This window comes from Uloborus diversus, chromosome 4 (genome assembly GCF_026930045.1).
Source record: "Uloborus diversus isolate 005 chromosome 4, Udiv.v.3.1, whole genome shotgun sequence".
Taxonomy (NCBI): domain Eukaryota; kingdom Metazoa; phylum Arthropoda; class Arachnida; order Araneae; family Uloboridae; genus Uloborus; species Uloborus diversus.
In genome coordinates this window covers 170589153-170724189 of record NC_072734.1, presented here as the reverse complement: position 1 = coordinate 170724189, position 135037 = coordinate 170589153, and the positions used below count along the sequence as shown (strand labels likewise).

Here is a 135037-nt window from a genome sequence, read left to right as displayed (position 1 = left end):
GAAGGAATCGTTATTTTTTTTTTACAAGCACTAAGCACTCAAGACAAGTAATTTTTTTTCTGGCGATAAAAGTTCAAACTAAGGAACCCTACACAACGAGAAGACCACGTGATATGACGTCAGAAAACTATCACGTGACATCACGTGATCATGAACTAGCCAATCAGATTTGCGTATTTCCGAGTTCCTAGTGAACTCTAATGACATGTGCAAATGAAGACCTTCCCGAAGTGACTCCGCTGCCGGCTGCCCGGACTCGAAAAATATAAACATTTCTTATGCTGCCGGCCGGTGATGTCATCTTATTCCTATACCCCCTATTTGCCGCTTAAGAATGGGATCGTCCAGCGTCCAACGTGGGTAATGGTCAGGTATGTTCTTTTATTTTAACGCATTAATTGCTTATTTTTAATTATGCCTTTTTTGATTTCAGAATAAAAAGCTTCAACACTTTCTTTGCTGACTTGATTTGGGTGAGAAATCAATTTCTGAAATTTGTATTGTTAAAATATTCTTTATTTCCAGGTTACCCTCATCCCGATGTAACGAATACTGTGAAGTAAGAATTGCAATTCAAAAGAAAGAATCAAAATTTAAAGTGATACGAAGTAAGTCATTTTAATTCCTCTCATTAGCATCTCAAACGAAATTAATATGTGTAGAAAAAGTGTAAGATTTAGTAGTATCTGCATTTTAATGGCAGCCATTCCATATGAATTGTCTCGACATTATTGTTTTAATTATGTGTTTTAATACGGAGAAATTTAAAATCCTGTAACCTAGGCGTGTGTGTTACTTTATAGACATTGTAGCTAATTAAAAAAATTTTTTTAATTGGAATATTTGGGGGGGGGGGATAATTTTGGAATGTGAATTATGTAGTATGAACAATTGTGTGTACGTTATTAATTATTTTATCCTTGTTTTAATCATAATCCTTTACTTGTGCTACCTTAATTTACTAAAATGTCGTTGGTTATAAAAAGCAAGTCTTCCTGAACATATGTGTCTATATTTTATTGAAAAATACCTTTGTTCTGTTAATAATATTTTCTATTCAATTTGTTTCTCTTGCTGTATTTTATAAATTATTCAACCTTCTTTAATGAGAAATTTGCTGCATTCTGTGAATAGTGATGTCATTTTGTAACTAATCTTGTACCTTGGATGTGCTCTTTTATGTACATTTGGCTAGTGCTGTTTGTTATGAAAATCAAGTCTCAGAAAATTGCTTTAGCAAAAGAATAATGTAATACAGAGGGTAAAGCAACTGGAAAAGTGAAATAAATAAAACAACTGGAAGTGAAAAGGATAAATTTTAGAAAGGGGGGGGATTTGTTTTCTGATAGTAACAGGTAGACAGACGTTACTTTTACAGACGTCCTAAAAAAACTTTTCAGTGGTTAGTCACATGTAAATGTTTATGGAAATGAAGTTGCTAACGGACTGGCACATGAGGGGAGCCGAGGGGTTTCTCCTCGTAAAGGGTGCCTTTCTTCTTCAGAAATTGCAACCAGAGTCAAGCAAAATATCAGTTCCGCTTACAGACGGGCTCCTGCACATGGGTAAAAAGCAACCCACCCTGTTTTTGCTTTACTTATGGCAATCAGCTGGGAAGATCAAATGATACTAGCCTTACTACGAAGCGCACACAGTCAAGCACAGCAACATGTGGCAGGTCTCAAAGGGCCCTAAAATATGTACTGTGAACCCTTGATTATATAATGCAATGTATTGCTTCAAAATTATGTTTCTATGCTAGTTTATGTTGCTTTTATTTATAGGTGAAGTATGTTTTTTGTTCAGGAATCCAAATTTTTACTGAATAATTATATTATTTACTGAATTGCAAAACACCTTTGTTTTGTCCAACGTGCAATGTGGGTAGCGGCAAGGTACCTTCTTTTGTTTTAATGCATTAATTACTTATCTTTTATTATGCCTTTTATGATATCAGAAAAAAAACTTCATTGCTCTCTTTGCTGACTTGATTTAGGTGAGGAATCAATTTCTGGAATTTGTTTTGTTAAAATATTCTTTATTTCCAGGTACCGTTCCTGCCCGAACGACAGAAATAAGAAATTGCTATTGGCAATTCAAGAAAGAATCAAAATGTAAAGTAATTCGAAGTAAGTTATTTTAATTACTTGCATTAACATCTCAAACAAATTTAATATATGTAGAAAAAGTGAACTGTTTAGTATCTGCATTTAAATAGAAGCCAATTTATATGAATTGTCTCAATTATTGTTTAATTATGTGTTTCAATGAAGAGAAATTTAAGATCCTGTAGCCTCTGTGTGTGCTACTTTATAGACATTACAGCTTAATGATAAATTTTCTTAATTGGAATATTTCTGTGGGAAATAATTTTGAAATGTGAATTATGTAGTATGAACGTTGAACAATTATGTGTAGTACATTAGTAATTAGTTTATCTTAGTTTTCATGCATAATCCTGTACTTATGCTATATTAATTTACTAAAATGTCATTGATTATAAAAAGCAAGTCTTGCTGAAATTACGTGTATTTATTGTATTGAAATGTACTGTTGCTCTGTTAATGCGCTTTTCTATTCAATTTCTTAAGCAAAAGAATAATGAAAACTGAAATCAAAGTTCTGCAACATAAATGCAACTGGTATAGTGAAATAAATGAAACAAGGTTTGTTTTCTGATAGTGAGAGATACAAAAAAACCTGATTGAACAAATTACGAAACCAAGTGTGTGTTTTTTCTTGATTATAAATTTTGATTTATATTGAATGCTTTTTTTCCTCTCCAGGTTCCTGAAGTACGTTTTTTGTGTCCTCTCCAAACTGAATGAAACACAGCAGGGGGATTTGGTTTCATTTTAGTTGCCATTTCCTCTGCTTGTTTTTTTCAGTGTTTTCTCATCCATGGATCAAGGTATTTTCTCTTGTTACCATCCATTCGTACATCGCTGCAATACCTCTGGGGGTGCTCGGCTCCTGGTCTGGATCAAAAAACAGCATTCTTCGGTGCCCTAAACTGTGGCACTTGGACCTTGGATTGTCATGTAATGTATTGCTTCAAAATTATATGCTCTGTGTTTCTAGTTTATATTTCTGTGTTGCTTTTATTTATTTTTGGAAAATGTTGTATGTTAAGATAATCAGGTTTCACTGAATGATATTCATATTGTTTATTGAATTCCCTAACACCTTTGTTATGTTGCTATTCTTTTGGTTCTAATTTCTATTGGTATATTTTATAAACTGCAGGTCTTTCAAGTATAGAGACAAGTAGCTCCAAGAGTTGATTTTCACTCTAGTAAGAGGATCAGATTGAAAATTTGCAGAAACAGTAGTTAGGTACATATTGCTGAAAACTGCCTTAGCAGAAGAATCAACTGAAATCAAAGTTCTGCAACACAAGTACAGTGAAACCCCTCCTAACAGACACCCCTCTTATGCGGACAATTTTTAATTCCCCAGTTCCAATGCAAATAACATTATTAAACCCCTGTTCTGGGGACACCTCTCTACTGTGGACAAAAAAAATTGTCCCGATAGTGTCCGTATTAGAGGGATTTTACTGTACAACTGGTATCATCAAATAAAACAATTTCAAGAGAAGAGAATGGATTGTTTTTATTTTAAAGGGTTTGTGTTATCTCATAGTGAGAGATACAAAAAACCTGATTAAACAAATTACGAAACCAAGTGTGTGTTTTTTCTTGATTATAAATTTTGATTTATATTGAATGCTTTTTTTCCTCTCCAGGTTCCTGAAGTACGTTTTTTGTGTCCTCTCCAAACTGAATGAAACACAGCAGGGGGATTTGGTTTCATTTTAGTTGCCATTTCCTCTGCTTGTTTTTTTCAGTGTTTTCTCATCCATGGATCGAGGTATTTTCTCTTGTTACCATCCATTCGTACATCGCTGCAATACCTCTGGGGGTGCTCGGCTCCTGGTCTGGATCAAAAAACAGCATTCTTCGGTGCCCTAAACTGTGGCACTTGGACCTTGGATTGTCATGTAATGTATTGCTTCAAAATTATATGCTCTGTGTTTCTAGTTTATATTTCTGTGTTGCTTTTATTTATTTTTGGAAAATGTTGTATGTTAAGATAATCAGGTTGCACTGAATATTTATATTGTTTATTGAATTCCCTAATACCTTTGTTATGTTGCTATTTTCGTTCTAATTTCTGTTGGTATATTTTATAAACTGCAGGTCTTTCAAGTATAGAGACAAGTAGCTCCAAGAGTTGATTTTTACTCTAGTAAGAGGATCAGATTGAAAATTTGCAGAAACAGTAGTTAGGTACATATTGCTGAAAACTGCCTTAGCAGAAGAATCAACTGAAGTCAAAGTTCTGCAACACAAGTACAACTGGTATCATCAAATAAAACAATTTCAAGAGAAGAGAATAGATTGTTTTTATTTTAAAGGGTTTGTGTTATCTCATAGTGAGAGATACAAAAAACCTGATTGAACAAATTACGAAACCAAGTGTGTGTTTTTTCTTGATTATGACCCGTCATTCCGATGTAACGACTGAAGTAAGAAATTGATATTTGCAATTCAAGAATGAACCAGAATTTAAAGTTATTCGATGTAAGTCATTTTAATTGCTCTTATTAACATCTCAAACGAAATTAATATGTGTAAAAAGTGAAATATTTAGTAGTATCTGCATTTTAATGGAAGTCAATCCGTATGAATTGTCTCGATAATATTATTGTTTAATTATGTGTTTTAATAAGGAGAAATTTAAAATCCTGTAACCTACCTGTGTGTGTTACTTTATAGACATCGCAGCTTAATTAAACAAATTTTTTAATTGGAATATTTCTGGGGGAAATAGTTTTAAATGTGAATTATATAGTATGAACAATTGTGTGTACATTAGTAATTATTTTATCCTTGTTTTAATACATAATCTTTACTTGTGCTACCTTAATTTACTAAAATGTCATTGATTATAAAAAGCAATTCTTCCTGAATACATGTGTATTTATTTTATTGGAAAATACATTTGTTCTGTTAATACTCTTTTCTTTTCAATTTGTTTCTCTTGCTGTATTTTGTAAATTCTTCAACTTTCTTTAATGAGAAATTTGCTGTATTCTGTGAATAGTGATGTCATTTTGTAACGGATCTTAAATGTGCTGTTTTTATATACATTTGGCTAGTGCTGTATGTTATGAAAATCTTTCTGATAGTAACAGGTAGACAGACATTACTTTTACAGACGTCCTAAAATTACTTTTCAGTAGATACCGTCACATGTAAATGTTTATGGAAATGAAGTTGCTGATGGACTGGCACATGAGGGGAGCCGAGGGGTTTCTCCTCGTAAAGGGTGCCTTTCTTCTTCAGAAAGTGCAACCTGAGTCAAACAAAATATCAGCTCCACTTGGGACTCAAGCACAGCAACATGTAGCAGGTCTCAAAGGGCCCTAAACCATATACAGTGGACCCTTGATTATAAAATGTAGTGTATTGCATCAAAATTGTATGATTCTTTGCTAGTTTGTGTTGCAACTACAGATCTTTCGAATCAAGTTTAAATTTTAGAATAGAAAAAAGTGGCTCAAAGAAGTGTTTCTAGGTCTAGGAAGAGTATCAGATTAAAAATTTGCAAAAGCATGAGTTAGGTGCAAATTACTGAAATTTTCTTAAGTAAAAGAATAACTGAAATCAAAGTAATGCAACATAATTCAACTGGTATAATGAAATAAATAAAACAACTGGAAGTGAAGAGAATGATTTTGTTTAAGGGTTTGTTTTCTGACATATATATTAGCAGATAAAAAAATATTTTATTGAAAAAGTTCTGTTTGTAAAAATTAAGATCAACTATGTTATTGATTTGTATTTATCATGTATTTTAACTTAAAAATGAATGCTTTTTTCTACCCTCCAGGTTCCTGAAATTTGTGTCCGTTCAAAACTGAATGACACGTAGTGGAGAGACTTGGTTTCATTTTAGCTACCATTTCCTCTGCTTGTGTTTTTCAGTGCTTCCTCATCGACGTATATTCTGTTGGTGCCATACATTCTTCTATTCTCTACCCCAGGGGTGCGCGGCTCTCGGTCTGGATCAAGGAACAGTGGTCTTCAGGGCCCTAAACCATGTACAGTGGACCCTTGATTACAAAATGTAATGCATTGCTTCAAAATTGTATCCTTCTATGCTAGTTTATGGTGCTGTGTTGCTTTCATTTATAGGTGAAGTAAATTTTTTGTTCAGGAATCCAAGGTTTTACTGAATAATAATTATATTATTTACTGAATTGCATAACACCTTTGTTTTGTTGATATTGTTTCCATTCTAATTTCTATTTGTGTATTTTTCAAACTACAGATCTTTCGAATCAATATTAAATTTTAGAAAAGGTTTGTTTTCTGATATTAGCAGATAAAAAACTATTTTAATGCAAAAACTACAAAAAAAAATATTCTGGTTGAACAAATTAAGATCAACTATATGTTATTGATTTATATTTATTATATATTTTAACTGAAAAATGAATGCTTTCTTTTTTACCCTCCAGGTTCCTGAAATTTTGTGAGTGCTCAAAACTGAATGACACATAGTGGAGAGATTTGGTTTCATTTTAGCTACTATTTCCTCTGCTTGTATTTTTCAGTGCATCCTCGTCGACACATTTTCTCTTGGTGCCTTACATTCAAAGTATTGTTGCAGTACCCCTGGACGTGTTCCGCTCTTGGTCTGGATCAAAAAACAGCTGTCTTCATGTCCTAAATCATCTTATTTATTGTTATAACAGTTTATATTTCACTTTACTGCATGCTGTTAAGTCACTCCTATTAATATAATACTGTGTTTTAAATACTCGTACTCTATGTTTTAAATTACGTTAATCCTATGTATTTCTTTTAATTACAATTAATGCTTTATAAGTTGGTGAGTTTATATTAGTAAGAAAGTTAGCGTTGTTTAGATTATTGAGCTGTTTTGAAGTAGGGTAGAATGTCGATTATCAGAAACCCTTTTAACTTGAAGCTACTATAACTGGCATCAATTTCTTGAATTTTAATTTTTGGATAGATAAAGATTGACCTAGAAAAATTTCTAGAAATTCCAGAAACACATTTTAAATATATTGCAGCAAACATCATATAGTTATATGCCTCACACTTATCTATTTGTTGTATGATGAAAAAAATATTTTCAATCATTGTGTGAACTAGTTTATAAATCTTTTTATGTTATAATTCTCTCCAAGCAATATTAATTTCACTAATATTGAAGAAATTAGCCCCAAGTAGAAAGTATAAACTCTCTAAAGTAGATAAACATATTTTAAAAAATGCAATAATGATGATAGGTGCAAATGGCAGAAAGCTACGAAAGGTGATTTATTTACCAAAGGCTTTAGCAAGAGAAAAAATGCAACAGTAGTAAAAGTACTGTAACCAAATTAGAACTAACTGGAAGTGTAAAGGATGAATTAGTATAGGAACTTGTTTATTAACAATTGCAGGAAAAAGAAGATAGTTTTGTTGCAGTTACTACTAAAAAACCTTTTTTCTGATTGAACAAGTTACAAAGCCGTTACTGTATTCTATTCTGGTAAAATGTATTCATATATTAATAAATTTGATTTCATAATGTATGTTTTTTTTCACTCCACTTTCCCAAGAAGCTTATATTTTTGTACCCACTGAATGGCACATAGCAGAGAAATTGGGTTTCATTAACTGCCATTTCCTCTACTTGTGCTTTTTGACTCATTCTAACTGACCTATTTTATGTTGTCACAATTTTTCTTTATCAGAGAAGTTGAGAAAAGAATTCCTCAGTGCAAAAAGATAGTGATAAAGTTAAATTATCAAGAATTTTATCAAATAGCCAAGGATGACTTTACACAACCATCAAGATAAACGAAAAAACAATTAGTTGGCTGCTATATTTCGGGAATAAGGTAGAATCCCAATGACTCTTTTGACTGGAAACTCAGGATGTCAGTTTCCTTCAATTTTAGCTTTTGATAAGGATAAGTAAAGATTCTCACTTCAAGGTTCCAGAGACTGCCATTTCTACAAAATCACATTATGTACATTTCTGTCACTACTATGCTTTATGTTTTCTAACTCGCCAGTAAATATTTGGAACACTAACTAGTTCTGGTTTTCCAAAAAGTTTAATCAATATAATGGAAAAATAACATAATAAAAAATAAATAATTGTTTTCATTGGTAGTTTTTTTCAGCTATTTATCATTTAGGGCAAAAGAGAGTCAACTACGTTATTAAAAACAGAATGAAGAATAAAGTTTACTATATTATGTCTTCTTAGATTTTGTTCGTTGGGGAAAGTGGGTCACACCGTAAAACTTAAATATCCATCAAGCTTTTGTACTTATTTACACTAATCATGTCACGCAGGGTTGCCATACCATAGAAAAACCAGAAAATACAAGGAATTCAAAATCCCCCCCCCCCCCCCCGCGAAAAAAATTAAAAAACTAGGGAATTTTGCAAATTTTCTTAAAATGAAGGACGTTTCAGAAATGGAAGTTGCAAAAATTGCTAAATGTATAAGCTACTAATAATTAAATAAAAGTTAAAATTAAATGAATAGACTAAAATAAAAATCAATTTTGCTTTAACATACACATTTTTTCCCCAGGTTTTTGTTTGAGTAAATTTTAAAATATCTGTCGTAAAATCAAATGGTCTTGAATATTTTATTTGACATGCATCTTGAATTTTATGCTAATTTAATTTAGAGATCATGAGATTAGTCTTCAATATACTGTTCTGCTAACTTTTAGTGTTTTTCTTTTAAGGTACAAGCAATAAATGATTTAAAGAGAGCTTTTTTTAAAAAAAAATAAAAAGTTAAATATATAAATATTCAGTCACCATGCTATTTATTTCAGTTTTAATGAATTCTTCATTTCCTCTTTAATTTATTAATTTATATTTTCCCTCCGTCCTAAAAATTAATGTCCTAAAAGTTTTTATGAAACTTTTAGGACATTCATTTTCTTATACAAATACACCGATTTAACAATTGCCAAGGGACTGGAGAAAGTTATCGTTAAATCGAGCAGCATATATATATTCAATAAAGTTAAATCCGAACCAGTGAAATGTATCATTTAATTGAGGGAATCCGTAAATTTGATATCGTTAAATCGAAATTATACTGGATTAGTGTTTGCTCAGTTGTGATGCTGCTACTCACACAGGGTAAACTCGAAGAATTTTTTACCTATAAGTGAGTGGCAAATTGCAATCCTGTCATCACAGTATGGTTGGTTTTGCACATTTTTGGGCTTCGTTTTCTGAGTCACAGAATTAAAGGCAAAACAAATTTCCAAAAAATAATGTTTTAGGGAGTTCAAGCAACATTTTTCACAGAAGCGTTTCCAGGTTAGTGTTTATTACTTATGCTCATTAAACTTCAATTATAGTTTCACCTAAAGTGCACACTTCTATAGGAATTTTTGCACTAAGTATTATTAATAAGTTTAAGAGAATGGATCCCACTTTCCCTATATTATATGTTTGCTACAAGGGCTAAGTGCCCTATAATAATCTCATCCTCTAAGCAAAGCCTGCTTAAAAATGCGTTTTGGTCCACGTTAAATTTCCGCGAGAGAGCGCTTGATCGCCTTGTCCTCCCCGCATGAGGGGGGGGGGGGATTGATCGTTTTTCTCTTGGGGGGTGGGGGGGCTTTGAACCCAATCGAAAAAAAAGCTTCAAAATTTTAAGATGGAAAGAATGCCAATATCGCATGTGTGTACACACACGCATGCGTATTTGGGGTGTCCCAAAAAGAAAACGAAAGTAGATTTTTCAAGACGAACAGCCTCATGTTTTTCTTTTGGGCAAAAACAATTGTAAAAAAGTTTCATATAATTTGAACAATGACAATCCGTGCCGACTTGAGCCTGAAAGTGTGAACCAGCACTGTACTAGGCCGTATCGAAAAAAAAAAAGTTTTTTGCAGTTCGAAATTTCATGATGATAAAAAGTTGGCCCCACATGTGCCACAAAAAAATTTAGGTGACACGCAAGAGACCTATATTTTGAAATTTCCTTCAAAAAGTTATCAAGCTGAACAATATAAACAGTTAAGCCGATAAGCGTTGAATAGAAATGTTAGCTCTCCTGCAATATATTAATGTCTCCCACATGGTGCTCAATATATAGACTTTTTCAAATTTAAGTTAAATTTTGAACTTGATATTTTATTTAAATAATTTTTTTGAAAAGAATTATAAATTTTATACCTTTTGCTGGACGCCTAAATATTTTCGTGGCGCATGTGAGGTTATAAGGGCAACGCAGTGGCGGCGATTCGGGGGGGGGAATGGGGGTTATTTTTCTATGGTTCATTTATTTATTTTATTTTCCAATTTCGAAACCAAATCTAAAAAAAAAAAAAAAAAAAAAAACAGAAATGTGAAAATTTTTTGAACATAATTCTTTGTTTTACTTTGTATATCTGTTTACGGAACATTATTTATCACAAGCAGTAACTTTTAGTTTATGTATTCATTGTTTAGATATTAGTAAATCAATTGTTTTACTTAAATACACTCCCGTTTCGGAAAATTGCAACACCACGAATGACTTACGCGAGTGAGCTGAAAATTGCAGGAAATGTAAAGTACGGCATGATATGCAAATGATCAGAATTGCAGACCGGTAGCGCATGCGTATGCTGAGCAGCTTCCTCTGAACTGCGGATCGAACCGAATATAAGTAGACGGCTGTAGCTGTAGCGAGGCGTGTATGATTATCGGTGGTTATATGCTAGAGTAACTGAATCTTTGCCTCTTCGACGAAAGAAAGCGAAATTTGAGCAAATTTCGGAGTTTGAATGGAGCAGAATAGTTCACCTTCGTGAAGCTGGATTGTCTTATCGTGCAGTAGCCGCTCTTGTGCAGCATAACAGCAGCACAATCATGCATGTTTGGAAGCAGTGGACGGACGAAGGTCGGACAGCTCGGAAATCTGGGAGTGGATCCCGAAATGTGACGTCAGCTCGCGATGAAAGACACCTGGTGCGTATGGCACTGACAGACCGCACAGCTTTTTCTAGACAATTGGCAGCACAGTGGTCAACAGCTACAGGTGTTTCATTGTGTGCTTCATCAATTCGGAGACGTTTGCTACAGCGTAGGCTGCGCGAAAGGATTCCTTTATACAGGATTCCTCTTACGCAAAACCATCGCCGCCTGAGGCTACAATGAGTCAATGTGCATAGGAGCTGGCGTGCTGATTGGCAGAAGCTCGTCGTTACAGACGAATCTCGCTTCAATTTGTGGCACCATGATGGCCGAATTCGTGTCAGGCGCTATGCCGGTGAACGGCACATTCCGGAGTGCATTATCGAACGCCACATGGACGAACACTCGGAGTTATGGTCTGGGGTGCCATAGCATATCATGGACGATCACAATTGCTACGAATTGTGGGCAATTTGAACAGTATTCGATACATAAACAAAGTTTTACAGCCCCAAGTTATTCCTTTCCTGAAGGATTGCCAGGGGCTGTATTCCAGCAGGATAATGCCCGTTCACATGTCGCCAGGACTGTCAAATCCTACCTTGATTCGCAGCAGGTACAACTTCTTCCTTGCCCTGCATATTTCTCGGATATGTCACCGATTGAACATGTGTGAGATTTCGTTGGGCGGCGTCTCGCTCGTGATCCTCGTCCTGTTGTTTCGACAGACGAACTTTGGTTGCGCATACAAACAATATGGAATACTCTTCCGCAGGCAGATATTCAAACTTTGTTTCACTCCGTGTCGAGTCGTGTAGCAGCTCTTATTGCGACGCGTGGTGGCCCCACAAAATTTTCTATCTCTTTTTATTGTTTGTTTGGTTTGAAAATGTAATCATTTATTTGTACCATTATCACTCAACTGGGTATTGAATTTTATTCAACTATGATGCTTCCTTCATGGTGTTGCAATGTTCACAAACAGGAGTGTAGTTGTTTAATGAAATTTTTACCAACCTTTTGTGACATCTCAAAAAACTTCTGGTAACTACTGTAAGTCTAAGTGTTTCTTCGAAGAAAGTTATTGTGTACAAAATTCATCAACATCTTAAGAAATAAGTGAGTTCACATCAATTACCCCTCTCATCTGCTCTCAAAACCAGCCCTAACAAAATTTTACACTTTTTTTTTTTCATTTTTTTGCTGCCGCTAAAAATCCTATGGCTTTTAGGTTTTTCTTTTTGCCCCCACCCCCACCCCCCGCACTTTTCAGTCCCAGTCGCAGCCTCTGGGGCAACGTTTCATTGACATAAAATTTCGAACTTCAAAAAAAAAAGATTCGACCTAGCACATGGGGGGTGGGGGCAATTGCTCCTCCTGAATCCCGAAATGACGGCCTCCCCCTTCCTTTTTTGGAAAGGATCACCACTAAAACCAGGCCCTGAATCCACCATTTTGATTAATTCAAGTTTTTTAATAAAATTTTAAGATTTAATCGCAGGAAAAAGGGAGGGGGGAGGTGAATCTATTAGTAATTTGAAGGTAACGAGTTAAACTAAAATTGCAATTTTTGATGGTTTTCGTTAATATAAGAGGATGAACAAAGACACCGATTGAAAAATGATTTTTTAATTTTTTATAGAGTAAATTGATTTATTTCACGAAAGTATGAACTAAATATTCCAAATAAAGGGACATTACTCATCTTATTTCATAAAAATGGAATTTTCAAATTGAAAGGAAAAATCTAAAGTGATTCTCCGCCCGCCCGAATTTCGAGGCCATATTTTGCAGTTTAAGAAGTAAATTGAATCAGTAGTATTAAAAGCCAGGAATACTATAGCCCAATTTCACGAATAATAATAAAAAAAAAAGCTTCAGTGGTTACCCCCCCCCCCCCCAACCTCTACACTTCGTTTAACCCCTTTTTTGGTACAGCCGCCTATGATCTTTTGGTGATGTTAAGGGGATGTCTTGTTACTGAAAGAGAAGTTAAGTGGCTCTAGTCCGGAATTTTTTTGAAATTGCACCTTAAAACGGGACTTTGTTTTGTAACGGTATCAAAACTGAAATCAATTTTCTGCTTTCGCTATCTTTGAAGAAAATGAGAGGGGGATCTACTTTGGAAATTTTCATAATGGAAATCAAAAGCATGCAATGTCTGACTTTTTTTTTTTTTTTTTTTTGGTATTAACGCAAGAGAAATGGAGGTGGAATAAAGGAACACCTCCCCCGGAAAACTTCTGAAATTCAAGGCCTAGAAATGATTTTTATAGTGTATTACTTAAAAGGTCAGGGTTGGCGCTGCTCTTGAAACTTTTTCATATTGAATTTTAAAAACGCAATTTTAGCCTGTATAAGCGAAACTTTGGAAGGGTGAGAGTACTCTCCTACGGACACCTTTCAACGTAAAAGGGTTTGGGGGTGTCCAAGGAAGAGTTAAGCTCTAAAAACAAAGCTATCTTTAGGTAATAATTAACTTTGGGAGTCTTTATACCTACACCTTAAAACATTTTAAAGCTATCTTTGGCTTTATTACAAGACGGGGGAGGGGGAATCGCTTGGGAAATTGTAAGAAATTACTGATGTCCCAAAAACGCCATTTTAGGCTCTGTTGAGCCAGGTCAGAGAAGAAGAGGCAAGGTAAGTGACTCTCCAGCGTAAACCTTTCCGATCTAGGAACTTTGGGCGCCGAGCATATTGAGCGCCTGGAACATTGGGCGCCGAGCATTTTGGGCGATGGGATCATTGGGCCCAATGTGCTGGGAGCCCAAAATGTTCCCAGCACCCAACATGCTCGTCGCTCAAACTTCCCATTTCGAAACCTTTCTAAGCTCAAGTTTTAAAAAGATAGCTTTCCGAAGTAGCACACCATATCGTGGCGTCATCTGTACGTCATTGCCGTATACTGTTTTTGCTGTATAACGCGTCATCGTCACGATATTACGAGAAACGATATTTTACAAAATTATTTTTATTATAGTCATATTTCAAAGCTGTACTATTTTATGAATAAAATGGAATAAATAAAAAATAATCCAGTTTTATTTAAAAATTTCAAATTTTTGAAATTTTACACCCCTCTCTCATTGCGACACGATGACACTTACGTTATGGTTACAATGACGCATAAACGATATAGGAAGATATCGTAACTATGGGCATAATGACACTTGCGTCATCGTTACAATGACGCGTAACGATACTGTCACAATAGCGCACGCTCTGTCAGATTAGACATCGTTTTATATTGTGACCCGATGACACAGCGATATAGCATTGGTATTTTTACGATATTGTCGTACGTCATGTGCTACTAGGGTTTTTAGCTCTTTTTCTGACAAGAGAGGGAAGGGCTAGGAAATCAGGAAGCTGTACCCCAGAAATTTTTCGAAACTAAATGCCTTTGAACGCATGTTTATGCTCTCTCAGGTCTCGTCAAGGTGCGCAGTGCACTTAAAAATTTTCTCCTTCATAAGTTGCCGCTCCGGCGCTGGGTTTTGTTCCATCTACGACAAAGAATGTGCAATGAAAAAATGTCGCAAACAAGATGTTTGGAAGACTGGCCAATATCACGTAAAGTTAGGATAGCTGACGGTTTACTGTATACAATATTGGGCACTACACAACGCCAGTATTGGCTGATACTGGCAGAACAAAATTAGCCAATGCATGCCGGCAAGCTTTTTGCAACACTGGCAGATGCAGTGCTGGCCAATTTTGTAGAACAAAATTCGTCATTATCGGTCTAATTGGGTCGGCCGCCACCAAACGGTAAAGTTTTTCACAATGTTGGGTAATTATATTGGGTAATACTGACGGCAAGTTTTTTCGCAACTTTGGCAGATACTTGGGTAACCAGGTGACATTGGCCCTGCATATATTATTGGGCAATACTGTTGTGGAATATTGCCTTCGCTCGTATTAGTTTCCAAGGTCGTTCACCCTCCAGTCATAAGTAGTATTGCAAAGAAAAGAAAAAACTGGGTTTATTCCGGGATTTTTGAAGATTTTCGCGAGAATTCTAAAGTAATTTAAAGCAAGGATGTTACCTAATCAAAATAAATATGCAACGTTTAATACAACCAAAAAAAATCTGAAAATAATTTCTGAAATGAAATTTTTATACTTTTAATTAACTTTTAAACCCATTCAAGTAGCACCCCCCTTCTTGTAGTAATGCTACTGCGTTTGTTGGATTCTATAAATTTTAAATATTGGAGCAAGTTTTGAGCATGTATTTTTTCGTACGCTCTTAAGACACATTTTGAGTATATTCACCCCGAAGGATTAATTCTATATCTTAAAATGTTGGGGATGTTTTTCAAGCAAGGCTGCAGCCAGCGGGGGGGAATTTTCGAACCTTCACAAAAATAAATTGCGAAAATTTTCGTTTTTCGGACTTCAATTCGGAAAAATTCGAGTTGTGTTCGAACTCCCCCTCCCCCCTCCATATTACCAAAGATCGTTCAAACTTTCGTTTTCAGGGCTTCAATTCTGGAAAAAATTCCGGGAGAGCGTCGTCGAAAATTACCGAAAAGTGGCCCCAAATCTCTCCTCCCACAAACAGTACCGAAAATCCTCTAAAACCTGCCTTTTCAAAAGCTAACTTCAAAAAATTTTCGGCGGAATGTTTCTTCGCCCCCCCCCCCCCCCATTTCTCTACCATTAACGATTGTTTGAAATTTAGTTTTTAGGGCTTAAATTTTGAAAATTTTCAGGAGAGGAGCTTCCGAAAATTCTTCCACATAACATCATTGAAAGTCAACCAAAATTACGTTTTTAGAGCTTCAATGGGTAAAGATTGCCGGCCCCCTAAACGTTACCCAAGATATTATCGCAATTGTGTTTTGAAGATTTCAATTTCAAAAAATTCCCAGGGATTGGCCCCAATCTTTCTTCCCTCAAACATTACCCAAAACTGGGTTTTTGCAACTGCAATTTCAAAAAATTTCGGGGTATATCTGTTTTGATAATGTCACTGAATATCTTAAACTAAGTCTTTTCCTTCCCCCAAACTGGTCTCCAAGCTCAGCATGTATTTTGTTAGTTGCATGTTAAGTATTGCTTCTAACTAAATGAAACACTAGATAGTAATAAGAAATTGTTTTTACATTACGGATACAAAAGTGAAAACTCAGAACAGGCTCTGGGCCCAGTAAATTAGGTGCTAGTCAATTTATCAGCCTGTATAATCCGGATAAATATCAACAGCTCTGTATTTGTAACTTGAAACTTACATTTAAAAAAAAAAAATACAAAAGATTCAAACATTTTGAAACATTGTAAATCAACAGAAACAAAATAAATGCCTTAAGCAGCAATAGTTCGATCCATACCAACACAGAGTTACATCTGAGTGATCTCATACATCACTCCAGATAGTGAGTAGACATCACTCCAAATAGTTTAATCAATCCATAGGGAGAGAGTTAGGTTTCCACTGAACTCGTAAACCTCGTTAAAACAGAGCCAGCAATAAACTTAGACTTGAATAAAAATGTTTAGAAAAATTTTATAGTGCAATACCAATTTAAACACCCATTATGAATTTTTTATATATTTTTTTGTAATTTTTGGGGTCCTTAAAACCTGTGCTTCTCATGCTTACGCTTAAACCAGGCCCTGAATGTATTAAGATTAAGTATCAGATGCAAACATCCTATTCTACTCATTGATAGTTTAATTCTGTAAGAATGTTTTTTCTAAATGATAAAAGTAAAGCCATTAAAACAAAAAATAGGAAACATGTTGCATTCATGCGCTACAAGATTATAAAAACTTTTCTAATGGCAATAGGGAGCTTCCAACGGTAAGCAGCCACTATTATTTTAGGAAGTTTGTTTCTTTGTTTTCTTTTTTTTTCTTCAAAAAGAATATTTTGGAGCAATTTATATATTTACAAATTTATTATGAATAAAAAAGTTTTATACATTTTTTTTTTTGCATCTATACATTTTCTTCTTCTTATTCGGATTTGCAAGTCTAGTATCCTTTTTCGATTTTTCTAGAAGGATGCAAGTTCCAATCAGCAGCACCAGCTAGCACTTTACTGACTTGATGGCTAATGGAATTAGTCTCTGCTTGTTAGTACTTAATTTTTACACTAACTAAAGAAAAAAAAAACAATTAGTAACTTAAGATATAATTACACATTAATTTACACAGTGAAATAGGCTAAATAAATGCATAATAAGAATTATATATTACACATAACAAAAGATACAAATTATGTATAACAAAGTTTATTAATATGACTTAAGTAGTGGGGCAGCAAAGAGAGTTTTGAGTCCCCAGAGCCCTTCGTTATAACATATATTACCAATTCTAATATAGTAGTCAAAAACATGACAAAACTTAGGTCCTTCGGCCTTCCCACCCAGGTAAAATCCCTGGCTGAGAAATTCTTAAGAGATGATTTAAGATCATAGAATTGTTTCATCGATGATTAAGGCCTAACTGAACGTTTTCCAAATCAAGCCCTTCTTCAATAACATTTTTACGATGGTAGATCAAATATGAACCAGAATTGAAAAAAAAAAAAATGTCTCAACCAAAAGCAATTTTTATAAGCCATCCTTTTTCATCATATCATTGTTCCATTGATAAATATCAGATTGCCAAGTTTTTGATGCTGCCGTGATAAACATAACAGGGCTGCCACTAAGTTATGGTCTAAAAATAGTGGTCTAAGTAGAATTTTAAATAAAAAAGTCTGCAAAACAGTTGCCAAACAAGGAAAATAGTAACTGGTTAAATGAAGGAACCAATTATGTGAGTGATGGTCTAGTAGATGGATTATTTTCCTAGGTAAAGGATACTGCCTGCAGGGCCAGATTTAAGGGAGGGCAGGCGGGGCTACTGCCCCGGGACCTCCACAAGAAAAGGGCCCCCACAATAAAATTTTTACAAAATATCCTAACTTTCAAGGGTTGAAAATATCGGATATATACATATATATCAAAATATTCGGATATATATATCAAAGTATCTAATATTTTCGAAAATATGATGATCTTTTGGAACCCTGATTAGGGGCTTCCACTCCTTCATTACCCCAGGGCCTCCACATTTCCAAATCCGGCCCTGACTGCCTGAATAGATTTTGAAAACTTTTGCAACTGAAGTTCTTTTAAAGACTTACAGCCAATGAGAGCCCCTTTTAAAACTTAAATAAAAAATATGACTCCGACAAAAGTCAAAGTTTTTTATAAACCTTTTATTGGTGAGTAAGAGTATATTATACATTTTGTCAACAGGTCATTATATATATTTTGGTATGCAATAAATCTACTTCATAATACATACTTTTTTTTTTTTTTCAAAAATTTGTATGGGCTTTCACATTTTTCAAAAAAAGTTCTAAATCTTTTTTTGAATGATCCTAATTTCCTCAATCAGTAAATAGGCATATATTATTAATTTTCAATTAGGATAACATGGTGGGTCACAATTAATGAAGATATGTTTCACTAGAACTTTCAGTTCAGAGACTTTCGTAAATATGCAATCTATTTTTGCGGAATTTCTCTTCATTCATAAGCTCACATGTGTTTCTATTGAAAAAGAGATTCCTTGTGACTTTGAAAACATGCTCAAGCAAGTTTTATTGCTATTTTGGCCATCAAATAGTTCATTACAGTGTATAAACTAGGGATGCACTGATAAGCAAATTGGCCAATTAACCATTAGCTGATTAATTATAATCATAATGGCTTTTACTGCTCTCTCAGTTGAAAAAAAAAAAAATACCTGCTTTAAAAACAAAAACATATTACACAATAACATTTTTGCTCAATTAAAGGGTGTAATTTTTAAAGCAAATTGTAAAATGTTGTAGTTATGTATATAAAAAGAGAGTACAATAACTGAAAAACTTTTTTTTGTTGCTTGAATAGGAGTATTCTGTCAAAAGTTTGAGAGGAAGCGAGGGGAACTGAGTTAGGCTGCATATAACCACCTACTATGGTTCTTAAACAATAAAAAAAAATATTTACTTATGTATAATAAATTCACCCATAGTTTCTTGTTCAGCGCATACTTAATATATAATTTTATTCAAAAAACAATTTTCCTGCCCATTAAAATCGGCAGTATGACTAATTACCAACGAATTGGTGCATTCCTAGAATAAACTCTCGTCAGTAAAAAGTTTGGGGAATTTTTAGCTACTTACTAGTACACAACTTTCAGAAAAGGTAAGTTACAAAATTATAAGGTACCAATTTCAGGAATTTTGCTATACTTACGAATGCATCACTTTTAACTGCATCAAACCATTAATGCCTGACAGACAGAAAACAAATTCATGTTCTGCAGCATTAATATCGCCAATTGCAGCTGCAACTTGGGAGCTTTCTTGGACATCACATTCATCTCCACCTTTTCCTGTAGCAACTTCGCTTCTCTTTTCAGCTTTTTGCCGTCTTTTTAAGCTTGGCCAAAAGATTCAAAATCTCTTGCAGAACTATAAACTAATTAAAAGGAAAATAAATTCTTTTTAAAAAGGCATCAAGTTATAGTAAAAATACAGTCGGATCCCGATTTATGCGAGGGATGCATTCCAAGACCCCTCGCACAAGTCGAAATTTCACGTTGTGGGACAACGCATGTTTAGAAATTTTTTGTCAGCATACCTAATTACTTCAGACAAGTGTTAACACCCCTTAAATTGTCTAAAAACATTTCTTAACTATATATTACCATATCTGTTATAAAAAAAAGGTTTTTTTCCGCATTTTAGCGTTAAATAACTAAGCATTAAAGTGTTACAATTTAACATAAATTACTACTACAAAGCACAAAATCCATGAACAATAAGAGACATGAATTAAAACAGTACGGTACTTACATTAAGTACCGTACAAACCATACTGCATCTTTGTAAACCATCTTTTGTCGGAAGTCTTTTCATCCATAAGCTCATTATTTTTTGCATTGAAAAAGGCATTTCCTGTAATGCCGAAAAACGTGTCTGCTGCAATTTGCAAAATGGTGCTTCTTCTAATGTTGTTTTGCCTTACCATACTGCATTATATTAGCACTGAACAGTAGATATCGTAAACGTAATTATAATTTTTAAAAGGATGAAGATGATGGTTTATGAAAGTGTGGGAGCACCCCTCTTTCTGGCCTCTTTAAGTCACAATGAAAGAGCAGTTTCTATTCTTATGATTGTATTTTGCTCAGACATTACTCTGCGAGTTTCAGGATCAAAACTAAGTTCTGAACTTTTACGGATTTCCTTTTCTTGAATTTTAATTGCACATATCAAAGATACACTCATACCTGATTGCTGTACTACTTTGAATCCACTTATTAATTGTTCAAGCATATTGAGAATCTTGACATTTTCTTAAATGGTCAGAAGCTTTCTCATTTTCTTTCCATTTTCGCCAACTTTAGATGAAAAAGCGCGTTTGGGAGCCATTCTATCTTATCAACGTTCATATGTAGAATGAAAAAAACCCCATTAAGAATCGGAGCGGTTATTTGCAGGCCTGGATTTACTTACAAGCTAAGCAAGCTATAGCTTAGGGCCCCCAACTGCCGGAAATTTGTATGATTCGTTTCAAAAATAAAGTACTTGAAAAATAAATTATTTTCTAGTACTTGAAAACTTTGAAAAGTTGGAAAAGTGTAGCTACAAACAACAGATGGGTTGCTTTATCCTGCACAAAAAATGTAAAAACCATGGTTCTAATGTTTCTTAAATATATTAAATATTTTTGTGACTCACATGTTTCATATCTTGCTATTTATATAACTCCGAATGCAGAATTTTGGAAATTCTTTTGGTGTTGCTTGCTTTTATCTTACTTCTGCATATTGTCAATCTGTTTAGCCCAAAAATAAAATTACACTCTACTTCTATTCCTCTTTGTTTTCTGTCCCACTTGCAACTGAAGAGAAGTTGTTGTAATGAGAAATCTATTCGGAACTCCAGCGCTCGAATATGCTACCTTGCGGTGATTTATAAAACTGCGAATGCAACTAAAACATTGCCTTGTTGCGCTCCACTTGTATCTGTTGACGTAAACGCGGTCAGTTTGTTCTGAGTAACGCATTCAACATGTCTAAGAACGCCTTCAACAACAGAAATTAATTTGTCCCTTAGTAGTATTCTCGAGCTTCTCAAAATAATGTTAGTTTTCCTTATTTCTTTCAAAAAAGTATTAAATGGTGGAAGCGTAAACAAGAAAACTCTGGATTAACAAAATTGGATAACGTTATACCAGGTAAATTTTTTTATTGTTTTGTACGAATTTGTAAGAATATGAGTTTTTTTTAATCTTAAATTAATTTAACTAATCATATTTTACAGCAGCATTTAGTTGGAATGGACAGTATGCAAAATATTTTCTTGAATTTATTATCGTAGAACAAAATGAAAAATGTTTAACCGAGAAAGAATTTACTTTATTCCTTTTATTCTCAGCTGAAAGGTTTCGCCAAATTTGTTTAGGGTTATAGTTTTGGAATTGTGCGAGCAAAGTAGCCTTGGCGAGATTTCGCGTTTTTAGTTAAACCATCTTTAATTTTTATCATGAGTGGAATAAAATGATAGTAAGATTACAGAATTCGATAAGTAAAAAGAAATAATGGTCAATCAACTGAAAAGAAAACTACCACCATATATAAACTGTGAGTACACATTTTATTTATTTTGTTCTGAGTGAATTTGAATAAATATCAGTTTTTCAATTCAATGAAGAAAAAAGAAACGATTTTAACAACATTGACTGGACACTTTTCCTTAACCTAATTCCACATAAATGATTTAAATAACCTTTGTTACTAAGGTATCCTACTGAAATAGAAAGTATGCAAATAAATTTTCTTGAAAATATTTATCGCAAACAGATTGAAAAATCCAGAAAGAACGTTAAGAATTTGAACAATAAAAAATAAAAGTTCGCCAAAAATCTGTTTATAAGGTTATGGTTTTAAAATTGTGTGAAAGAATAATGTATCTTGACAAGATTTCGCATATCAGGTAAATCATTTCCATGACGAATGAATTAAATGCATGATTTCTTTAGATATCCAATCATATAGTCATAGAAATAAATTATCTAGTGTTAAACGTTACTCTTGACAGTCTGCCACGTATGTGCACTATGTGACAAAAATGTCAACAAATGCCAGAAATGTCACGAAACTGAACTTAATATGTACTAATGTATAGAAAAAACGGTACAAAATGAAAATGCCGTTCGAAGCGAACCAAAAATTTATGAATTCCGAATTCAACATCGTGAAAATGGCTGCTTCAGAACAACTTACTGTGTGTTCTGCATTAATTGTTTATTTTCGTAATACTTTTTGGTTTCTAATCTCTTTCTATATGGGTCAGAATAACCAAAAGACTTTGAAAAATCTTTTCAAATGAATAAAGCGAAAAAATCATACATAACAACAAAAATCACAACACTTTTAGCATTTTCTTCGTTACCACATGCGTTTGTTTTAGTTTTTAATTCCGCCATTAGACAGTGACTGCAGTGCCCCCTATAGTTCGTTGGAGTTGCGAATAGTTTTTTTTTTCTTTTACATTTAAAATAGCTGTTTCTGACAAAGTTAGAACAGGAGTTTAAAAATTTAGGATCAAGTGCTAAAATATCAGACAGAAAAGTACAAATGAAGTGAGTTAAAGAATTTTAATTGTTTTAGAGTACTTGAAAATAATTAGTATGTCTTTGAAAATCCGAAGCAAAGTTGGGCTCCAATTTTATTTCTTATGAAGTGCATACATTAGGAATTGTTCAAATAGGCAGTATGTTACTGTCTTGTTACCTATTTTCTAAATCTGTACACCATATGTTTTAAAGCATTTTTTACAATTGATCATTTTATATTTAACTCGTATTTGTTGGTGGGTTGGAATGATAATTAAAAACTAACTGTATCGAAAGCCAATGTATTGTCTTTTCTCTTCCCACACTCTTTTTCTCTGTCAACTTCTGTCATTGATTCGTCAAATCAAAAACAATTTCTACTGTACATTATCTTAATTTGCGTATTATCTTAATTAAAGTATATAACTTAAAAAAAGTTTTGTTTGCCTATTTCTGTCCTGATATTTTTGTAGTTCCAACTACATCTTATAAGGCTTCAAAATGCAGAACTTAATATCTATTTTTCAAACTTTCCTCCAGGGGAGAAACACCCGCACCCCCTACAATTGGGGATATTCTATACTCAACTTAAAGAGGAGTCCTGGGTCTCCAGCTCTTGAAATCATTCCCCCTCTTAAGGCCAATCCCAAAAGGACACCAGGGAAAAGCAATCAAAAAAGCAAAAGTATTGCTGTATGTAGCAGATGAAAGAGACAAACATAGTAAAGGAGAAAAAAATTAAAAAATTGTATCTTACACCACTGAGAGAAACATTGTCCAAACTACAACAGGTGGCCCCATACCTGAAACAGCTTAGGGCCCCGCTAAGTCTAAATCCGGCCCAGGTTATTTGTATAAACTAAAGCAAAGCATTGCTTAGGTTTAGACTAATACAGTGTGTGAACTTCTGATTTCAGTGATGTTAAAGGGATGAAAGTCCATTCACAAAACCAATATTTAGTGTCAACGAAGCCTACGCAGCTCCTTTCAAAAAAATTTCATGTTGCAGGCAAGCAATTTGCATCAGCAATAAAAAAATTCATTACTTTTGAAAAAACTCGCCTTATAGTCATTTTGCGAAAGTCGGATGGCGTTGTTGCGGGATCCGACTGTATATATGTGTTGCAATCAGGGTTGGGTTTTGGACTGTCCAAAACTGGTTTAGGACAGGACAAGTGGTTTTTACTGTCCAAAACTGTTTAAAACTGTCTGAAAGTGTCTTACTGCACAAAAGTATGCTAAAACTAAAGTGTAATCTAATCAATTTGTATTTACTGCAATATTCGTGATGCATAAATATAAATATTAATTAGTTTTAATTAATGAGTATTTGATAATATTTTTCTTCAAAATGTTCACTTACAAAATATTTCACTTAAAAAAAATTTGCAAATAACGCTTTACGTAAAAACTTTCTTATGTAACAGTTAGTAGAGTAATGAAAGGAAATTCACAACAGTATCAAGATAACTAATTTCAGTTCCATTAAAACTCGAAAGAATGTTACTAAATGTTTGAAGTAAAGTGTGAAGAAAAATCTGATTTTTTAAAATAGTTTTTGCACTTAAGTTTTATATGAAGTTTTAATGAAAATTCTTTTTTCAATCATACATTAACGAACAAGACATTGATCATTAAATATATGCACTCGAGTGGCCCTTAGCTATAGGACATTTTTCAGAAGTTAAAATTATATTGATACCCACCCTCTTATTTTGTTCCAATGGACAAAAGAGCAGCCTGTGCAAAATTTCCCTTCAATTGGACAATTTCTAGGGGCACCTCAAATGCCTTGTTTTTGATACTTTCTCACAAAATACAGTTTCACTAAAAATGCAGTTTTGGACAGAATGGTAAAAACCATGGTATTTACCGTAGTGTCAAAAACCTCGCCAACCTTGGTGACAATGTTATTAAAGTAAGTAGTAGATTTTAACTTTCAGCTCAAAAGTCAGGACTTAGCAAAAAGGTCAATTGGACCAGAATTGAATTAGAAAAAAAAAAGCTGTTTTCAATGTTAAGGCAATAAAAACTACACTTACACCTTTCTTGAGTGTGAGACCTCTTTAGAAGTATTCACAGCAGTAGATTCCTCTAGTAGAGATATCTGACTGTCGCAGGAAATTACAAGAACCAGTTTTATTTTTCTAAAATTAAAGTAAAGAGTGAATATTTAATTTAAATAAAATTATAGATATAAACATGTTAGTAAGGAAATAAATCTGGCATACACTTACACTGACAGAATTTATTCTTAAATTGTTTCGTGGTAGCACATTGTTTAAATTATCTCCTTCAGACCCAAGCAAAGAATGAAAGCTTAATATTTTGTACAATGAACGTGAATAATTGTTTTGATTAGTACAAAGTAGAAAAGAGTAATGTTTTTTTTTTCTATTTGAGGGTGGGCTTAGGGGGGATGTATCACATGTGATATAGTAAGAACCAGACACTACAATCAGGAGTGTTTTATTTCTGAATAAGATTTGACTAGTTTGTTTAGTTATAGTGCTAACGACACAATGTATGCACAGCATAAATACTAGATGAAAATAAGCTTTATTTTTATGTTGTGGTAACGTTACATGATTCTTTTTACTTTCATGAAATAGCTTAGAACAACTTCTTTTTGCAATGAGACAAGTCAAGGAAAAAAAAAAAAAAACTTGCAGTCTCTACAATGGGTATAGTACTTTGTCAATCATCTGCAACTGAATGAGCTCCAATTAGAATCATAGTGACTAATGAAATCTAAAATTTCGACCAGTATTAAAATTTTACTGAGTAAAAAATGGAAATTAAAGAAAAGGGCATAACAACATATATAGCAAACAATTCCAGTAAAAAATTAAAATGAATTGAAGGATTCGGAGGGGAGGGGGTTGGTTTTACTAACCTTAATTGCTTACATCAATACACCTCTCCCCCCCCCCCCCCCAAAAAAAACTGAAACTGACATAAAAGTTATTTTCAATAGCCATCAAGTCCCATTGCGTCATAAATATACAAATAAATTGTACAAGCTACTGTGTGGTAATATTTCAGAGAAAATTTTTTTCTTTGGCTTTAAATTGTGCAGAGTACATATGAAAAGGAGGTCCCCCCTCAAACATGTTTCTCTCAACTACAGCATTGATTACACTTAAAAAATTTATTTTTCTAGTGCTTACTAAATAATTTTATTCTTGAAATCTTCATAACCTTTATCCTTGCACTATAAATAACTCAACGAAATACATATTTGACCTTTGATACAGCATACAAATTTAGCATAGTGAGTATTAGAAATAATAACCACACATTGATATTCATCGAAATAATTTGAACGAATGTAATTGTAGAACTAATACTTCTTAATTCCTTACTTCTGAAATGCTTACTAATTTGGAGCAAGGACCCATTGAGATTAAATCTCTCATCCCTCTTATATGATAAAGATCTGTTAAGAAAACAATTAAGCCATGGTTGTCAGCTTTGGTACTAAAAATGCCAGTGTTTAAACTGAAATTACTAATATACACCAGCAGGCTGAATTTGCAAAACTTGTAACTGAATAATTACTAAATTCTGCATCTAATGTAAACTCCGTCCAAGTAGCAAGTTTCCAGACTTTACCGCTCAGTGAATTTCCAGTTTTGGTTTCAAGAATGAGCGCGGGGGGGGGGGGGGGGGGGGGGCCTGGCTCTGGTCACAAGTCAGAAGTTTCACCAATCAGGCCACCACAGTCCCTAAATAACAGGTTGATGGCATCCCTCCCTCCTGCAGAAACAACTTAAGAATTCAATTCATCCCTCTCCCCCAAGGTAATCGCAAACCCTCTCAAATGTTACAGATTATTCATTTAGAAAGAGACTGATCTCGCACTCAAAAATAAGACAAAACAACCCTCTCAAAAAACTGCCCCTTTAAATTTTCGTGGTGCTGTTTGTGCTATAGACCCCCCCCCCCTCCTCTTTTTAGTGGGCACCCCTATTGAAGTCAACTCAATTTTGAAAAACTTGAGTTTTAATTACTCAAAAACGCAGTTTAAACATTTCAAGATCTCAATTTGAAACATTGTGAGATATGAATTCAAAATACCCCAGCAGTCAATCACTCGAGTTCCCGATTTCAAAAGTTCTGTCATGAATCACTCGAGTTCTCGTTTTCAAAAAGTCTCGATTATCAGAAGTACTTGATTCCCGAGATCTTGATTATACCCATTACTTTTCTCTGCATGCACCCCACCTCTTAGCCGTAGGCCTTAGGTTCCACCACCCGGGGGGTCCGCGTAGCGGGCCCCCCGCACGACTGGGTGCGGCGGTCGATAGTCGTATCATGCTACGGACGCGCTTGATGCTTATTGCGCCGATTATACCCATTACTAGTCTTTATGGTTAACTTAACAAAAGAGCTTGATAGGCTGCAAGCAGCCTATCAGCTACTGATCCGGTACTGCTGGTTTAGTCACCTGCAAGATTTTGAATGCATAGAATGAGGATTAAAAATTTTTCAGCAGAAATTATAATTGACTGGCAAGGCCGCTTAAAAAACTTGTCGCTTTATGCTAAAATTATTGCTAATTCATTCGAAAAACATTCAGCATAACATGTATAATTGCTTTAATTCCTTTTCTGCAATGGAAATTGGATAATTTCTCATTCTCCTTCTTTATGAGGTTTTTTTTTTTTTTGTGACCCTCTTTTAAAACAAGCCTGGTTTTTCATAACCCCTTTGAATAACACCACTCCCTAGCACCAAAAAATGACCACTTCTTTATACACATACATTTTCCAGATGTGCTAACTGAAATAGTTTGTTAAATGGTTAGTATCATAAAAAAATTAAGATTAAGTCAGTAAACATGATAGTAAGATCATGGGTTATCAGTCAATGGTAACTGTAGGTTATTGCCATGGATGGATCCAGATGATTACCTTTCAATAAATTCCAAAACCTCCGCCCTTTAACATCACTGATGATCGTCACAAATTAAGTTTCTTTTGCTTTATTTCTTTTTGTTGGGAGTGGATTGGGACGTCCTGAACCCTTTCCTTTAACTAAACGCCATCAAAGGTGTCCTAAAATTGCTTTTTTGAATTTCAATTTATACTTTCTGGGGGTGATCTCCTGAACTCCATAATGTCATCTAGAATAGAGTTTTTGGAACTTTGAAAAACTACCTGTGTTCCGATTAATATTACTAAAGTGTTAAGCAACATTTTACGATGGCATTTTCAAGACAACAATTCTGAAAAAATTCCGGAACTGATGTGATATACCCCACCACTTGGCGAAGAAAACAATGTATGACGACATATGTAATACATCGTTCTTAGCGATGCTTTTTTAGCGCCAACAGGAAAAAATCAGATAAAAAAACATGATCAAAGCACTTCAGAACACAATATATATAAAAACAACATAAAAGCACAACAAAAAACATCACGAATATATGCTTCAAAAATGTACAGGGCCGGGTTTTTTTTGTAAACATATTAAAATACAATGAAATAAATTATTGTATTAATTACAAGTCGAAATTAATGCACTAATTTTTTTTCATCATTTCTCCAGGATACGAGCCCTCGGTCTCATAGTACTTTCGTAATGAGACCTCGGCTCGACGGCCCTGCCTCGGTCTCATTACGAAAGTACTATGAGACCTCGGGCTCGCCAGTTATCCCTCCGACTGTTAATATACATTACAGTCGGAGTATGGTCACAGTTATGTATATTTTCATGACACCCAAGGGTGGCTCCTTCCGTTCAGTGTACAATAATGACACAGTTTTAAGCGTGAAATATGCACCATTATTGTGCAGATTTATTAATAAAATTCAGCATTTTTAAGAGTACAACCGAAAGAACTTTCAATTGTTAACATAAAATTCAGTACCTAAAGGAGGCACGTTAATAGAATGTCTAAATAATTCGTGGCATCGATAAGAATTAACTTTTAGAACAAAATAACCGTACTATTTCTGTAAAATTAATTTACATACAGTAAAAATAAAGTTAAAAACTACAAGAACCCCTCAAGGATTTGTAAAAACAAAGAATTTTGGAAGTAAGAGGTTTTTTTTGAATTCTAAAATAAAGAACTTACCTTTTTATATGGTATAAATATTCACACTCAGTCTAAAACAATACATCATATGACAATGGCACGTTACAGATACACACCACGTTGGAGTTAACTTTTAATTAACCTTCAAGTTTGAAGAAACTGGCATTTTCTAATGTTTTTACTTCAAAACACAACTACTGAATTTAAACTAACACAAAATAAGCATTCCTGTAAGGTATATTGCATGAAACAACACCACGTATATCTCCTGCGTGAAACCCAAACAACCCAAGTAAACAAGTTTGAACAGATCTGTAAGATTGCCTTCGGGTTGCTAAACACAGGTTAGTTTGGCCAGGGATGCCATGCATAAAAAATTATCGCCTCATTGGCGAGAAAAATATTTTAATTTTGTGCAAAAAAATCGAATGTCGCCAAATGGGGGGGGGGGGGGGGGGGTATATCACATCTGTACCAAAATTCCCATAGAGAGCCCACTTTTTCACAACATTATAGATCATCTAAAATTACATTTTTGGAACTCGAGAAACAAAAATAGGTTGAGGGACAGTTCCTGCATCTCGGCTCAAGAAGGAGCCGATCGTTCCTCCCTTGCATCCGTCCTTGGTTATTATAGAACCATATCATAAAAATCGGCACTAAATAGGTAATGTAAGGCTTACTTATGGTCAAATATCTGTTCAAACAGGAGAGTATAGCACAGCAAGACTCGGGAAAGCCTGGACTATTGTGGCAATTACGTAGTGAATTTCTGTTCTTTAATCCATGACTGAGGAGAGAAATCTTGAAATGTCTCTGAGACTTTGTAATGGCTTTAAAAAAAAAAAAAAAAAAAAAAAAAAATCAGGACACAAAATTACAAAAAATCAGAACACTTAACATTTTTTAAATAGTAGTGCACTCAGTAGCAAAATGAAATGTATATCATCAGATATTGCAAACAAGTTTAGTACACATGTTTTTCATTTATTATTATTATTTTTTGCACTGGAAATTTGTCATAAAAAGACCAATGCAAATTGTAGGGCTTACAACTGGACACTGTTACAAGTTTCTAAAAGTCCATTTTTTTCCAAAATCAGGCCCTTGTTAGCTTTAAAATATTGGTTCCATTTCGAGTTTTACTCAGTGATTCCTCTGTCCCCTTCTATTTTTTTTCTCAAACAAAGTATTAACAGTGGCAGATACAAGGGGAGAGTCATGGAGGCTGGAGGGTCATACCCCCCCCCTAAACAATCGAGAACTTTATGCAGAAAATGTAGATGATTACAGTATCTTAACATTTCATTTATTATTTTTTAAAGTAAACATTTGAACTACTTCATCTCATTCCTCATGAAATCAATTCGCAACGTTTATCCCCAGTTAGGTGTCTTATTTCAGGCTGATTTGATGCTTTTTATTTACCCGCAAGCAGTTTTTGAAATTTTTCGTACCTAAAACCATAGGTTCGTTCACCTGGGTTGTCATTCTTCAGCTAACCCTCCCCCCCAAAATAGTTTTCTGTATCAGCCCCTGAGTATCAATATGTTGTTATTAACATTACCATACTTGAAAGTTATGAATCAAATGGTGAGAGAACAGCTTGATGCAATATACCAACTAGAGTTCAAAACTATTGGTTAGGTGTAAATAATTTATTCAGCATAATTTCAAGTGCTTAGCAAAAGTTATTTCAACAATATAAAACAGAATCTATCGATTAATAGGCTAAAATTCAATAAGCATTGTTACATCCTCTATGCGATAATACTTTTAACCAGTCATGTTTTTTCTTTAGGGGTATATATGGGTACGTCCACCGTTACTCTTGTGACCATCAGAGAAAATTTGTGTGGTTATTTCCAATTATTATGTCACATTATACATTTAGGTTAAAATTCAGGATTTTTTCAGAAAGTCATGTGTGTTTTGCTTAAAAAACATATTTGAATTATAATTTAAGAAATTTTGCTTCCCTTGGGAGAAGATTAAACATTTGTTACTCTTGTGACCAATGGAAAAGGCAAATTTCAAATTTTAAGTTTGAGCTACAAGTCCTGTGAATTGTACAGGAATAATAGATTGAAATTCAGAGATTTACCAAAGGTATTATTGCTCTTGAAAAGGATAGTAGCAAAAAAGTTATCTGATTACAAGTTAACATATTGCACTTGCTTTTGTAAAAAACAGAGTGTTACTCTTGTGACGTTACTCTTGTGACAATTTGTCCAAAATAGTATTTCTGGACAAATGTAACATTTGATACACTTTTAAGACACTAAATTGATACTTTGATACATTTATTTTCATATAATAGAACTTTTAAACATTTATTACATTTTAAGGCATGGAAAATTTAATAAATAATAAAACAATTATATTCTATAAAATCCTCGAGAGTTGATTAAGGTGGGAGCATCAGCGTTAGCTATAATTTGGCTTTTTTTGTACCAAATACTGTGCTCATCAGGCTCAAACTTGAAAACTCCTTTTATTTTTGTTGGGACCAAACACTTAACCTGGTATTCTTCATTCATAACAGCAGTTATCATGCCATAAAAACATGCACCATCATATGTTAAAGATACCCATTGACCACATTGCAGCTTCTCATTCTTTGCTTCTGAGCTAAGTAAAACCTCACTGTCATCATCAGTATTGTCACTTTTTTCATCAATGTTTTCGGTATTAAATCTATATTTTATGAATGAGTGATGTTGCGGATAGGGCTTGTAGTGGATTGCATCGCGCCTTGCTTCAACAAAATGTATTTTTTGCGTGCCTTTCACACTTTTTACTTTTTCCCATTGAGGTGACACACGTTCTTTGGCTGTTTCGATTTCTTCGTTTGAAATGTGGATAACATTGACTTTTGTTTTTCCATCAACGATTTTTGTGAAGTCTGCAGCATTTCTTGCAATTCCTTTTTTAGCACGTACTTCACCCCAAACGTATCTTTTAACAACAGCACCAATTCCATCAACAGCTCCTTTTCCATGCGCTGTTGAAAAGAATGTCCAACTAAGTTTGTTCAAATTGTAATCTGATTTAATCAAAGACATGTTAGAAAAATTGTATTTTTGTTTGAATTGTGCTGCACAACCATCAGAAAAAATGCTTACATTTTTTACAGATGCGTTTCCTTTAAGGTGGTCTTCTAAAATTTTGCGAAGAAATGCATTTACAGAAAATCTATCATGTGTTATGTTATCAGAAACAATAGCATACGATTTCACTTGGCCACTTTCACACCATATGACTGCTGTAAAAACAGTAACTTGCGGATTTGACCAGTGTGCAGACTGGATCTCATCTTGATGGCAGGTATAGTTTTCTGCAAAATCTACTTGCAACACAATACTTTCAGTATTTGTGTTGCTCTTTGCATACTGAAAATATGCCTGAGTTGATGGTTTCAGTTACTTTTATCTTCTCAAAACGTCCAGCAATGCTTTTCCACTGAAAATAACTAATACGCTGTTCTTCATTTTGGATATCTACTTCTTCAAAAAGTATTTTTATATTATCTTCGCAAATCATACATTCAGAGTTCATACACTCAAATGAAGATGTATCACAACAAATAAAATCTATTAAATCCTTAGGTGATCCTACATTAATGGTGGGTAATACCTCTGCTATTGCTTTGTAAATTTCTTCGAAATTTTCATGGTATCGACAAATACAGATGTTCTGGGGAATGCCTCTATATGGTTTTACAAAACTAGGTCTCATTGCTGCAAATGATGATTTCCCAATCTTAATGTCAGGAAATGTGTCTTTAAATATTTGGAAAGCTTCCCTTATTGTGAATAATAAATACCGCCTAGGATTTATGGCATTGTTTTGATTCTTCTTACGCCGTACTAATGCAGCTTTAGCTGAAGGATCAACTCTACTTATATCATCTCGAAGATAAAAATCGGTTACTAATTTATGCGCTGTGCTAGTTAAACATTAGCTTTAGGAACTGGGGTGGTTTTTAGAATTACACCAGATTTTTGAGCTAAATTTGTAATGACAGAAAGCTTCTTAGTAGGCGATCTCGGAAGTTTTCTTTCTATACGCTTCATCATTCTCCCTAAAGCTTGCGGAGTTAAAGATTTCTTTGTTTCATTACCATGTCTGACTTTTGCTAATTCTCTACTTTTTCTTTTCCTAAGCTTCGCCTTTTCTCTTGCCAAAGCCTTTTCAGATTCTGATATCAATCCTTTCACTTTATCATAATATGTTTTGTTTTGCTTCTTTCTCATCTTCAAATATTCTTTTTCATTTTTGTGCCTTTGCCTCCATAATTTCTGACGCTCTGCAGCATTTTTTCTCTTATTTTGAGCTATTTCCTCCATTGCAAACAGACTTCTTGTTGAAACCAAAATGAAATTTTAAGTAATGGTAACACTAAGAAGAAAGCAAACACCATGTGCATATTAAACTAAAAATGAATAAGTTGAGCTGTTTCACTAAACCTGATATTTCATACATTCCAAATAAAACACAATTAGAAAGTATATGAAAATATATACTAATAGCATAATTAAAAGTATAATGTGTTTGAAGAATTGATCCACTGATGAAGTATAATTAAGAATTAATCACCTTGATTAAGTGTCTAATTAAATACTTCAGAATTATTCTGATCAGAAAGATAACTACTGAACTTGAAGGATTGTTGTTTATTTTTATTTTGATCTTATTTATTTGATTTCATTTTAGTATTACTTAGAAGTCAACCTACTGAGAACAAAATGTTACTCTTGTGACAGTAAAATGTTACTCTTGTGACATCACCTCAGAGCTTAATCTATGGATTAAAAAAATGAAATATTTAGTGTAAAATGTGTCTGATATTAACAAATCAGAAAATATGAAGTTTGAAGTGAAAATTTTAAAAAGTTTTTTCAAAATTAAAGCTTTGATATGTTTTTGTTACTCTTGTGACATGCATGTATTGACTACTAATTAAGCACTTGAAATTAGCTATTAATTAATAATAAAAATGTTTTAACTACATACATATGATAAATAAGATTATACTCTATTAAATTAAATGCAAAGTATCTATTTTTTTTTTTTGAAAAATGGGAGATCCTTAGTCAGTTTTCCAAAATCAACATTTTAAGCCTTAGTGGAAATAAAATTGAGTGATCTTAATTCCCATTAAATTTTCATTGTATATTTATCTATGTGGAAATTTAAGTTACATTTTCAGTAACATCAATTTCTGAGGATTAAAATGGTGTATAACACTTGAGGTTTCATGAAAAAAAAAATGTGTGAGAAAAGGTTCAATTGCTGTGGACGTACCCATATACTCCCAGTAATCCATTACGCACAATGTGTATGCAATCATATACATAATATATCATAGTATGAAAATTTTTGAAGCTTGAGAGTAAACGCTATATGTCTAAAAAATGTTTGAGAGTATATAGCGTATATGGAGAACACTGCTTTTAACATGAAAATGTTTGTACTGATTAATCAGTTTCCAATGGCGGGTAGGTAAATCAGCAAAGCAGTGGATTACCAATTACTGCCGGAGTCTACTAATTACTGCTGGTTAACTAGGGAATTGCTAATTTTAACCTTTTGAAGTTCAGATTAAGGACCATGAAGAAATTAGGTACTTTTCCCAAGGAACAAACTGAAAACCTGTTGGGATCATCAGGACCAAAAGTTAATACTCATGACAAAATATTTTTTAGCAGGATAATCAGGACAATTAAGAAGCCTGCTGTAAGCAATTCAAGTAGACAAATGGAAAGCCTCATTTTAGTGTCATTCCAGCACTAATAAAAGGAATTGAAAAAAAATAGGCTTCATTCAGAAGTTTCAAGTTTATAGACTCGTTCGTTCACAAACAAAAGAACAAATTTGACGGTAGCAGTAGGTAATCACAGAGTACAAACCTGTATCGGTTCAAACTATCATGAACTTGTCGATATTTTTATTAAAAAAGTAACATCGAATTATATATACGAATTGATACGTAGCGACAATACGACTTCCAATCTGTAAACAAACATCTGTTCGGTTTCCGCTGCCGTACAGTGACGTGAAAAACCCGTCAAACAGGTCACGTGAACCAGCCGGCATCCTAGCTGTGGAGACTAGGCTGCCAGCCAGCCGGCAGCCAAGTCTCGGCCATGTCGTCGTCTCGATAATAGGTAGAGCCGTAAAAAAGCTTTTTGGAAAGAAATTAGGAATTGGTTTTTTAATTTAATTACTTTGAACTTTATTAAAAATGCTACTACATGATTGAAAGTTCAAACTATGTCGAATCAATACAGTTATTTTTTAATGATTGTTTATCTTCTCTGAGAAACATGCTATGTAAGTAATTAAATGGAAGCTATCGTATTTGCATGTTTAGTAGTCGTGAAAAATATGAATATAATTTCACTGTCTTAACAGAGGTATTTTAAGCTTTTCAAATCCCAAGCTAATTTTAAAATAAAGAAAAATCATTACTTCAATTGGGTTGTTGAACATAATATGAAGTTTTGATAAACACATGGTTATAAGTGATTTATTATGGGTTGAAATCTAATGACCTAGCACATGATTAAATGTCACAATACTACGAACAAATGCAAAGAAAAAATAAGAAATAACAGCATCAAAATACAGATTACTGCAGACACTTGTTTCGGCGTTACAAGGAACGCCTTTTTCGTTTCTTGCTCATTTCTTTTGCAATGAAAAAGGCGTTCCTTGTAACGACGAAACACGTGTCTGCAGTAATCTGCAATTTGCTTTTTGACACTGTATTTCTTATTTTACTTTTTGGCACAGTGGTATCTATGAAACTTAAATAACAAAGGGGGTTTTTTGTTTACAAAAAAGTCAGACTGGTAATTTTTAGAAAGGAATCTTTTTATTGTTCATTCATTATTTCCATAAGCGTCTCTTTCATAACAATACATATAAACAGAGCTTAATTTATAACAAAAGAAGTGAGTGTTGTAGCCAAAATTTACCTGAGGGGGGGAGGAGAGTTGTTCACAACAGCCCTTACATGTATACAAAATATCTTTCTAAAATTGGAAATATGGCTTAGTTTTTTAGTAATCAGGGTTTGTTTTTAGCAAGGTTTATTGATTTAAATCAGCTTGATTTAAATCATGATTAAATCAAATGATTTTTTAAACAAATCGTTGGTTAAAATCATTTGATTTGAATTAAGTGATTGTTTTAACAAAATCATTAATTAAAATCAGTTGATTTTACTTTTATAAATTAATTTTACATTTTTAGAATGCATTGCTCTAAATTTAACTACACTGCATTATACTATCTTAACCTCAACAGGCAAAACTACATAGATCACTCTTTCTGTGTGTGTAACAGATTTTCACTCTATTGCTTTTACTCCAAAATTACACTTTAGAACAAAATAAAAATTTGGAGTTTTTCTTATACTCCATGACTAACATAGTTCAGAAAAGTAATTGTTCAACAGATTATTTTACACTAAAAACGTACATGATAATGGAAACCTTAGCTTTAAGCAAAGCATAAAAAAAAAATCACATCCTATCTTAGCATTTTATAACGGATTTATAAATCTTAAAATATTATTGAATAGTTTGAGAACTTATCTTAATTTTAAAAGTTGAGTGGATTCTCTATTGTACGAAATATATTATGTTTACAAATGGTAAAGTAATTAATATCTACAAATGTTTGAACATTTAAAAAAAAATAAAAAAAAATCTGATTTAAATAAAAAATCCGAGAAAAAAAAATCTGACTTTTTTTATTTATTTTTTTAATTCAAAAAAATCATTAACTTTGGTTTTAAGTAATCAGGGCACAAGTGTTCATCATTTGCAACCACAGAAGATGAAAAAATTTTAAGTCATGCATGGCCCTAGGTTATAATCTAATGCCATAATGATCCGATCCGATCCAATTTGCAGCAGGGTAGGGAGAATGAACTCCCTTTTTCCTGTATCTTAGCGAAGTAGGTGGTGTGATGGCAAGGAGCCTAAAAGAAAAAGATTCGTAAGGTCCCCCCAGGGGACCTGGGGGGCGGTGGGTGAGCACATGGCTAGTAGGTCGGTGCTGAGTTCGTCAGGCGGGGTGTGTACTGGTGACATGGAGGCTGGAAGTAGCTTTACGGAAGGAGCGCTTCAATGGCCTTGAGCGCGGTCTTGAGTTGGTTCAGTATCTCTGGGCTGAGATCTTCTCTGGTCGTCGTCTGCTTTTGGTGGGGTCGGTCTCGTTTTCTGGGGGGCTGGTCCCGCGTCTTGGGGGGCTCGTCCCTTGTCTTAGGGGGCTGGTTCCATGTTCTGGGTGGATAGCTCCGGTGAGGGACTCGTCTTCGTTCCCCGGGCTGGTCTTGGGCCCTTGGGTAGAGTCTCTGGCTGGGTGGCGGTCGTCTCCTATCTGGCCGGCGAGGGCAGTATCGGCTGCTGGCTACGTGGGGGCCGTTGCAGAGGGCGCAGGTCATCTGTCCTTTCTGCTTTACTGGGCAGTCGCGGGCTCTGTGGTCCTTTGCGCAGATGACACATCTCTCCTTTCGGAAACAGTGGGTGCTCATGTGGCCATACTCCTGGCATTTGTAGCATTGCACAGGTCCTGATTTTTTCCTTAGGAGTTCGGTCTGAGCAAGCAGGGATCCAAAGGCAACTCTCTGGTCGGTTATCTGGTGAGTCCTCTTATCTTTCTTCAAACTGGCGAGGTAGACTGGTATGGGCTGGTTATCCGGTTTCCTCGTAAATTGTTTGACGGAGTGAACGGTGAACTGGAATTTTTCTAGAAATTCCTTGACCTTTTCTGCTCCAAGGTCGGTCGGGAGGTCCTTGATTACGAGCTTTAGGGGTTCTTCTTCGTCTGGGAGGGGGGAGGTGTAGAACTGGTACCCTTTTTCTTGGAGGTGGTCTTTGATTTTGTCCCAGTCTTCTCTTTTCCTCGGGCAGACTATCAGGTCGTCATTTTTCCCTATTTGCCCGTAAGCGTCTGTTTGGGTTTCTTCTCTTATATGGTCTAGGGTTTCCGTCTTGTTCGAGACATCTGTGATTGTTATCAGGCTCCAGAAGGCTTTGGCTGGCAGAGAGGGGTTGTCTCTTTTGTATTCTTCGAGTTCTTCCTCGAGTTCTTCGACCTTTTCGCTGTAGTACTCAATTCTTGAGTCGGCTTCCCTTATTTGCCGATTATAGCTGAGATCGCTGCCTCTATCTACCATTTGGGAGAATTTCTGCCAGATGAAATTTAGGATACTCATATCTTCGATGGAGATGTGGTCTCGCTGGAGTTCTCTGATGATCGAGAGGAACTTCGCAATTATTCTTTTCGCTTGTGCTTGGGCGAATGAGACTTCTTCATAATCTGCGCAGCCTTTATCCACTGTTTGAAACTTTTCGAAATCGATGAGGCATTCCTTTTCAATTAGCAGCGGAAATATGGACTTTGCGGAGTTGAAGATTTCTCTGTCTGTGAAATCAAACGAACGTTACTTCCTCTTATTTATTTATTTTTATATATTTATTGATTTATTTTTTATTCTGACAGAAGGAGTCATTTTGACAGTTTATTGATTCCAACTTTGATTTTAATTCAGAAATTTCTTAAGTAGGTTTTGTAAATTCCTTCAGCCATAGTTTTAATAATTTAGGTTCTAATACTGAACTTTTTTGTACTAAAGCTGACAATGATGATTTAATCATTGTTATTAACAAACCTTCTCATGTTTTGAAAAGAATGATTTGATCGTACATATCCGAAAATTAATATACATTCCAGTCATAAGGAATAGGGAAGTTTTCGATTTTTCAATTTTATTTTTATATGATAGAGTAATATGTATGAACATCATAGGTGAAAAAATTTTTGCGATACGATAAGTAGTTTTTTTTTAAATTAATTTTTAAAGTTCAAGCGCTTGTGACGTCAAATGGCATAGGAAGTGACGTCATGCGCTCTTCCGATAGGGGAGAAACCGAAGGTCACGTATTCGACTTCGAAGACGAAACGTAAAAGGCTTATTTCCTCGCATTTAACTCCTCGCGTTTCTGGAACATTAAACCTCTCATCCTCTCGGAAATATTCGAATATCATCATTGATGTTACACGAGGAAGATTATTTAGATTGTGCTTTAACGAATCCGGTCTCCATAGTGTGTTCAAAAAGATTATTGAATTTCTAAAAAATAAAAACATCAGCGCGTTCAAAATGTTCTTAGCGAAAACAAAGAATCTTCGGCGGAAGGCTGCCCATTCGCGCCCTGTGACGTAGGCTCGTGACGTTTCAGAAGCGCGCACTTTTGCGCGTGGATTTTTAAAAATTCATTAAAAATCAACCACGGTGTTTTAAAATTCGGCGATGGTGAATTTTTTAGTTTTGAGGGTCAGTTAACAATATCCAATAGCCAAAATATGAACATTTAATAGGTTGCAACTTCCCTATTGCTTCAAATATTGATTCTGCATCCTAATACTGCTTCTAGCTAAATAATTAATTTCTTATGTTATCTTTACTAGGCAATCGAAATTTATTTATTGTTGAAACAAATTCTGCTGAATTTGTTTCAAAAGTTCTTGGTTACGTTCCTACAAACTCCATTTTTGCTTTTCTCCTGGGAACAAGTGAAAATCAGTGGCGAATCCCAGATTTTGTTCCTGGGGCAGCTGAGATCATTAAAGTTGTTTGTGTCTTTGATATCACCAAAATCAATTCAAGTACACGATGACGAAAACAAATTTTTTAAAAACTATATTATCATTATCTACCATCTTGGGGTTGTTATTGACTAAAGAAAATTTTTGAGTCTTTGAATTACACTTAAAATTGCCGAAAATTTGGTATTCAATTCAGTGGTAAAATGATAAAGTAAATAATATCCAGACCTATTGCGAGATCAAAAAATTAGGGGTAATGACGGCCCCTGTAATTTTTTCAAACGAATTATAAATACAGGGAAGAGAGTGTTTTTCAGCTTCTGGGGGATATCGTGTTACTGAATCTAAGTACATATTCGCTATATGAACCTAATTGTGAATAAAATATTCACTCAAAATAGGGAGGGAGCTTCTTCAAGTCTGTTATTGTAGTCTAAAAAATGCATTTTGTACGATCTTCAAATGAATTAATCTGAGCAACTTTTTGAATTTTTTCGTGCAATCAACGGTGTGAGTGGTTGTGCAATTGGGGGGTTTCCATGATTACACAATTGGGATTTCTCCAATTGCATAATGCACTGTTTGATTTATGGGTTTCCAACAAGAGAAGGAATTCGGGGAGCTCCCAACTCCGTCCATTTTTCGAAATTGAAACTTTGAAAACGCAACTGTTATATATCTTCAATTCCTTAACGAAGAAGAGGGGTTCCGGGGCTCTCCCCCGGAAATTCTGACTTAAAAAACGCAGTTTTAGGTGATTTGTGATGAAGTTAAGGAGAACAGACATTCGGGGACCCACCCCCGGAAAATTTTCGAATTTGTGGTTTTAAAAATACACTTTAGACGATCTTTGGAAAAATTAGGAGATAAGAGGTTCAATGACTTTCCTTTGGCTATTCTTCGAAATTAAATCCACCCCCCCCCCCCCCCAAAAAAAAAAACGCAATGGTAGATTAAATTCGATTATGGTAAGGGAGATGGGAGTTCTTGTGCTTTCCCCCAGATTGTGGCTCTAAAAGCGCAGTTTTGGAAGATCTTTAGTGATGCTAGGGGAAAAAGAGATTCTGGGGCTCAATCCCAGAAATTTCCATAATTAAAGCACTTAAAACGAAGTTTAAGACTATCTTTAATGATGTTGACTAGAGCGAGGACGCTCCCCTGCAAAATTTTCGAAGTTAGCTTTTAAAGCACAGTTTTTAAATGATCTTTGGTAACGTCATTAGGAGGAGAGGTTCAGGGGCCCTCCTTCCATAGTTTTTTGAAATTGTAAGTCCAGAAAATGCAATTGTAGATTATCTTTATCTTTAATGACGTTATTAGAAGGGTTGGGGAGCTCTCCCTTGGAAATTTTGTTGAAATTGGGGCCCTAAAAAGACGAAGTTTTAGATGATCTATGGTAATAAGAGAAAGGAAAGGTACGAGATGGATCTACAGAAATTTATCAGAGCTACCCATGCTAGGTATACTAGTGAATATATATATACTAGTGAAAATATTTCCGATATTTAATGAAATAAATTTTCTAACGATCATTATAGTTCGCAGAACTGCAATAACAGAAACTAATTCTTCCGTATGTGCGCAGATGAATGTATCTACAGAAACAAAAAAAAAAAAAAGAGTTAGAGAAATTTGTAGAACCGCTTTTTTGATTTCTTACAAACTCCAGTAAAATTTTGGAATATGAAGTTATTTTCATGCTTTATTTTCTGCGGAAACCAAATAAAAATGTTTTTATGATAAAACTGAAGTATAGTTGACAACAATGAAAAAAAAAACAGAAAGATACGAAAGAAAAGAAACGAACCATTTGGAGACTTTTATTTGACCTGCGCTCCTGCTCAGGTAGTGTCTACATTTTTTAAATGTTGTTTCACTGAAGAGACACTACACTTGTAAGAAAACATAACTTACAGGTCTTCGTTCCCTATAACTGCCAGTATTCGTCGTTGAATCCAACTCCAAGAAAAAAACATCACACTACATTTTCAACACTTCTTTTAAGTCTTTTCTAATCGATGCTGGCGTGTATGAGAATTTTCTTTCCTCCCCCTCACCATGGGCGCCCACATAGGGCGGAGCCCCCCCCCCCCTCCCCCTAGAAATTAGAACTTCCTTGCTTTTAGTACTTTTTTCTTTGCATAAATGTAAAAACATTTCTTCTCCAGCCGTTAATGAATAAGTTATTAAAATGTCAAATTTTAATGACTCTTAATCTGTACACTGAAATCGGTTTCCATGGGGAAAATATCCTGCTAAACCTTGGGGGAAATATCTGAGCTCCCCCCCCCCTTACAATTTTGCATATGGGCGCCCTTACCCCTCACAAACGGTCACACTGCATTGCAATTGTTCAATCTAGAAACTCCGGTATAAATGCGTCTTCGTATGAAAACGGAGTTTTATTTTTCACTGATGAAATTTTTTGTGAACATTTTGCAAAAACAAAAGTAAACAGGATAATTTTTCTTTTCTTTTCTTTTTTTATCTCATGGGAAAATATAAAAACACATATGAGTCAGTTTATAGCAAATTAGAAATGTTTCTTAAAATTCATGTTTTTCAATGCATTCCCAATGCCTCGTAAACTATTTTTATTGTTATTTGAAAGAACAATTTTTCGAGAGAAAAAAAAGAAAAAGAGCAATAGAAAAGCTCTAATTATTATTTTGCTTGATTTACTCAAAATTACTGAGCTTTATTATTTCTCTTCTTCATAATTTGGAGAAAATAATGAATAATAGGTAATATATCTTCATCAAGGCTTAATTTGCGTGGGAGCTCACTGAAGCTCAGCTCCTCTACAGCTTTCCAAATTTAGGCGATTTTTTTGCAGACGGGAATTCAGACTATTTACGCATGAAATGAGATTGGATAATTATAGGGCTGAAGGGCTCCTGCACTTCTTTTGTCCGAAATTGATCCCTGACTTGAATGAGAGATTATGTACTTAACTCACGATGTAATAATATTAAATTTTTACTTGATTTAAATTTCAGCCTAGCTGGGCCCAATGCCTGTTGCTGGTCGTCACTTTTGCATTTGCATTTGTATTGGCATTTAGAAATATCTAATTCACTAGTTAACTTATTAATCAGCCAATTAATTATTTTTTACTGATTAATTAATTACTCAACTAATTTATTAATTTAATGAGAGATTATATACTAAGCTAACGAAGTAATAATTTTAAATTTTAGCCTAGGTACAGCCTAGCTGGGCCCAAAGCCTGTTGCTGGTCTTTACTTTTGCATTTGTATTTGCATTCGTATAAATAGAAATATCTAGTTAAAAAAGTTATTAATCAACTAATCAATTTTTTTAATCATTAGTCAATGAACTAATTTATTAATTTAATGAGGAATTATATACTTAACTAACGAAGTAATAATTTTAAATTTTAGCGTAGGTCCAGCCTAGCTGGGCCCAAAGCCTGCTGCTGGTCTTCACTTTTGCATTTGTATTTGGAAATGTCAATTGCTAGCATTTAAATAGGTAATTTTTAAACGCGTGCGAGAGAAATATATTTAAAAAGATGCTCCTTCCAAAATGTAGTTAAAATCTTATTCTTTCGTTGGAAGGAAGTATTTCGTGCGAGAGGGGAGTGCCGCAGTATGTTTCTACAGCTGCGCCGAATTCATGAATTAATTGATTGTCTCTTCCAATTGTTTTTACTTTCTTCTATATCTAATATATAGAAGAAAGTATTGGATTCGTGCAAATTTTCGAATTTCGAATTTTGACAGATTCGAACGTTTTGAGGTGTGCTGAGTTCATTTCGACTATTTTTGGAAAATGTCTGTCTGTCTGTGTGTGTGTGTATGTGTGTGTATGTGTGTCACGTCTGTGTGTGACCAGTTTTTTGTGGCCGCTCTACAGCAAAAACTATCGCATGAAATTGAACGAAATTTGGTACACATATGTGACCCTATGTGAACTTGTGCCCATTGGTTTTTGGCGCGAATTCCTCCAAGGGGGGTGGAGCAATGGGACGTTTTTTGAGTTACGCGTGATTGCTATTCCTCAGGAAGTAACTGGCGGAATCAAATAAAATTTGGTCCATATGTTGCCCCTAACTGGAGCAGGTGCTGATTCAATTTTGGTGTCAATAGCTCAAACGGGGGTTGAGTTATAGAACGTTTTTTGTCGTGAATTGTGACTGCTGTATCTCAAGAAATAACGAACGGAATCAAACAAAAATTTTTTGACAAGTAGCCCTTAGTGGGTATAAGAGCTGATTTTATTTTGGTGTCAACAGCTAAAAAGGGGGTAGCGCAATCGCCCGTTCTTTTTTTCCATTGTGAGTGCCCTATCTCAAGAAGTAATGCTACGTTCTGTTTGAAATTTGGAATATATGTGAATCCATACGTAAACAGGCTTTGGTTCAATTTTGACTCCAATCGCTCCAAGAGGTGTTGATTTTTTTTTTTCTTTTTTTTTGCGAATAAAAATAGCTTTATTAATGCAACAATAAGAAAGATAAATCGTAATAGATTGTCGTCTGCGTATTTCTCGTGATTTTAATTGTATGGAAATGATCGGAAATATTATCTCAATGATTTAAAATTTTTAACTGTTGCCATCTTATGTTTTTTTAATAAATAAAATATTTGTAATTAATTAAAGTAAGGCTTTTAAAGTAACCTTCAATTTTCGCTCTTTGCTTTGCTTTTACAATAATTCAGACATTGGGATGGTCGTCAAGTTTTTGCATGTGTCATTTTGTTTTTGTTAGGAATATTGCTTCCTCGTCAAGCATGGGGAGGGATCAGAAAAAGGAAAAATATAGAAGAAAGTTTCGTGATGGCCACAACATACTAGTTTTGAAATTGTGATGATGAGAGACATCACATTCAAAGCTAATTTTGATTCATTCGCTCTTCAGATGCATGCACGATGATAAATTTCGTATCACAATGTGACGTAGATACTTGTGCAGCGTGATGTCAGTTGTCCTTGGCTAGTCCTTCGCGTTATTGTGTGTAGAGAACAGCGTTTTTCTTTCGAATCAGAAGCATTCTGAACATAAGCTTTTAGCTTTTAAGCGTAAGTAAGCCTGTTGTGTATATTTTTTTTGCAATATGGTCTTTTATAACAGTTTTCAAAGAAAATGCTATATTTAGATCTTCATGAAAATGTGAAATAAGTTCGTGTGGATTTCTTTTTAATACAAACTTGGAAAATATTTACTTTGAATTGTATCTTTGGAGTGGGTGGGGCTGTTGTCTCATTGGCAAAGGGAGAAGAAACACCAAGGGAAAAGTTTTTTTCCCCTTCTCCCTTTCAATGAGATCAATTTATTTTCCTGATTATGTCGTCACAAGTTTAGTAATATTTGAACTCAAATGCTTATTATAAATTTAGTTTTTGAATCCTAAATAGAGCATGAGCAATAATAAAAATAAACATTAACCTTTCGACTTTTTTTTTTTTGATATTGGCCATTATATTTCAACAGTGAAAATTTTATAGCACTGTAGAGTAGAGTGGAGGAGTAGTGGTAATTTGGATTGAAAAAATTTCTAGTTTTAATTTTGTTTATCTTGCCCCCTTTAAATATGATTTTTTTTCTGTAAAATTTTTTTTTAAAAGTAAGGTCAAAGAAATTGTGAAAGGAAGTCCGTGTCGGGCCTGCGTCCAGGAGACCCCATAGTACATACAGCCTTGAAATGTTGTATGTACCAAATTACTTCGAGCCCCAGGTGTTTGCACCTAGATCGTTTTTTTTTTGTTTTAAATTTCGAATTAGTTTTTTTGTAATTATATTAATTTCACATAAATTTCCTACTGAAGAGATGAAAAATTTCCCACACCCCTTATCATTCTGTGTTACTCGAAAGAGCTTTGAGAAAGAGAAATCAACACTGCATCAGTTTAAATTGCACATTGATGAATCGATTAGAAAAAAAAAAGTCCGAAATATTTAACCATGCAAGCTGTCAAATTTTAAAGTTTCGCAGCAAAGATCACTGAATGGATAAGGGGAAGAAAAAAAAACTTATAAGATTACATAAAACAAAGACTGTCTTATTATTATTTTCCTTTCCTACGTCATAAGGCTGTGGCGTTATCCGCCATATGCAGCACCGGATCTACGGGGTGGGGGGGGGGGGGAAGGGGGAAATGCGGGGATCTTGTCCCGGGCGGCAAATTCGAGTGGTGCTTCCAGTGTGAAAAGTAGGCTCATTCTAAAAAATTCTAGAAAGCACACGAAGTATTAAACATTTAAAATATGAAACGAGAAAAAAAAGAAAGTAATGCAAAAGTTAATTAAACTAAGAAAATGTAACTTAATAGATAGGATAAAAATCCTATAAGTGGTATTTTATTCCTTTTTCGTTTATTGTGCTGACAATGAGGTCGTTTCTAAAATTTTAAAAGTATTTTTTTCTGAAAGAGCATGCTTAAAAACATAGGATCTCGCCATATTTTAAATAATTTGTTAAAGTTAAATATTTAAAAAAAAATACTTAAATCGAAGCGCTTTCATTGTTTACGGCTTCTTCCGATGACATCACAAATGATAAAATGCCATTCAGTGTTGCCATTCACAGTGCAAAATATTTAATTCGCATCTTTACTCACGTGTATTGGCAACGATATGGTTGATAGCAAGCTTAGAGCGCAATATTTAATTCGCTTCTTGATTATCATACCGTGGAAACGCTGTAGAAAAATGCGCCAAAATGCATCATTTGTGACGTCATCAAGACCACGCCTTGTTTTGAAAAATCGGACATTTAAAAAAAATTAAAAAAAAACTGTTGGGAAAATGAAGATATTTTCTGGGTCCATGTTTTTTTTTTTTTTTTTTTTTTGCTCATTCTATCCATTTCAATGACTAAAAGTAGTACTTTTGACTGAAGGAAACCACCCCATTACAATCTCTAATTGAGTCATTTAATTTCAGCTGCAACTTTTACAAAAGAAATCGGTAAAACGGGGCGACGAGCAGCAAGAGGCTCGCCGGCGTTTTTAAGTGTTACAGAAAGGGATATAAGTAAGGACTTTTTACGTAACTGAACTAGAACACGTGTACTGTCTGACCACAGATTGTATGGAAAGGCAAACATCCGGTTTACAGCGGAGATGGACGCGTCTATTTGTTTGAAGGGATGTAAGCTTCTGCAGATGTGCATGTTAGCCTCTTAATTAAGCAGAGTCTCATTCAAATGAGCGGAACACGCGCTTCGAATTTTTACTTTTCCCCCTCCTTCAGATAGACTCGTCTTAACTGGGCGTTTGCCAAATCCATACAATCCGTGGTTAGACTGTACTGGCCACTTACTTAAATCGTATCGTCTTCTCAACTACTCCAACTGTTGACGCTTCCAAGATTTCTTTTTCTTCTCCTTTCTTTTTTTCAGTTTTTTTTACAACGTGAACATATTTTCAGATTCGGAGCTCATGTGAGTGAAGCCATAGATATGAAAACCGGTTCGCTCGCGAACCGGTTTCCATATCTATGGCTTCCATGTCTATGAGTGAAGCCGATAATCTGGTTTTACACCGAAAAATAATGAAAAAATTGTGAAAAACCCCAGAAAAAAAGAGATCGTTTTAAGGTTTTTGTTTTTTTTAAAATAAACCTTAATAATTTACCTTAAATAAACTTTTTTTTTTGTCTCCCTCCCCTCAAGTCTCTCTCCTTGCTACAAATGTTTATGTTTTTATGTTTTTAAACTTGTCATCTCACTAGCTTTTCTCAGAGGAATTTTGGCGGTTAATTAATAATGCACCGTCACAAGTTAAAATACCCGCAATAACATTGTCGAAAACTGAAAAAAGAAATAGGGGAGGGGGCTCCATTTGCAAAACATGGTGGGTGATGTCACTCTGATGAGGGGTGAAAGGAGGTTCCATTTGTATTCAGGAGGTCATTATACACAAGAACCAGCAGGAATAGCGCCAGAAACATTTTTATTCCTCTCAATGTAATTAATTCATTCATAATGAAAACTTTAAAGAATCCTTATTTTTGAATACTAGGGTCAGGCGGGGTGGAATGGGTAGTTTATTAATCTTTGAATTACAGAAGGAAAAAAAAAATGATGAAAAAAATAAAAACACTCATGTTATTTACACTTGTTTGGCTTTATTTTGGTTCCAGAAAAAATTGAGTGGCAACAGTTTAGCAGCAGCCTTCTTGAAAGTTACATTGTTAAAATCCAAACTATATAACTGATATCTTCGAAATTTTGTTTTCATGATTTTGTTTTCATTTCGAAAGCATTCTGTTACTGTTATTTTCACTTAAGGAAGTCTCCTTTGTCAACTGAAAAAATCAGGTAAGAAAAATTCCATATATTTGATGAAATATGTTTGAAAAATTAAAGTGGGGTGGAATGGGTATAATATTAGGCTTAATGTGACACAGACACATTTTTTCTTGTTAAAAGTTTTCTCTGAAGTAAGTTCTTCATTATTGAAAGTTTAATATTCTGAAATTCTTAAAAACGCTCAATTATGTTAAAATGTGATGGTATTACTACATAAAATACACTTAGTATGTATTTTAAAATAATTTAATAGAATCCCTACACATAAAATTTACTTTCCATCTTTCTAAACTTATATGTATAACTTAGTATAACTTACTTGTTAACTTTATAGTAAAATTAACAAGTAAGGAATACATGTCTAAATAAAATAAAATATGGTAGTATTCTTTATCAGAATTCTATTCTAAAAAAAAAAGTTCTTGTTGTCATACACTCCTGTTTGTGAAAACTGCAACACCACGAATGACTTACGCGAGTGAGCTGAAAATTGCAGGAAATGTAAAGTAGGGCATGATATGCAAATGATTAGAATTGCAGACCGGTAGCGCATGCGTATGCTGAACAGCGCCCTCTAAACGGCGGATCGAACTGAATATAAATAGACAGCTGTAGCGAGGCGTGTATGATTATCAGTGGTTATATGCTAGAGTAAACTTTAACTGAATCTTTACTATGCCTCTTCGACGAAAGAAAGCGAAATTTGAGCAAATTTCGGAGTTTGAACGGGGCAGAATCGTCGGCCTTCGTGATGCTGGATTGTCTTATCGTGCAGTAGACGCTCGTGTGCAGCGTAACAGCAGCACAATCATGCGTGTTTGGAAGCAGTGTTCGGACGAGGGTCGGACAGCTCGGAAATCCCGGAGTGGACCCCGAAATGTGACGTCAGCTCGCGATAACAGACACCTGGTGCGTATGGCGCTGACGGACGCACAGCTTCTTCTAGACGATTGGCAGCACAGTGGTCAACAGCTACAGGTGTTTCATTGTGTGCTTCATCAATTCGGAGACGTCTGCTGCAGCGTGGGCAGTGCGCAAGGATTCCTTTATACAGGATTCCTCTCACGCAAAACCATCGCCGCCTGCGGCTACAATGGGCCAATGTGCAGAGGAGCTGGCGTGCTGATTGGCAGCTGGTCGTCTTTTCTGACGAATCCCGCTTCAATTTGTGGCACCATGATGGCCGTGTCAGGCGCTATGCCGGTGAACGGCACATTCCGGAGTGCATTATCTCACGCCACAGTGGACGAACACCCGGAACTATGGTCTGGGGTGCCATAGCATATCATGGACGATCACAATTGCTACGAATTGTGGGCAATTTGAACAGTACCCGATACATAAACAAAGTTTTACAGCCCCAAGCTATTTCTTTCCTGCAAGGATTTCCAGGGGCTGTATTCCAGCAGGATAATACCCGTCCACATGTCACCGGGACTGTCGAATCTTACCTTGATTCACAGCAGGTACAGCTTCTTCCTTGGCCTGCATATTCCCCGGATATGTCACCGATTCAATGTGGGATTTCGTAGGGCGGCGTCTCGCTCGTGATCCGCGTCCTGTTGCTTTCGACAGACGAACTTTGGTTGCGCATACAACCAATATGGATTACTCTTCCGCAGGCAGATATTCAAACTTTGTTTCACTCCATGTCGAGTCGTGTAGCAGCTCTTATTGCGGCGCGTGGTGGCCACACAAAATACTAATTTCTATCTCTTTTTATTGTTTGTTTGGTTTAAAAATGTAATCATTTATTTGTACCATTACCACTCAACTGTGTATTAAATTTCATTCAACTATGATGCTTCCTTCATGGTGTTGCAATTTTCACAAACAGGAGTAGTAGTATTATTCCTTTGTTGTCACTTTAAAAAAAAAAAGAATGTATTTGTTAAAAATAGAATAAATAGCCACAAATTAAATATACACAATATATCAACTTTACATTAAAAATAATCAATTCATAGTGATACATTAAAAAATAAAAATATTTTTTCATAGTTATGCCTAGAACATATTTAGCAAAGGGTAAGAAGAAATATTCAGATGCTGATTTAGAAATTGCTATCAGGAAAGTGACTGAAGGAATGTGAATATTTAAAGCTTCTAAGGAATATTCAGCGCCACACGAAAAACTTATAAGATGGGTTACAAAATCACCAAGTGGTAAAGGATCAAGAAGACAAACTGCATTATATATGGATGAAGAAATGCTGTTACTGCAGAAAATGTTGAGGCACTTAAATTTACTGCAAAATATGGATACCCATTAAGTCGTAAAGATGTATTGGACATGGTTGAAAGTTACCTGAAATCGCACCCTGAAGGCAAAACACCCTTCAGTGATAATCGAATTTTCACCTTCCCCAATAATGAAGAAATGGAGATTGAGGAAGAACAAATCATCAAAAAACGAAGTCAGCCAATCCTCAATAACCGGGGACATTATACCTTCAATTGCTACGAAATTAAAGATTATACTATTCAAGAGTTTTTTACCCTTATGTTAATATCTTTTGTGAAAAAAATAAATAAATAAATTCATGTTTTCATTCTGAAATTGGATTTAAAATAATACTACCCATTTCACCCCACGCCATGGGGTGGAATGGGTATAGAAACAGGCTTTGAAATAATAACTTTTCACCAAATAATAAAATAATTTCAGTAAAAAAAAAACTGTGGATATGTGAAATGTATTGTTGAAATGTAAAATCTCAGTTATTGTTTTTAATTGTTGGATATCAGATTTGAATAGTTCGGTAATCATTCAAAAACACCTGTTTTTATACCCATTCCACCCCACCTGACCCTATGCAAGATATTCAATGCTAATAAGCACGAAAATGCAGTCCTCGGCTGGAATTGACTGAGCTGGCGATATATTTCATGTAACTATTCAAGATACCTAAATATTGCAAAAGAACAAAAAAAAAATTTTTTTTAAACAATAATTTTCAACTTCATCGTTAACATCAGTCAACTTGAAAATTAAAAAAAAATTGCTAGTTAAAAATATATATGCATAGAATTTTTTTTTTTTTTTGTAGAAAATTATAAAATTTAGGCCTCGTGCGGCATATCTAAATATTTTTTGATTTGAATAAAAAATTTTGTGGTACATGTTGGTCAGTAGGAGCAATTTTTTTATCCACTTCACACAGTTTGAATTTTATAAAAGAAGCATTTTTCAATACACCCTGGTATGCATGCTCGTATTTTATCATTCGGCAAAATTTGGAGTTTCATTCGGCAAATTGAGAAAGTTTCGCCCTCCCAAAAATTTAAATTAGGGGCACCCCTGTGTGTGTTTATTAACATATGTAGTCACACCTCACACGCATCAAATGTATGAGTGAATTGCAGCATCACCAAAATAAAGAATAACAATTGCAACTATGAATTTGAATTTCCCTCCCTCTCAGGCCCGACTAGAGGCCATGTCAGCCTAGTCGGAAACTAGGGGCTCGGCGACACTAACGCAAAAGAAAGAAACAAAGGAAAGAAGGGAAGAAAGAAAAGGGGGGGGGGGGACTCCGAATAAGCGAAAACGTAAAAATTAAATCAAATTTACTCTTTTGTTATTTACTGTTGTGGCACTTAAAATAGAGTAAATTGTTCTCTAATAAGCATTTTGAACCCCCCCCCCCCTTTCTCTTCTTTCCCCCTTTTTTCTTTTCTTTTTTTCTCTTTTTGGGAGGCGGGAGGGACCCGGCGACATAACCGACAAGGGCTCTCTGCGGCTCTGCCTCTCATTCAAATTTAGTTTCGGTCAGCTCATAAATTGCCATTCCTAATTATAAATACTGATTCTAATGACTTCCTGTTGTCCACACACACACACAATGATCGTATTAATATCAACATCGGCATAAAAGAACTAAGTTCAGCGGTTGCATGATTAAAATTACGCAACTGGTTTGACTGACAGCGAATAATTTTCGTTTCTTTCTTTCAGATAAAAAATCTCGAGAATGAAAACCTACAAGGTTGTTGAAGTGGACGGTTTCAAGCTGCCACCTAGCTTCGATGCTGATGTATTCAGAGCTGCCTGCAGACATAAACCTAAGGAAGGAGATGTAGTCATCGCTACTTATCCAAAATGTGGCACTACCTGGACCATACAAATAGTTTCCTTGATCTTGCAAGGAGGGAAGCCTCCCACCACAGCTGAAGAGTACTTCAAGTCGAATTTATTTATGGAAATGACAAATTTAGAGAAAATAGAGAATAAAGACAAGTCTTGCATTCTGAAAACCCACTTGCCATTTGACCGAATCAATTTCTCTCCCGAAGCTAAGTATATCTATGTCGCTAGGTTGCCCTCCGACTGCGTAGTCTCTTTTTACCACCATGTCAGATTCTTTCCGATCTACTGTTTCTCTGACGGTACATTCGATGATTTCTTCGAACTTTTTATCAGAGGTCAAGTTGATTTTGAAGATTACTTCGACAACGTGCTTTCTTGGTATGAACAAAAAGATAAACCAAATGTTATGTTCTTGACTTACGAGGCGATGAAGCAAGACACCAAGGGAGCGATACTTAAAATCGCAAAATTCCTTGGCGAAGATTATTACAACAGTTTAATAGCTGATGATGGGAAAGTTTTGAATGATGTGTTAAAATACAGTAGTTTTGATTTCATGAAAGAAACTATTGGGACTTTTTGGAATGATGGTTTTACGGGCGCTACGCCTAAAGAATTTGTTGAAGGCAGTGTGGTGATGAAAAATTATGCAAAGCTTATGGAAGATGCCGCAAAAGAGGGACACTCGTCAGTTGGAAGTTTTGTTAGGAAGGGCAAAGTTGGGGAAGGGAAAATACTTCTTTCAGAAGAACAGAAGAAACGCCTGGATGCTAGAACGAAAGAAAAGTGGGGAAATTCTGATGTTTTAAAATTATGGCAAAATGTGGTAGATGAAAGCGTTTCAGGATAAAATCTTCCGCAGCATTTGTTAGAAAATTAGGAATTCATTGGTTATGAAGAATCCATTTTGCAGTGAGAAGAAGTGGAGAAATCTCAAAGGGCAGAGATTCGCGATTAACCTAAATTACGATCTTTGACTTTTAGCGAAAAGGGATATCCATTGTATCAAAACAAACACTTTTGATTAAAAGATGGAAGATTTGTTCCTGGTTCGTGATTTCACCGCATTGGATTCGCAGGAAACAATAATATAAGGCACAGTTTGTATTTGTGTGACTGATTTGTGAAACGTTTCTGATCTGATGAAAACTTTAAATTCATTACAAACTCTTTGTTCATTGCAAAAAAAAAAAGAAAAAAAAAAAGAACTTGAAGTACTAATGAACAAATATTGTTTTGGTTTCTTTCTGTAATCGCATGCAAAAGCGTATGATGGTTAAGCAATAACGTTCTCTAATTCTTTTAAAGGTCTGATATATTATCTCGGGCATTGTAATAAAAAGATTGTTTATAAATATATGTCAATTCACACACACATTTCCAATCGTACCTGCTTCCCACTCGCCGGTGGTGCACACCCAATTTTGACCAAATATCCACTAAGCTTGCCCATCATCATCATTTTGCGATAGCAATCCTACCTCTCCTTTACCTTAGTTTATTGGTTTATAAAAGATTCTGAAATAAAAGAAATAATGCCAATTGCCAAACGAATTTGAAAAATTGATAACTGCTGCATCTCCTCTTTAGTCGTGAGCTAATTTCTCGCTAAGCAGTTTCAAATAACGTTATTTTAGGTTAGGCAGTGAGAATGAAATGGATGTAGGGTAACGGCACCAGTCCGGGGGGGGGGGCGGGGTCCAGTAACTGACAGTCGTAATTTTGGTTTTAAATAATAAGAGTTTTTGGCGGATAAAACTGAAGTTGCTTCGACCCAGGAATACGGTGCAACCATCTATGTTATCACAGTGAATTTTATGAGCCAGTTGGTATTTACAAGGCAGTGGTGGAAGGTTGTGAGCAGCCACCACCGAGGTCTGCCGGTGTTTCATGATCATTTGAATTTAACAAGGTTTTAGATCTAATCCTCATATAAATAATAGCCAATGATCAAGTAACCCGCGTGTTTCAGCAATGAAACTCGCCGCCACGGTATGATAATTTGATAATATATTCTGGTAATGTTTGACATGCATGGAAAAGCTTTATTGTGACAAGGCTGAACTCGATCCGGCGACTTAACAGTTTTACTGGTAAGACTGTCATTTTAGGAAAACGAAGGATCCAAAACAATTCACAACTCCAATAAATGGCGGATGAAAAAGGTAAACAAATGCTGTAACTTATAACTTGCTTTGAAGATTACTGAATGACAGTAATTTATCATAGTGTTTGCAGGAAGCTTTCTTTTCTATTGTTCTGAAATTACATTACATTATAAACTATTTGAAGCCTGTAATTCATCCCAAAGAAAACACGTGGAATGGAACGTTTCACTTTTTTCGGTAGTACTGTAAATCACACAGCAAGGTAGCGTATTCGAGCTCTGGAGATGCGAATATACGCTATCTACTGGAGTTTAGGATTAATCCACTGGTGTTAGGGTTAAAATTTCAACTATCGGAACTACTTTGATATACCCACCCAAATCGGAAATTTGGCGACTTTTTTTTCTCGCCAAGCAAAATACCTGTTTTTGTTGCCACAAAACTTTTTAAAAAAAACTCAAAAAATGGTACAAAATACAAGAAAATACTACATTTGGCAACAGCAAAAACCTAAAAGCTGAAAAAACCTAAATTGGCAACACCAAAATAAGAAACAGCAACCCTAAAAAGTCCGTTAAGAGCGCCAGATTTGGCGCGTAATTTTTTTTTTTTTTTTTTGGGGGGGGGGGGGTATATCAAAGTTATACTCAACTATCAAAATATCACCAAACAGGCAATTGCTTCATTCAAATGTAGAAACAATTTTCACACGTCATACCATGACGGGCGAATTTCTAGTAATAAATAACTTTTGCACTGTTTGAAGAGAAAAGGGAAATTCTGTCCATTACTCATCCTAACCTCAGCCTATTTATTTGTTACTGGGTGTCACCGAATTGTCGGTGTCTATTACTGGGGGGTTGAACCTTTTTTTTCGAAATTGAGCAAATAAAAATAGAATGAACCAATTCAGAGGGTCCAGAATCATCCAAACGTTAGATGAGGTGTAGTTGCATGAGAGAAAAGTAGTTTTAAAAGACTAAAAACATTAAAAAGCTCAGAAAATTGAGTTTACCTGAGAGTGATGTTTTAAGCATGTCTGTTACTGGTGCCGTTACCCTAAGTGTAGATTTTCAAGTTTCGAGTAAAACGCGTCAGATCCTAGATAGGCTTTCATTGATTTTTACCTCCTTTTACAAAAAAAGAAGTATTGTATTCGCAAAAAAAAAAAAAATTCACTCAAAAATCGGCCTTAATTTCCATTTTGCTCACCCCTGAATGAATGTTGAGTTTTTTTTTTTTTTTTTTGAGCAATCACATTGCTTATTGTTCTCACTTGACTGTTTTTGGCGTTCCTATGATTTTACCCCCCCTCCGCCTCCCTCTGCAGCACCACCGTCGACCGGCAGGTCCCGATGCTGCTCCTCTAGCGAAACCAGTCTCCAGGTTGCGTCCATATCCTGAATGCACACGCATACATACACACCTACACACACATACCAACACACTCATGCCTGCACACAGACACAAACACACACGCCTACACATAAATACACACACATACAAACACACGCCTACACATATATATACACACACGCCTAATACACATACATACACACACATACCCCCACAAACACACACATACATACACACACACACCCTCGTGATTGCGAAAAACATAATTTGAATTCAAGATGTCAAAATCCAAATTAATTTTTTTTTTCCAACCCGACCACACGTGGATAAGTGCCTACGAACGTATCGACTCCCGAAATATCCATTTTGACGATCCCCGAGTTAATTACAACCAGTTTTCTCGTGATGTACGTATGTGCGTATGTATGTCGCATAACTAAAGAATGGTATGTTCTAGAAAGTGGAAATTTGGTACGTAGACTTCTAGTGGGGTCTAGTTGTGCAACTCCCCTTTTGGCTGCAATCGGGTGTTTCTAAAGGGGTCTTTTGCCCCTTTTGGGGGGGGGGGAATCATTGTTAATTTCGATGCAAACTCAAGAGGTGTTATAATTTGGTGGACACTTGGCGATATATCACCAGTCTTTTGGTCGCCAAGTTTTTTCGCCAACTTAGTGTCAAATTTGGCGATTTAATTTTTTTTTTATAATTTGGTTGCAATTTGGTCACTGTTGGTGATATTTAGAGAGTTAACTATTGAATCACATTAAATTTACCAATAATGGGAAATAACATTAAGTTGGTGTAAAAGGAAGTCATGTGATGAACACATCAGCTCGTTTTTTTTTCTACATCATGCTGTATAGCAGCACCCACCCACCAGATAGAGCTATTAGTACCATCTCTTGCCTCAAAATAGAGGACAGGTTCCTCTAATACCTTTTGTACTAATTATCTCCAATTTTTTAATTTTAGCTCCTACGTAATGTTCGGTATGCCCTGTCATGCCCTACAGCAGCGCCACCTACGGCAAGTAAGAGTAAGCTAGCAGAAGCAATCAGGAATTTGCACATTTTCTAAAATTATTTTCAAACGCTGAAAAACAAAAAATCTTGAACAAAAATACTTTTTTTTTCTATTTTGGAGTCCTGATTCTTGTTACAAAAGAGTTTTAATCCCGCACTATATTTTGTATCTCAGAAACGCAACAGAATACAAAGTTGGCGTACCGACGTCACAGTTCACGCTTGGCGCCGAGCTCACTTACTGATAGGGGAAAAACTAGCCGATCTCGATATTGAGATCCAAGTACACCTTGTTTACATCGTATTTTTTTCTTTGGTTTGCCATGGCTGACGCGAAAAAACCTTACTACAAATATTGCATCGTACCTCGATGTAAAAGTACAACAGTCAAGTGCAAAGACAAGTTATTTTTTAGTGTTCCGAAAGAAAACGGAATCCGTAAAAAATGGATCAAGGCGATGAAAAGGGACGAGAAACTCAACTCCAAACTATCGAATAAATCGTCTTTATGGTGTTGTGAAGATCATTTTTCGGTAAGTACACATTTGAATCAATATTTTTTCATAGTATTTCATTTGTAATGAAATATATAAAGGCATCGTTCAGGAAGTTGATTTACTGTGATGCTTTTAAGCGATTCTCGAAAAAATGTCCCGTGCGTAACACTAAGTTTTTAACTTTATTCAAGGAACTATTAATTAAAAATGGGATTAACTGATGCTTTGATAGTATATTAAAGCATTTCGTTAGCTGGAAAAAAAAAAAAAATCTTAGTGTTACGCACGGGACATTTTTTCGAGAATCGCCCTTTTAAATACTGCAAAACTATCTAATCAACTTTTATGGGGAACAGAACATTTTACTCATTGTTTGTTATTAATTTCTGTAATATCGTAAAAGATATTCAAGTAGTATTTTATCAAAAAAAAAAAAAAAAAAACAGCGAAAGAACTTTCTTTTCTAAACATCAATCAAGTACTAGGGAGTAGCAAGTTTCGAAAATCTTTGAATTAAACTTTGTTTAAAGACATAAAACAACCAGATACATAATTTCTGTGAACTTAGAATTTGTTTTCTGTTTAAATTAGAGAAGACATGAAGCGATGAAAAATATTTGACAACAAATTAATAATTTGAACAAATTTTTATACTTATAAATAGAATATTACTTTAAAAGAAATTAATTCCTGGCCTGATATAAATGCTAAAAGCTATTTATTTATTTATTTTTATTTTTTTTTTTTTTTTGAAGTTTCAACAATAGAAATGTCTAAAAGAGCCAGAAACTTCCATCTCTAGTTTAAATAATTCGAAGGGTAGGTATACTGTGCAGTGGGAAATCATATTTATCAGTATGTCTTATCACTAGGAGAATAAATAATATTCACAGATCAATGAAATTGGACTTAGTTATTACTATCTTTGTAATTTAGCAAAAATGTTCAAATAAAAAAAAAACATCAATATATATCAATTACACTAATACTTATTTTATTATTTTAAACTTAATAAATTGTCATGATGATTTACACACATACACATGTATGTTAAATTAACTACATTGAATGAAATTTTGATAGTTAGTGTATCAAAAAATTTTTTGGTCAATTTCCTTTAAAAAATAATAGTCTATATGCTTTCACTATAATGGGCTCTACTTTATTCTGAGTTCATACAAAACTTAAATTTCACATTTTGCTAAAATACGATTTTATTATGAGTAATTTACTATTTAATGATTGAATACGTTGATCAGAGTCATATAAAATTATAAAGTATCTGTGCACGCAACTCAAAAGTATCTGCAAGCTAATCATTGTCTATTACGTAAAAAAAAAATAGATAAATAAAATAAAAGGGGGGGGGGGGGGGCAGTTTGTCCCGGTTTCAAAAAAACTAGAAAAAATATTTCTAATCGTAAGAAATAGCAGGTAAATGCTTTGAGGTTACAAGGAACTGATTTTCACACCAATTATTAAAACTTATGGGTGCAAAGACCTAAGCTAAATTTAAAATTGCATTCGTAAGCTCAATGTATCCGTACGTTGATTATAAAAAAAGAAGAAGAAAAAATTAATTTGATATTTTGGGTTAAAGCTATGGTACTGTTTAAAATGTAAAAAATCTACTTACAAAGTTTTGCACACTACGAAAACTTCTTGTTTTTTAGCGGGATTCGAAATTACTGCTGGTCCACTGGTATCAGACCCGTAAAACTTGGCTTGGACCACCATAAACAAATACTCAGTGGTCCTTGGAACACCAATTTTTTTATAGAATAAAAAAAATGTGGGTGGTTATTTAGTGCTAAGTTTAACTTAGACAAGTGAAGTTGTCTGTGGACCAGTTTATAATCATGTTCACTTGTCCAATGGGCGAGTAAAATTTTTTATTGATTTCTAACACTGTTAAGCTTTTTGATTGCAGCCTAGCTTGTAAGCCAGTAATGTAGCCAAAAGTGAATTGCTTCTACTTTTCATGATATTACCTTTAAAAAAAATTAACAACCAAAAATATTTGACTGTATACTTAAGCGTAACTCAAACAGCGTTCGCACATCAGGTTCCCCACATAAAGCGTACAATACGGCTTGCTGTCATGGCAAAGCTGGCTGAAAACTGGTTTTAGGGAGAAAGTACGTTGGTGACGGGATGTGCTGATGCAGTGTGAATGTTGCATTGAGTTGTTGGAGATTAGAAAGTAAGTAGCCTTGCCCTCTTCCAAAATCCGAGTTAGCCACTATACTTCTCAAATCTAATAGCATTAAAATATATTTGGATATTTATTGACTCTTCATTGTTAATGCATATTATATCATATTTTTCAATATGTGAAGTACATTAGGCTCTTTTATTTATTTACAGTTAAAGGATGACATGGAAAATTATCTTCAGTGGAGTTTGACGAAAGATGTCAGAAGACTGAAGTTAAAACCAGGCACTGTCCCTCACCTTTTCCATTGCCAATCACAGAATGTGGAGGTGCCAATAGAACGGAAAGGGGCAAAGAAACGGGCACAGATGTTCCTTGTGCAAGAAGCATTTGCTTCAGCTGCTGCACAAAACAGAAGTGAACCTACACAAGATGCCCAAGAAGATCTTGATATTGCTATACCTCGTTTCTGCGACAAAAGTACACAAACAGAGGAAAATATATTGAAAAAACCGGTGAAATATTTTAGGAGCAAAGGAATCAATACATCAGTTGCTATAAGATCAGTTGCAACATCACCGGTGAAATTTAATGTACCTGAATTTATAACTGATTTAAGCTGTTTGCCTGCCAAGGACTTTCTCATACCTCGAGAGGAAAATGAACACCGTGGAGATAGTGAATTTGAATCCCCCAGTAAAAGCAGCAGTGGAGCTTCGCAGTGGAGCCCAAGTGAAAGCTTCGAATGTTCGGAGGATGAAGATGAAAGATGGGAGAGGAATGATCGCATGCGTTCATTTACTATCTTTTTTATCGAGAGAAACCCAAAGCTGTTTCTGGGTCTTCCCACAGAAAGTTTTTTTCTAATTCAAAATCTTCAGCAACATGCAGAAATACCTGTTCGGGACATCTACATGGTGTTAAAGAAAATAAGGCTTGACTTGCCATTTTCAATTCTGGCCATTGACTTTGGATGCCACTTAAGTACAGTAAGCAGGGTATTTTCAAAGTCGCTTCCTGTGTTGGCCAAATTTTTACAGGAGCTAATTTTGTGGCCAGAAAACGAAGAAATTTGTGCACGCATGCCTATCCCATTTCGAGCTAGGTATGCTAAAGTCAATTCCATCATCGACTGTATGGAAATTGAAATTGAGAGACCTAGTAACCCTGTGCACCAAGCTCTCACATGGTCAGCTTATTATAACTGCAACACAGTGAAATACCTAATTTCATGCACGCCAGATGGACTGGTGTCCTTTGTGTCCGAAGGGTTTGGAGGAAGGGCATCCGATGCCATAATAGTTCAGAACTGTGGCTACTTGGATCAATTAAATAGCCCAGCTCTTATCATGGCAGATCGAGGATTTAAGAATGTTGCTCATCTCTTAGAGCAGAAAGGGTGTGCTCTCGTTCGCCCTCCATCAGTCTCTGTGGCACAAAAAAGCTCTAAGGCAGAAGTGCAACAGTCAAAGCGGATAGCTGCTCTTAGAATCCACGTTGAAAGAGTGATTGGCCGATTGCGTGAGTTTCGAATGCTGAGCCCGCATGCCTGCATAGACAAAAATCTAATACCATTGCTGGATTTTGCTATGATTGTCGGATGCGGCATTATCAATATGCAGGACAATTTGATGAAAAAACAAATTTAATATTTTTTAATGCCAAGTTGTATAGAGATAGCAAGAATTTCATTTGAGGGTTTATATTCCATTTGTAACTAAATTCAATGATTTTTTAACTGCATATATCTATAGCTTAACCTGTAACTCAATCATTTTTTAAAATATCAAACTAAATGTTGTTCTAACATATATAATGAAATCATGAGTCTACTTCAAGTTTCTTATTAAATGTAATGCTTTGCTTATACAAAGGTATTGAAATACTTTTAATCACACTTTGAAATATTAAAAAAAAAAAATTGTAGCTATAGCAATTTTCAGAGTTGAATGTGTTTTTATTTTAAAGTGTTAAACAATCTTATAAGATTCCCTTAAAATACCAGGAATTATTTCCCTTCATTTTGTGTTGTGTATGTATCTAATTTGATCTCTGATAACTTAATCTATTATTTTCAATGTTCATTAAAATGTTACTTTTATACTTAAAACACACTGTCAATAATGTTTTTTTAAATAATCAGAATATATTTTCGAAGGTATCAAGTACTTTTAATCAGTGTATAGTAATTTAAAATATCTATGTTTCCATGAATTTATTTTCTCATTTCGTCAATATGTACATTGTAACAACGTTTAAAAAAAAAATCAGAACGTATTTTCGTACTTATCAAATACTTTTAATCATCATGTAAAGTAATGTAAAATATTTGTTTACCATGTATTTATTTTTTAAGTTTTTTCAACATGTATACAGCTTAATTTGTGGGAACTTAATGAGGTTTTTAAGGTGATCATTTGTGTCCTATGCTCCTGCATAAAATGCTTTGTGTCTATTATTTTGGGAGGAATATTAGCAACAACAACTATCATTACTTATCAGTTTATTTCTGTAGTTATTAAGCATAGAAAGAATTGGTTAAAATTTCAGAAATTATTTTCTTAAACTTTGCTAATATGTATATAGTTTACCTGTGATAACTTCATTTGTTTTTTTCAATTTTCATTAAAATATTACATTTATATATAAAATAAAATTTTCAATGTTCATTAAAATGTTACTTTCATATATAAAATAAATTGTTATCCATGTTTTTAAAAATAATATGTATATAGTTTAGCTAATATGTAAATAAATGTCATTAAAATATTACTTTCATATATAAAATAAGTCTTCCAATGTTCATTAAAATGTTACTTTCATATATAAAATAAATTGCTATCCATGTTTTCAAAAATAATATGTATATAGTTTACCTGTGATAACTTTATTTGTTTTGTTTTGTTTTTTTTCAATGCACAGCACATCACATTTCTTTAAAGTTGTTTGCTTAGAAAGATTTGGCTGAAGGTTAATGAATGATTTTCGTAAAAATTGTTAATATGTATATAGTTTTATCTGTAGTTAACTTAATCAGCTCTTTAAAATGTTCATTTGATTTTGATTCAAAAGTGTCCAACTATGCATTTATAAATATTCAAAACATATTTCAAGAAAGGTAAAAAGGAATCTAAAAGAACTGTACAATCATGTATTTGTACCCTACAGATGTCATATACGTGGTTCTCATGCATCAGTGTGCAAGAGTGTTCTACTATTTTTTATTATATGAATTTTAAACTAAGAGATGATTATGAATATAAATAAAATTTCTGTATTACCTCTGTATACTCTTTACATAAATAAAATTCTGAGTTATATGGTGCATTTCAAATTTAATTTCTGATTCATTGACTACTATTATATAAATTATTTCAACAATACATATAAGTTAATATTTCATTCAATTTTTAAACATTCATTTGCTGGCGTATTTGTTTGTCATTCATTCATTGAATACTTTTTTTTAGTACTGGAAATACAGCCAGCTTCCAAAAATTAGTGCACTTTTGCAGTACATCATTACAATAGATTTGATCATAGTCTACTTTTACAACAGTAACCCTCTTTGATGTCTCAAATTCCGGATCTGCAACACAGAATAAACATTGTCTCTTTTCATGAAAAAACATTTGCATTTGGACTTGGCCATAAAACTTTGGGGTGATGTGTCCATTTTTTATGTACGTCTTGAATGCTTTTTCCGTTGTTGGGCATTTAATTTCAATGGTGAATTCGCTGCAAATGCCATCTGGAGATGCCCCCAAAACAGGAAACTCCTTTGACACTTAAAATCCAACTTGCTCAATCTTTATTTGGTGCAACTTCTCCACTTCTTTTTTGACATAGTTCTCCAGATTTCTCCCCCGTGCCATAGCTGCAGTATCTTTAAGGCTGGATGCACCCAATATGAGCTCAACAAGGGATCCATCTGGAGTGTGGCATTGCGCAGCCTCATGTGCCTTGGATGCTGTTATTCTGGCATAGCGCAGCTCGAACCATACTGCGCTCTTATGTTGTTGAGTCGTCTCCAGTGCAGCTTTCACACACACTTCATCAGTAATTTCGCTCGAGCAAAACTTCAAAAAGTCATCTGCACAATTTCCCAAGTTGTTTTTAATAAATTTAATTAAAAGCAGGTGCAAAGACATTTCGCTGACGTCAGAAAATTTTTTGAAGTATTTTGGGAGCACACTATTGTGCCTCTCATTAGTTTCCACTTCTTTCAATACAGTAGCTAAGAAGCCACTTCCCGTCAGAGGCAGATCAATTTTCCTCTTTCCTAGCTCCTTAGCTTTGATAAACTTCAACGATTTTCCAACCGTTGAAAGTCTTGAACCTTTCCAGTAAGAGCGAACGGAGGTTGGAGATGGTTCTTCGCTTCGTCGATGCAACCATGTTAACAACGCAATGGCATGTTTACATCCTCCTACAAAACAAAGAAAATTTTCAACAAACAGCATTACAACACATTTTACTAAACATGGTAGATGGACCTGTCTAGAGATTTGAACCATATGGAAATTTCAATATGGGTAAATCTTATATTATTGAAAACCAGGGTTTGCCGATATATATCCGATATTTATTTTGAAAATATCATGATACTTTCGATATTTATTTTTTCAACTACGGTCTTTTTAATAAAAAAAGTATATTAATCATAGTAATAGTTAATTTATTATTAAAAATAACCTACTTGTTATCTACTATATCTTTATGATTTATGAACATTGTTAATATAACAAAGTATAATAACCTCATAAAGTACTGCATTGATAACGAAAATTTGGTGCTCCCCTCCCTGAATGCCACTGCTGTTACACACACACAAAGACAACAAAAAGTGCAAAAAAATCTTATTTCCACTTGAAGTATTACTTAATGGAGAATGGACATTTTCTGCCCCCCCCCTCCAGGGCTGTCGACAGGATTTGTGGGCCCCTATGCAAGTTTCTTCAGGGCCCCTTAATTTTTTAGTTTAACCTCCTCTTTCTCGGCTACATTTTCACATAAATAATGTTAGTTGGTCTGATAAAAAGGGTTTTTTTCAGTTAAAATTGGTTTGCAATGGGGAACCCTTTTTGTAGTTCGGACAACTTTATGTCAATAGCAAAACAGGCCATTTTATAACTTTTTCCCTCGCGATGTGTTTTTTGCTCCGCGTGTGTGTGTGTTTAACAAAAAAATAAATAAACAAATAAACAATTTCTGCTGAGCTGTCTTTTTTTTTTTTTGACCTTGGAGGAAGAAGGACATTAGAAGAGTGATGCAGGGAGCTCCTTTGGGTTGAGGGTAAAATATCTCCAATTTTAGGGGGTCCGGGGTTTTTTTTTTTGAAAAATACATTTAAAAAATCTGCATTTTTAGGCCTTATACGGGATAATAGGAACTACAAAAACATCAGGAAAAAAATGGAAAACAATAAATTTCTTAAACTTCATATTTTTTTGCAAACTAAGACAATACAAAATACAAATTGCTCGTGATTCGACAAATTGTTGATATAAATCGACAAAGAGGAAGAGCGAAGGAGGAGAAACAATGACGCGTTGTCCCTTGCTCACATCGACTATGGGTATAATTAGTTTTTGATCATCATCCCTTCAACTCATCAACAAACACAATACTGAATTAACTGGAAAACGATCAAGATTAAAAAATTCTTAAAAAGAAATGGTGGAATTATTTAGAAATTAGACAACGAGAAAATAACACTTGGACAATTCCTACTTTATGCACCTGGTAGGAAATAAAATTGAAGCACTTTTTCAATCAGTTTCAGAAACTTTTTTAATTATTTTCAAGACCTCTAGAACAATCAAAGTTATTCAAAACAATTCACTTGTACTCTCCATTTCCAATCTCTTATATTTTGAAGCTTGATTGTATAGTTTACATTCTAACTTAGTAAGAAACCCCTATTAATCTGCACTCCTTGTTTTTTTTTAATAACAAGTAGTGTAGAAAAAGAAAAGGAATAGAGATAGTGTAGTAATTTTTTCTAATGCCAAAGAGATTGACAATATGCAGTAGAAGTAATATAAAAACAAGCAATAACAAAAGAACTTTCAAAATACGAAATTCACGTTTAAAAATAAATAGCAAATGTGAACATGCTAGTCACGAAAATATATCTCAAGCAAGCAATGTGTTACAGAAACGTAATAGCCATTTTTTTTTACATTTTTTATGCAGAATGCAGCAAGGAGCTGAATTTGGCATATTTTGGCATCCCCTCCCCCTCCTTGCATTTGAGGAAGTTTAAAATGTCTCAAGGGATTGGCAAGTTCTTAAGGTTTTCAAGCACGTGAAAATGAGATTCATTTTAAAAAGAATTTTTCCTTATTTTAGGATCGAATCATGCAATATTTTCGAGAGTCGGGGGGCCCCCAATGAAGCGGAGGAACTAAGCGATAATAGCTTGTTTAGCTTATAGGTAAATCCAGCACTGATTCTAATTAATGGTGACATAACTGTGCCCCTTTTACACATGTAAGGGCATTCTATACACTTTGATGAAGAATGCTCTTTCAAAATCAAAATGCCCCCCCCCCCCCCATTTTTACTCTAGAAACAACACTAGAAATAGTTTCAATTTGTATCACTGTACCCAAAACTTAAATCAACTCATATTTTAAAATCTTTTCATCAAACTACGTCGTTTGCCTTGTTTTGAGTTTCGAACGCTAAAAATGCAAGCGCTTGTTTAAAAGTCTTTTTTTTTTTTTTGCCCCTTGTCCATTTCAGCAAAGTTCTGTTTATTTTTCAAAAAGAAGCGATTTTTTTTTAGCTTTGAATTCACGGGAAAAAAATAAATAAAAATAAAAATAATACTTCTTTTTGGTTAACGGCGTCGATAGGGTAACTCAGTCCGAACATGATCACTTTCACAGAACTTATTTCGATTGAAAACTTTTTAATTTTTACTATAGGAAGAAAACTTCCTTCAAACATAAAAGTTTTCAAAAGAAAGGGGGGGGGGGATTTATCTTTTTCTTAGGCCCGCTTCGCGGGCCCCTGTGCAATGCATAGGCTTGCCCCCCCTCTCTCGACGGCCCTGCCCCCCTCCCTCCTGATAATGCAACTTCTGTCACACACATACACAAATACTTTTTTTAAAAAACGTCTTTTTTTACATGCACTATTGCAACATCGATGACGAAAATTTCGGGTGATGCCCGGGCCCATTGGCTACGCCAGTGATGTACAGTAGAACCTGTCTACAACGATACTGTTGGGACCTAAAAAAAGTATTGCAGTAGACAAGTTATCGTTGTAGATGGTTTGATTATTCATGCTGACACTTTGCTCGGGCTAAAGAAAAAAAATGATTACAGACAGGTTATCGAAAAAGACAGAATCATTACACGTAGGTTTCACTGTATAAGTGTGCACGCTCGAATATTATCATTTTCGGTAAAACTGGGATTTCATATGGCAACTCCATCATGAAAAATATTTAAACTCTTAACAATATGTATGATTCATAAAACATTCGGCAATAGCAAGAAAGAGTGAAGCCTCCGAGGACAAAGTTGAGATTTTTAGAGAACAAGAAAAACAATTTAGCTTAAACACAAGGATATTTCAAATTACTACAGAAAATAAATTTGATAATAATAAAAATTCAGTTACTTAAATAAACATTACTCTTCAAAATTAGATAACTGTTAGACACGCATGAGGTACATGATGGGTTTTTATAGGAGTATTTAAGAGGGGACAGCATCGAAGAACTAATGGAGGAAAATGATATTTTACAGCAGTTTCAACTTTTGCAAAGAATGACCATGATAAATGTTACATCAAAATTCCCTCCGGGCTATAGTTAAATAATTTTAAAATAACATATATTGGAAGATATGTCCTTTGAAATGTGTTTGCAATTTTCATTGCATTTTATTTTTGTCTTTAAGGGACTTGCATATAATTTTATAAGAAGTAAAACATATATTAGCTATTTTTAATAATAATAAGAAACCTTTCGAAACTAACCTTGTGATGCAGCACAGTCTTCACACATCACCAACAAAATTTCTTCATCGACTTCATTGCATGTAAGAGTTACCCTGTACGCACTCTTATGAATGCTGTGTTCTGGTGTCACTCTTGCTTTCACGGTACAAGTGGCCCCTTCTCTTTTTAGCTGTACATATGCTACAGCATTATCTCCATAAGATTCACGTCCAGCGCTAAATTGAAAAAAAAAAAAAAATCTATGTATCAAAGTGTTTTTTGAAAACTTACAAATTTCTCTGTAAAAGTTTCACACTTTTCATTTTGTACATTATGCATTTGTAATAATACATCATGCTTTACCAATTTATACCATATCTGAGTAAATAATAATAATACAATATAATATAAATAAATCTTGTGTTTAACTCTCACTGGTTCTTGCAGGTAAATTAAAAAATCTTTGAAAAATTAAGATTTCTGAAATAAAATGGGACAAAGAATCCCTTAGAAAAAATTCATTATTTTGGTACTTAACAACCTAAAAATGCAATTTAAAAATCGTGACTAATTTTAGTGTTTTCATAAAAAATGATAATATATATGTGTTGAATATTCAACAATGAAACCACTCGCTTTCTATCGCCCATTTAATCATTCTGTAAGAAATATACATTCGAGCAGTAACACACCAAAGTAATGTTTTCATTATAAAAAAAAAAGGATGAAAACACTTGTTATGAGTAGCATTTATTGCGTTTTCCTTTTGGAATGAGACTTTTTTCACATAGAATGAATTACAATAAAATACTATCTGCTTCATTAATATCAATTTTGAATAAGACATGTTTGAAGATAACGTGTGAAACCATGTAATGTAACGCAAAAAATAAAAAAACGCTTAAATGAAGTATTAGTAACAAAAATAAACTTACCTTTTTGTTTTTATGCCTTTCATTTCAGCTCCCATAAAATTCGGATTTTTTGCCAAGAAAGCAAACAATGTCATGCTGTCGATCTTGGGCAGATTATCCGATTGTCCTTTAACATATCCGTCTAATACAGACGACATTTTTAACAGATAACAAACGATGAAATAACGACAAATAACTATAAAAACGAAGAATAACAATGTAAAAATAAACAACAACAATATAACCGGAGAGAATAAGTATAAAACAAACACAAAATAGCAGAAAATATGACGATCGAAAATTCGAAGAACGCAATGGAGGAATGTAAACAACGAAGCCGCAGTAGAAGTCGTGAACTGTTACGTCATATCCAATCACAGAGCGTTTAGGTATCACATGATTTTTTCGTACTTTTGAATTAAATTTTTTTAATTAACCGTAATTATTTTGATGATTTTGAGAACAGTTTTGAGATCTGTGATATCAAATTTATCAGAAACAATTAATATTTCATGTTTTTACCCCAAATGCAAGTTCCTGATTGGATGTTCAACGAATGAAGAAGTAACCCTCAGCTGTGCCCTGCACATATATGTAACGGCCCCTTGGCCTATGTAAAGAACTATTATCAATTCAATGCCCCTTTGGCATCAATAAAATAATTAAAATTTTCATAATACAGTTCACTCATTTCTGAGCTCTCATCACATCCCTTTGCTTCTCACTGCATCATTTGTTAGCTGCGGTTTAATATTTTTTTCTTTGATGGTCCATTCTAGGAAAAATTCAGCATTGATTTAAAAAGAATTTTTTTTTTTTTTTTTGCCCATGATTGCACTGCCCACTTAATTCGATATTACAAGTCATAGTTTGTATATGATCCCTGATACAGACTAAGAGACAATCCCTTCAAGTAAACAAAAATTTATTTTGCTTCATTTAAGAGCAATGGCAGAAGAAGCTAGCGAACCGTGAACACTAACGATTGGAAATAATGATCCTATTACTTTCTCTCTTCGGATAAGTGCACTTATTCGGAAGATTTCCATTTCAGTTGCTTCCTTTTCAGCAATGAGATTTATCCTTTGAACAAAAAAAAAAATTAATTAAAGTTAGAAGAGTACCTCTGGGTCGAAATTATAAATGATTAAAAATATGTAACTGCTCAAAATTTAAATGGCTGCAGACACGTATTTCCGGATTATAAGAAATGCATTTTTCAATGCAAAAAAAAAAAAAAAAAAAAACAATAATTTGAAGTTTGTCATTTTGAATTCAAATTATGTTTTTCGCAATCACGAGTGTGTGTGTATATGTAGGCGTGTGTGTTTGTGTGTGGGGGTATGTGTGTTTGTGTGTAGGGGTATGTGTATGTGTGTAGGCATGTGTGTTTGTGTCTGTGTGCAGGCATGAGTGTGTGGGTAGTTGTGTGTATGTGTGTATGGGGGGGGGATGTGTATGTGTGTGCAGGCATGAGTGTGTATGTAGTTGTGTGTATGTGAGTGAGTAGGTGTGTGTGTTGGTGTATGTATGTGTGTGTAGGTGTATGTATGTATGTATTTGTATAAATGTATATGTGTGTAGGTGCGTGTATGTATGTGTGTAGGTGTATAAATGTATATGTGTGTAGGTGCGTGTATGTATGCGTGTCAGTGTAGGATATTGACGAAACCTGGAGACGGTTTTGGCTAGAGGTGATGCTCATCGTGAGGAGCCGGTCGACGGTGATGCTGCGGAGGGTGCTGGTGGGAAAATAAAATCATAGGAATGCCAGTCAAGTGAGAACAATAAGCAATCGTGATTGCTTAAAAAAGTAAGTTTTTGGATGAAAGTACATCTGACAAAAGCCATTACTGATGGCCGTTTTTACACATGACTCCAGTGGCGCAGCGAAGGGGGGATTTGGGGGGTTAAAACACTCCCCATAGGTATTGATTTTAACATAAATGCAAATTCTAATACAGTAGTTTATGCATATGAAAGTACTGTTTTGATCAAAAAATCCCCTTCAGAAGGTAGTTTTGATCAAAAAACGAACCCTAGAGGGTATTTTTAACTAGAAAAACCCCTTCATATGGTATTTTCGACCAAAAAATCTGATCCAGAAGGTATTTCTGGCTGCGCTAGTGCATGACTCCATAACTGTTATTCGATTTCAAGTAAATTTTTGCAGCTCATTTAGTTTATCCTGTATACGAGATTTGCACGAATATTACACTTGTTGCTAGGTTCTCGTATTGCGAATCTTTTTCTGCTAAACAATAATGATGACTCCCTCCTGAGGGCAGGGTCGTCAAATTTATGAGCCCTCCCCTCAGTTCTTTGACCTCTCGTCGGTTATAATACTGTAGATTATTTGGTTATCATCCAAATTTTGTGTCACAAGAGAGGTCAGATCTTTAATTTTCCTCTTCAAAAAGAAAATGTTAAGTTTAACAAAAAAAAATGCGTGTGGTTATTTGAAGATAACATACAACAAATTTCTTATTGTTGCGCGTCAAAGTAAGTTCCTAAGTTCAAAGACTCTTACCATAAATTTAACCTCTTCAACGCTTCCAAAAGTCGCGGGGCAATGAAATCATTTGAACTATAGTCTTCAGATATTCCCTCTGTTTCTTAGTGTATAGAAATTGTGACACAAGCAACTTAGACAAACACTTGAACTTTTTAACTGAGAAAAATTTAATTCTAACACAATAAAATACAATGTTAGTTGCAAATAAAACTTGTTAGTTAATAAACACAACATGAAGATTTCTGTAACGAACTCGCGCGAAATGTGAAGGACTGTGAACTATCACATACTGCGATAACATTCTAAAGACTGCCACATACTGATAACAACTGCCACGAGGGCCGTGGTAGCCTGATCGGTAGGGCATTGGACTCGGGGCCGGAGGGGCTCGGGTTCGATCCCCGCTGGTCGAAGACCCACCGTCGTCATTAAAGGGGACTGGGCGACGTTAAATATGCTCGTGGTCTCAATGTCCTCCAAGTGAAACGATACCTCTGGGGGTGCTAGTACCAGGTAGCTATTAGCTCTTGGACTAGTTCTAAATTCTCATTAACTGTTCGATCCGGTGATGGTGCTGCCATCTATCGGTATATAAATTAATGGAGGCAAGGCACTAGTATGCAGACCTCGACATAAATACAGTTGTAGTCAGTTGTGACTCTTGAATAGAAATAGAAATAGAAACTGCCACGAGGTGCGCGAGTCCGGCTAATTTATCACGGGACGCGTGAGCGTCCCGCCCCGCCAAGGAAACTAAACGTCAGCAGCCAACAGAAGCAAATCCACCGCCAAAGTCGAAAGAAGATAAAAGCGACCAAGAACAAGATTACACGACAGAACAGGTTGGGATTTTTCACCCCTCTGTATCTCAGCCCCATGAAGACCCCCGGAGTTGATTTTTGGTACACTCAATCTCTAGTGGCCCCTGACGCCGTAAATCAAAATACAATCCCCTGGACCATCAGGGGGAGGAGGTATTAAAGTTATAAAATCGCTGTTCAAAAAAGTTTTCGCTTTCTTTGACAGGGCTACAGCCCAGACGAAAAAAGGAATCGAGCTGAAATTTCGCACACACATTCCTTGTGCCCTACTGATGTGCCATTTGACCCCCCTCCCCTTCCCCCCTCGTTTTTACCCCCCAAATTGTCAGAGCCTGATTACCGCAGGGGCATGCGGGGCACAGGCCCCTCCTCTTTGATTTCAGGGGGCCTAAATTCCCCTTATTTATCATGCTAATTAAAAATAATTAATGATTTCACTCAGAATCTAGAGTACAATGATATAATTGATATTTTTTCAAATGCCTAGACAAGGAAAATAATCTCTTATTTGTTGATAAAAATTCCTCTTAAAAATTTGATCTCTTTGCAAATCCAAAAACCACTCCAAGTTTAGTCTGTATTTACTATTAAAAGTTATATCATAGATAATTTTGATATTTACGGTTTACTGCAACGGGCAAAGTTTAACCACATTTTATATAACTATCGTACACTATATCTCTTCTATTTTTTAAATGTATGAGATACCACCAAATTTAGCATGGTTGTGTTACTACGCACATCAAAATATTTTATAGCATCATTATATAGAATCAGTGGAAATGGGAGGGGGGGAGCACAAAATGAATTTCGTGCAGTGTCTCAAAAATCTTAATCGAGCCCTAGGGAGGCCCTGAAATAGAAATGTGCCCCATGTGCAATATTAGAATGATCGGGCTCTGCAAATTGTACCTTCCCGGGGTTCTATAACAGCCCCCCGGGGGGCTACGGTAATGATTTTTTGTACACATATTCTTGGGGGGCCATTGAGTACATATACAAAAATTCAACCCCCAGGAACATCATGGGCCGGAGTAATTAAAGTTTGAAAATCACTAATTTTCTCTAAATTCTTATGTACTTATTCTCAGCTCATAGGGTTTGTTTATCACGGACTACAATTGCAAGGTTAGAACAGATCTAACAGTTATTCCAAAGTTGTCTTAGGAAATGAAATTCAATCAAGACTAAAACCTATCCAACAGTTGCAACTAGACGTTAAATCGCGGATGTCACAAATTTGCCACAGCGACTGCGCATGCGCGCAGACTTAGCTCATTGGGCTTTCTGTTTTCAGATTCTATGTTGTTTGTTTACAGGGCCTGATTACTGAATAGGCCAACTAGGCCATGGCCTAGAGCCCCCGCTCTTTAATGTCATTCTGTGTTGCCATTCACAGAGCAAAATATTTAATTCGCAACTTTACTCACGTGTATTGTCAATGATATGGTTGATAGCAAGCGTATAGCGCAATTTTAATTTGCTTCTTGATTATCATAACGTGGAAACGCGGTTCAAAGATGCTGGGTGCATCATTTGTGACGTCATCACGACCACGCCTTGTTTGAAAATTCGTACATTTTGAAAAAAATTAATTAAAACATAATTGTTGTGGAAATGAAAGAATTTTCTGGGTCCACATGTTATTATTATTATTATTTTGCTTATTCTATCAATTTCAGTGACTAAAAGTACTACTTTTGACTGAAGGAAACAACACCTTGCAGAAGCATAATTCTAGGAGCTTTTATGAAATTATCATTTTTATTACATTTGTAAACAGTAAGTATATTGTAAACTTAGCCGTGAAAGCACAACTTCCCGACAGTTTGAAAGTGGACTTGGACCAGTGTTGTTCAGACACAGCCATAAAAACACAAACAAAATGAAAGGTGCTCTAATGAAGATGGATTATCAGCGGACCGTATCGGTTGAGTCAAGTAGTTACCCTTTGCATGGCGACGATTTCCCGATTTCATCAGAAAACGTAGAATCACGATTTTAGCATGAATTGTGACTGATTCGCAAATTCCACGGGCTGGTGTGTGAAAACGATTATTATTCTCTCACAGATTTCTGCAGAAGATAAATGTAGTGAGCAATAAAAAGAAGAATGATATTTTAATCCCGAGTTCAAGAAAAAATTTTTCATTCAGTATTGGACAAGGGTTTAGAAGGACAATAACACATTGATATCTTTTCAGAAAATGTAATGTGATCTTTATATGAAAATTAGCCTCTTTTTGAAACTGAAAAGAATAAAAATGCATACTCAAACGAAAAGTAATTACACTGTGTCGCAATTTCTAGGTATCCTGAACCTGATTAATGTGGGGTTATAGATAAATCAACGGGCTTAAGCCCTTTTTATTTGAATTCCCTCAGAACCAATGTTTCAAATAAAATAAGAAAGAACAATGTCAAAAAGCACAAATTGCAGATTACTGCAGGATGCAGACACGTGTTTCGGCGTTACAAGGAACGCCTTTTTCAATGCAAAAGAAATGAACTTCTTAAGAAAAGACATGCGACAAAAGCCAGTCCTTTTTGACCAATCAAGGAACACCGCAAAATTTGAATGGGCCCCGACTGTTGATCCTTCTATTCCGCTTTTGAATTTATGATTTGTCTTATAGTTCAAGAGCCCAGGGCCGCCAGACCTAACTTATTTTCTAAGTAACAAAATGTGTAGGATAGAATAGAGTTAGCATGTACTTTGAACGTACGCGTGTTTATTAACTTGGACCGAGGGCCAATTTGCAGGTACTGGGTACTGAATGTACGCAAAAACAGTGTTAACCTAACTTATTTTCTAAGTCTCAATTTTTATATTATGATACTCAGGGAACTATTTCAAAACATTTTGTAAGCTGCCAGACCAATCGTATGGGACAAACATCCAGCCAGACACAGTTAAAACGTCAATGTGAGTACGACCGCGACGCTATTATTCTTGCGCTTAAGCACTGAAAAATATCGTCTTATCGTCTGCTTTCAAAAAGCAATATTGTTAAGGCAGAAAATCTAGTAAAAAGAACATGAATTAGGATTTCAGTGAAACCCCGATTTTACGTCCTCAGAATCTACGTTTTCTCCACATTTTCTCCTCTTAAAATTTGAGTAAGAAGCCACAACTTTTACAGCATAATACTATTTAGTAAATCTAAGCTCGATGACCCCTTAATTTAACACTAGCCGGAGCATAGAAAATGTCACAAATTTAGAAGCGTTTAATTTCCCAAACCTTTTTTTTTTTTGTAAATAATTATTTTATTGCAATGTATATGCATATTACTAATGTATGTTATAATGTGTAGCATTGTTTTTTCAGTTCAATGTATTTTTTTAAACTCCCTCGCCATACTTATGAAGTTTGGGGGAAGGGGTTGAGCAACCTCTTTCAGTTGAAATAGGAGGCTAAATTCCTTCCAGTATATTACGATCCACAAGTCTAAAAATAGTGAGCGGTGTCCTGTTATCTAGGAGAAACTTTTTTTTACATGTTTTTTTGAACCACCCTACTGTACCCCCCCCCCCCTTGAAATTTTTGAAATGACAAGCCAGACTTAAACTGCACCAAAAAGCAACTATTTAACCTGAAAAAGTCGTTTTATTCCTCACTAGTGGCACCCCCGCTCTCTGTCCGGAGGATGTCTGGATGTCTGTAGGATGTCTGTAGGATGTCTGTGACGCGCATAGCGCCTAAACCGTTCGGGCGATTTTCATGAAATTTGGCACAAAGTTAGTATGTAGCATGGGGGTGTGCACCTCGAAGCGATTTTTCGAAAATTCGATGTGGTTCTTTTTTTATTCCAATTTTAAGAAAAAGACTATCATAAATTACGAAATTATCATAACGTGGAACCGTAACATGGGCACAAGCCTATTGGCGAGATACGAAATTATCATAACGTGGAACTGTAACGTCGGTACAAGCCAATTGGCGAGAAAATTCACCATACATTATTTGTAAATATACAAGCGAACCAAAAGACCTTTAATTTTTCTATTACGGGCGAAGCCGTGCGGATGCCACTAGTAACAAATAATGGAGGATGAATTTCTCGCCAATTGGTTATGTTAAATGGCTCGCCCATGGCTCATAACGGTTCCACGTTATGATAATTTCGTAATTTACTATTCCACGTTGTGATCATTTGCTCTGAAAAAGTTTCTTAAAATTGGAATAGAAAAAGAACAAAATCGAATTTTCGAAAAATCGCTTCGAGGTGCACACCCCCATGCTACAAACTAACTTTGTGCCAAATTTCATGAAAATCGGCCGAACGGTTTAGGCGCTATGCGCGTCACAGACATCCTACAGACATCCAGACATCCTCCGGACAGAGAGACTTTCAGCTTTATTATTAGTAAAGATGAAAAATGAAAATTTAAGGCTCAGTGCAGTTAAATTTAAAAGAATCGAAGTTCGCTCTCAATCAAAATTTCACAGTAAGTTCCGTTTTAAACAAATTCTGCGCAAGGTTGATTCTATTGTACAAAGGAAAAGCTATACAGATTGCGCTTTTCATAATATTTTTACCATTATTTTGGTAAAGCACAATTTCTACGAATTTATGGGAAAAAGAAAAAAAGTCGTTGCCCCTTAACATGCAATTAGTAAGAAGCTAACAAAGGAAATAAATATATATGTAAGGATGCAAGATAATATCTAGCAATTCTTTGCAAGCGCACCCTATTGCAAAACTACGTCGCAATAAAATTTGACATACTGCAGATTTTCAACGAATAAGGAATTAAATATTGCTGCTTTTTGTGCATAAGATTTAATGTTGAACAGTTAGCAGATGTGAATGACCACAGGAAAGCAAGGGCATCTTAACAAGCTATGAGAGGATTAAAGAGCACGCTCGAGCGAACATTAGTTGTTCGAATGATGCGTCGACTTGCATAAATAGGAGAGAAGTCGAAATGTTGTCAAACAAAACGGCGCATCTAGAGAGAAAAAATAGGTGAGTTCCCTTTTTAAATTTATTTAAACTCAAATTTTGTCGAAGTAGTAGATTTTTTAAATTTATGAATCTTTCATGAAAATTCTTAGTTTTTTTTGATAAAAAAGATTGTTTTTCATTTTTAAAAAATGCTTTTTGTATCCTGATATTAAATTAGGCAAACAGAAAGGTGGAAGCTCTCCTTTTAAGGAAACGTAGTACTCAGTGGTACTAAAAAGCTAAAAAAATGAAATTTTTTGAAATTGACATATTTGAGAAAAATAAAAAAAAAAAATTTTAATTTTTTTTTCAAAAGACTATGGAAAAAAAACTAAAGCACATATTGCAAAATGTTGCATATGTTTTTAAACAAGAAAAAATATCCTTTTAAATAAAACAAACCGCAACAAAATATGTTCTACCGTTCCTGAGATAATGAACTTCAAACATTTTGACGAAAATCCCAAGTGAGAAATCATGAAAGGACCGCCATCTTTGGAAACCTGTATCTCGGCCAAGACATTTTTTTGGGGGAAAAAAAAGTATGTCTCAATTTTTTATGAATTTTAACATATTTTAAGTTCAAAAAAATCCGAGACCATCATGTTACAGCCCTTGTTGAACTGACATGAATTCTACCCTCTACACTTTTTTGTTCTTCACCCAGTTTCTATTTCTACATTACATATTTTAGTAACTTGAATTCCAAAATTTACGTTTTTTTAATAAAATTGCCGCTTATATTTTTATTTAGACCAAGAAATGCAGCCAGTGCATGAAGTGAATTAAAACGTTCGGGAATTACTAAAATAATAATAATAATTGTAAGCAAATGAAATCGAAATGCTTTTACAAAACAGAATTATTTTATCACTATATTCCGCTTTTAGGCTTCAGAATTTTGAGAAAAGTTCGTAATTGTGTGAAAGATCCGTAAAAATAATCAATTTTTCTTCCAAATGAAACCCAGTGTTAAAAGATTTCTTCTCGATAAAACACATATTCTCGTGAAAAAGGTTTTTTCCCCTCCAAAAATGTAAAATGAAACCACACGATTTCCTTCTAATGCTTACATAATAACCAACTGTTTTTAATAACCCAAAAGAAATGGGTGCGTGTACGTTCTTTTGTACGAGGGTTTCTTTTGTTAAATTTAATTTTTAGTATTCGGTTATGAATTCTTTAACACTTTCCTGCAAACTATGAAGTATGATAAATAAATAGAGTGGTCTTTCTAATGTAAAGAAATGTGATGCTTTTTTGTTAGCATCTGAGACCAGAAATTGCAGTAACAAAAGTTAAATCAAATGGAATGTGTAAAAGAAAGAAAAATAGAATATTTAAGGGACTTGGACACTTTGGCTTAATGTATGCATAACATTCAAGATATTTACAGCCTCCATGTTGCCGAGGACAGAGGCAAAAAAGAGTTTAAGAAATTCATTACTGAACTATCTACAATGTTTTAACATTGGTAAAATAGGACTCTCCCTAAATATCGCCGCGTTGACACTGGATTCGGCATCTCATTTTCGTTACCAACACGGCGATTTACTGTGAAGTTGGCGAGAAAAAGCTTGCTGAATTTTCGATAAATGATCGCCAATTGATGATATTACTTTGATTTGCTTTGAAATCAACATAGTTTTGTCCCTCCCCCCTTTCCCCTCAAAAAAAAAAAAAAAACACGAGTGAAGCACATTCGATTGCAACTAAAAAGAGGGACACAACTGGACCTTACATGCAAAATTTCAACTTTATACGACTCTTGCTTTTGAATTATGTGAGGCAACATATGTACACACACACATACACGAGAAAACAAAAGTGAACAAAAGTCGACGCTGGTTAAAATGGACATTTCGGAACAGTTGCTAGTTTGGAAAAATCTCAAAATGTAAAACATATAAAGATAATTACTTCTTATAAATTCTACTAACTGCACATTCAATTTTCAAAAACTTTTCTTTTTTTAAAAGTTTTATTCAATTATTTGTTTATTTATTATAGTATCGTATTTTTTACAAGAACTAAAGCGACATCTTCCTTTGAAATCGCTCCAAATTAGATTTTTTTGAGAAAAACATTTTCAGATCTACTAATACTAAGAAAGTGACTATATTTCCATTGTTACATTGACTGACATGATTGTCGACACTTTAAGGAAGGCTGAAAATAATCCTTGCGTTTGAGTAATTCAAATTTCCCATACTTCGGTCATTTTTTTTCCAGAAAAATGTCACTTGACTTCAGAAACCTTTAGCCACTCTAAAAGTTTTTATAATTAGGTAGAATTAATTTTATCAAAACCTTCATTAACTATATCTTTGGGTAAACCTAGTAGACATTATGGCTAAATTTTACGAATGGTGTTGGCTCGAATTAACCTGGAAGCAAAAGGATAGAAATTTTCGAATGATAGTGGTGAAACGACAGGCATTCAAGAAAAACTCAGCAAGATAAAATATCGGAAGAGTTGAAAATCATATATATATATATATATATATATATACAGGGTGTTTCGTTTTAACCTGCAAGACCTTTATTTTCGCAATCGTTAGTAATAGATGTATACTCCCAATTGCAAAAATGTTCAAAATCAGATGCAGAGTTAAGATATTCAAAGTCTGAAGTAAAAATAAAAAATGAGTCAGAAAATACAAAATTTAACTTTTTATACCAACCCCAGGTTTTCTAACTTATATTTAGGGAAATAATCTCCATTGAAAAATAATTCCAACACACAACCAATATTCACCCAGTATTCACTGAGATATTAAACACAGCGTTTTGTGACTTGCACCATTTTTCACTCTCCATCATTAACACCCGGGAAAATATAGCGGTTAACAAGTGTTTAAAATTATATGTGTGCATTGAGAGGAGGTTTTTCAAATTGTTTGAGGTTTTGCAGTGTGTTTTTGCATATCACGGATCACGGAATAACATTTGCATTTATTTTTGAATGGCAATGAAAAATATAAATACCTTGTTTCTCTTACTTAGACGACCTCTCATTCTTCTGAAAGGGCGATAAGTTCTAATCACATCTTCTGTATGGCCCCTTAAAACTTTGAATTGGAATACCTCCTTGAGTTTTAGTTGCACTAATGTCAAGTTTTTTGTGTCAGTAATAGTTTTTAATAGAGATTATTTCTCTAAATATTGGTTAGGGAACTTAGGGTCCGTATAGAAAGTTAAACTTTGTATTTTCTGACTTATTTTTATGTTTCCTTCAAACTGTCAATATCTTAACTCTGCATCTGATTTGAACATTTTTGCAATTGGAAGTATGCATCTAAGACTAACAGTTGCGAAAATAAAGGTCTTGCAGGTGAAAACGGAACACCCTGTATATACTCAATCTGTTTGCCCAAATGTATACAGATGGTTTTCTTTGTTCAGCAACAAGAACAAAGAGAAAAATACTCAGTACAGGATTTACATAACGTAACTGTTTAAAAGCATAATCATTATGAAGCATGTTTTGCATTAGAAGGATGAAAATAAACGATGAGAAAAACAAACAGAAATACAGATCAGTAGCTTTTCAGTCATAAGATTTACATTTTCCCTTTCTTCTTGAACAAGGGCGCCCATATAGGGGGGCAAGGGGGGGCACAAGCCCTCCTTTGAGATTAGAACTTCCTTGCTTTTAGTACTTTTTTCTTTAAAAAAATATAAAAAGATTTCTTTTTTAGCCATTAATGACTAAGTTATTAAAAATGTTAAATTTTAATAACTCTAATTTGTGATACAATCGGTTTCCATGGGGAAAATATCCTGCTAAACCATGGGGAAAATATCTGAGCCCCCCCTTAAAATTTTGCATATGGGCGCCCATGTTCTTGAACTAAGATTGTCACATTTTTTGCTTTGCTTGGAACTAATTATTCACCATATGTATATTTTAATTTTAGCCATCATGAAAACCAAGAAGACTCCCAAGTACATCGAAGTAGATGGTTACAGATATTGCCAGTGCTTTGTTCCAGACATTATCAAAGCTGCGATAGATTACAAACCAGCCCCCAACGATATTTTCGTAGCCACCTATCCGAAATGCGGCACCACGTGGATGATTCAGACGGTAATGCTCATCTTAAATAAAGGGAAAGTCCCGGACACAATAGAAGAGTACTTCGCTTTGAGTCCATTTTTGGAAATGCTGGGCCCCGAGGAAATCAAAAACATGCCAGGTCCTGGGTGCATCAAGATCCATTTTCCATTCAATTTGACTCCCTACTCCCCAGATGCTAAATATGTGTACGTCGCTCGAAACCCGAAAGATTGTTGCATTTCTTTTTTCCATCACACCAAGTTATTCCCAGCATACTACTACAACGATGGCACATTCGAAGAGTTCTTTGAGTTATTTATCGAAGGTAAAACAGATTTCAATGATTATTTTGACAATCTTCTATCTTGGTACGAGCACAGAAATGACTCCAACGTGTTCTTTGTGACCTACGAGGCAATGAAGAAAGATCCAGCAAGTACCATCCAGAAATTGGCAGCGTTTCTCGGCAAGGAGTATTCTGATGCGTTAGCGGACAACGAGGAATTACTTGGGGAAATCGTGCACAAGAGTAGCTTCGAACACATGAAGAAGACAACGAACAAGCTTTTTATGGAGATGCTTGACCGGTGCGAAGAGTATGCTGAAAACCCGAAGGCGCCGAGGGGCTTCAGAGCCTGGTGCAAGTTTAATGCAGAAGCTATCAAAGAAGGACAGGGTTCAAATGGAGATTTTGTTCGTAATGGAGGCGTTGGAAATTGGAAATTAGAACTCTCTGAAGAACAGGAAGAAAGACTTAACAAAAGAATTCTAGAGAAAACCAAAGGCTCCGATGTAATGACATTGTGGAATGAAGAAAGTTGAAAGAAAAAAAAATAAATACTGGGTACCATTTGTAAAGTAGCTTTAAACATCACATCAAATATTTTGAACTAAATATCATTGTAGAACTAGAAATGTTTTTTGTCACACATATTTTGATGCTTGTTTTTCATTCACACACATTCTATTTATGTAAATAAAAGTCAATTTACAAATAAACATCTTCACTAATAAATGTTGTTAAAATTAATTTGAAAACTTTAATAAAATCTCAGACTCTGAAACACTTCTTTATAATATACATGCAAATTAATAGTATGAATAAATTTACTCACCAGTTTACTTCTTCTCAGCAAGGAACACAGAAAATGTACAAGACAAGGGTGAGTCAGAAATTAAGTCAACCTAAGACTCACACAAGAGCTTCTACTTTTGGAGAGGGTCATTAAAATATAAACACACAAATTGAAAGGCTGGAACGGTCATAAAAGTGTTATGTTCGGAAATAAGAAGGAGTCTGTGGCTCTCTCATAGTAAATTCTTAAAAGGATCCCCATACCTCAAAACACAATTTTTGGCTATCTCTGGCAGCTTTAAGAAGAGGTTTGTCCCTCTGGATCTGTGCTTGGACTCATCAGGCTCCACATTTGTATTACAAGCAATAATATTTTTTAAAATTAAAATTGAGAACAATATCTGGTACAGTCAACTCCCGCCACAATACAATTCGACTTACGCGAAAAGGCTATATCGCAATTTTTTTACCAGAAAATAATTTTAGACCTAAGGCTAATTCCTCGCCCACAACACGAAAATTTTCAGAAGGGAATTGCAGTGTGAAAGTAATGGCTACTTAAAATATTTTTTTCGTGAACAGACTTTTACCCCTTTAGTATCACTGGCAGCAGGAGTTCCCACACCGTACTAATTTGAACATAGCTTTATTTGTGTATACAAATAACTACTCCTCATTTACCATTTATTTTTTTCATTCTAAATGCAAAAGTTGATGAAACATAATGGCACTTAAGAGCACTGTTTTATGTAAAGTTTGTGAAGACGGAAAAAAAGAGAAAGTTTCTGACAATTAAAGGAAAACTAAAGGTTCTCGAGGTACTTGAACACCTAAAAAAGGTAGCACGACAAATTAGGTGTGAGTGAATCTTCCAAATGTTCAATAAAAACGAAGAAAAGAAAAATCAGTAAAAGTTCGCCGATTAGTGCCTAAGCCAAATTCAAAAATTATGAAAATGGAAGCTGCTATTGTATTGAGAAGCAATACAAGAGCAGCTTCTCTTGTACTGCTTGTTTTTAATTTGAAAGAAACCAGGAAGAGGGGTGTTGCCATAGATGGACACGTTATAAAAGAACTAGCGAAGCTATGAATTAAAAAATATATTAAACTAACGATTTTGATCATGCAGCATCAATCATCAACATCTTATTTTTTTAAAAGTTACAAATATCATTACTGGATCTATTGTACAGTGTTATTATAGAACATCATTTTATGATACATAACCACATGTACCGTACTGGTTTCTTTTATGTCTCTCTTTCCCGTTGATCACTGGTTTTGTACATCGTAACAGTATATTATGTAGGGAGATTAAAATTGCTTTTTAATACAAATAAAAATTCAGTTCTTTATGTAAAAAACGTTAGGTATGGTTTAAAACAATTTGAGATGGTGTTAATAAGTGTCTAAAATAATTAGATATGTTTATGAAAAATTTTACACATACCCTTTTCCACAGCGTGAAATTTCGAATTATGTGAGGGGTCTTGAAATGCATCCCTCGCATGTCGTTATTCGACAGTACTTCATTAACTTTAATAAAAATCCAACAGACAATAAGAATTTTAAAATAATAGGCAAAACATTTTAGAAGTTAAATACAACTGAGAACTTTTTACTTACAACATTTTCACTTTTTGAAAGGCTTGCCCTTATAGAAATTCAAAATGTTTTTGAACAACTTACATAGCATTTAACCTTGCATTTATCAGCAATAACTCTAAACGCTCTTACGAGGTTAAACATAAGGAATAAATGATTTTTTACCTTATCTTAAATGTGGCAAGCATGCATTCTTTTAGTTACACAAAAGAGAAAAAAATGCTGTGAAATTCAATAAAAATGAACTAAACCACGTACATAAACAGGGGTGCCCTCCAAGAGCGATGGCCCCATTCCAAATACAACAAAGCCTCCTACCCCCCCCCCCAAAAAAGCAAAAAGATACCCCTGAAAACACTCTCATTTAGAAATTTCAATGCTGTGGACTGTACCTTTCGTAGGCATGTTTGACATAAATAACATAAAAATGGCAAATGCGAAAGCAAAGCTTAAGAAAAATATTTAAGAAAAAAACTCAGTAATTTAATTTTCTTTGTATGACTTCATTCACAGAAACTTGTTTATTCTTCAACTTTTTAACACAGATAGAAGGAGGGGACGGGTGGAAATTTCAAGTTTTTCTTTGATGAAAAACAACTGTTACACTATAAAAAAGTTAAACAATATGCAAGAATATTATACTTCTGAAAATGTTTAAGGCCTGTGAGAGAGAATCCACTTCTCTAACTTTCTGAAGTATAAAAAAAAAAATATCACGGCATCAGAGCTAATATATTATAGTTCTTGAAGATAACAATGTATCATATTTGTTAGTTTTTAAAGAAAAACATGCTATGAAAACAAAAATATTTTTATTGAAGCTCATTTAAGAGCTATGTACAAATTACACTTTTAAACAACAAAAGACATGGATACTGTAAAAAATGAAAAGTCAAACAGAAAAAATGCTCCTGGGACAAATACAATATAAGGTGTGCATGTACAAGTTGTGAAGCATTCATTATATTAGTACAAGAACTTGGCAACGGTTCTGTTTCAGAATAATGCTCAGAAATTTAAATGATAAAAATATTAAAACAATTTTATAGATTTTTTTTTGAAAAAACAGCTTGAAATATCGAAACAGTGCAGGTTTTTACCTTATTTCAGAAAGTGACAATTTTACACTAGCAGTATCAAAAATTTAATTACATATAAATAAAACAAAAAAAAGTTTTAAAATTTTTGTAAAAGCTGTTTAATTCTTCAATCTCCATGCAATCCAATAGAATATTTTCACACAGGCAACAACGCAGTTTCACGGATAAAACAAGAAAGGATAAATACCAAGCACAACTGTATTTCATAGAAAAATTTTATGAAAAAGATTCACTTGGAAGAAAGACTATCCTTTTGTACATGCAAGCGATTTGAAGATGGGAAGGCATTTTTTTTCTTAGTAAAGTATTGAGATCATTAACAAAAAATGGGATGGTTGTTCCTTGCTGCATACATTTAGAAATATATTTGAAAAATATTTTAGACTAGATTTTAACACAGAAAATTAAAAGAGAAAAATTTTGCTTCTGAAGAAATTTAAGAGCTATATTTTTATAATATCCAACAGTGCACTATGTAAAAAAAAGAATTTTTAAAGAAAGACATATAAAACAAGAAAAATCAAGAATATAGTTCCAGAAAAAAAGGCTAGATACTTAGTTCTGCTTGATTCTTTTTAATGTTTAGTTCATTCCTTTATTTATTATTTTCCTTTTTCATGTTAATTTATGCATTAATTGCTTAAGAAATAAAGATTTCAGATTTTGTTGTGACATTTGCAAGATAATTTTCTCTCTCTCTCTCTCTATATATATATATATGTGTGTGTTTTCTGAGGTTTATATAATATTAGCAAAAATACCCGGCGTTGCCAGGGTCAGTAATACTTATGAGAAACAATCGTTACATGCCCTTGTTTTCTATTTTAAGAGAAAGAATTTAAAACAAACCTTTTTGACGTGATTAAAAATCGAGCTTCTTCCTTACTCATTAAACTAAGATAGCAATAAGTATAAAGAACAAAATAGTATTCAATTAGAAACGAAAGCACGACATTTAAGCATATACAAATTTGAAGAATTTCCGAATTATGAAATTAAACTTTACATGTTTAAAAAGATTTATCTGTTATTATTTTTTTTTTTTTTGAGAAATCACGATTGCTTTATTGTTCTCATTTGACCATTTTTGGTGTCTGTGCCTTTTTCAACTTGGACCAGAAGCCTTTGCAGCACCACCGTCTGCTGGCGGCGCGGCGCGGCTGCTCCAGTTTTGAGCTATCCGCTTCTCCTGGTCGGAGGCGTCCATGTCCTACACACACGCACGCTCACACACATACACACACACACACGCCTACACACAGGTCTACGCACACGCACAACTATGCACAAGTAACTGCCCAGGAGGAGAGGCAGACTTGCGGGGGACAGGAGCCGTTTCTAGAAACAATAACTCCAATGAGTAGGATCCTGTCTCAGTTCGTGATTGCGAAAAACATAATTTTGTATTCAAAATTTCAGAATTCAAATTAATTTTTTTTTTTTTTTTTTAATCTAAAACCTTCTCTGTATGGCTATTGATGTACGAACTGTTTTAAAAAATGTAGCCGCCCGTGTTCTCCTTACACTTGCTTTAGTTATTTTGGGAAATTTCAATTTTTGTGGGCACTTGGTGCGGTTTAAAATCTTACCAAATTTGCGAGAATCATTTTGGGACACTTTCAATAATACTCCCCCTCCTTACTAATTTTTATTATAGAAATATTGTCGCAAGATGCTGAGATACTTTTGGTCAAAAAAAAAAAAAAAATGGCGCTAAACGGTTTCATCCGAAATGTTTCCAAAAATAAGTAGAAAAATTTGGCGATTGTTTGAAATCGTGCAAAAAGAAAATTTAATGGAAGTTTTTGTGCGGTTTATGGATTTGCCTAATTTGGTTGTTGAATTATTTTTACGCAGTATTTTTTTTTTAAGTATCTTTGATTGGCGATATTTTGTTTACATGGTGAAAGCTGAGAAACATTATTACGTAGTCTTTGGGCTCAAAAACAGCGACAGTGGAAAAAACTGCCAAATGCAGTGAAATCTTTCTGAAAAAATTCTGGCGATATTTCTGCTGGTTGGTTGGATATAGTGAGCAAGTGTCCAATCAGCATAAATAATAATAATAAACCATTGATTACATAAGTTCCGTTTAAAAGTAAAATGATCAGCCAAATCCATTTATTTTTAGCCAATCTTGTGCAAAAACGTTACTTTAAGATTTGACTTGAGAAAAGCCTCAAAAAGTCAGACGAAACGCCAAAATGTTCAACAATACAGCAATTCTTGGGAGTTGAGATGACACACTAAATAATGACTTGGGTTGATGAAAGCCTTCGAACAGGGAACAAAAAAGCTCATAACTCGTTTTTTATACAACTTAGAAACTTCGAACAGATGCTATCTTCAGCAGAAAAATTGGCACTGTCGATGGACATATAATGTTAATGTGTGCACGTTTTTTTCCACCCCCCAATTGGGGCATTTATGCGAAAATTGGGACTAAAATTGGAATAAAAAGGGAACTATCAATCGGATTTTTTTCGAACTGGTCTATAAACCTTCCCAGTACCAAACTGAACAAACTGTGAAAGTTTCAGCCAAATCTGCCGGGTAGTTTCTGAGATCTTAGGGAACAAATTTACCAAACTCCATTTTTATATATTAAGATATCCACAAAGCCCATTTAACTTAACCTTAGATAAAGCTGATATTCTTACTTTGAAAAATTCCAAATAGCTGATTTGGAAACATTCATTAGTTTACATTCTGTATAAAATCATCAAAACCACTCATGTTTGCTTTTAAACGATGCATTAAAATTTCAGAGCTTTTTAAAACCATTTTATTTTTTACTATATCTTAATCTCTCTCACAATAAATGTCATTCATAAAATTTCATGAGAATATTGCTTTGAAGAATTACACTACTTCTATGTATACAGTCAATTCTCGATAACTCGAATCTAAAGGGACCGACGACAAACTTCGACTTATCCAAAGTTTGACTTATCGCCAATTTCGGTTTTCAATATTTTAATGTTAAAAGCCATCGAATATTTTAATTAATATGTACATACAACAGACAAAATTACGGAACTTAAAAGTTTTCAAGCACAATATGCACGGTTTCTCCGTGAACTGAAGAAAAATTGTGTCTGGTCTTGAACTTCTCCAGCCATCCAGCACTGGTGTAAAAATTTTTATGTTCAGTAATATAGCAAAATTTGTTGCTTTCTCACGCGGCAAACATCTACTTATAGATATGGCATAGTCTTGAATTTGATACTGCTGGAACCACTTGAATAGAACTGATTCTACTTCAGGAAAGGTGCACATCTTCATTAGTTTTAAATTCGGATTCATATCGTTTTTGAAGTTTCTCAAAATATCCTTAATCGTTGACAGTGTATTTGGAGCCATATTTCAATTTTAGTGCATTTTTTTCTTTTTGATTGTTGGATTCTTTTCTGTGTCATGAATAAGATTCACTTTACTTTCTAAATCCAAGGTTTTTAGCTTGCGCTTAGAATTCTAAAGAAAACTATCTCTCCTCTCTCTCTCGGGAATTTATCAGCAAATGATTGAACTAAAAAATGAAGGGAAACACATCTTAACTTAGGTCATCCTTTGAATAAAGGTACAATCAGTTGAGTTGATAAATTGACAGCTTAAAAGCTGATTCGTAGTCCAGCAATATGTCTAAGTGTAAACAGTACAGTACAACAAAAGAAAACAAGATAAACTCATTTCCGCACTTGTAACTCCTTCATCGCACATTGCCTCAACAAGTGTTTTAACTGCTTTAGAGGTCTAATGTGCAGGAATTGCAAGTGAAGGTGAATGAATTTTTCTTATAGTCACTTGAATTACATATTTTTTTTTCCTATTTATTTATTTATTTATTTATTTGTTCTTTCAAAATAAATTTCAAGTCATCTTTGAAGAAACTTCGAGTTAAAGGAAGTTAACTTCGAGATATTGAGAGTAGTTAGCATGGAATTAAAGACAAAGGGGTTGGGACATGATAAAAACTTGGGGTTATAGTAGTATTCGAGTTATAGCGAATTGACTGTATATATTCATGTAACCCATATACGAGACATAACTTAAGAAATATTTTCGATTGTACAGGATTTTTTAACTGAATTGTGTTGATCCAGTATCTTGAGAAAAATAAACTCTATAGCACAAAACTTGAAAACAGATGTTGCCGCATTAAATCAGCATGTGCATAATAGGAAATCAAAATGGTATTTTCAACTTTTTGTTGAGCCACAAAACAAAAGACAAATGTTGAACTTCATTTTTGGGGGCTATAAAATATTTTTATAGTATATTCAAATGCAAAATATACAGAACTCAAATATAGATCATTTAGTACAAAGCCACAATTAAATTACGCAAAAAAGTTACAACTTATGATACTGATGAAAATTATGTCAGCAGTTAAAAGAAATAAATAAAATTTAATCTTTCCAGCTTGCGCGACAAATGTTAACAATAAACCATATTAAGCATTCTGACTACGTGCTATTTGCTCCTTTAGAATCATTATGCTTTGTCTTTGCTCAGGAGGTAGTAAAGCAATCTGTTCATCAGTCAGTTGTAGTACTTGCATGATCAAATTAGCCTGAAAGAAAACATAGGTAAAACATGATATTTAAATTTAGAAAACTTTTTAATACAAAAATAGATCAATCTAGAAAAAAAAAAAAAGAGCTAATGTGTGCATCACATGACTTCTTTTTACTCCAATTTAATGTCATTTCCCCCATTACTGACAATTTTAATGTGATTTAATAGTTTACTCTCTAAATATCACCAACAGTGGCAAAATTGAAACCAGATTTAAAAAAAAAAAAAAAAAAACGCCAAATTCGTTGCCAAGTTGGCGACAAAACTTGGCGAAAAAAACACTGGCGATATATCGCCAAGTGTCCGCCCAATTATAACAACACTTGAGTTTACATTGAAATTAACAATGATTTCCCCCAAAAAGGGACAAAAGACCCCTTTAGAAACACCCGAAAGCAACCAAAAGGGAAGGTGCACAACTAGACCCTACTAGGAGTCTATGTACCAAATTTCAACTTTCTAGGACGTATCGTTCTTGAGTTATGCAACATACATACACACATACGCACATACATACGTACATACAGACGTCACGAGAAAACTCGTTGTAATTAACTCGGGAAACGTCAAAATGGATATTTCGGGCGTCTATACGTTCTTAGGTACATATATACGTGTGGTCGAGTCGAAAAAAAAAACTCAACATTCATTTGGGGGTCAGCAAAATGGAAATTAAAGCCGATTTTTGAGTGAAAATTTTTTTGCGAATACAGTACTTCCTTTTTTGTAAAAGAAAGTAAAAAGAGGTTCATAAAAACACCGATATTTTTTTAAAAAGAAGATAAGTAAAACTAAAAAAAAAAAAAAGAATCCCAAATTTCCAGAAAAGTTTATAAAAATATTGTTTTTCTTACCATTTATATTGTAACATATACAGATAATTCTCTATTTAACGACTTTCAAGGGATCACAAAAAATCGTTCTTAAGTAGAATGTGTCCTCAAATAGAACGCTTCTAAAACTACAGTTTTAGCGTCTAGGGCCGTGAAAAGTCATCCTTAAATAGAGAAAGTCGTTTAAGTCTTTTGGGCTGTCCTTAAATGATGTCAAACTTTTTTCAACATATTTGACCCCCTTCCCTTTTGTCATAAAGTGTCACACTTCACCTTCCTCCTTCTCTTGTCACTTGTCATATTTTTCATAAACATGCTGCCAGGTTCGGATAAAAAACTCCATGACTTTTCCAAGACTTTTTCATGACTTCAGAAAAATTTTCATGACCTTGTTACATAAAAAGAATAGTTCTAATAGTACTATTTTTGATTTCAAACTTCCCAATTTTTTCGAAATGAGCATTACTTCTATATGAATTCCATCACCTCATCAAAGCACTTGCTTGTGATTGAAAAAATATCAGTGTACACCTAAAAAACTATTCCTATTTGTCTTCATCATATAAATTTAAGTAAAGTAAAATTACAGTGAATGGATTATCATGATGCTAAATGTCTAACATTTTTTACCAGTGGTACCCACACGGCTTTGAGCGTAATAGAAAATTAAAAGGTCTTTTGGTTCTCCTGCATATTTACAAATAATGTATGGTGAATTTTCTCGCCCATTAGCTTGTGCCCATGTTACGGTTCCACGTTATGATAATTTCATAATTTACTCCTCCATCTTATGACAATTTTGTTCTTAAAATTGGAATAGAAAAAGAACCACATCGAATTTTCGAAAAATAGCTTTGAGGTGCACATTGCCACGTTACAAACTAAATTTGTGCCAAATTTCATGAAAATCGGCCGAACAGTCTAGGTGCTATGCACATCACAGAGATCCTGACAGAGAGACTTTCAGCTTTATTTTTAGTGAAGATAAACAGGCGTAATGATAATGAATGGAGAAAAGGTTGAATAAGTCATTTCTAAGTTTCAATACATTTGCTTCAAAAAATGCCTTTTGCTGTCAAGAGTTTATTTAATCATCGTTTAATGTCTTTAAGGTTTAACGTTTTGGTTCTTTAAAGTAAAATTACATTCTTTATTAAATTCATGTTTCTAAACCAGATATTTATTTTAAAAAAAAATAGTTGCGATCTTTTTATTCAATTGTACTTGTATACTTATTTGACCAATTTCAAATGCATATAAATTAAGAGGTTCAGAAATTCCAGAACATGTTTGAATCCTGACATTGAACATAGCAGTGGGTCACATGGATTAGTTTTGTCGGCTGTAAATATTGGGGATTATTACTTTATAGTATTAGAATTCCTTAATTCTGTATTCCATCACCTGACTAATGATCTTTATTTTCTAAAACCTTCAACAAATTTATATATACTCTGATAAATTTAATAAAAAAGTTTTTAATAGTGATGGAAATGAACTCGGATGCAATTGAATTGCTTTTTTGAGTGGGCGTTGCTAAATCAAGAACATACAAGTTTGCTTCTACAGAATACAAAATATCAGAAGGGTTCAAAATAATGATTAGTTCAAAATGAGTGATGCCCAAGCAGTAAAATCACATCGCAAAAAAAGACGAGCGGCTGCTACCGAAGTGGATGTAATGAGATTTCAAAATTCAGATTTGTTTTTGGGATCGTTCAAAATTCCAACTTTAATAGCTTTTAAATGTGCAATAAATCACTTAAGATTTTTACTGCTCTTTTAGCCACTCTCTCTTTCTCTTTGCCCAGGACATTTTCCCATGACTTTAAATAAGTTTGCATGACTTAGAATGAAAATTTCAATTTTCCAAGACTTTTCCAGGTCTGAAATTTGCTTATTTTTTCCCATGACTCTCCTGGATTTCCATGATCCGTACGAACCCTGTACAGCTATAACCACTGTGTGATGTCATTTTTTATCACCCTTTCTCTTCCCCTTGTCACACTTTTATGAACCCATCTGCCCTTTCCCCCTTTTACCATGCTCTCTAACTGGGTGCCATGGCACCTTAAGGTGCAGTGCCATAGGATGAAGTGAGAGGTGCCATGAAGTCTCCGTGTAATCAGTTTATATACTAGGTGGGTTTAACAAATAGACCAATTAGGTCATTCACATTTTTTTTTTTATATATCACAGTAAAAACTCGCCACGTGAATTCATCGCCATCAGAAAGTCGAATTGATGATAAAGCATCAACAAGCAGTTTTTCTTCACCAGGAAAAAGTGTAGTAAATGTTATTACAGAAGAGTGATGTAAAAACTACCTGATCTTATTTTGTTGCAATTTTGCTTCCACATGGTTCACTGTTAGGGTTATATGAAGTATTTTAAATGACTGTCATAGAGGAAGATTATGTAGCCTTGAACTAAAAAAAAAGGAGTTTTGAAGGACTTAAAATCAAATTGAAGGAGTTTGAAGGGCCCTTCAAAAAATTTCCTAAATGAAGGAGTATTGGAGGAGTTTTGAAGGAGCATACGAACCCTGTTACAGTGAAATACAGAATTTTAGTAAATGCTGACAAGACATTTGCCAGAGAATTCTAACAATCCCAGGGAAAATACAATGACGAAAGACCAAATATAAAGCTATAGTTTTGCACATTAACCAGTGAATGTTTTTGACATTCACTAAGTTTGGTCTTTCACATGCACGTATATATTGTTAAACCTCACTTTCATTTTAATATCTATGAAAGAAAGATATTGGAAAACCATTTAATTGCTCCGTATTTATCAGAACAAATCTGTTACCTAGTGACATTGACATAATAAATCAGTTTTAATACTGAAATGTTAGGAAATGTAAAAGTTTGAAAATGAAAGTAATGATGTTGAAATATTTAACTGTCTTATTTATTTAATTTTTGCACATGGGCGGGAACAAATACAGTAAACTCCTGATTATCAGCAGAATAGGGTGGCATGGTAACCACTGATAATCGGAATAATAGGTAAAAAACGATACTATTGTATGCAATAGCAAAAAAATAAGAATAACACTCACACAAATACATTAAAAATTACAGCTAAAAACATTGCTACACTGCATCTACTAACATTCAATGTAAAAAATATACAAATGTAAAAGCTAAAAACGAACAACACAATCATAAGTTTAAAAACCCTTTTATCATCAAAAAGACTTTTATTGGATCCGTTTTGCGGCCCCTTGGCAAAATTTTTCTAAATTGTAAAAGCAGCCTCTTCACAAAATTTCATACCTTTAACTTAGTCCTTTCAAAAAAAAAAAAAAAAAAATGTAAAAGCAGATCTTTCTAACTTGTGAGCTCAATTAGCTCACCTGAAAACAGGACATTAATATTAAAAAAAAAAGTAACTAAACAAAAATCTAGCATTGAAGTTAGTCCAAGCAAACTATGAAGGGCCAAAGATATTTCACGTTTGAACTGAGATTGCTATACATTTTCTTCATTAGACATTTTTTTTGCCACAAAATAATATTAATAAAGGAAAATAACCAAAACTAATTTTTTTATGAAAATTAAGAAAGTTCATAAAAATTGTTCTTTTTTTTCTCAACATGCGTACCTAAAAATAAAAACCTGGATCCATTCCTGATACATGCATATATTCTTAGCATGATTTTCCTTTTTTTTTTTTTTTAAATAATGAGTGGGGAGTTTTGAGTGGTAAAATATAAAATATATTCAAAACGAAAATGTATAAATTTGTGCTTAGAAAAAGTACTATTTTTTGATGAATGTCTGATTTTGGGAAAATCTTTTTAAAAACTAAATTCATTCCTTAATTATAAGCAATAATTACAATTGTAATAAAATCTTGAAAATGTATCTATCAATTTTGTAGAAGTTATTCTAGGTCTTAATTAGTTACTGTAATCATAAAACAAGGGAGTGATGTGCTGTGAGCAGTTAAAATTTCTGAAATAAAAATTGAAAAACTACCTTCAGTTATTAGGGAAAATTCTATATGTTAGGGAAGCATACAAGCTTATTTTTAGTGCGACTTTTGTGAGTCAAGCTTTCTAAATACTTCATCAAAATTCAAAAATAAGGCCTTGTTTTAAAGATTACTATTATTTAATAATAATAATAATTTAAAAAAAACAGGCTTTTAAATTCTTTCCGTCGAGGGCAAAAACTTTGCATGGGTCAGCTAGTATATGAGGTAACCAGGGTTTGGAAATATAATGATATTTTCGAAAATATCCTATATTTTGATATATATTGGATATTTTGATATACATATCCAATATTTTGATATATATATATCTGATATTTTCAATCAGCACAAACTAAAGCTTTCAAAATAGTAAATGTACATCCGCAACTCACTCTTTATTTTCTTTTTACCTGCATTCATTTTTACATTCATTTTCTTCTTTCATATATCTAATATTTCATTATACATTTTTAACAATTTTTAATGAAGTTAATTTAGCATTAGCTGTTTTACTCATTTTTTTGTCTTTACACAGTTGTATGATTCAAAAATAAAAAATATGCATTAGTCGGTGCACAATCACAAGACATTTTATTATGTTTTTCTGACTGATGTTCAATATTTAATTAGGCACTTTTAATAGGAATTACAATTGTTACAGTGCTACATAATATATTTACGAACATAAAATAAAAAGGAATATTACATTACTTTGTTATATTAATCAGGGATTAATACATCATAAAAATACAGTACATAACTTTTGGTTATTTTTAATAAAAAATAAACAAAATTACTATGATAAATAATTTTTATATTGAAAAAAACGGTAGTTAAAAAAATAAATATCAAAAATATCAAAATATCATGATATTTTCAAAATAAATATCAGATATATATCGTGCTATATATTGACTGATATATATCGGCGAACCCTGAAGATAATTCCATATGAAAGGAAAACTTTAATAAAGGAGAAAAAATTTACCTTTTCTTGATCATGAGGCGCTATTGATGCAGCAGCAGCAGCTATTCCACTTGGAGCAGGTCGAGGAGAAGAGATATTGGGTGATGAACTACCAATGTGAGGGGACCCAGAACTGACAGCGGCAACTCTTGGATTTTGCTGGAAATATTTTAGCGATCAAAATGGGTAATTAGATTTATCGTTCTATTTTCTGTTCAGAAGATTAGAAAAGAATAGAGAATGATAAACTGTTGAAAGTAATGAAACAAGCAATGATTAAGTGTTAAGGCTGTCAAAATATGTAGGAGCGGAAATTACAATTTTTTGGTAAGCAAATTACAAACATTAAAATGATACATAAAATGGACTGAAAGAAACCAGTTGCAATGGGCTTTCATATAAAAAATAATGTAAATGCTTTTAGATTTTTTGTACTTATTCCAATGTGAATTAATTCTTCAAATATGAGCAACAATAAAAAATAAATAATTTAGAATTAAATATAAAACACTATGAGGCAGGAGAGTCCATCCTTCCCCCAAGGGTAATGCCCCCCCCCCCCCACCTTAAGTGACACACTATAAAATCAACACCTCCTAAAAAATTCAATAGCTCCATGAACCTGCTTTTCGTGGGCACCCATGTAAGGACTAAGCTGCAGTGCTAAGCACAAAAGTGGTGTCTGCACTTATTGTGAAAATTGAGTTATTGCCACAACATGGTTTTTTGTTACATATTGTTACAAATCCCGCAAATAGTAATTATTGTAGTAACATAACCTGTAAATAGTTCCCCGTAATGAATATACAGCCCCTATACATTCGGCTGAAGTGTACGGTCCCCTATTTTTCACTGCGATTTTCGAGAAGCATTTGGAATATTGTGGAAACTTTTCGATGTTTATAAAAAGCGTCCTGCATGATAAAACATCAGGTTTGATTGAGAATTTGTACTGAGAGTGAGCTCTGTTTATTGCAAGGCATTTCGCTGTGTTGTTTTTCGTATTTGGAAGTAAATACGTGCGTAACCGTTGAGTTTACGGTGTGGTGTGATATTTGCTTAACTCCTGATGATTAATTTAGCAGTTGTTGACGATCTTTCCTGTACATAGTATAAATAATCCGTTACAATATTTTACCCAATGTTTTATTATCATGTGTCGATGAGAAATATTTAAAAAAATATTCTGAAACAGTTTCATCTGAATCAAATACACACAATATAATATCAAATACACACAATTTCATCTGGTTCAAATGGAAGAACACAACTTTAAACGGGGCTTTTTCATTTTGAACTCGGCTGCAGATACCACTTTAGCGCTTAGCACGGCAGTATGGTGCATTTACTTTTAAAAATTCAACTTGAAAGAGAAGCATGATAATGGCTAACGTAAGTTAGCATGCAATAAACACCTAGTTTCACCTACAAATATCATCCAAAACAATTGTAATCTCAGCAATTTTGCATGTTCAAAATAGTTTCAGGGGGTGGGAATACTCACTTAAAAAGAAAGTGTCTAATAGTTTCAAAAAAAAAAAAAAATCATAGTGACCTGACCACTGAAATAAAATTTTTTGTCCACAGGGCCAAAAGTAGAATGCAATTGACGAAAAACTAACAAGTTTTCTATAATTGGGGAAAATCTAACCTGGCAGTGTCGTGATGCTGAGCTAATAGACCTTACAATTCTGCTAGGTTATTGTTTGCCTCAAATATATATAATTTAGACCATACTTTAGTTAACATGCAAAAGTTTTAACTCAAAAATAAAATATTACAAAAAAAAAAACAATTTCAAATTTCAAAGAATCACTTTTGGCTGAGCATGAAATTTAAACCATGACAAAACATGAAAGTGCTGGCTTTTATGCTTATAACAGGCATGATGATGTGCAGCTAAAAGTTCAGCAAGTAAGCAAGAGTTAAAGCTAGGCAAAGATACAGCATTACATACAATACCTACTAAATATTAAAACTAATGTTTGTAGAAATTAATTATACTGCTTTAATGAAAAAAGCATGTTGATTAAAAACCCTGGAAAAACAGATGATCAAATTTTAAAATCTTACAGGCATCATGCGTGAATTAGGATTTGGTGGAGCAACAGAATTTCGAGGATCTTCCATCCTAGAAACACCCATTTGTCTTGCATCGTAAGAAGGATGACGCTGATTCATGCTGGGTGGAATTCGTTGATCAACATTAGGTCCTGCTCGGGGATCTATAGTAGGCCCAGCTCGAGGATCAATAATAGGTCCAGCACGTGGATCAATATTAGGTCCAGAGCGATGATCCATATTAGGTCCAGGGCGATGATCCATATTGGGTCCAGGGCGATGATCCATATTGGGTCCAGAGCGATGATCCATATTAAGTCCAGGACGATGATCCATATTAGGTCCAGGACGATGATCCATATTAGGTCCAGGACGATGATCCATATTTGGTGCAACTCGAGGTCTATCATAAGAAGGACCAGTGGGCCCACGATCTGCAACTGGCATTCCACGATACCTGGGGTCAAACTGTCGATTTTCAGGCATGGCTCCGGCAGGCATATTCATAGTTCGCAAATCTTGATCACCAAGAGATTGCCTCATGTCTTTGTCAGCCATCACAGGAGGTTGCCTCATATCTCTGTCTATCATTGGAGGAACTCTCAAATCGTGGTCTCCCATTGCTCTAGAATCCACTTAAAAAAATAATAAAATAATGATCAATAAAAATGAAAATACTTTGATGTAAAAGTAAATTAAATAACTACAGGAAAAATAAAATTATTTCTAAGCTGTCTCTTGTGGAAACAAGAATTTATTATTAAAATATTTTTTCAACTACAATATAACTTCCATTTAACCAATTCCTCAAGAGTTTAAAATGTAAGCAATTGTTATTGATATTTATAAGCTATTGCATACCTAGCTGCGGATAATCGGGAGTTTACTGCATTTGAAATAGGTCAAGTGAATTTGGGCAAGTAAATAGAAGAACATCTCACAGCAGTTTAGTACAACTGAATCAGCAAATTATTTGCCTTTTCTATCAAAATATCAGTTTTAAAGATACAGTGACTCGTTTCACCATACAAGCAGACGTAGGGGTAGCAGTTGTTCCTCGAACCATTTCTAAACGTCTTGCAACACTGAATCTGCAGTCCAAGCACCCTTTTAGCGTACTCCCTTTTCCACCAAAGCATAGGCAACTCTGTCTACAATGGTACGGAGCCAGAGCGATGTAGGATGTCACTTACTGGCAAAGGGTGGTGTTCAGTGATGAATCCCGGTTCGTTTTGGGGTCAGATGATAACCGCAAACGGATGTGGAAGTGCCCTGGAGAAAGGTACTATTTAACTCATTTTATCGCACTACACATTGCCCGAACAGCGAGCATAATGGTCTGGGTGGGCATAGCCTATGATAGCTAATTCACTCTAGCTGTGGCACGTAGAACCTTAATGGGCCAGCGTTATTTTAATGATATTTTGCAACCACATGTAGGACCGTTCCTAAATGGTCTCCCAGGGGCAATTTTAAAGCAAGAAAATGCTCGCCCGCATACAGCTTGAGTTGCTCAAGACTTCTTACGTCCTTTTGAGACTCTTCCATGGCCAGCTGCTCCCCCGACTTGTCCCGTATAGAGCATGTATGGGATCAGCTGAAACGCCAGACGCCGCCGCACATCTCTGTGCAAGATTTATAAGTGGCTGTTCGAAATTTGGGGGTCCATCTGCTTCAGGACAACATCGGACCTTTAATTAGCTCAATGCCGGTTCGTGTTACTGCATGTATTGTAGCAAAAGGGGGTCCATCGCACTATTGAAGTAGCACTGTATTTATCTCATTTCTTAGCCTGTATTTGTTTAATTGCCTGGATTTTTGGATCAAGTGTCTCTCTCACCTGCATTATTATGTATATTAAATTTCATTTCAATCCAATGCTTCCTTCTGGGGGCGCTATTTTCAATGTTCCTGAGTGTAATTAATTATTATTTCTTATTACTGAGCCTAAATTTTAAGTCTCTGAAAATCAAAATGTCGACCTTAATACATTAGTAGTTTGAGAGAAAATAAGAATTAAACAAATAATAATTACTTCTTTCAGGATTATTATATTGGTTTGGCATCATTTGTTTAGGGGGCCCAGGCATAACAGGTCTGTCTCCTAAAAGGGATGGTCTAGTCTGAGACATTGCTTGAGGAACAGGAGCTACTCTTCCTCCTGCCATTGCAGGTACTGTATTCATAGGACCCGAAGGCACCCCAGTTGCCACTGTTTAGAGAATAATAACTTAATAAATAGTGTTGAACTGATCAAAACAATGTTAATAAATTATAAAAAATGCCAATTATTGTATATACAATAATTCACATTGCATATACTATACAATAATTGGCATGTATAATTTAATATATATACAATTATATTAAATTATTGTATACAAGGTATATTTTCTTCAACATAGAAAATACAAGCAATGGAAGGAAAAACATCCAACAAAAGTTAATCACGCAACAATGTAATGAAAGATAGATTCCTTATTGCTTCGAAACACATGTATGCATAGATATAAGTAACAAAATCAACTCACATGTGAATAAGGATGAAAATTCATGTCATAAAAAGGTACAACAAGCAAAATGGTTATCCACAAAAGCATTAATAAACAAATATATCTTATAACTCACAATAGCAACATTGAAAAAAAGGAAGTCTTAGCATTTTAGAGAGTAACATATTTCACTGACTTGCCTCAATTTTCATTCACACAACATGGTTTAAATATTTAAAACATTCATGTATTAAAAGGAGCAGAAGATTTACATATATCATACCTACAGTATGCTCCAACGCGTGCTGTGTGAAATTCAAACGTGGATCCAAATGTGCATATGAATGGTATTACAAATCAATTTCGTATGTACACAGAAAAAGCTATAATTGTAATCAATTCCATTAAAAACTAACTTTCTGTGAATGCAATGGAAGATGGCAGGGAAAGAAAAGATGTATGCTATTCTGATTTTTAACATTTAGAATGTGTAACATTCTGGGTTTAAAAAGAATATATAAAAAAACTCAATGCTTTAAATACTTTTAAAATTTTACTTGCTTTTTTTGTCACTTTTCCATAATGCCAACTTTTTATTTAAAATATAAAGTAAAATTATATTTGACTAAATTTTTGAGGCTTTTTTTTTTTTTTTGATTTTTAACATAAGAAATCCATTTGCAGGAAAATTAAAAATATCTCTGTATCAATCCATTTTTGACCTCCGAGGCCCCCCCCCCCAGAAAAATTACCAGCTTCGCGGACCTTCCCCCCCCCCTAAAAAACTTTTTTGACACGGTTAAATCTATTTTTTTCTAATATATTTTTATGCTTGTTTCCCTTCAAATTTATTTATTCATTGTTCTGTACATTTTTCAGAACTCTTATCTGGGTTTCATTTTTTACATTATTATTTTGAGCTATAGAAGTAAAATTCTATTTGGAATTCAATTAGGAATTAAAATGTTATCACCGAATTTCTACAAGTTTATTAATAAAAATAAAACTTTTGAAGTTAGAGAACAAAACACTGTTAGCCTAATTTAAGTGTGTTAATTTTTCATATGAGTTGTATTTTTGTGGTCTATTAGGATTTTAATTATTAACTATGGTTCGGGCAAACCTACCCAGGCAGCGTTGTAATGCTGTGATTAGGCTTTGCATTGCCTTCACAATGCTGCCTGCTTAAGTTTGCCTCAATTATAAGGAGTCACCGCCCTCTGCTCACTATCGGTCACCAGTCCCGGGAAACTAAGCAGTTTCATTGATTGCAATCAATACATTATTATTGCTTCCGAGGGGGCTGCTGCTTCCTGCATGTGCTTAAGCAAGAACTTATTTTATTCCTCACTAGTGGTACCCGCACGGCTTCGCCCCTAATAGCAAATTAAAAGGTCTTTTGGTTCGCCTGTATATTTACAAATGATGTGTAGTGAATTTTCTCGCCAATTGGCTTGTGCCCACGTTACGGTTCCACGTTATGATAATTTCGTATCTCGCCAATTGGCTTGTGCCCATGTTACGGTTCCACGTTATGATAATTTCGTAATTTATTCATCCATCTTATGATATTTTTTTCTTAAAATTGGAATAGAAAAAGAACAAAATCGAATTTTCGAAAAATCGCTTCGAGGTGCACACCCCCATGCTACACACTAACTTTGTGCCAAATTTCATGAAAATCGGCCGAACGGTCTAGGCGCTATGCGCGTCACAGACATCCTACAGATATCCTACAGACATCCTACAGACATCCTACAGACATCCAGACATCCTCCGGACAGAGAGACTTTCAGCTTTATTATTAGTAAAGATAAATGTTTTTTTTAAATTAAAATATCGTTACTCGTAATTCAACTCAACTATATTTAACGTTTTAGCTGGAAAGTACCGCGGACCCCATGGCATGGATTCGTGGACCCCCAGGGGTCCGTGGACCACAGTTTGGGAAATTCTGTGTTAGAGTTTTAACAAACATACATAAAACAGATACAGGAATTCAAACAATCCAACTTTTACAACAGTTCCAAGAGTATTAACGCATGACAGAAAGTAAAAAGCTAAGCATAGTGTGATACAGATGAAAAGTAAGTCCGAACCATCTTACCCACAAAGACAAGACACAAATGCAAAACTGAGCGAAAGATTTAAGGTGAAAGTGAAGGATGCTTGAGCAAAAGGAACGGTACAAAAATTCATGAAAACGTTACTAACTTCTTCCTGGAAATTGATTAGGTACTTCAGAAGAGACAGGAGGCTTACCTCCTAAAGCGGAAGGCCTACCCTGTGGAACAGATGCGTTGCTTGAAATGTGAAAGTCTGAATTAATGAGACCAGGAGGAACACCATGTGCCACTATGCAAGAATGTTTAAAATACTCTTGTATATAGCAGTCAGTTACCGCCCCTAAGCCAGGGCTGAGGTCAGAACTGCATGCAATATACCAGACAACCTGGTTTTCACATCCTGAGACTGCAGCTTCGTTCTTACTCCTCAGCCTGGAATAATGAACACCTGAGCTGGAGGTAGATGTCATCTCATTGAAGCTGAGAGCGTCAACAAACTGTGAGTAGACAAAGTGAATTTATCTTACCAGCGAATGTCCGAAGCATGGTGCAGTTCGACTTGGGAATTGAAAGAAAAGCTTGGGTATTTAGCAGCAAGTTATCACCCCAATTCAGGGCTAAGGCAGAACTACATGCAATATACCAGACAGCTTGCTGGTGAGATAAATTTTTTTATCTACCAGTTTGTTGGCATTCTCAGCTTCAATGAGATGACATTGGTCTCCGGCTTGGTTATTCACTAATTCAGACTGACGAGTTTCAATAAGAACGAAACTGCAGTCTCTGCGTCTGATAACCGGACTGTCTGGTATATTGCATGTAGTCTTTTATATTTTGAGCACTTTTATCTTTTTACATCGACTCATTTAAATCTTAATAACCAGTCACTTAATGAAAGAACTTGTGTTAGCTGTTCATATAATACAGTATTTTTATTATACATCATAATGCCTTTAAATAAGTTTTAAATCCTCCCTCTTATAAAAGGGGGGAAAAATTACAAACAAAATAATTCGCACAGAATTTGTTGACAAAGCAAATCTATATTTTTTTAGACTCCATGATTAATTTGCTCCATATTAAAAGAACTCAATTATAACTCATGGATGCAACCAGGCCCAGCTCTTGGGGTAGATGACCTAGGCAGCTGCCTAGGGCGGCAGATTTCAAAGTTGAAAGTTTTTTGTTTTGTTTTTTTTAATTATGAATATCTGTGTCAGTGTTATAAGATTCTTAGTTTCAATGCTAAAAAAATAATTTAAAGTGTACCAGTGCTTGTATGTGCAAGACATAGTTGGGAATTTAACTAAAAATTAAATTTAATTTTAGAGGCGGCAAATTGCGTGATTTAAAAGTCTTTTTGAAAATACTGATATCTGTTTCAATGCCATAAGATACACTACTTTAATGCTAAAAACGATAATTTAAAGTGTGTATCAGGTCTTAAATATGCAAAACCCATTTCGGAATTTAACTAGAAACTCACTTTAATTTTAAGCACTTTACTATTATTTTTATTTTATTAATGCATTATTATTTTATATTATTATTATTATTATTATTATTAAACTAGAAGGTCGCCCGTCATGGTATGACGGGTGAAAATTTGCTTCTATGTACATTTGAACGCAGCGACTGCCTGTTTGGTGATATTTTGGTAGTTTAAGTTAAATTTGGCAGTTTAACCCTTATTCCAGTGGATTAAACATTAACTCCAGTAGATAACAGTCATTGTTGATCAATTTTTACCCTTCTTTAGTCTCCTAAAATGACAGTCTTACCAGTAAAACAGTTAATCACCGGATCGAGTTCACCTTGTCACAATAAAGCATTTCTCTGCATGTTAAATATTATCAAAACATATTAGTATCAAATTATCATACCGTGTCGCGAGTTTCATAGTTGAAACATGCAGGTTACTTCTCATCGACTATTACTTATATGAGAATGGGGGGGAGGGTGGTGTCAATATCGCCTAGGGCGGCAGAACTACTAGAGCCGGCCTTGGATGCAACAATGGTCATAAATGACAGCTAATCTCAAGAGTTAATAAAGACAAAAAAGGAAATTTATATGTATTATTACTTTTTTTTTAATATAAAATAATATGAATAAAAAATTCAGCAGACTTGTTTTATTTAAAACTGGGAATAATGTTAATTTAAAGAAACAAAAAAAAAGTAGAAATGTTTATAATACCAGAAGGAAAAGTAGCCTGAACATCATTAACTACAGGAGGAACCTATAAAAAAGAATTTAACTGCAGAAAGGTGAAACAAATAATAAATGTCACTTCATAAAAATTGAAATTTAAATGAATATTTCAGCATGATTAACTTGATTCATTAACATAAACATCTATCAGTTTATACTTGATCAGTATAAACGAAAATGTTTTCAGCCAAATTTTCTGTTTTTATTGAGCCACAATGCTTTTATTGTTCAGAATATTGGAATAAATATTGGAATAATCAACTTTAGCTAAACTGCATTTTTAACAACCATGTCTGAATACAAATGTATGCTTTAGTTTTTAAAAGATAATACTCACAACTGACATCAAAAACTGCTTTTCTGAAATAAATAGTTCAAACAACTCATATACGTTTTTAGTTCCTAATTAATTACATCTCAGAACTTTTTATGATCTTTTTATGATTATTTTTATGTATTTTCAGTCTCTTTTTTCTAATCAAACTTTATTTGTCCCCTTTCCCCATTCTGCAGTTTTTAATCAGTGTAGTTTTATAATTTATTTTATTTTTATGCCTGCCAAGATTGTAAGGACAAAATCTAGTTGAAATTAAAGTAAAACATTGTTTCTGTAAGTAATTTAGGGCAAATATGGATTTTTCAACCTAAAAAGATATTTATCAACAAACTAGTAATTGTATCAACATTTAAAAAACTGTTTCAATATAAATTATACTAACACTGTAAACATGACCCACTGAAAATTTGAACAAGAAGCTTGTAGGTATTTTTGAAAAATTGAAATTAAAATGCGTAGTGAAATTAGAAAGCTTTTCCAAACTCTTGCTTTTTGTTTCACTAAAGTAAAGATGCAAGTTAATAGCAAATGCAAGAAAATTGAAATTTTGACGAGTTTGAAATTTTGAGTATAATGTAGAATGGGGAAGGGGGGAGTGTAAAAAAATTACCTGAGGCGTAGGAGTTGGTACATTTTTAGCATCTGGTGTAGGCAGAAGACCTGGTTGTACTGGAGGTTGATTAGGATCTGGACCATTCGGACTGTGAAGCATAGCCTGAAGTGACAGTAAAATATAATGAACTATCTTCAATAAAAAAAAGCCACACATTCCTTTCAATAAATAATTTTAAAGCAATATCTGTGCAATCAAAATCAAAGTCTATTTTACTTTAATGAGCTCCTTAAAAAACTAGTGAAGTTATTTTAGTTGTGTTCTTGTGAAGACAGGTTTGTGTGGAATAATATGAAAAAAACTGAGGTTTTAACGTTGCATTGTCTTCGTAGGGTCAGCTGGGGTAAATATGAACATAGGGTAGTTCCAAACAAACGCGTTAGCGCTCCTATCAGCAGTGTAGGAACCAAAAAGCATTAAAATGTGATGGTTCATCACTCGATTGATAACTAACAGCTATTTCTGCCAGTTTGACAACACTGATTACGCCATTCCAGTTGTTAGAGTTCCTATCTTTGGAAAGTGAAAACAGGGTTCGTACAAAATTTCAGAAATAAAATGAAGGAGTTTTGAAGGAGTAAAATGAGGTTTTGAAGGAGTACTGATGGGCTGTCATTAAATGCCACACTTTTTTTTCAACATATTTGACCACCTTCCCTCTTTATCACTAAATCAGTGGCGGATTTACTAGGGGGGCGGTGGGGGCGACCGCCCCCTCCATGACCATCATTTTCTAAAACCAATAATATAGAATTGAAGGAATTACTAGCTATCGCTACTAATTTCAATCAAGTACATTCCACAAATTTGCTTTAAATTAAGTTTAGACAGTTAGTGTAGTTGAGGATGGATAGCGTTACCCACTTTTTGATTTGAACCTAAGTTCGCCCCTCCCCCCTATTTGGAACTTTAATAATTTTTATATTTCTTTATGTGTCTTCCGACCTTTTTCTTCCATGGACTACACTATACTGGTATGATAACACATTTTGCTATGAGTTAGAACAGTGTTTTAAAACCCTGTGGGTGATGGCCACCAAAGGGGAGATTTAATACTTGAAGGGTGATATAAGTTCGTGTGGGGCGATAAGTGTTTAAAATGCAGGATAAAGGGGGGCAATTTATTCCCTGCCCCTCGCCCCTACATGACGGGTTTGAGGGGAGGAATATGGCTTTTACGGTTTTCAACTGCCACCCCTTGAATAGACAGTAAATCCGCCCCTGACAAAATGTCACACTTCACCTAACTCCTCCTCTTGTCACATATCACTTTTTTATATCTTGTTGCAATAATAGTGTGATGTCACTTTTTGTCACCCCCTCTCTTCCCCTTGTCACAATTTCATGAGCCCGCCTCCTCCTCAATGCATGACATCACTTCTGGATGACCCTTTTTACAATATCATAACTGCAACTTACCAAACAGTTGTTTTTTTTAACACAATCACTTAATATAGTACATCTACTTATGTAGTTTTAAATATTTAAATAGTAATTAAACAAACTGACTTTTGTTGCTGAGAGTGGTGGAGGAAGAAACAATAATCATAAAACTTTAAAAAAAAATAGCCAAGCACCATTTAAGCATGTTTTACTTCACTTATGAAATGTTTTAGTCTTCTAATAAAATTTTCACCTTCAACTTTTATGACTTAACTGTGATCAATTTGTAAATCACATCTTAATGAAAATAATAAATGCATGCAATTACTGCATTAAAACCACACTAGTGACAAAGTTATTTGTCGATCAAAGTATTATAAATTACTGTCATAGAGGAAGATTATGTAGTCTTGAACTAAAAAAGAAGGAGTTTTGAAGGAGTTAAAACTAAAATGAAGGAGTTTGAAGGGCCTTCAAAAAAATTTGCTAAGTAAAGGAGTATTGGAGGAGTTTTGAAGGAGTGTACGAACCCTGGAAAATCATTTTGTTGTGTGTTCCATTTTGTGACTGTCTCATCACAGGAAATACAAGTAACATGTTGTTCTCAAACATTTCACAATCAGTAATTAAGGCCTCATCATTACTGCGATTAATTAAGAGTGTACATATTTATCCCATATTTTTCTTGATATGGGGGTGAACAATTGTTTCAGAGCATTTTCTGGCATTTCTAATGAATATTTTACAGCCAAAATTGTAATTATTCTTCTTTATAGGTTCAAATGACAAACTGTGTCGCCCCTACATCAAAAAAAAAGTAAAAAGCAAGCCCCGAGCTACTCTAGAGAAGACTTGACGAACGCAGTGCAGGAATTTTGAACGGCAGCAAAACCTACAGAGATGCAGTCGTTACCTGTGACATAATTTCGGGAGTGTTGCACAACAGAGTTACAGGCAAAACTGAGGCTGATAAAATTGGAGCAGGTTGCTCAACAGACATTCGTATTGACGTGGAGCAAACTTTGGTGAAATGCCTAATTCCCAGGGATCAAATCGGGTGTCCCTGTGACAAAGAAAACTTGAAAACCCTTCTGCAGCAGTATGTTGTAGCTAATGGATTGCACGATCGTTTCAACGATGATTAGCCAGGAGAGGATTGGTACATTAGCTTTATGAAGCAGTACTCCAGCATTTCACTGAAAAAAGAAAAACTCCAGCAAAAGGAAAGGAAAAATGTAAGGGATCTCTTCGTGGTTTACCATTTTTATGGTACAGAAAAGGAAGTTTAGGAAAATCATTCTGTGGATGATGACTCAAATCAATGATCACAATAACCCCATACATAGTGGGATAAATATGAACATATGGGGTAGTTATGAACAGGCATTTTAAGATCACTGACTGCAACTTAAAAAAAAAAACTCATAGAATGAAGAAGGGCAATGAAACATTCATTTTTAATCATTTTCCAGAATTTCTGCATGGTATGAAAAACTTCTGGCAGCGGTTTAATTTGAAACTTCGAAAATTTGTTCATAATTACCCCAACTGATCCTATCTTGCACAGCTATTTTTCCTGTTTTGTGCAGCATTTTCTCCACATTAAGCACTGAGCCATAAAACTAATTCAATTGGAGTGCTACCTGCTGCAGGATTAACATTGGTGAAACAATTTCCTACACTAAATGAGCATAGCACAGTACTTTTTGTCTTTTAAGTTCAATGTTAAAGTACAATTCCAATACAATAATACAAATTTTTATTTTCTAACTAATTGAATAGAAATTACGGGGTGCATACAGACTGCCGAAACTACAGTGAAGCGGCGCAAATCCATCGATCTGAAATCCGCGTAAGTCCAAAACCTGCATCAATACTTTCCTTTTTTTTTGTGCTACAAATTTATTTTTTTATTCTTAATTTATTTTAGTCTTTTAGAATCCAAATGGTCATTGTTTTTACACATAATTTGTGGATACTTTGTTTTTTTATTATTATATTTAAACCTGCCTACAACAACACTGTTGGAACTTAAAAGAATATTGTTATAGACAGGTTGATTATTCATGATGACATTTTGCTGGGACCATGGAAAATATCGTTACAGACAGGTTTATTGTTATAGGCAGTATTTTACAGACAGGTTTCACTGTATGCATTATACACATGGTGAGCGACGAAATTAAATAAAAACATATTTGTTCAAAAAAATTTATTTGTATTTTTGTTCAATATGCTTTATATTGTGTTATTGTGTACTACTGGAAAAATAATGAGAAATATCATAAACCCAAAGCAGGTGCTAAAAAATTGCTGCAGAGTTGCAGCAAAAAAATTTTTGCATGACATGTGGCATCAAAGAAACAAAAATAAGCCTAAAATACAAACAAGTTAGCATGTAAAAGCGTAATGTGAATGATTTTGGACACTTTAATGAAAAACCAATAACTTGACTATTGAAAATATGTACCAAGTATTTTCAAACTAATGTTGTTTATTTGTTTTTGTTTCCTTATGGTAGTGATTACTCAAATAGCAATTATTACTGTTGGATTTAAAAGTTTTTTAAGCAACAGCTGAAAGAATTAGTTATAATATTTTAAAAAAAATGATTATAAACTTTCAATTGTCCTACAAAGTAATTAATGAATATTTTGAAGCTTCTATTGTTCTTTTATTTCTTCAATTTCTAAGGTACCGCTTAAAGTTAGTTTCTTTATGTCCTGAAATTCACAACATCCTGAAATCCGCACAACCGGTTCTTCTAAGTTGTGCAGATTTTTGACCCTCCACTGTAGTCTGTAATTCGGAGTTAAACATTTTTTTTTTCTGTAAAAAATATAATGAAATGTTGTGTTACATTTTTTAAAGTTCAATCAACTTTGAGTTAAACTTTTATTGAGAAATAAAGGTTTGCTTATCATTCATTCACTTTGGGTGTTCCGTTCCTTTTTTAAAACGATGTTTTAAATAACTGAACAGATGTATGCTTGAGGAGATGATATCATGTATATTTGCATGCTAACACCTTAAGATTGGCCAAGAACGACAGGTCAAGTCAGGTATAAAAAAAACTGCAGAATTTGTTTTTTTCATTCCGAAATCTGCTGAGCTTCAGCAAAAATATGAAAATTTCCAAGTTATCGAAAATGAAATACTAGAGGCATTTGAAACGATCTAGTGTTCAGTTCACAAAAAATGTTCCTGATGAAGATTTTAGGGGCATTTCTTTAATGAACTTGACCTTGACTCAGAACTGGGTAGTCAGCAAGACTTTTGTAGCGTTTTTTTTTTTTCCTTTTTTTAAAAAAGAATTCGGCAATAATCATTGTAACCAATGACTGGTATTTAAAAGTACTAAACAATATTTTTTTTTTTACTAAATATTTTTCACTTAAATTTATTAACTTCTATATAATGTAATACGCTAATAAATTATAAAATTAAGCTTGCTTCTAAATATCTGGTAAATTTCCGGCAAGTTTCTGCTTGCCTATGGAGGTCTGACTGTACTTGCTTATTTAAAATTTCGATATTAACCAAAAGAGCAGTTTTTTCTGCGAGTATAATACATTCATGCAAAATTATACGAACACTTTTTTGTATGTTAGTTTTATTATGAAATTATGTGAATATCAGTCTTGGAATATAGTTTCATATCAATTTTACATGGCTCGGCTGTAGGAAAAATGAGAATTCTTCAAAACTGATTCCACAATTCGCTTTCATTCAACAAGATGCAGGTATTTAAGCACTGGGGCATTAAAACACATAACTAAAATAACAAACATAGCAAATTACATCATACATGAATATTCAAATCATAAAGCTCATCTTATGATGATCATTGCTAAAAATGAAATCATTGAAGAAAACAAAAATAATTAAGAGAAAACATAACAGTATTAAATTTTCAAGAACTTACAACAGCTGCTTCTGGAGTAACAATACGCATTATAACTTGAGCTTGAAGCATGGCATACGTAAGCTGAGGATTTTGCACCAACAAATTTCTGGTTTCGTTGGGATTATTTTCAAGAGACATCTTTTAAAGAAGCAAAAAAAGAACATGAAGTTTTCTTATGAAAGAGGAAAGAATAACTGAACATGAGAATACAATGCATAATTTTAAAAAAAATGTATAGGGGAGAGTGTTGTACTTCGGGCCAGTACTAATGTCTAAGAATCTATTTTTAGCAGCCATGTTTTTGTAATCTCTAATAGTAACCTTCACCACTAAATGGTGCCATAGGAAAAATCAGCATCAAATGAGTAAGATTGACATTCTTGTGAGAGAAAGAAAATTTCACGACTCCAAAGTAAATATTTTCTTCATCTTTATTTCATTTTCTGTCTTTGTATTTGTAAATTTAATCAACTGAATTTGATTTTGTTGTAAAAGAGAAAAACTTTAAACATTTTGCTTATGAGAAAATAATGATAGTTCATCCAGATTGACAATCATTTTGGTTTTTCTTAAACCATGTGGTGATTGTACCTCGGGACAGCCAAACTTTTTGTACCTCAGGACACGTTCCAAAGTACAACAGATAAAATGGTTCTTAATAATTAAGATACGTTTAGGAGCATGGAACAATGTTCTAATCTTATGTAGTCTTTTAAACACATTTAATGTTAAATAATAATTAATAATTCATTATTCATAATTAATTATTCATGATTTAATTCACTACCATGATTTTTTTTTTTTTTTTTTTTTGGTGCAGATAGCGTGCGACACAATCCCGAACTGACAATATGGTGAATAGTTGTTGATATGGTGAATTTTGATTAATGTCATTTGTTAATACTTTTGGTTAATGTCATGTGGTGACACTCCCAGGGTTAAGAGAAATCGATTGACATAAGATTTATCAAAATCGAAAAAGGGGTTTAGCCGGTTCAACGCCACATAGGAACAAACATTCATACATACATGGACTCATAAACACATTATCCTCCTTTGCGTTGTGCATGGGCAGTTGGGTAAAAAAAAAAAGAAGAGTCTACATCCTCTTTAGTATCTACATAGTTTCTTTAGTACCCCTATAATAAACTTCAAAGCCTACATAATTGTTTTGTACACGTTTATCAACAAATTATCTACCACACCATCCTGTGCGCACGTTTAAGCTTTTCTCTGAATTTCATGCAGTGTATATGTGCATACATTTGCGAGTGCAATTTTTGACTGCTGTGAATTTCACATGGAACCAAAGAAATTATACTTGCTAACATTAAAGGAAGGTAATGCGAAACATAAAAGCAAACTATATTTTTATTTATTTAAAAGAAATGGCTACATGTAGTCATGTACACAAGGTAGAAGCTTTGCTTCTTAAATCCATGATTTTTAAAAATGAATTTTAAGTTTATTAACTTTTAGAAATGTTCCTGCATCTATACTATTAAATTATTACCTAAGTACTACCTAATTTAGTTTAAAAATAAATTAATTATTAAAGTAAAAATTCAAATAAGGCAATTAATATTATAAGTTAAAACAACTTCCATTCCTCAAAATAATAGAAAATTTTATAAGATGCAAAAGGATTGAAACTAAAAACATGATATGCAATTTTCGGAAAATGAGAGAAATATGATGATACTTTTTTACCTAACTTATGCTTATTTGTTATTTTTGGCTTTTAATTGCAAAAATGAATTAACAACTATTTATTTCCTTTCAATGAGTGATTTTGGAATATAAAATTATAGATTGACACAGTTAGGTGCAAAAATCGTGAATTTAGCCATTTTGTATCAGGATGCATCAAACTTTGAAAATTGGTGCAGATTTCCACTTATGTGAATGCGAGAAATGTTATTGTACAAGACACCTTGAATGGAAAAAAAAGACACAAATAAAAAAACAACATACCTTCATTTGTTTCATTAATTCATATAGTTGTTCAGGTGGTAGACTAGCCATAACTTTTGCTATAATATCAGGTGCTTTTTCAGGTGATACTTCTGGGCCATATGGACTCTAAAAGAAGTTTCTTGAAAGATTAACTACTTTTTAAATTATAGTACAAGATTCAATCATATGCACAGAACATTTATTCAAATCTTTTACAATTAAAAAGCTGTGTTATACAATGAATAATTTGAAATTTGAAATTTTATGTTTGAAGAATTTCTAGAAAACATCTATGCAATTATTACTTGTGTCATTTCCATCTTCTATTTCATTCATTGAATGTTCAACTTTAATATTAAATAAGAAAAAATAAGCACTTAATTCTTTTAATAGCTGTTAGTGTTCAGTTAGTTCACTTTTAAACCATTTAGTCTGCTATAAAATGTAGTTTCTAGGAGAAATTTTTTTAAAAATATTTTACAGGATAATGGTAAATAGAGATATATAATATTCTCTTATTTACGTCTTTTATGTCTGACTCCATACTTCACTTTGCTTATTTACGAACATTCACCCAATATCTAATTTAATCTTAAAATTGAAGCTGATTTCTATGAACACTTTACTATTTTATGGGTAACAGAAATACTCAGTATCAGAACTCATTAACTTTTTTAAAAAAATCAACATTTCTTTGTGACAATAATAACAAAAATTTTATTTACCTCAACTGGTGGTCCACCTAGAGATGCTTGTAAATCTGAAATTAAAATTATTGACCATTACTGTACAATTTAAAATGACATAGTATAGGTTAGAAACCCTTCAATATAATTGGTATATATGTATATAATTCATATTTAAGAGTTTTTTGCCAAAATGTGATGCTTGTCCTGCATTTTTCAATTGTGTACATATGTGCACCAGGCTTGTTCACATGTGTTCCCTACAGAGCACATGCAAATAATTGGATATATATGTTTTTTAATTCCAAAATGTAAAGAAATATATTTTTTAAAAATCTGAAAAAGTTCCAGGGCACAAAGAAAAGATTGTTCAATCATGGGGACACTTTTGCTCTGAGAAATTGTTAGTATTTTTTGAGAAATTAAGAAATGAAAAAAAAATTTCACAGGTACCCTATTTTCCCCTACATACTAACAGTGCATCCTAAATCAAGTACATGGTGTTTCACTTTTAAATACATAAGCATCATTTCCCCTAAACAAAGCAATTCAGACAGGGCAAGAATAGGCATTCACTGCCACAGGGGAATGACCGTTAGAGGAAATAATGCATTTTATGAATGATATTATAATTTCTGTGGGAAAAGGAAACACTACTTTTATGAAATTGAAACAGATCCAATGTTGTGGTGTGCAAAAAGCAGTTATTGTACTCATTTGTTTCCCTTACGCATGACAGGGGAATGACAAAACTTAAAGTTAACTTATATATTGTCATAACTGCAAACAACAAAAATCAATGTCACTTAAAGCAAAGTGGAAAAACTGTATACAAACAAGAATCAATCTCTCATTCAGCGATTACTACAAAATTAAATAAATTATCAGAGACAGGGTAGTGACAGTCATTAAATTACTTAACAAGATTTAATTTAAGATCCCCACTTACATTCCACTCTGTGCATTTTTTGCAAAAAGAAGCAATTAAGATTATTTCTATGATGAGACCTCAATTCAAAGACTGAATTATGAGTTAATATAACTATTACCAGATCTGAGAAACATTCATTCCATTCTTCGACAGGGGAATCACAAAAAATCAAAGGACATTTTTTACTATTTTTTTTTTTTTTAAACAGTGCAAACCTTGAAAAGTCTTTATTTTTCTATTTTACAACATTGCATAACATTTGTTAAGAGGTTAAACAACAATTTCTTTACAAATACAAATGGCTTCCTAAATCTTTAGAGCTAATTTTGTTTTAAAGTGAAGGTAGGGACACACAGGGGAAAGATATTTTTCATGTAACAAAATTATTTAAATGTATAATAATAATAGTTTGTTTTAGCTTATTTTGCAAACATAAAAACATGTTGTTAAAGCATTCTAACGTCAGTTTTATTTCTATACAAGTTAATTTGTTATTATTGGAGCAAGGATAAGAATTTAGCAGTTTAGAGAAAATGACCAATAACCTAAGCATTTATTTGTATTTAAGAAAGTGAAAAGCAAAGGGATGTTTTTAAGTGGCAAATCTAACCATTTGGAGATAACCTGTACAAATGGTAGGTGAACCTCTCCTCTGTTTTAGGGTAAGAGATAGTACTGGTAGTCCTGGTTAGTGCTGTTATACAGCATGATTTAGAAAAAAAATTCAATGAAAGCTTACCCAGGATCGGAACTTAAAATGCGTGTTACTCAAAACTTGAAAATGTCCATTTACATCCCTTTGCTTCTCACTGCCTCATTTAATAACTTGACAGCATGCCTGTACTTTAATTTCTAAAATGGCTTTGTAGCAATGTTTGATTGTATAAAGATTTTCAAAACCATTAAAACACAATAATTTAATTTCAATACTTTCTTGAATATATTTCTCGCTAAGTAACTTTCATGATAGACACATTAAACAAGCATAATTGAGATAAATGAATACCTTTGTGCTGAACAGTAGAGTAAGAAATAAACCACGTTAGAAAAGCACAAATTCGCAGATTACTGCAGACGCGTGTTTCGGCGTTACAGGGAACGCCTTTTTCAATGCAAAAAGTAATGAGGTTATGGATGAAAAGATATCCGACAAAAGCCAAGAGCAGATAAGCATACAGCTTAAAAGATAAAAATAGCGGATTAGCCAAACACCAATGAGAAAATAATAAACCAGTAAAGAACCACTTGATTTCTTACTCAAACATAATTGAGTTAAAATTTCACTTCAAGTTTACTTTAAATATCTATATACAAATATGACATACTTTTTAATTCTTCTTTACTTTTCTCACTTGCAGCATTATCAACCCTTAGAGCACGACCATTCAATTCATATCCATTCAAATTACGCATAGCACTTAAAGCCATTTCTTGATCTTTATATTCACAAAAACCATACCCTTTTGGTTTTCCTGTTTCACGATCATAAACTAACCTATAATTGAAAAAATAATTAAAACATGAAAAATGTCAAATTTTATTGACACTTTCAAAATAAGTGCCATTAAACTAGAACAACACAGCATGCAAGTTCTCATTTGATGTTCACAATTTAAGAATGAATAAATGAATAGGTGGGAAAAGAGAGAGAGAGAAAAAAAAGCAAGTCAGTGTCAGCAAATTCATTTCAATCCCTTTTTCTTTGAGAAAGCATTAACGTCAATCAAGCATTTAACGTCAGATAATTACAACAAATGTATTTATAAATAAAACTTAGAACACAAATGCCTTACTGCCTTAACAGTTGCAAAGGATTTTTTTTTTTTTAAATAGAAAAATTACCAGAATCATAATTTAGGAAACTGATACAGAACAACATACCTAAAACTTACAACAGGCCCAACTTCTGCAAATATATCTTTTAATTGTTCTTCTGTTGCTTCATATGGTATATTGCCAACTGTTAAAGAAAACATTTCTTCATAAGTATTCAAAAGTACATTAGATGAAATATGTCTAAGTGTACACTCAAAATATACAAAAATTTCACATGTCACAGACAAAAAAAAGTAATGATTTTTTTTTAAATCCAAGCTAAAGTACTAAGCTATTTTCTTCTCTAAATTTGGTTTCTCCTCTCAAGATGGATTGGAAGGAAAAGATTAGGGTCACTTCTCAATCTAGATCACTATTATCGAACATTAATTTAGGTATTTTAAAATCTGGTCTGAAATGTTTCCCAAACAGCACAAATCCTCTTTGGTATGAAACCTTGAGCCAAAATTCATTGCATAAATTCCTGTCAAAAAAAAGGTTCAGCACTTTTCTCTGTAGTTATGAAACCACGAATTTATAAATCAGCAATACATTTTACTTTGGAAAAACTGTGGAAAAAAAAGGGAATTGATGAATTATTTCATAAAGATAAGGCTTCAGATGAATTAGCCTATCATCGCGCTGGTAATATATGCATATCATTGAAAAATAAAAAATGTAGATGTAAAGACAAATAAAAAGAATTAAGAGTGATAGGAAAATGCAAATCACACAATAAAACCATAAGAGTTAAAAAAATAATAAAAAGCAGTGAACAAACACAGAGTATAAAAATGGAAAAAATATTTTGTATTCATACGTCACATGAAAATTTCTCTTTTATTATTGCTGAGATTAAAAATAATTATAACGCAATATTTTATATGTATCATTCTTTTGGAAGAAGCTAAAGCTAGGTGATCCGAAAGAGAACTCAAAATAAAAGATTAAAAAACATGATCAGAGGTGTGAAAATGATTAGAATATTTGTGATTTTGTTTTTCAGTTTTTCTTGAATAAATCAGTAAAGTTTTGCAATAATTTATAAAGGGTACTTTATTTTGTTGTTCCAATGAATTGTACAAGGAATGTGTATGATTAACTACCAAACTTAAAATCAAATTTTAAAATTGTCTGAGTGTTGTGATAGTATTTTATTTTCTTTCCTTGGGTTAGCATCAGTATTATTTTCTTTTTAAAGCAAATTTTTTTGCAGCTTTATACTAGAGCAGTTTTATAATCGGTGGCTTTATTTTTCTCTTGTAAAGGACTACTGTGCGATCATCAGTAAAGCAAGTGATATTTTTCCTTAAAGATTAGCTGTGATAAAGTGTCTCCTCCAAGAAAGTCACTTTACAACAAAAAACTGCTAAAAGCTAAAATTTTGCAAGCATGTGTGTGTTGAATGAAAAGATCTTAGGATTTCAAATGTGAATACATAAATTCCAGAATAGGAAAATACAGTAGGAAAAGAAAATTTACTGCACGTATAGATGGAGATTAATTAAAATTTTCATTAAATAGCTCTCCTTCAACGCTAACAGAAAAACAACTGGTTATGAACTAAAAATCTTTCTACAAACATATAGAGTAAATGTATGTGATTCTTCTAAAACATATATAGACTAAATGTATATGTTTCTTCTACCCATAAAAAGCTCATTTCAGTTGAACTGGATTCTCGTTGCCCTCGAGCAAAGGGCTAAAATCACATTTGTTATTGAAAAGTGATTTGCTTAGACAAAAAATGTAACAATTTGTAAGTAATTGGAGTTTGTTCTATGATAGAATACTTTAGCATAGAAAAGGCATAAATAAAGCGTATTATATGATTAATACTTATTACTTTAGCCAAATATCAGAACAAAGAAGAAAATTGAAAAGATATCATCCAATTGAAGCTGGTTTGTAAAAGTTTCGGACAAATTCAGAACTTTTATTAGCACCACACTCAAAACCAACTGATCTGTGCTGTGTGCTACTCAAAAATAAAATCTCCATTCAGAAATTTCGAGAATGCCGTTCATATTGGTTCCAAGCAGAAAAATAAATGAATAAAAATATGCACGAGATGCGATAAAACCATAAACTTATAAATCCCTTTTCTGGACATTAACAACCGTTTAAAAGAAAAGACAAAAGAGGGACAGAGGAAAAGAAATCTTTTCATTCACATGGGCACCCTTTTTTCTGCCATTCGAGCTGTTATTTCATGCAAGTGACAGGCTTAAAATGCTTCCCACCTTTACTTCTGTTGCCCTACTGCTATTGGGTAAAGATATTTTTCCAAGGGCTAGAGAACTCTTGCCCATGCAGGATTTATTGGGGTGCACTAAACCAAAACCGTAAGAGGCGGTTTTGGTTTGTCTGGTTGAATCGTTGTGATTGGTTAGAGGCGGAGGTGTGGCCGGGGCTACAGTCCAAATGCCTCAAAGAATCATTCTCAAAGCTTGCAAGCGTGAACTCCAACAGAGGGAACACTTTTATCATTTTGTTAGCGATATGCAGAGTGCTAGAGATTTAAAATCTGTTTTACGCCCCCAATTCATTGTTTTTTTTTTTTTTTTTTTTGACTCAAATACAAAAAGTTATTTTTGAATAATGTATTTTAATTGTGCACAATTTTTCTGGGGGGGGGGGGAGGGGGGCTCACCTGGTCCATAGTGACGAGCCGCCCCTGAATATGATCTATTGCATACATAGGCTGTGGCATCAGGGGTCTGTCCAGGGTTTTTCACAGGGTCCATTGTTTGTGAAAAATCAAATAATTTTGTGAAAAATGAATTAATTTTGTGAAAAGTCAATTAATTTTGCAAAAAAAAAAATGTTCAAATGAAATTTTAGAACTTAGAGATGCCACAAACTGCATCACTCAAACTCAAAGTTTTTTCCTCTTCTAAGTTGAGAATATCATTCGGGGGGGGGGGGGGGGGGCATCGCTCTCTCAAGAATCAAAATTTAACTACCATTCTACATCATGTTAAGTTATACTAGAAACATTTCTGTACAATATTTAAAATAATTGTAAAAAAAAAAAAAAAAATCAATCAAGGGTTAAGCATTTAACTTTTTGACCCAGGAAACTCTTAAAAAACACGGAATTTCTTTTGAAACTTATAAATTCCGTGATTTTAACAAAAATAAAAAGAGATTTTATTTCTTTACTTCTTAACAAAGTGTACTAAACATCAAAAATTAGAAAAATCGGAAAAAGATCTGTTCTTGTTTATCAGAATTTTGGGAAGGATCCATTTTGGTTGATCAGGATTTTGTGAAAGGTCCGTTTTGGTTGATCTGATTTTTGTGAAGGGTCCGTTAACGGACCCAAATATGAGTAATTTGAAAAAAGGTTTTGATCTCATGTGGAGGGAATATCTGTAGCATATAAGGGGGTGCGGCATCACCGTTGGGGGAAATGAGCAGCCCTGCTTGACTAATACTTTTTAACGTAAGAAGTATAATGCTGGCGATTGAAACTTGACCCCCTTACGAAAATTTCTGGATCCTCCCCTAATCTCAATGAAGCTGAGAGGATCAATAAGCCGGTAGCTAAAAATTAATTTCACGCACCAGTAAAAGTTAACAAGCAATGGTGTAGTTTCACTTTGGCATAAACTTTAGTTCAACATAAAAATCTGGTACATTAATCCTTAGAACAGGGCTGCGCAGTGCACACCAAGGGGGATTATGGCGCAAACTGTGTCATTGAAATTTTTATGGGGGTTGTTTTTGGGTTTATTTCTCCTTCTTTAGGGGGGGGAGGAGGCTCTTGTTTTTTTTTGATATTAAGGGGTTGCGCGTTTGTTCTCGGGGGAGGAGCAGCTAAGCTGAATGTTCTTTTCATGCTGAACACAATTAAGAACATATGTTAGAGTTGTACTATAAATATTAGACTGATGCACCAAAAGAGTGGGGAGTCAAAAGAGGTGAAGGGCAAGATAGGTGAGCTTCAGTGTGCCTGAAGCTGGCTTTAAAAAAAAATTGCTCAATCGAATTTTGAAGTCATTATTAATTGTATAACTGTCATTAAAAAATTAGGAACTAAACTAAATTGTTTTTTTATGAGTGAAAAAAATATAAAACATACTCAAGAAGTTGATTCTTTATTCTTTAAACAGTTGAATCAATCAATCTTCTTTTTGCAAAAGATTGTTACTTTTGAATTTTGAAAAGTGCAAGGGTATAGCCTCTTACTTTTAAAACTGTAGGGGGGCAGTTACCCTGCCCCCTCCCTTTCCCTCTCTCTGGGGCAAGCTGGTTAATTTCACAAAGTTCTGATAAAAAATTAACGAACGCATTTCACATTTTCAGAAAACTCTGGGATGATGACAAATGTTTAATGAAATTTATAGTAGAAAAACAAACTGTTCTTTCAATTTTCTGATGAGCTAAAAATGAAAAGTTGAAAAGCAGATTAACATGCCCGGACTCCCCCTTCTCCATTTTCAAACAAATATTGCAGCTAAAAACTGCTCAAGGCTTTCACGGCCGGAGTCAATATGAAGAGAGGATATTTCCGGGTTTATTGGTGGTGGTCTAAATGAAAACGAAGAAACACCAAACGTTCCCTCGAGCTCTGCGGCTGACATCATCGGTGGATGGATTCGAAGTGACCAATTAGTCACAGAGCTCGACAAAACGTTTGGTGTTCGTTGTAATTTAGACCGCGACCAATAAGCCCGGAAATGTCCTCTTTTCATAAATAATTCAGTTGACTTACGTCACTAGATGGCATCATTATTTTGCATCCTTGTAAAAAAAACTGTACCTTCATATATTGCACTAAAACTATGAGGGTGAACAATACAATTCCCAATTTCAAGCAAAACCTTCATTCAACAATGAAATATCGAACATCTCGAAAAAAGCACTCATGCAACTTCAAAATAACCAACATAATTTCATGATTTAAAATTTCGACTTTAAATTCAAATTGATAATCAATGAGTTTTTTTTTGAGCAATCACGATTGCTTATTGTTCTCACTTGAGCGTCCTTGGCGTTTGGTTCCTTTTTCACCTTGGACCAGGGGCCTCTCCAGCACCACCGCCCACCGGCTTCTGCAGGCATGTCGGAATCCACTTTTCCTGGTCAGAGGATTCCATTTTCTGAACACACACATGCTCACATACATACACACTCATATATGCACGCACACCTACGTGCATACACACAGGTCTACGCACACACACAAGCCTACACATAAATACAAGCACGCCTATGCACACACACAACTATACACACTTAACCGCTCTGGAGGAGGGGCAAGCTTGGGGCGGGGGGGGGGGACAGGAGCCGTTTCTAGAAACAATAACTCCAATGAGTAGATTGCGAAATACATAATTTGAATTCAAAATCTCAGAATTCAAATTAATTTAATTTCTTTTTTTTTTAAATCTTAATTTTTGTTAAAATACAGTGAAATAACCTCGGAATGTTTTGAGAAGTCGCGAAGTTATTAGGACAGCTCTTCGCGAGAAAGCATGCATACCATTGTAACTTCCCAGAACGTTAAATAATATGCATGTTTGTAGCGATAAAGAGAGTAGCCATTGGTTAAATATTTGCTTCACGTTATTAAACAGCAGGTTTTCTACATCCTCAGATCAAGGACCCAAAACAAAATACCGGCAATAAAAAAATTAATAACAAAGTAAATACAAACCAAAAACTGATCGCATAGAACGTTCAGCAGCAGACAAAGCTCCTTGCATAGCCGTCATCTTTATTTCTTATTTTAAATTCACAAAGCGCTTTTCTAATTATTTTCCAATTCTAAAATAAAAACAAACGTAAACAAAACTTTCGGGATACTCTCTAACCCAAAAAACAAAAGCTTGCAACAAAGTCCATTCTACGTCTAGACACCCGCTGAAGCAGTTGTATATTAGCGCTTCCCAAGTTGTAATGGTAATTCCGTAATTCTATTAAGCCACGCCTCCTAATACGTTTCAAGCAACAACATCAGATCCTCGTAGGCTACGATATGGAGCGCTTAATTTTCTTGCGTGCACGATAGATGACGCCACCAATTTTTTTTTTCTTTTCGTTTTTTTTTCAAATTTCGGTTCTGAAAATGTCATCCATCATGGACAGGGGCGTAGCTAAGGGGGGGTTTTGGGGACAAACCCCCCCCCCCCCGAAAAGTTAGTCTCAAAAAAAAAAAAAAGAGAAAAAGAAGAGAGAAGAGAAAGAAAAAAAAAAGAAGAAAAGGAAAAAAATTCCAAGCGATTACACACACACACACACACACACACACACATATATATATATATATATATATATATATATATATATATATATATATATATATATAAAAGAAGTAACCCCCCCCCGAAAGTCGGGTCTAGCTACGCCACTGATCATGGATATTCGTAACTCTTATAAACTATAGGGAGAGCTGCAGCCACTGTCTAATGGGAGATGAAAAAGGTAAAAACAAACGCATGCCGTAACTTATAACTTAATTTGACGCTTAGTGAATGACAGTAATTTTTCATCGTGTTTGTGGGAAGCGTTCTTTTCTATTCTTCTGAAATTACATTACACCAAAAACTGTCTGAAACCTATAATTTACCCCAAAGATAAAAGGAATGTTTTAACTTTTTCTTTATCATAGGCGTCGGAGCCGGGGGAGCTGGGGGAGCTTGAGTTACCCCTGGAATATTTCTGACCGGCTGCGCTCCCCCCGGAAAAATTCTTGCACAGCAAACTTTCTGTCGTACATTGTTTAATCTGATTTCAAAAATGTGATTTGCCTTTTCAAAGAATTTCCACCTAATAAGCAACAAAAGCAGGGGGGCAGACGGAGTGTTAGTGCACTTGAGTCCACCTTAACCCTTTTTCTCCCTGTTTACACACCTCTTGATTCCCGGAAGAAAAATAAAAGAATTTTAGACAAGCTATCCTACCGGCTGCGGAAAAGTGGCCTTTGCCCAGCGGCCAGCAAAAATCTGTACCAGTACCGATAGGGGTTTGCTCCCCCCCTTGAGTTGGTGTTTCGGGAGCGGCATCGCAGTTTAGTTCACATTCTGGTTTTGCCCTCGCATGCCCGTTTTTTGTCACGTTATCACAAAAAAGATAGTGAGTCAGTTTGTCATTTAAATATGAATAATATGGAAGGTGTTACAGACATAAGTATAAAAAAAAGGTTACTAAGGTAAAGCAACTTGTTACAATCAAATGATTTCAACTTTCCAGAAACTTATCTTATTTTAAGATATCTGGCTTCTTAAGGCACAATGTAAAGAATTTCCAGCGGAGTCCTTTGAAACTGGTTGATTAAAATAAACTTGCAAAATATAACGTGAAAGTTAAACTAAAAGACCAAGTGGTCGTGTTCTTTATTCATTGCAATTACCTACATCAAAAAAAAAAAAAAAGAAACTCGGGGAGGGGAGGAATCCCCATTTACAAATCAATTTGTTTATTTATTTATTTTACTTCGTTTATTTCCCTCTTTTATCATTTTTCACTCCTTCATAAAAAGTTAAGCCCAGAACAAAGAAAAATCTTTGAAGACTTCCCAAAAGTCTATGTAGTTACAAAACAAGAAACAGTCCTAAACTAATTCTCGATTGATCATGAACGTACATATATTTCGGATTTAAATTCTATGTTTCGATCAAAAGGTACCATCAAACTCGCAAAAAATGTCATTGTTCGATGATCTACCGAAACCGAAAGTAATCTGTTGCCAGATAGAGACCCTGTAGCGCCCGAAATAGATATTATTCAAACCAAATTTTTTATTTATTTTTGATGGGAAATATTATCAAAAGAAACAACATAAATCGGTGGCGTACTCAGAAATTACTTTTGTAGGCGCAAATCATTGCTGTGATAAAAAACGCAATTTTTAGAACTACCCCACTGTAAAAAATTTAAAAAATAAAAAAAAAAATGTGCCCGTTACTTTGTTTCATTTTAAACCGTGAGGGATAGATTTTTTTCATGAAGGTATAAAACTGCAAAGATAAATAACATTCAAAGAATACTAAAGGTACAGGAACACTACAGGAACAAAAAATTCACATAAAATCAAAATCGGTGAAATCTTCACTATTATAATATTCCTAAAATCTTTCAATGATTAATACAACTGTTTCTACGTAAAAATCAGTTTTAAAAAATGCGAGTTCATTGAAATGAAAAAATTTTGAACATAATACTTTACGAAGTAAGAGTTATTAAATTTTCTTTGCTTTTCCTAATTTACGATTTTTTTTTGTCACATACAGATATATTTTCATGCCAAAATTGTAACTTTTCATTTATTATTTTTTCATATATTAAAAAAGCTCCTACAATATTTTATAGTTTCTCTCAAAGACTTTTACTAAAAATTTATCTGAACAATAAAATATATAACGAACACTTCATTTTAACACATTTCCAACGTTCTGTTTTCTCCACGCTCCTGTTTCATCTTTTTCCCCTTTTCTAGTTCTCAGAAAATAAGAGAGTCTTCTAAATGCTACGCTGCCGAAGTCCTCCCTTTCCTTCAAAATTATTACAGACGAGCGCCTAAAATTTTGTTTTCAGGACTCGGTTAACTGAAAATTTCCGAAAGAGAGTCCCTGAATACCTTGTTCTCCAACAACATGGGAAATTAAATAATATTCCCTTTTTGGGAATTTCAATTTCAAAAAATTGCTCGGCGCCTAACCAGGGGCTGATTACGATTACTGGGCCTGATTGCCAGGGCCTGATTGGCCCTGGCCTAAGGGGGCCCCAAATTACTGAAATAATTATGCATAACATTACAACTATACGAAAAAATTCCATGTATTTTTAAAAGTAATAACAATAAAAAAATGACATTTTATTTAGAAAAGAACTTCCTTAAAGGAGAATTTTTATTAATTCTGCCACTAGGGAATTTACCATGCCACAATTTCGAGTGCTCCGAAGGGGATTCGTGAATGCACATGATAAATAATTTACATAGTTCTGGGGCCCCGAAAATGCATTCCAACAATGCCAATAGAGTCTTCAGGGAGCCCTGAAATTATTGCAGGCCTAAGGCCTCACATTTTGTTATTCGGGACCTGCCTCTAACGCTGACAAATAATCATCCGCAGTCGCGTTTTTTAGAGATTATAATTTCGAAAAAAAATAAGGAGAAGGAACCTCTGAACCTTTTCTGATAACATCATTGAAGAAACGCTCCCTAGGACAACTTTGAAAAAATTACCAGAATAGAGCCCTAGTAAAGCCTTTTCCCCTGACATCATTGAAGATTGTCTACAATTGCGATTTTGGATCTTCAAATTCGAAATATTGAGAGGGAAATGTAAATCGATTTGAAAATTTGATCGAGGGACAATCCCTTGAGTCATATTACTAGTTTTCACTAACGTCAACAAATATGGTATATAATCCGCCTTTAAAAACATTAATTTCGAAAAAATTTCAGGGAAATTTATTCGAACCTTTTTTCCTCTTAACATTCCAAAAATCGCTTTAAAACACTCGTTTTTAGAACAAGAATTTTGAAATTTACCCTTATACGCGCTCATCTTCGAGTACTGGCCGATCCCCTTTCAAAACCAGAGTTTTATCACCTCATTATCTCCATATTACGATGTATTTTATTAAATTATGATTGAAAATTTTGCTGGGAAAGAGAGAGAGAGAGAGAGATGGAGAGAGAAAAGCTTTGAGAAGCTAATATCTTACGAAGGGAAAAAATTTAAAGTGCCCCCCCCCCTTAAATTATTTTCTGGTTATGGCATAATGTGTCTCAACTGCCCCTACTTCCACCAAGTTCCTACGCCTCTGTTCTTTATCATTGTTAATCACCGCAGGGTAGCGTATTCGAGCTCTGGAGTTGCGAATCATAAAAAATGTATATGCGGTTATTTTTATTCTTGTAATGATATGCCAATTTCTTGTTGCATTGCTGAGTTATTTTGATTTTATTATTTTTATAAATTCCCAAACAGTAGATTCATTTTCATTACCATGAAATTTAATATTCATTTCGAGAAACTTTCAATTAGAAAACTTGACAGCATACAAGAGAAACATAATAGTAAAATTTTGATAATTTAAAACTTAAGTAGATCCCTCAACTCATACGAAAATTCAGCTCAATGTCTTTAAAATTTGAAAAGATATCAGCTCTGTATAATGAGCAGAATTTCAATAAATCTGGAATTCTCGAATCCAGAATTCGAATACACTACCTTGCGGAGATTAACAATACTAAAGAAAAAGGTAAAAAACATTCCATTCCAAGTGTTTTTCTTTGGGGGTAAATTACAAGCTTCAGACAGTTTATGGTGTAATGTAATTTCAGATGAATAGAAAAGAAAGCTTCCCACAAACACGATGAAAAATTACTGAGCAAGTTATAAGTTACGGCATTTGTTTGTTTTAACTTTTTTCATCCGCCATTAAACATTGGCTGCAGCACCCCTGTAGTTTATTGGAGTTGCGAATAGGCGACGAACGTGAGGGATCATTCGAAAAAAAAAAAACTGTTTGCACTATGAATCATATACTGAACGATAGCAGACAAGTATTTGAAAATTTGCGTGCGAATATAGCGCTAAGGGGGCTTCTTAGCAGGCCCGGATCTGCGTACCCACAGACCCCGCAGTGCGGGTGGGGGGGGGGGGGGCACGTTCTCAATGAGCCCCAACGAGCCAAGAAATTGAAAAAAAAAAAAAGTACTAAGGCTTATTAACGTTGCAAATATACACTGCTGGTCTCTAAGGTCTCAATGATCTACGATTGGCCTCTGGGGAGGGACCCTACAGATTTTGTTGCAGGGGGGAGGGGGCTAAAATGTATAGAACTGGGCCTGTTCCCTTAGTATTTCAAAACCGCACTTTTGTATGTTTTAAACGCCGCTTTCAAATTCGTGCCTCTCAATATATTTTTGCTCTTTAACTCTGGTCTTGAATTAAGATGAGCCTAGGAGCTTTCGCTGAAATAGAAACCCTCATATCATCTGTTCTAACTGATTGAGAAAACTGGAACAAGCTTTATTCGCAGCTCCAAGGGGCGCTGAAACCACAGTCTAATGGAACCTGAAAAAGGTAAAATAAACACATACCATGACGTATACTTAGTAGTGAATGACAGTAACTCTCTTCATACGATTGATTCTTTTGTTTTTTATTCTTTTGAAATCAATATTTCAAGTCTTGAGGGTATTCTGTCTGACCCATATAGAAAGAGACGTGATTACTACACGTTGAAAATTAATGCGAATCGCCAGTCATTTCCGGGATGTTGAACTCGATATTTATCAAATCCTGATGGAATTAAATTTTTCTAATTTAATTCTAAGACAATATGATTATTATCAAAAGAAAGGGATAGTATTTCTTTGCTTTGTTTGGCTAGTGCTAATTAGTTTACATTTGTGGAAGTGAGGAAGCAAAGGGATGCAAGTAAATATTTCGAGCAAAAACGCGTTTAAAGTTCTGATCCGGTCCTAGAGGTCAGGCCAGAGGTGGCTCACCGGGACGAATCCCCGTGCTCCCTCCTCTTACGGCGGCGCCCCTTTCTTCATCTTCCTTTTGTCAGCAAGTGTATATATTTTGTAGAAATTGCCGCAGATGGATTTCTTAAAACTAGTATGAATGAAAATAATCCACATTAATTAAAGTATAAATGTGTAATCCAAAAAAAATGTACGACAAAGAACAAGCCCATGCCCCCCCTCCCCCCCAGTCTTGGGAGGACTTCACACATGGTACAAACACACCTTCCCAAAATCTTAAAAGAAAAAATCATGCTTTTTTTGAATAGTTCCTGAGGTGGAAAGCGACTGTTCTTTTCTGATGGTGGGGGGGGGGGGGGACACCGTACACTGGTATTGCAAAGAGTAAAGCTGTCACTTGTTGAAATGTGTTAAAAACGACTACTTTGAATTGAAAACCATTAGGGCAAGTATATGAGTGAAAATATCCGATGAAGTAATCAACTGCAATATTTAAAACAATCAACGATTGTTTCAACAAAGTAGAAACAGAAATAAAGATTTCTAAAAAAAAATGGATTAACCTATAAACTAAACAAGCTATAGCTTAGGGCACCTGCTTTGTTTTAGAACCCCAACTCCCCGAAAAGTTCATCATTTGTTCTTTAAAACAACTGATGTGTGGTGTGCATCACATGACTTCCTTTTACTCCAATTTAATGTCATTTCCTCATCACTGGCAGTTTTAATGTGATTTCAATTGTTTACTCTCTAAATATCACCAACACTGGCCAATTTAAAACCAAATTTAAAAAAAAAAAATCGCCAAATTTGTCACCAAGTTAACGACAAAACCAAAAGACTGGCGATATATCGCCAAGTGTCCGACAAATTATAGCACCACTTGAGTTTACATCGAAATTAACAATGATTTCCGCTCGAAAAGGAGCAAAAGACCCCTTTAGAAACATCCGAATGCAACCAAAACGAGAGGTGCACAACTAAACCCCACTAGGAGTCTAAGTACCAAAAATTTCAACTTTCTAGGGACATTCCGTTCTTGAGTTATGCGACATACGTACGCACAGACGTCACGAGAAAACTCGTTGTAATTAACTTCGGAAACGTCAAAATTGATATTTCGGGGCGTCTATACATTCTTAGGTACATATGTACGTGTAGTCAGGTCGAAAAAAAAAAAAAAAAAAAAACCTCAACCTTCATTTGGGGGTGAGCGAAATGGAAATTAAGGCCGATTTTTGAGGGAAATTTTTTTCGCGAATACAATACTTCCTTTTTCAACGAGCTGATGTGTGCATCACATGACTTCCTTTTACTCCAATTTCCCCATTACTGGCAATTTTAATGTGATTCAATCGTTTACTCTCTAAATATCACCAACAGTGGTCAAATTAAAAAAAATAAATAAAAATAAAAAAAAAAAAAAAAAAAAAAAAAAAAACGTCAAATTTGTCGCCAAGTTGGCAACCAAAAGACTGGCGATATATCGCCAAGTCTCCGCCAAATTATACTTCCTTTTTTTGTAAAAGGAAGTAAAAAATGAAGTATTGTATTCGCGAAAAAATTTTCACTCAAAAATCGGCCTTAATTTCCATTTTGCTTGCCCCAGAATGAATATTGACTTTTATTTTCAACCCGACCACACATGGATACATGCCTCAGAACGTATAGACACCCGAAGAATCCATTTTGACGATCCCCCGAGTTAATTACAACGAGTTTTCTCGTGACGTCTGTGCGTACGTATGTCGCATAACTCAAGAACGGAATGTCCTAGAAAGTTGAAATTTGGTACTTAGACTCTTAGTGGGGTCTAGTTGTGCACCTTCCTTTTTGCTTGCATTCAGATGCTCCAAAGGGGGCCTTTTGCCCCTTTTTGCAGGGAAATCATTGTCAATTTCGATGTAAACTCAAGTGGTGTTATAATTTGGCCCACACTTGGCGATATATCGCCAGTCTTTTGGTCGCCAAGTTTTGCCGCCGACTTGGCGATTGTTTTGAGCAACCACGATTGCTTATTGCTTTCATTTGACTGTTTTGATGTGCTATCATTTTATTTTCCCGCCAGCACCCTCTGCAGCATCACCGTCGACCGGTCACCTCACGATGCCGCTCCTCTAGCGAAAACCGTCTCCAGGTTGCGTCCATATCCTACACTTACACAGACACACACATACACACGTATACATACAGACACCTACCCACATACTCATGCCTGCACACAGACACATATGCCTACACACACATACACACAACAACCCACAAACACACATGCCTACCCCCCCCCCCCCCCCCACACACACTCGTGATTGCGAAAAACATAATTTGAATTCAAGAGGTCAAAATTTAAATTAATTTTTCTTTTTTTTGAGCAATCACGATTGCTTATTGTTCTCATTTGACCATCCTTGGCGTTCAAACTTTCAAAGAAACAACTATTTTAAGTATAAAAGAAAAAAAATCCTATAGATTTGTCACTGCAACAACTTTTTTTTTTTTCAATTACAAGTAGTGCAAAAAACGAAAAAGAATCGAGATAGAGGAGTTTTTTTGAGCAATCACGATTGCTTATTGTTCTCACTTGACCGTCTTTTATGTTTGGTTCCTTTTTCAGCTTGGACCAAGGACACCAGCATCACCCGCCCACCGGCCTCTGCAGGCGCGGCTCCGAGCACTGCCCCCTGGAATCCGTTTCTCCTGGTCGATGGCGTCCATGTCCTACACACACACACGCACAATCCTTTACACACATACACATACGCTTACGTGCATACACACAGGTCTATGCACACACACAAGCCTCACATGCACGCACGCACGCCTACACACACAACTATACACACGTAACTGCCCAAGAGGAGGGGTAGACTTGGGGGGGGGGGGGGGGACGGGAGCTGTTTCTAGAAACAATAGCCCCCAATGAGTAGGTCCCTGTCGCAACTCGTGATTGCGAAACATATAATTTGAATTCAAAATTTCAGAATTCAAGTTTTTTAATCTGGTTTCAATTTGGCCACTGTTGGTGATATTTAGAGAGTAAACTATTTAATCACATTAAAACTGCCAATAATGAGAAAATGACATTAAACTGGAGTAAAAGGAAGTCATGTGATGCACACATCAGCACGTTTTTCTTTTGCACTGCTTGTAATTTAAAATTAAGTTGTTGTAATGAGACATCTAGCTTTTTTTCCCTTTAAAACTTAAAATAGTTGTTTCTTACAAAGTTAGAGCAATACTGTAAAATCTAGTACTGAATTTCAGAGACTGGAAAGGGCAATAAATAATTTTAATTGTTCTCGAGTCCTTGAAACAGATTAGATGAGTCTTAAAACTGGAATTTTTTAGAAAGGGTCCCTTAGCAAAGAAAGTCCTAAATTGATTCATTAATATTCCAATTTGGAATATCTTCCGAGAGTGATCTCTAAATCCTCCTCCGCCTAACGTCTCTAAACGTAGCCTAAAATTGCATTTTTTAATCTTCAATTTTTTAAAAAAACTGTGGAATAACTGCTGATCTGGCAAAAAAGAAAAAAAAAATCTTTTTTTTTCAAAAAAGAAAAAAAAAAAAATAGAGAATTTTAATCATACATACTCTTAAAAACGATTTTTGCATTTCTGGACTTACTTTTTTATAGTAATTTTTGCGAATTCTTTAGTTTATGGTTCATGTGTCTGATTTTTTAAAGTTTTTCAGCTATGCTTCGAAGTCTACTTAAAGCTGGGGTCGGAGTGGTGATTCCAAAAATTTCAGTACACAATTTTGATAAAATTGTAGGACAACAAATATCAAGGTTTTAAAAATTTAAATGTAATTTATAAGCTTGATTTTCATAGTGGATGATAAAACGTTTTAAATTAAATCTTGAAAATAACAATAGAATGCATTCAATCTTTTATTCTTTAACACAGTGACACATTATGAAGTAAATATATACCAGTAGGATAAATGCATGTCCAATTGCTTCTTTACTTGCCTTGTTAATTCATCAAAATGAAATTACAAAGAGAGATAAAGAAATATAATTAATAAGGAGGGATTTAAAGTAGGATGCAAGTCCAAAATTTATTATGTACTTAACTTTTATCAAGATTTGATTCTTTTTCCCCACCTCAGAATCATTCAAAATATTCCCCAGATTTAAAGATGCAAATGAATGATTGTTTTTTAAAGAAACTAAGAAATCTTCGCTTTCAAAATTTTTCCCTGGAGTGAATTTGGCACAAAAGCTTTGGGTTGCTCCATCACGACGAATTTGTTTTCAGTAAAAAACGAAGAACATGGAATTTAAAATGCAGCTTGATTTTTCAAGCCACTTGTCAACCTCTTATGTCTCGCCACATCAGCATGACACCGTATCTGTGAAAATCCTTGATTATCAATATTAGAAAGATAATGTACAAACAGAACAAAATGATTTAAATTCATCCTTTTCTGCATGGCACCATGTGCTGAACTTGCATCCATTTTTGTCAGCATACCACAAGGAAGATAGTTTCTTTTTCCGTGACATTTTAATACAAAAAAAAAAAAAAACTATTTACATTTTTAAAGCAAAAAGCTAGTGATTAAATTTAAAAATTATATGTACAAGAAATAATCCAACCTCACTGAACAGAACAACAAAGCAAATTGAACTTTTTGTACTGGAAGAACAAGGTAATGCTCAGACCACAGCGCAAGATAAGCACTATAAATAAAATTACTTTTTGGAACCAAGTTTTTATATATAGGTTCTTACTCAACATTGTATTTCAATAAGCTACGATACCCTTTAAGCCTCCCCCCAAAGAACTACAATTTGACAGAACGAGCAAAAGGAGAGAATACTCCCCCTCCCCTATCATTGATATATTTTTAATTTCTTTTCACAAAGGGGGAAAAACGCTGATTTTTATATACACAATGTCGCAAATATTGCAGTAAAGCAAAATGTACAACAGTACATGCTTGAACAGTCACAAAATCGATTGCTGTTGTACTGACAAAGTTTTAAAAAAAAGTGCTGCTCTATATTCGACTCCGTTCTTATTTTGGAAAGACTTGGAAAAGATATCAACTATCGCTAAAACAAAGAACCAAATCAAAAATTGGTGTAACATGGCTTAAATTACAGCTTATTTACTGGCATACATGTTGCATCCAGCATTGAAGTTTAAAAAATATTAAATGCAAACTCTTTAGAACAAATAAATGTGTAGCAAATTCTATTTCAAGAAATTTTTTTTGCCAAAAACGTTATATCTCCTGCAACAGTGACTGAGTGGTGGAAAAGCCAGGAAAAAGAATTTGAAAAATGCAATGCAACCGTCTTTAAAAGTCTTCAACATTACTAAAACCAGCTTCAGAAAAGTGCAGTGCATATATTTTTGTCACTTAGATATCATTCATAACTCAAAAATTGATTAGGCTCTGAAAAAGCTTCAAAACTTGCTTTCTGTTCAAAGTACTAAATAACATAAAAATAATATTAATTTATAACGTAAAAGTTGCTATGTATTTATGCATATGTTATTGTGGTGTAAAGTTGATTTTATGCAATTGTAAAAAGATTTATACACATATTTCTGAAATGAGTTGAATACATTACATATACAGGGTGTCCGAAAAGTCCTCGACACATAACAATGGTATTTTACGTTAAATGTGTCAAGGACTTTTCGGACACCCTGTATATTTATTTATAAATGTAATTTTGCAGTTTTTGTTTGTAACAGATTAAAAATATTTTGCTTTAAACCATAACTGTTGTGTTTTCTCCAACAGTCTTTAGAAAAAATTCATTTAGTTGAAAGCCTTGAACAAAAAGACTAGCTTTGTAGCTTTTTCCAATCCTAATTTGTTTTTTATTCAATATGTGTGGGGAAATCAATGTCAAATCTGTAAAATGGATTTTTTTTTTGGCTTTAAAAAAAAAAAACATGCTTCACTGTATATATTGCAGGTCCTCATTTCGTTCAGAATTTTAAAAGTTATTTGCCTACATGTATGGCAATTGCAAGAGTTATTCTTGAAGAACGAAAATTACAAACGAAGTTGTTTCAATAAATTTAATTATATAGAAATCTTGCTTTGAAAAGTTCCATACCGTATATATTTGCAAATGGTCGACTTATACACTGGTCGGAATTGCTGAACACCCTGAAATTTGGAACTTTTTCCAGATTTTAACTCAACCCTTTTAAATCAGATGCTCCAGAACTAAACGCTTATACATTCTGCTACAATATTGCAAGGTCTGACTGTAATGAAGACTAAATTACGGTAAACGGCAGACCACGCAAAAAGTGTGGGGACGACTGTATTCGTAAATAGCCGTCAATATTTTATTCTGAAGCCCCCCCCCCTTAGATTGTCCAAGATATAAACGTTTTACGACCTCAGTACTGAGGGTTAATTTACGAACTTACCCTCTCAGCAAGAAGGCGTTTTTTCGCAAGCTCAGTGCTGCCCCTTACTTTTCTCGCCTCCCCCCATATATTTTAGCGAGTGTGAAATAGAATGACATTGGAATTCAGTGGTTCCTCAAGTCTTTGCAACCCTGGGGTTGCCCATTGATGTTTCAAACCAGCTTGACCCCCCCCCCCCCCATTCTTCGTACAATTTCAATTTTCATTAAAAATCTTCAAAACCCCCGACAGTTCCCGTTTCACCTGGTATGCGGATACCGCTGGCTGTGGCGTAATTATTTCATCTCATCAGCAATCACTCGCAATCGGTGATTCAGATTCAACTTTAACACATTTTAAGAGGGCACATAATTCTCATTTCTGTGCGTAAAGTTTTCAAAAAAAGAAAAAACCCGAAAGGATTATCGAAAATAGCAAGAGAAAAGGCTAAGTTTTCAATAGAGACGATCATCTCGAAAAAATCAGGGAGAATAGCGAGCAACACCTCGGTCTGCAATGCAGTGAGTTGGAAATAACAGCTACACCCCTAGGAAAAAAAAAAATCAAACAGCGCAAGTCTAAAAGCCATTCTTCTAAAAGCACGATGCAAGCAAAACAAGCCTATGGCCAGGGTTCATACTCTATTTGGATGAAAAAATTCCATGACTTTTTCATGACTTCAATGAAAATTTTCATGACCTCGTTACACGAAGAGAATAGCACTGTTTAATCTCAAACTTGGTAATATTTGGGAATGAGCATTAGTAAAAACATCTATATGAATGCCACACCCTCATTGAAGCACTTACTCGTAATAGAAAAAATACAAGTGCAACACTTAAAAAATTAAACTATTCTTATTTGTCTTCATCATATAAATTTAAGTAAAGCAAAAATGCAGTGAAGTGAATATGATGATGCGTAAATGTCTGATATTTTCTTAAAAAACAGGCAGAATCATGTTGAATGGGACAAAGATTGAATGAGTCATCACTAGGTTTCAATACATTTCAAAAGTTACCTTTTAGTGTCAACAGTGCCTTTAATCATCCACCTAACTGGACAGTATTTTGGTTCTTTAAAGTAAAGCCACATAGTTTTAGTTCTTTATATTTCTAAACCAGATCTTTTTTGAAAAAAACCATTCAGTAATGAATCAATCTTCTGATTCAAAAGTATATTTGTTTTGTTTACAAATTTGCATACTTTCAAATGCATATAAATTAATAGGTTCAGAAATTCCAGAACACATTTACGAGTGATGGAATCAAATCCGCATGCGATTGAATTGCTTTTTTTTTTTGAGTGAGCGTGGCAAAAACTAAGAACATGAAATTTCGCTGCTACAGAATATGAAACATAAGAAGTGTTGAAACAAACAGAAAATTCAAAATAAGTGATGTCCAGGCAGTAAAATCGCATCGCAAAAAGCGGCTGCGACAGAAGTGGATGCAATGAGATTTCAAAATTCAGATTTGATCTGTGGATCATTCAATTTTCCACTTTTAATAGCTTTTATGTGCTGTACTGTTAAATCACTCAAGATTTCTAATGCTCCTTTAGCAACTGTTCCTTTCTCTTTGTCCAGGACATTTTTTCATGACTTGAAATGAATTTCCATGACTTTCAGTGAAAATTTCAATTTTCCATGACTTTTTCCAGGTCTGAAATTCTGTTATTTTTTTTCCATGACTTTCCAGGATTTCCATGACCCGTACGAACCCTGTATGGCAGAAAAACGAGAGAATGTCGATGTAAATTTGTGGTAATGGAACAGTCCAGTAAATTACTGATACTGAAAGAAAAGTCATTGAATTGCTTTCCGTCCTGACCTCAGTCTCGGAAATTTTGTCGAAGACGAAAATCTGTCCTGAGACGGAAGGTCTTGCACCCATGCCGCTATTTCCTAGAATCTTAATTTTCATTAAAGCCTAATGAAGCAATCTAAAGTAATGAATCCATTCAGCTTACTCTTTAATGCGAGAGTATATACGGTCGATTTCAAATCTTAACACTGAACATAACAGGTCACATTAGTAGGCTCTGTGAAAAGTAAGTTGGCCACACTGGCTTAAACTAACAGAAAGAAAAAATTATTGATGTCCAAGTGTTGAAATTAAGAAATATCCTATGAGCAAACCCTTTCCCCCGACTTGGTGCTTTCGAAGAGTAACTGAATTCTGTGAGAGATTCGGAAAAGGTAGCATTTGGAAATATTTGCAAACATTTTCTTGCCCAGTGTCACTGGAATTCATCAAATAAAAAAACTCCCTGGAAAACTGGAACAGTCCAAGAAAAGCGTCACTTCTAGAATTGTGCAACCTGACAAAATAAATACTTCTGCAACTAACTAAAGAACTGAACTTTTGTTTTATATGAACAGAAAATTTATTTAAATATGATAATTAAAAAGAAATGAATCAGTACAATGAATTTAAATAAATTACGTAAAAATGGCAAATTAAGCAAAAGAACACTTATTATCAAATGAAAGAATTAAAGTGATACTTAAAATTTCTTATTAAGTTATGGCTATTAATAAAAGCAGACATCTGAAAAGACAAGTTCAAACAACTGTTTAACACATTAAAATGA

At 34.2% G+C, this 135037-nt stretch overlaps 4 protein-coding genes and 1 long non-coding RNA gene across 5 annotated transcripts in view; 2 read left to right on the top strand and 3 right to left on the bottom strand.

The window, feature by feature from the left end:
* Window positions 1-19195: 19195 nt before the first annotated feature.
* Window positions 19196-29449, bottom strand: LOC129221158 (uncharacterized). Its single transcript, XR_008580480.1, has 3 exons — window positions 29318-29449; window positions 24628-24732; window positions 19196-19441 (listed from the first exon to the last, which is right to left on the bottom strand). It is a non-coding gene; the product is annotated as an uncharacterized LOC129221158 (long non-coding RNA).
* A 5371-nt stretch (window positions 29450-34820) lies between these two features.
* LOC129220541 (sulfotransferase ssu-1-like) lies at window positions 34821-52840 on the top strand. Its single transcript, XM_054854970.1, has 2 exons — window positions 34821-34970; window positions 51498-52840. The coding sequence occupies exon 2, from the start codon at window positions 51514-51516 to the stop codon at window positions 52477-52479; it is 966 nt and encodes a 321-aa protein (XP_054710945.1). The 5' UTR covers window positions 34821-34970; window positions 51498-51513; the 3' UTR covers window positions 52480-52840.
* A 3598-nt stretch (window positions 52841-56438) lies between these two features.
* Window positions 56439-80810, top strand: LOC129220992 (uncharacterized). The gene is made up of 3 exons (XM_054855428.1): window positions 56439-56648; window positions 58980-59499; window positions 79849-80810. Exons 1-3 carry the CDS (start codon window positions 56439-56441, stop codon window positions 80808-80810), a joined length of 1692 nt encoding a protein of 563 aa, XP_054711403.1.
* Window positions 80811-88010: 7200 nt separating this feature from the next.
* Window positions 88011-120402, bottom strand: LOC129220526 (cleavage stimulation factor subunit 2-like). The gene is made up of 12 exons (XM_054854954.1): window positions 120260-120402; window positions 114661-114739; window positions 114105-114274; window positions 111888-111922; window positions 111181-111288; window positions 109225-109344; window positions 103914-104018; window positions 102952-102994; window positions 98230-98406; window positions 96207-96829; window positions 94155-94292; window positions 88011-88341 (listed from the first exon to the last, which is right to left on the bottom strand). The coding sequence occupies exons 1-12, from the start codon at window positions 120315-120317 to the stop codon at window positions 88222-88224; spliced, it is 1776 nt and encodes a 591-aa protein (XP_054710929.1). The 5' UTR covers window positions 120318-120402; the 3' UTR covers window positions 88011-88221.
* A 14617-nt stretch (window positions 120403-135019) lies between these two features.
* Window positions 135020-135037, bottom strand: part of LOC129220110 (high mobility group protein DSP1-like) — an 11504-nt gene continuing 11486 nt past the window's right edge. The window contains 1 exon segment of the mRNA XM_054854450.1: window positions 135020-135037. This exon segment is cut by the window's right edge and continues 1021 nt beyond it. The gene's annotated coding sequence lies outside the window, so the exon portion shown is untranslated.

What these genes read in the sequence shown, in the direction of transcription:
- LOC129220526 (XM_054854954.1), bottom strand. Translation starts at nt 120,317, where the DNA reads ATGACGGCTATGCAAGGAGCTTTGTCTGCTGCTGAACGTTCTATGCGA. An exon ending in TAGGTGGACCACCAGTTGAG is followed by an intron (nt 111,289 to 111,887) that starts GTAAATAAAATT and finishes AACTTCTTTTAG; the next exon opens with AGTCCATATGGCCCAGAAGT. An exon ending in CGCCTCATGATCAAGAAAAG is followed by an intron (nt 88,342 to 94,154) that starts GTAAATTTTTTC and finishes GTTTTCTTTCAG; the next exon opens with GCTAATTTGATCATGCAAGT.
- LOC129220992 (XM_054855428.1), top strand. Translation starts at nt 56,439, where the DNA reads ATGGCTGACGCGAAAAAACCTTACTACAAATATTGCATCGTACCTCGA. An exon ending in GTTGTGAAGATCATTTTTCG is followed by an intron (nt 56,649 to 58,979) that starts GTAAGTACACAT and finishes ATTTATTTACAG; the next exon opens with TTAAAGGATGACATGGAAAA. An exon ending in AGCTTCGCAGTGGAGCCCAA is followed by an intron (nt 59,500 to 79,848) that starts GTGAAAGCTTCG and finishes TTTTAATTTTAG; the next exon opens with CCATCATGAAAACCAAGAAG.
- LOC129220541 (XM_054854970.1), top strand. Translation starts at nt 51,514, where the DNA reads ATGAAAACCTACAAGGTTGTTGAAGTGGACGGTTTCAAGCTGCCACCT.